Below are 112806 nucleotides of genomic sequence, written 5' to 3'. Positions count from 1 at the left end.
TTCTGGTCCGTCCTGCTGGGGCAAGAGAGAACAACTGTGCTCTATCCTCCATATGGCACCCTTTTAAATACTTGAAAATGGTTATATAAAAAACTAACCCATTAACATATGTTGCAGTTTCGCAAGGCATATACAAAATTCCACTCTGTACGTGCCCGGTGACAATGTCCTGTATTTTTGAAGGATGTGTTTAATGTATTTTAACATTTCCCCTGAGGAAGCTGAATGCAAAATGCATAGGGGTTATTCAATCATCAAAGAACCTTTTCCTTGGGCACCACTGGTCTCTCCTCATTTTCCCGTCAAGTGGCCCGTTTCTTTTCAGAATGCAAATCCCCTCCCCATTTCCCCATGGACTTTAATGCTCATGTTGCCAGGGAAGGGTGATTCTGGTGCTTTGGATTCAAGATGAATCAATTCAGACCGAATCCAAAATGACCATTTTTTTTTGAACTTACCAAGTCTCAAGTGCTGTGCCTCATAAACCAAGGTGATGGGGAGAGTCATGTTTTTTTGCTTGCCTCCCCCAGCAGCCCAAGAAGCTCCCAGAAATGTGCCTCCTGTGGAGTAAATGGGCATTTTTGGCTGCAGTGGGAGAGGGGGATTCAGCCTCTATGGGGCAGGATGGGGGATACCCTTCAATTCACTGAAATGCTCCAGTGGATCCAAATTGAAATCTACCGTTGCTACAGCGATGAACGATTAGGTGGATTACAAGGTCAATCAATCAGTTTATTATGGTCGTTGACCAACAATATACATATAAATACACAGATAAGATATACTTCAGTGTAAATAGGGACTCGAAATGTCTGTGCATCTGGGATTTTTTGTGCCGGGTCACAAAAGGATCACATCTTTGGTCTATCTGATCTTTTGTGTCAGGCCTTCTCAGGGAATGGGGGTCGGGTCTTAGACATCGAGGCTCAACCAAAACTTGGAAAGAGTTAATTTTGCATCTGAAAATAGGATTAGGTTCTTTCCTGGCTAAGAGAGCTCTGAGACCTCCTTGGACAACGTGACGGGTGCCAAAGAAGGCCCTTTTCAGAGAAGATACATGGTAGGACCAGAAACAACAGTTCAAGTGGTTCCCTGGTACAGTCGTGGAATACCTTATGCTAGACCTGTGCCAGGAGCAGGTGCTTTACAAGGGTTTGTGCTGATTATAGGAACCATTCAATAGCCAGTCATAGCTTTAGCAGCAATTACATTAATATATGATTCTGCTATGACAGCCACAAGTCAGATTTGATGGGGACCCGTTTGCTTTGTTTGTAGATAAGCTGGCCTGTAAAGTCAGCATGAGAAATCTGGGAGCAAGCTGTGCCGTAGTAATATCGGCGGCGGTGTAAAGTGCCATCAAGTCATTGCTGACCGATGGCCGCCCCAGAGGGTTTTCAAGGCAAGGGACGTTCAGTGTTGGTTTGCCACTGCCTGCCTCCACATCATGCGCCCAAGATTCCTTGGAGGCCTCCCATCCAAATACAGACCAGGGCTGACCCCGCTTAGCTTCCAAAATCTGTTGAGATCCAACTAACCTGGCTTTTTCCTGTGAGGAGCAAGGTGGAATGCTTAAGTCAGGATGTACGCCACTTCTTACTACCAAGAGCAACACCCAATTTATGCTGTGGGCAAAAGAGCAAGCATCCTGTGCACACCTCAGTGAGTAAATTGCAAGGTATATCTCAGACAGTGTTGGGGCCCTTGTTTACACCCAACTGCAATGAAAGGCAAACAAACACAATCTACAGATGACCTTGACAAGAGTGTATTTCTCTCCCACGTGGTGTGGCTGCAGCTGCTCTGTTCCTTTACCGGCAAAGGCAATTAAAAGCTTTGTTAAACTGCATCCACAGGGGATTTGGGCTGCTGGTTAACCAAGTATCCTGGTTAGGAAAGCAGGAAGCCAGACTGGCAATCACTTGACATGGTGGACATCTGGTTAACAAAGCTTTTACTTGACTTAAAACGATTTCTGGGCAGAGGCACAGCTGGCAAGCCCCATTCATTCCATTACAGGTTGTAAATTATTTACGTCAGGGCAAATAATCGGACTAATAAAGCTCATTAAAGTAGCTAGAAGGATGGGATTGTGCCTTCTTTAGACAGCGTGGCCTAAAATGGGGAGGAATGGCATGTTAAGGAGTTGGGGGGAATTCGATAAAAGGACAGAAAGCACCTTGCTTCGAAGGAAGGATGTCCTTTAAACACCCCCAAAATGATCGAATCTAAACCTGGGAAATCAGCCAGTGAAGAATTCTAATTCCCAGTACTTTCACCGACAGGTTTTGACCTCACGAAGCGAGCAGAAAGGTTTGGAGCAACTGTAGGACACGGAAGCGAGAGAAGGCGAATGTTTTTAGCTGCACTCGTATTTCAGTCACAGCAGAAAGCTTTTCTAATAATAGCGAGAACGTCTTTGGGGGCTTAATTCGAAAACTGAGCGAAACGAGACATGATATGGACACAATTCCTGCTACAGATAATAACAATAACAATAAGGGACCTGGGGGGTTGAAACAATAAAGCCGTTGGGTGAGAACATAGAAGGAACTCCCTTCACAGTCTTTGGGTGGGGGGGGATGGCTTACTTGGGAGAAAAAAGGAAATTGCTCTTTCATCAAGAGATCAAGTGCAATGCAAGCGGCCTACAGGAGCTCGAGGCAGGCCTTAACATCCCTTACAGCGGCATTTCAGCCAAGGTAGTTGGGAGAAGTTGGGCGACAGTAAATGATGCTGAAGCACTGGAACAAGGCCACATGTCTCCCGTGCCTAGATCCTTCCCCCGCCTTTATTGTGAGAAGCAAAGACCCATCTGTCTCCAAATAGTAGTTTTAGATTTTTTTAGGAGGGTTGGGAGCACCTGGTCTGCAGAATGCATTCCTGAGGCTGACTTCTGTGGCCCACTCCCACCCCAGGAGCTGTCCTATGGAGAAGCTTTCCCAGTACAAAGAAAAAATATATCGATTTGCTCTGCATGTCTTGGCAGAGAAGCACGTAAAAGGCTCTAATGTAAACTTCAGATGAGCAGCCATGCTTGTTTGTAGCAGCAAAGTAACAGGGCCGACGGCACCACGAAAACCAACAAAATTTAGCGGCAACTTAAAACTGTCCCGAGTCAGAGTGTGCATCTGGGGACATGAGCTTTGGCTGACAAAAGCTTACGCTGGAATAAATTCTGACAGTCTTTAAGGTAACCCAAGACTGTGGTTTGTTTTTCCAACGTAAACGGGTGCTGACGAATCCAGCGGTGGGCGGAGGCGGAAGGCCAAATGAGGACGATGCCTTGCAGGGCCCTTTGTGGCTGAAGGATCCAAAATCAAGTCCTGCATCCTGGTTGGACTGAGCATCCCTGCTTGCTTGTTCAGTACGCGGGTTCACTTCAAACGGCAGCGCTGTTGTGCTGTAGCTGCTCTTTGTAGGCAGTGAAAGTCAATCCTAGCTCTTCCGCTGTCCTCTGGCCGGCTGTCCCTTGTAAGACCGCTGGAGAGGACCTGCAGACCACCAGGGTCTCTCTTGTCTCCAGACTGTGCTAGAATTTCTGACCTTTGGTGGCAAGGAGGAGATTCTCTCCGTTTAGGAGAGGTTTTTTTTTTTTTTTTTGGCCTCAGAGTGGCTTCTGGGAGTGCTGCTCGGGGAAGGGCAGTTCTCTTCCAGGTAGGTGCTCCATCTGCACTGACAGATCTGCTTTCCACTGGGGCCACAGGCTGGTAGCATTTTGTGTGACTTCTGCCTTCTTCCCCTGATCAGAAGACGGGGATCCTGTCTCTCCGCACTGAGTCCAAATCATCATCAAGGGTCAGCAGGACCTGGAAGGAACAAGGCAGAAATGGAGGTAAATCCCCACAGAAATGGATCCTTTTTTCACCTTGAAAAATTATGGTCTTTTCTGTCTTCTCATTTTCCTGGAATCTAAGTTACTGTTTCTTTGCATGTGTGTGCATGCATGAGAGTCTCATATTTTCCTCCCTCTAGTGGTCAATTCAATGTTATACCAGTTAATGTTTAGCATATTTCTCTGTAGATTTAAACTGTAGGTTTTTATGCCAGACCTAAACAGGTGTTAATATTGAATCGACGGCAAGAGGGCGCAAAACATGCATGGGACAGGGGTGTGCATTTGACTATAATGAACTGAAAAAAATACCCCCAGAATACCTTCCTGGTATTTCCCAGATATTATTAAAGCCAACTACAGATTCTTTGAGCTGATTGGCTACTGATATAGCCGACCCGAATAAAGCATGATTTTTTTCTGGCTACCAGTTGGGTCTACATGGGGCATGGAGACCTCTCACAGCTCCACAGAGTTCCCAGGCAGCTTCTGCTGCTGGGTGGTTTAAACCTTCCCAGTTGGGTCTGCGTGGGGCAGGCAAGACCTCCCCCCTCTGTGCAGATCTTGGTGACAACGGCTATGGTGCAGTTTAAACCTCACTGCAGGAGAAACCAAGCCTGCCCCAAGGTTGGGCTGGATTTGGGTTTTTTAAATCATTCCCCCCCCCATGGGTCTGTTGACCCCCCCCCCAATTTGATGTTTCTGAAAAATACAGTGTCTGAATACTGGAAAAATCCTAGATCCAAATATCAAATTGGCATTCAGACCTGGGATGTTTCAGAAATACCAAATAATTTTCTAGTCCAGAAAGAAAAAAAAATTTTTTTGCATGCCCAGAACATACAGAAACAGGAATTTACAAGCAAGGAGAAGGAGAATGTGTGAAACAATCACGATTTGTTGCCATCTTTGTGGCACCTAAATGACTGCTGTGGCCTTATTCCAGCTTGCGCACTTAGGCAGATTCCAAGAGGACAATGGAGCCACCTGTGTTACCGCAACCAGGGTGCATCTGCTGGAATAAAATCTGGTGCCTCAAGACCCTGGTTTGTTTCCTGTGAATCTCCTTACAAAGCAGGGGAAGCAGGAAGTGCTCCAAACGTTGCACAAAAATCGCATTAAGCTGCTGTGAGGTCCTTCTAGCCGTGGCAGGCCAGCCGTGGCAGGAGAAGGGAGATGTTAGGGAAAGCCTCACCAGGAAGGAGAAGAACAAGGCAGCGGCCGAGAGGAAGTGCCAGACGTCGTGGTCGTCGAAGAATCCCAGGAGGATGCAGGGACGGTTTTTCTCTCGGGATTCGGCTGGGGTTTCCTGGTGTGAAGAAAGAGGACATGGACAATGAATTTCAGCTTTCTGTTAAACAATCCACACCCTATTTTGTCAAAGCGTTGCGCTTGTGCCTTTTAAAAGGCAGAAGGCAGCACAAAAGAGCCCTTTAAAAAATGCATCTTGTGATTTCTGGGAAAGCGAATTGCAACTTTGGTATTCAACTGGTAACCAATGCAGCTGCCTCAGTACCGGCTAGATATGGGCTCCCCATGGTGTTCCAGTGAGAGCCCTAGCAGCTGCATTTTGCATCAGGTGTAGTTTCTGTGTCAAGGACATGCCTTAACACCTGTGGTTAGCATATTTTCGGTCCTGGCCCCAACCCGGTGGAATGAGCTCCCGGAAGAGCTGAGGGCCCTGTTGGAATTGTCAGCTTTCTGCAGGGCCTGCAAGACGGAGCTCTTCCGCCAGGCATTTGGTTGAGGCCAGGATAGACCCCCGCTGTCTCTATCAAGGACCCCTTCCCAAAGTCTATCAAAGTTTATGGATCTACTAGACCTGCACCCACTCACTCCTAGCGGCGGGCCTGCTCCTTTCCCCAGGACGAAGCCGGGGCCTCGGGGGGGGGGAGGGGAGGAGGTGGGGGGAAAGGCTTTGTCCAGGGTTCGGATGTGGGCCCTTCTTCATGAAAAGCTGATATAGACCATTCCCCAACCCTAACCCCATGTTTCCCAGCGACCCCCTCTTGGATCAGCCACATCTTGCAAGCCCAGTGGCCTAAAGCACAAGAGGAAGAAAAAGGTCCTTCTTACTTCCCAGCTGCTGAGGTTCTGGAAGAAGAAATATAGGGCTGCAGCCCAAAGGACGGCGGTGGCCACGATGCAGAAGAGGGGAATGGGCTGCAGCCGCTCGGAGCTCCGCAGCTGGAAAGAGCCAAAGGGACAAGGACTCAGGTGAGCTTCACTCCCCGGCCTACTGATGATCTTTCCATGGGCGTGTCTCAGGAACCCAGCACAGGAGCTACACACCCTTCAAGTAAACTGATCCCCACCCAAATGCAATTTCCTTTCCGGGACAGCCCTGGCATGTCTTTTAACCGACAGCGAGAGAAATCTGACTCGATTTTCTGGAAGCGATTGTGCAACATGCCTGGCGCTGCCAACAGGCAGACCGGGCATCTTAACACCACAACGAGTCTGGGGCCATAAGGAACAGAACTAAAATGCAAGGTGCAGAACTGGTGTGCGGAACAGGCTGTACAAGAAAGTATTCTGCAGAATAATCTCAGAACGGCGAGAGGGACATGTTCAAACAATCTTCTCATTCACTTCTGGTTTTTTAATTGATAATTTGATTTCTCAGTGTATAGTGTTATAGTATGACCTTGGTTCATTCCGCTGCTTCAGATACATACATACATTCGTCTAGGCCAGCCTTTCTCAACTTTGTTATTGTTGAGAACCCCCCGAACCATTCTTCAGGCTTCGAGAAACCCCAGAAGCAGTGCAGTCGTCTAGAATATGGTTGGGAAGCCCACCCGGGGCCCCTCCCCTCCCCACCCCCTTCCAGGCCCGTCATTGGCCATTTTGGGAGGGGAGGGTGGGTTGAGATGACCATATATGGCCATATCACCCCCTATATGTTTATAAAATTTTTAAAATGTATAAAAAATTAACTCCCACGAATTCAGGAAACCCTTCCAGGGCTGTCAAGAAACCCCAGGGTTCCCCAGAACCTTGGTTGACAAAGCCTGCAGTAGGCAGAGGCCTTTTACATCCCCTACTGCCACATCCTTTTAACTGGAGAAGCCGGGGATTGAACCTGAGGCCTTCTGCATGCCAAGCAGATGCTCTACCACTGAGCTGCAGTGCTACTGGACTCCTACTGCCTCTCTTTCTCAATGAGAGCAGGAGTTCTGAGAGGCTGTTTTCTCTGTCTAGCTTTCTCTTGGGCCAAAGCAGAGGTTTGCTTCCTTGAGCTGCTTGTTCAGAGATGGCTCTGGGAACTGGTGAGGCCTTGGCCCAAAAACTACCAGCAGGTCCTCCAAGTGACAGGAAGGGAGGAGGGAAGAGTCTCAACGTTCACGTATAAATATTTTGATCAAATGGGCTTTCATCAGTGCATTCTTCTTACAATCATTTTTCACACTGACACAGGTTACAGATTACCTTCCCAATTCTATGCGACATCCGACTCAGGTTCCCAAAAGGTCCGCCTGTAGTCCTGCTGGGAACCTGAGTTGGATGTTGCACAGTACTGTGAAGGTCCTTTGTAACCTGAAATTTGCATGGCCAGTGTGAGTAGACTGTACTGAAGAAGAAGAGTTGGTTCTTTTATGCTGCTTTTTCTCTACCCGAAGGAATCTCAAAGTGGCTTACAATCACCTTCCCTTTCTTCTCTGCACAACAGACACGCTGTGAGGTAGATGAGGCTGAGAAAGCCCTGATTTTACTGTTGGATCAAAACAGCTTTATCAGTGCTGTGGAGAGCCCAAGGTGACCCAGCTGGCTGCATGTGGGGAAGCAGGGAATCAAACCCGGCTTGCCAGATAAGAAGTCCGCACTCCTAACCACTACACCAAACTGGCTCTCACCAAGCTGACCCAGACGGACCAAGGGTCTGATTTGGTATAAGGCAGCTTCATGAGTTCACATGTTCCTTTACCTTCATGATGACGTAAAAGGCCAGGTACAGCAGGAGGTTACAGATGAAGATGCCCAGCAGGTAGGAGGCAAAGTCCTTAGGCCGATACACCAGTCCAAAAATGGCACTGCCAGAGCAGAAGGATAAAGACTACATAAGCCAGGCTGCTGAAGCAAAGCGGTGACCACATTTCCCAAAGACTTATTCTTCTGGACTAATTCTTCTGCAATGATTACCCTGTGGCTTAAAATCACAACGACTTCTTTGATTTGATACTGTGAATCCTCCAGAAGGGCTAAAAAGGATCATAAGCTAGTGCAGAGATCTGGAGCCGTGTCAACAGAGAGCATTCTAGAGGAGATGGTTGTTAGCACAGGCCCAACCTAGACGTGCTAGAGATGGTGGCTGCATTGTGTGCTGAAAGAAGAAGAGCTGGGTTTTTGAACCCCGCCTTTTACTGCCGGAAGGAGTCCCAAATCAGCTTACAATCGCCTTCCCTTCCTCTCCCTACAACAAATACCCTGTGAGGGAGGTGGGGCTGAGAGAGCTCTGGGAGATCACTGATTGGCTCAAGGTCACCCAGCAAGCTTCACATGTCCCAGAGGGGCAACCTACCCTTCCGTTGTGTCTGTAGACCTGCCAAGGACTGAGCTAGAGGCCGGAGTAGGATCGTAGCTTACAGTGTAATTGACCAATGCGCTGGATCCAGTCAGTTTAAACTGAAACTGACCAATAGCACACATTGGTGGGAAGATCCATTGTTTGCTTATGTACATTAAGGTTTTCTGGGGTGAGGGTTTGGTTTCTTCTTGTACCATGCTAACCCAAGGCAAGTGGGCTTGGCTGAACAGGTAAGTAAATTCTGCTAGCAGATGGTTACTAAAACAAGTCTGTCTAAAATGACAGGAAAACTCCATTAGCAACCAGTTACTAACACGGAATATAAAGTCAGTTTGAAAAACTCCATAATTTATGGCACGCCCCAGTGCTAAAATCACACACAAACACACACACACACTGTACTCACAAAGACCAGTTCACCAAGTTCCCAACTACCAGGAGGACCATTCTGTCCTAGGGAGGGGAAACAAGAACTCTTGTCAGCCAGCTAGAGATACATACAAAGTACCCAACCTTGTGTGGGGTGAGACAGGGGAATTGGGACAGGCAATTACCATTTTGGGCTTATGAAAATTATACCTGCTTATACATGGCTATTGTGGCTTTCGTGAGCTGGATGAATCTGACAAAAGGGATGATCTTCTCTCCTGCATGTGGGCTTTCCTGTATGAGAAAGGCTCCGCCTCCTGGGGCAGCCATTTTTTGCTTGGTTCCGCCTCCTATGGTGGCCATTTTGTGGTTGCCCTCACCACCCCATGTCAGAATGCCAAAAGTGCCCACAGGCTCAAAAAAGGCTGGGGATCCCTGTTTTCCTGACCAGTAAAGGCACAGACACCCCATGAACCCCAGTTTACCCATGCTCAATGGGGAAAAATAACAAGAAGCTCCCGATCCTTGGCAAAGATGGCTTAGAGCAGGGGGAGGCGCAAACTGGCTGTCCAGATGGCTCATGGGAATTATAGTCCATGGACATCTGGGAAGCCACCCTGGCTTAGAGGGTATGGGGAATTGAGGGAAATGCTTACCATGTACATTGGACGGCTGCACTGCTGGATGCAGTCTGTGTACAGCACCATAAATGCACGTCGGAACATCCCCAAATCTACCAAAAACAAAAGCACAGGTGATACACTGAAGGAATCCCAATGTCATGGTCCATTGCCAATCAGGCATCGAGAGATGGCCTAACAAGGCCCAAGCAGAGCCCCATGGTGGCAGGGGAAGCAGAGACACACAAGGTGAAATTGAAGCACGGCACATTCGCACTGGCCCACCCAGACCCCTCCTGAGAAATCTCCATCTGTCAGTCGTGGCATACTGACACAGCTCCATTTAGCATGTTTATTACCCCCCAGCAGCCCTCTTGGCACCTTTCTGATTCTCCCCAAAGCAAATCCCTAGGCTTCACTTTCCTCCACCTCCCTGTGGCAGGAGGTGCTTCAGAAGAACCCAGGAGGCATCGGCCTGTGTCTGCAGGGAGCACCCATCCAGCAACAGCTGCCTCTTTAGTCAAAGGATGCTCGGTTTGCAAAGTGTTGGCATTCCGAAACTGGCCCCAGCATGTCACGGAGGCTGCTGGACAGTGGCAGTGCCCACACCCTGTCCTCAACATTCCAAAAGTGGCCCCAGGTTCAACAAGGTTGGGGACCCCTGCCTATTTGGTGTCCGGGGCAGGTGAGAGGGCGGGGCTTGGTGATGCAGGGGTGCATGCTCAAGGTGGACTCTGCAGCTGGTGGAGGATGCACCCGATTGCCTCATTGCAAGTTCCTGGCAGCTGTCCTCACTGGCATGGAGCAGGGCTGTGTTCAGGAGGGCCCAATCCAGCCCCAGTGCCAAGGACCCTGGCTCTCTCAGGAGACCCAGTTCCTGGCAACTGCATCTAGGAACAACTGGAGACCCATGCATGGCTGGGCGGGAGGCTCAATGCTGTTCTGAAACAGCACAGCTCCCACCATCGATGGCAGCACGGTGGTGGCAGCATCTCCCCGGGGACTGAAGGACCACAAACAGTGGTGCCTTCTCATCGACCATGGCATATGCCATGGCTGTCATACCTTAGATATGCCACTGGATCCCTGTCCTAAGCATGCTTTGCTTTCTGTCTTGAGGGTCCAGGGCTCTCTGTGCAGTTCGAACAACTGACTTTTCCCTTTAATGTTCCAGGTAGGGGAAACCTCCCTGCTAAAGCCCCTTCTTGGTCCAAAGAGGGAGGGGGGGGAAAGTCAATTAGGGATGCTAGTTACCTGGTTCAGAGACATCTGAGGCCAAGCGAAGCAGGAAAGAAAGAATAAAAGAGACTTGTGAGGAGAGCGTAGTAGCATGGCGGTGTAGAACTGGAATGTGCTGGAAGCAAGGGGTGGCAGGATTCCTACAGGATGCAATATCTGCACATGCACACTCCAACCAATCGGCTCCCCTGTAAGACAGCACCACCTGCAGGAAGGTGAATGATGCTGGATACGGGGAGTGTCATGAGGCCAGGAGCGGGATACAGAAAGAGGGTTAGTTGGGAGAGTAAGGCCTGACAGCTCGATGGCATACATGGGGTTGCTTTTGCCAAATGTGCGGAAGGGCTGTGAAATACAGAGGTAACAGCAGGGAAACACAAGCAGATAAATTACATCAACAGATCAGATGATCTATGCTTATAAATACTAACCACAGACAATAACATATACATTTGTAGCATAGAGTGACTTTGTAAGTAGGTCCCTAAAAGCAGAGTAAAGCTCAGACGCGAGTAGCATTTCAAGAAGTCAGAGAGCAGCTTCTGTGGACAGTGGAGGTGCTGTTCCCTGGAGCCAAAGCTTGAGATCAGGCAGAAAACCCACAGGAAATCAACACAAGGACTTCAGATGCATTTTACACAGCAAAATCAACGGTGGGAATGGAACAAATTTTGTTCCCTTTCTAGGGCCTCCTCTTTATTTTAAGTTTCATTGCTTGCTCCCCCTTTTTTTGTTCCCTGTACTAGTTGATTCAATATTATATTGCTGTATGTCCAGCATAAAAACCTCCAAGGGGATAATGCTGGATATACCGCGGTGTAATATCAAATTGACCACTAGAGGGAGCAAACATATTGCTACAAAGCAATAGGGACACACGAGCAACTAAAATGAGAATGTGGAAGAACTCCACTTAAGCATGCAACCCAGTCTTGCAATGTGCGTGAGATCTGCAGTGTCTTACTCAAATGCAAGACTATGTCTTTTTTTACAGGTATGCCACCAAGAAAAGAAAAGGTAGTTTTAGATTCGCGCACAAGTTTTGATTATGTTGAATAGTCATTTCATGTCTGTGAATGTATCACATTTCCAAGGGGATCGCCTACCCTTCAGGGTCTCCTTCCTTTCGAGTAAATACCATACCGTCAACAGGGAGGAGGAGCCAATCACCAATCCCACTTACCGATTTTGAAACGGCCCATGTAGTAAATCTGGGTGCTGAGACCAAGCGAGGCCACAACGTGGATGAAGGAGAAGAGGACCCAAAACCACACTGAGTTTTTGCCGAAAACCTGCAAGTCATTGACAAATTGAAAGGCTATTGTGACCAGCATTAGAATTGTGCCCCCCGCCCCAGGCAAAATGGGCCAACGGCAGCCGTACCACTCCAAGGACGGCAAGGCAAATGACGACCGCGAAGGATGCGTAGGCGGAATAGGCGCTGGCATTAATGTCCGGGTGGCGGGTCTGGTACAGCTTCAGCATGCAGAGGCCCGCAATCATGTACATGAAGGAGGTGTCTGTCGAAGAAGCAGAGAAGGCCGTGGGCGACCTGCCTTCCTAGACCCTGGAAACTTCAGGCGTGTGGAAGGCAGCATTGATAAATGATAACCAAGATAAATACAGCTGGCTGTTGTGGGTTTTTCGGGCTGTATGGCCGTGGTCTAGTAGTTGCAGTCCCTGGTGTTTCCCCAAAGTGTCATAGAATCATAGAGTTGGAAGGGACCTCCTGGGTCATCTAGTCCAACCCCCTGCACTATGCAGGACACTCACATCCCTATCGCTCATCTACTGTAACCTGCCACCCTCTTGAACCTTCACAGAATCAGACTCTCCATCAGATGGCTATCCAGCCTCTGTTTAAGAATTTCCAAAGATGGAGAACCCACCACCTCCCGAGGAAGCCTGTTCCACTGAGAAACCGCTCTGACTGTCAGGAACTTCTTCTGGATGTTTAGACGGAATTTCTTTTGAATTAATTTTATCCTGTTGGTTCTGGTCCGTCCCTCCGGGGCAAGAGAGAACAACTCTGCTCCATTCTCTATCTGGCGGCCTCTTAAACACTTTAAGGTGGTTATCAGATCCCGTCTCAGTCGTTTCCTCTCCAGGATTTTTATCTCAGACTTTGGCACGGAGAGATTCCCCTCTTGCCCTGCCCTACCTCTGAAGATGCCAGTCGCAGTTAATGGTGAAACGTCAGGAACTAAAACTACCAGACCGTACGGCCACACAGCTTGGAATATCCACAACAATCTGTTGACTCCGGCTGTGTAAGCCTTCGCCAATTCATAAATATAGCCATTTTCGGCAACAACTCTCCTGGGAGAGTATTTTTTTCCACCCACAAGATGGCGCTGTTGCTTCTCTTGGGGCTCAGCAGTTGTGTGAAGGTTTTGGAACACATCTAAGCCACTAAAATTGAGATTGAAATTATCTGTAGCTCTAATGGTTTTTAAACAGCTCTCTTCTAGATCTATGAATGAAGCAATAAATCATAGCATAAACCATGGGGATACTGCTGGTCTGTGTGGATGAGGGCGTGTACAGCTGAACAGGGCTGCCAAATCCAGGTTGGTAAAGCCTGGGGAGGACAGAGATAGGAGAGGGACCACAGAATCCGTCCTCTGAAGCTGCCACTTCCTCCAGGGGAACTGGAGATCAGCTGTAACTCCAGGAGACCTCCAGGTCTCAGCTGGAGGTTGGCAACCCTACCTGTCAGGCAGGTGCTGCTGGGAGGAAGGAGCAGGAAGGAAAAGTGGGACAGGAGGCAGAATCAATCCCTGAGATATGGGAGATGGAAGCCCTAAAACTGTATGGGCCAAAGTGGACATTAGTAGGGGATTCCCCAATTGAGGCAATTAAAAACAGCAAAGTAAGTGGGCCTTGCTTTTCCATTTGAAACCATGATGCAGGAACGTGTTATTTAAAAACAAACAAGCAAACCACCATCTATTATGAAGTAACACCAATTCTCAGATCAATATCCAACAAAGCTATGGCCAACAGCAAACTCAATGCAGGCCCGCAATCACAACACAAAGAGTACACATGTGAGTCTATCGGTTTGTGTGCAGCTGTACGACACACACAGAGAACAAGTCTTCAAAGGGACAGGTTCCCCCGATGCACAGCAGCACAAGAACTCCCACATGGGCTGAAGGCAAACTGCCAGTGCTGATGTCATAGAATCATAGAATTGGAAGGGATCTCCTGGGTCATCTAGTCCAACCCCCTGCACTATGCAGGACACTCACAACCCTATTGCTCATCCACTGTCACCTGCCACCCCCTTGAACCTTCACAGAATCAGCCTCTCTGTCAGATGGATATCCAGCCTCTGTTCAAAAATTTCCAAAGATGGAGAACCCACCACCTCCTGAGGAAGCCTGTTCTACTGAGGAAGCGCTCTAACTGTCAGGAACTTCTTCCGGATGTTTAGACGGAATTTCTTTTGGATTAATTTAATCCCATTGGATCTGGTTGGTTCTGTGGTTGTCTTGTGCTCCACAGAGACCAAGCGGGGACCCTGAAAGGAGGTCCCCAGAAGACCCACATCCCTCCCTGCCCCCTTGGGCTGATGCAGCCTTACCAAACTGGAAGTTGGAGTAGTTGGGGCAGACGTGATAGCAAGCGCTGAGGACGCCTTCCATCATCAGCGCGATCCCCATGGCGTAGAAGAGGCCAAAGTGCTTGGGGATGCCGTATTCCTGAAAGGGAGGCGGACAGGAAGGAAGAACAGCCGTTAGCTCATTCATGCGTTCCCTCCATCCATTAGCCCTTACGTAAACTCCTCCGGGGCTCCCCTCAGAGGGGTCCATCCAACCCCTTCAGGTCATTAAAAACCCATCTGCCAAACGGAAACTAGCACAAGGCCAGGCGTGCTTTAAGCTGAAAGGGACAGTTGTTACTGCCTTAATTAGGAAAACAAACAGAGTGCTTTTACAATGGCCAGCGTTCATTTGAAGAAGGCAGGCGTTGTGCCAAATGCCAGCTTGTGCGTATCGCCTGTTAGAAACACTTGGCTGGATTCCGCACTGCCCGCCTGGGCCCAGTGCAGGCGGAAGAGAAGAAGATTCACTGTGCTAGCCAGGAGCAAGTTGATTCGGATCTGAGGAGGCCACGTGATGGGATGAGATGGCCCCTAAGCATCTGACGGCAGGTGAAAAGCTCTCTGTGTGGCCTGGCAAGTCTGAAGCAGAGCTCAACATGGCAAAAGGGATCACACTGTCACTTAGAATCCAGGGAGGCAGGGATGGGAGCGCAAAAGATCTCCCCTCCCTTGGCTCAGGAAAGATCAGATCCCTGTCCCTCCGTGGCATGCGACTGCTTCTGATCAGCCACGTGTAAATATGAACACCAACAATAGTGTTCAAAAAAATCAATGGACATATTAAATATGTACAGACAGAAGGCAATACAAGAACAAAATCCAAATATGCATAAAGCTACATACAATCATGAACAGAAACAGTTTAGAGAGAAAGAGCGGGAAACTACAGCATGTGTCCTGAAATCCCCAGCAAATGGAATACTCTCTCACTAAATGAATACATAAACTTATAACAGAAACAATCATGTGTATTAGGAAGGATAGTAGAGAAAAAGGGTAGAAAGCCAGCTTGTAGTGGTTAGAAGTGTGGACTTCTAATCTGTCGAGCTGAGTTTGATTCCTCGCTCCTCCACATGCAGCCAGCTGGGTGATCTTGGGCTCGCCACAGCCCTGATAAAGCTGATCTGAGCAGTAATCTCAGGACTCTCTCAGCCTCACCTACCTCACAGGGTGTCTGTTGTGGGGAGAGGAAGGGAAGATGATTGGAAACTGCTTTGAGACTCCTTTTGGTAGAGAAAAAGTGGAATATAAAACCCAAATCTTCTTCTTCTTTTTCTTCTTCTAGAATAGCCTGAAGAACATGAGTGTCAGCAAAACATCTCGAGCAAAGCATCTTATGTATTAATTTAATGAGAGAGCACTTTATTTACTAAGGATTTTGGGACACATCCTGTGGTTTCCCATTCCTTCTTTATAAACAGTCATTGTTTATGATTGTACGTTGCTTTATGCATATTTGTACTTTGCTAGTCTATTGCCTTCTGTATGTACGTATTTAATATATTCATTGGTTTTCTGAATACTATTGTTGTTCTGAATACTATTTATACACAGTGGCTCTGCCTCTTTTTCCTGTTCCATATACCGTCTATCCCCTCCTGTTTTCTTCTCTCTGCTTTTGATCAACTGTCAGTTGCTTGTTTAGTGTTTCCCCGAATCTACCTGTGTCCAGAACAGCCTGTCCCTTATAGCTTGAGTAGAGACATCAACTGGGGTTGATCCAGAATTGTTAGTTCCCGGATATTTTCTTGGTACCAGTTCAGAGTCCTAAGCCCTGGAGGTTGAGCCAGTGGAATTCTTTTGAACAAAGCAGGTTTCACAACCATCATCGTTATTTCTTAATTATTTAATCTTAGACTTGGAAGGGATCCCCCAGCGTCACTGAGTCCAGCCCTCTGCCAACCCAAGAACTACATCTATAACATCCCCGACAAGCAGGCATCCAAATGATATTTCAAAACCTCCAATGCCAAAGAATTCACCACCTCACAAAGGAGACTGTTCCGGTATCGGACATTAACAATGGACCTTTGGGATGGACGTACGTGGGAGAACAGTACAGGGTGGGGAGAGGCACAGGCCCCTTCTCATCCCACACTCTACAGCAGGGGTAGTCAAACTGCGGCCCTCCAGATGTCCATGGACTACAATTCCCAGGAGCCCCTGCCAGCGAATGCTGGCAGGGGCTCCTGGGAATTGTAGTCCATGGACATCTGGAGGGCCGCAGTTTGACTACCCCTGCTCTACAGACTTGGTGGGGTGGAGTAGTGTGGAGTCAAAAGGGGCTCCTTCTCTCCCCCTGTGCAGTTCGCCTAAGTTGAAACAGGCCCCTCTGGGGAGGAGGGGAGTTGGAGTGATCTGCTCCATTCTGGAGTGGCAACGTTTTAGAAGGACAAATGTGAAGCAGCCAAGGTGGGCAAGGGGAAGGGGCTATTTAGCCCTCCCCTCTCTCTCAGATAACACACAAGCACAGTTCCTTGTATTTATCTATAAAGGGATGTCACGTCTACCAAGCCAGGTGTGGTCTTCCAGTTTCCAGATGCACCCCCCCCAAACGTCCCTTCAATTCACCTGAACCCGGAAGAACATCGCAGCATGGAAGTGACATCAGCATGTCAAGATCGTCGGGAGGGGGACACTAGGGTTTTGGGGCAGAACCCTATAGATTCGAGTAAAATTTATCACAGAGTTTTGCCCCAAAGCTAGAGCGTCCCCCTCCCCACATCCCCAACATGGTGATTTCACTTCTGGGTGAAGTCACTGCATCAAGGAGCTCCCGGAAAGCTCCCTCCCAACCCCCGATGGCAGCATGGAATGACCTGGCAACCCTATCCTGAAAAAAGCTGATGGTTGTGATGTGCAGGACCGGCCCTCCTGCTTGGTCGGAGCCAGGGCCCATTCCCTACCGTTGTGTAGATGTCTTTGTTTTCCAGGCAGCGTCGATGGAGAATGTCTCGGCGCAGCACGATGAGCAGGAATAAGAAGCCCAGAATCACGTGGCCAACATTGCTGAGGATGTTGTTGAAAGCACTGTGGGGAAGGAAGAAGAAATGTCAAAATGCCCACCCTCCATTGGGGTTTAATACCAAAGTGGCCCCCCTCCAAAGCAGCCATTTCCCCGGGGGAACCGATCTCTGCCATCTGGAGATGTCATTCCGTGAGATCGCTGGGATCTTCTTGGAGGCTGGCAACCCTACGCCCAACTCTCATGTCAGGGTCACAACACCATGGTGGCGATCCTGATGCCTGTGCAGAAAGGACCCCATGGCCTTTACTAGGAAGCCAAAGCAGAACCCCCACTTCCGACTTTGCAGGCTAAATGAGAAAATCCCCTTCTGTGCACCCTCCACCCCATTTCCAAAGGAGGGAGGACAACTGTAAAGCTCACAGGATACTCCAGGAAAAACCCACACATACCTCAGGACCCCCAAGGGATGAGCGCAAAGGAAGTTATAATAGCAGATGTCCTGATTCCCTGTCACATTCACCACCTGGAAAGAGAGGGACGCAGAATGGCTCAAAGGAAAGGAGTGACTCCTAATTGTTTATACGACATTCCATTGGTTAGATCAGGGGCTCATGGGAATTGTAGTCCCTGGACATCTGGAGAGCCACAGTTTGGACATCCCTGAGTTAGAGAAACTCTCTCCTGCTTGTTTCTAATGCAAAGGAGAAAGGAGGAGCTTCCCAGCAGAAAGCCAAAATAGAAGCAGTGGAATCTACCAGTTCACGGACAGGGAAGGAGGCCAATGGAGAGTCAGAGAGAAAAGCGGTAACTCACTGTCTGGTATGTGATCACCAGCTGGACCACAGGCAGAGCATAGAAGACAGCAATGGTGATGATATTCCTGAAAGGCCAGAAGACCATAAGAGCGTTAGTTGTTTGGGAGAAGAACATCACTTGGGCTTTAAAGGGCTTTGGTCTTCTTATTGAAAGACACTTAGGAAAACAGTCCTCTAGCTTGTAGACCTTCCATCTGCCTCTCTGTTACCCAAGAAAGATCATCCCCTGCTTTGAAGCTAAACCAACATTTGGCAAAAAAAAAAGTTCCATAAAGCTATGTATCTGTTCACCAACAGAGGGCAGAGGACACAAAGTAAGCCATGGTACTGGTAAGGAAGTGACCAAAGTGGTACCTCCCATTTTCTTTCTGGAGCCCAACTAGGGTTGGCAGCTCTGGACTGGGAAATGCCTGGAGACTTTGGGGGTGGAACCAGGAGTGGGTGGGATTTGTGGCTGAGAGGGACCTCAGTGGAGTACAATGCAGAGCAGCCATTTTCTCCAGGGGAACTAGGGTTGCCAGCTCTGGGTTGGGGAATACTTGGATACTTTGAGGGGTAGAGGCAGGAGTGGGTGGGATTTGGGAGGGACCTCAGGGGAGTATAATGCTATGGAGTCCACACTTTAAAGCAGCCATTTCCTCCAGGGGAACTGATCTATGTTGCCGGGAGATAAGCTATAATTCCGGTAGACCCTCAGGTCCCACCTGGGACTGGTATCCCTATGCCCACCTTTCCCCTAAGAAAGAAACCACTGATAAGAAATTTAAGTGACTTTTGCTGGGGGGGGGGTGGGAAGGGGAGGAGTCCTGGCCATACGAATCCTTGCTGGTAGTGACTGGAGAGAGGTAAGTACTCTCATTTCAACTTAACTTCAGGAGGATGGGAATGGAGCAGCCTACCCTGGTCCTTTCGATGACCAGGCCCCTTTTGATGAAAAAGAGCAAAATGGTAGCTATCCCAGCGTGTAGGTATGGTTCTGTTCACAGATCATATGACAATTTTTCCGTGTGGTCACTTCCTGTGCTATGGGTGTGACCTGGTGATGTCATGTTCAGTGGGAGTGTTTGGGTGATGTCACTTCTGGTGACATGTGACTTCTGGCGGCGCGGAAGGGAGGTGTGCCCTGTTGACATCATTTTCAGGTTTTCTCAAAGCCTGAGGAATGGTTCAGGGGTTTTCAATGGTTAAAAAGGTTGATTTAGACCTTTATTGATGGCCCTCATATAACTTTCCCCACTTGACAGAATGAGTACCCAAATTCATTCACTCAAGCGCACAAGAACTGCACATTCACAGTGGTCTTCTTGACCATTCTGAGATGATGAAGAAGAAGAGTTGGTTCTTCTGTGCCACTTTCCTCTACCCAAAAGAGGCTCAAAAGCGGCTTACGGTTGCCTTCCCTTTCCTCTCCCCACAACAGACACCCTGTGGGGTGGGTGAGGCTGAGAGAGCCCTGATATCACTGCTCGGTCAGAACAGTTTTATCAGTGCTGTGGCGAGCCCAAGGTCACCCAGCTGGTTGCATGTGGGGGAGCGCAGAATCGAACCCAGCATGCCAGATTAGAAGTCCGCACTCCTAACCACTACACCAAACTGGTCCAAGGAGGAGAAATATGTGAGGAGAAATTAGTTTGACCGTCAATTTGTCAGCACCATGTTCATCCCAAGCCTCCCCTTGGTTACAAAGCCTGAAACAATCCCACCCACTCGGAAACTATTTTGAGGTGTTCAGCAGTTCACAGATGGTGTAAAGGCCTCCACAGTTCTAGTTTCGAGTCATGCCAACTGCATGGTTAGGGATACGTAACTGCTAAAGTGGAGATTTTATGCAACAGTTTATTCTGTGGGGCCAGGTGGATGTGGATCAGAAGAGCCAGTGAGGTATAGGGGTTAAACTAAATTGTCAGAACGGAACGTAGGAAACGCAGGTTCAAATCCCTACTCTGTCATAGGGAGTCACACAGTCTTATCCTGCCTCAAGGGGTTGTTGTGAGGATAAAACAGAGAAGCGGGGAACTAGGTAAGCTGTTCGGGGTCCCCGGTACTTACCAGAAATAGATTTTATACTTTTTGCTGACAATTCGCCGGTCCTTCCTGGATAAATCTGAGAGATAGAGGAATACCTAGAAAGAGGGAAAAGCAGAAAAGAGCTAGATGATAACATGGTAGAGTTTTCAATGGGCTTGGCAAAGGCTTAAGACAAGGAGAGCACCAGGGACTTATTAAAAGGAGAAGGCCTTTTTCTCATCCCCTAAGATAGATGTAAGAAGGAAAATCTCCTTCCAGATCTCAGCTCCAAGGTTCAAGGTAATTCCTGTTTTGAGAGCTGGGTTGGTTGTAGGAGTGGTTCAGAGTGTAGTAGTTCAGAGCGGCCTCTCATATGGAGATCTGGGCTTGATCACCTCCACAGAAAGACAGCTGGGTGACTTTGGGCTAATGACAGTTCTCTTAGTGCTGTTCTCGCAGAATTGTTCTCTCAAAGCTCCCTCAGCCCCAACTACCTCGCAGGGTGTCTGTTGTGGGGAGATCGATTCAGGTGGGTAGCTGTGTTGGTCTGAAGTAGCAGAACAACATTTGAATCCAGTGGTACCTTTAAGAGCAACAAAGATTTATTCAAATTTTGTTCTGTGGGGGGACAGGAAGGGAAAGGCGATCATAAGCCGCGCTGAGACTCTTCAGGGAGTAAAAAATGAGGTACAAAAACCAGCTCTTTGTGCAGATACCCTCTCTGGGGTAAATAAAGACACCACCCTGAAGCATCACAGGGAGGGGCAGTATATAAATTAAATTAATTAATAAATAGATGTTGATGCCACCAAGAAGTGGTCACTCTCTGAATTGTTATGCCGCATTCCAGTCCTTGGTGACTAACATTTTCCAGAGGTGGGGAGTCATTTGGGGAAATCATTGGGGGTTTGAATTCCTTCCCAAGTTGCATCCATCTAAATGATAGCCTTCAGCTTATGGGTTAGCAACCCTCATAGAAGCCCTGTCTACTGGACTGTGACGCTACAGCGATGCTACAACTTGGAGTGAATGCCTTGGGCTCGCGGAGCTGAAAAATTTCGGCATTCCCGAATCTTTACTGAATCCGAATACCATACCGGTACTGGGGTTTGTGAATGGTGGGAAATACTGACTTTTTAGGGTTCAGTATACCCCCCCAAGAGCCTCTTGTGGCGCAGAGTGGTAAGGCAGCAGAAATGCAGTCTGAATCTCTGCCTATGAGGCTGGGAGTTCGATCCCAGCAGCCGGCTCAAGGTTGACTCAGCCTTCCATCCTTCTGAGGTCGGTAAAATGAGTACCCAGCTTGCTGGGGGGTAAACGGTCATGACTGGGGAAGGCACTGGCAAACCACCCCGTATTGAGTCTGCCATGAAAACGCTAGAGGGCGTCACCCCAAGGGTCAGGCATGACCCGGTGCTTGCACAGGGGATACCTTTACCTTTATACCCCCCCCCCCCCAATACCATTGTTGGGTTGTTTGCACATCCCTGTTTGGGATCCCCTCTCTGGTGCCTTGCTCCCTGTGTGTCAATCAGGGAGAGGGAGTAGTGACCCTCCTCCATCTGTGGGCAGGGACAGAATGATGAGCCCTAAATCACCAAATGTAGTCATATGAAACATAACAGGAAGTCATATCTGAAAAGCAAGATATATAAAACAGAAGTAAATAATGAGCATGCAGAACAAAAGATCTGAAGGACTGTCTCCTTCCATAGGTCATCAGGCAGGACCATTGCTTATGGTGTCTTGTCTGATGTTGTTGCTCTGTGAGAACAGCTCTAACAGGACTGTGACTGGCCCAAGGTCACCCAGCTGGCTGCATGTGGAGGGACAGGGACTCAAACCGGGCTCTCCAGATTAGAAGCTGCTGCTCTTAACCTCTACACTAGGCCACGAGGCAGAATGTGATTCTCTGGTCAAGGATCTCCCTGAGGTGCCACCACGAAGATGATTCTGGATGTTGCAGTCCATGAAGGATCATGGGGGCTCCCAAAGTATGGGGGAGTGGACCAGGATGGTACGGGAGAGTAGTTCCTACTCCATGTGACCTGCCAGCGGATTTTACCTTTGTGCGGATAACGTTCTTATCGCTTTCAATTTCGGGCATGGTGTCAAAATCGCTCTCCTCTTCCACTGAGCTGTCCGTGTCAGAGCCATAGGTGGCCTTGCGGCCCAACGGAGATAGCTGCTGGCCCCCGCTGGAGCTTGACTCATCTGGAAAGAAGGCAGGGGGATTTGAAGCATGACCTGATTTGGGGAGAATAAATGACCAACTCCTTGCTCAGAAGCCAAACTGGCCCAATCACATTGGTGGGGGTATTTCTGAGAGGGCTGCATGGAGCCCCTGAGCAGCAGGCTCTCCTCAGAGTAGATGGTCCAAACCAGGCCCGTAGCCACAATGGCACAAAAAGAGGCCGGGACCCATTAATCATTTGCCGTGTCCCTCCAAAAAGTACCCGGGGTTGGTCCGAAATCTGTCACAAGTCTTTCAAGGGGGAATTCTCTGTGTGAATAAAAGCCATTGAGGTAAAAAAAAAAGCTGTCAATTCCTGTCATAAGGTCTGCAAAGGGGTGTGTGCATGTGTGTCAAATCATGTAGGAGCAAAGCAGAGAAAATAAATAATGATAGCTGATGACCCAAGAACTCATTTGCCCACCCCGCACCTAAAAAAAAATTCTGGTTATGGGCATTCTGTTAACACTGTGCAAATAGCTGCTTGATGAAAACCATGCATGTACAGGAAGTGCAGCCTACCATCTAAGCCAGGTTTTCTCAACCAGGTTTTTGTGAAACCTTGGGGATTTTGGTGGCCCTGGAAGGGTTTCTTGAATAGTTGGGAGTTAATTGATTTTTAAATGTATGTTTTAAATGTGTTGAACATTTATTGGGTGATATGACCATATAGGACAGCGGTTTGCAACCTGGGGGTCGTGACCCCTATAGGGTCGATTGACCCTTTCCCCAGGGGTTGCCGAGACCACTTCCGCCACTGCACTGCTCCTGCTGCCCCACCACCGCTGCCGCACCTCCGGCACTGCTGTGCCGCTGGCCTCGGCAACCCAAAGGTTGAGAACCACTGATATAGGACCATATCAACCTGCCCCCCCTCCAAATGGTCAATGATGGGAAGGCCCCGGATGAACATGTAGACAGCTCCGCTTCCCAACCAGAATCATAGAATAATAGAGTTGGATGGGACCTCATGGGTCATCTAGTCCAACCCCCTGCACTATGCAGGACAATCACATCCCTACCGTTCATCATATTCTGCATGACTGTGCCACTTCTGGGGTTTCTCGAAGCCTGAAGAATGTTTCGGGGGCTTCTCAAGGGTAAAAAAGTTGAGAAAAACAAATAGAGTGCCAGGCTTTTACCTGTCTAACATTAGTTCATCGAAACTTAGATGGGCCTTCTCTAGGGTGCAAATTAATGCCCTTCAACATCAACCCAAAGAGTTGTGCTAATGTTTGTGTCTGGCCAATGTGGTAGAAATGTTTTCCAACACTCACAGTGTGAATTTTATGCTGACGATAAGAATCGCATACCTTGTTACATTGCCTTATTTTACACGTCTAAAGAATTCAGTAACCTATGAAAGCCTTCTGATTAAATTTCTGCTAGAAGACAAAAAGCTGACCATCTCCTGAGCTGTAGCAAAATTCTGCTTTATAGTCTGTAAGAAACAAAATGATCTATCTATTGATAAAGGGCTTCAGGCAGGGTTTTGGGGCTCAGCGGTAGATGCCCTGCTTTGCATGTAGAAGGCCCCAGATTCGATCCTTGACATCTCCAGTGTGATAAAGGGGTTGACCACATAGTCATGAACTGGGATATCTATTTCATTGTCTACTTTTTTAAAAAGTACTGCATTTTGACCTGTACGATGTCTGTAAATATTATGTCTACTTGTTTTTATTTCATTTGATTACATTGTCTGTAACAAATTAACTAACTAACAAACACGGATGTACAGGCTAGCATTAGGCCTGGTCCCTGAAATTTGCTCAGCTTGCATGACTGAACTTTGCCCAAAGATTTAACTCTTAATGTCTTCCTCCAGTTTCAAAGCTCTCACCAAAATCCAGAGGGAATGGTTAATTCCACTTCCTCCACACGCTTTTTCATGCCGGCCAGCCCCACAAACTGTCTTGTGGCAGAAAGTTTTCCTGCCCTCATCTTAGCCTCTCCTCACTCCACTTCTGGCTGTCTCCTGAAAGCATCAGCTCCCCAAGATGAAGATGAGGATGTAATAGGTCACAGCCACACAAGCCACACAGCTCTATCTGCCAGGGCAGTGGTTCTCACCCTTCTAATGCCTTGACCTTTTAATACAGTTCCTCATGTTGTGGTGAACCCCAACCATAAAATTATGCAAGTGTCCTTTCACAGAAATTAAACCAAAACTGACCAATGGCGTGAAGGTCCATTGTTCACGATTGTATATAAATTGATTTTTTTCTGGGGTTTCTCAGTTCACTTCTGCCTCTTGTCCCATCATGCCAATCTCGCTCTTTTCCGCTGCTCCAGACAGACGAAAGCTCTGCCTCGATCTACCCCGCAAGGCTGTTGTGTGGATGGTGGCACCCCCTCTGGTCAAGCTGCTTACCCTGCTGTGACCCCTGTGAAAGGGTTGTTTGACCCCCAAAGGGGTCCCGACCCCCAGGTTGAGAACCACTGTGCCAGGGTCTCTTGGGATTTGGTACTGTACCTATAGCTCCATAGCTGCTTCCCTCTGCGGTGCTGACAGTGATCGGCTGAGAAGATGTCACTGCCCCAGATCCTGCCATGGAAAACAGAGTGATACTTGGCTTCCCATTTCCACCTGATTGCTTCAACACCCCCCCCCCCTTGCACAACAGATTATCCAGACTGACCGAAAAGCTTGAAAGGGACCTGGGGAGTGAAAAATCCTGCTATTTCTCAGAAGGATACAACAAAGAAAAACTGGGGTACATAGAAAATAGAAAATACCAGGAAAAAAGGAAACTGTGTGGTCATGACTCTGAAACCACAGTAAATAATGCTTTCCAAAGTGCAAAATTATCATTTACCAAGTATTATAAAGACAGTCAAGAGCCTCTTGTGGCGCACAGTGGTAAGGCAGCAGTCTGAAAGCTCTGCCCATGAGGCTGGGAGTTCAATCCCAGCAGCCGGCTCAAGGTTGACTCAACCTTCCATCCTTCTGAGGTTGGTAAAATGAGTACCTGGCTTGCTGCTGGGGGGTAAATGGTAATGACTGGGGAAGGCACTGGCAAACCACCCCGTATTGAGTCTGCCATGAAAATGCTAGGGGGCGTCACCCCAAGGGTCAGACATGACCCGGTGCTTCCACAGGGGATACCTTTACCTTTATAAAGACAGTCATAATAATCAAATACCGTAAATTCCTGTACAATAATACATTATAGAGCAGGCTATGTGCAGTTTGAAAAAGCACTGTTGATGTAAGAAATGAGTTCACTTTTTGGACCATTCTTCTAAGTTGATTTGTTATTTATTCCCTTGAGGAATTTGATACTATTACTTCTGCTAGGTCCACTGGAGAAGCCACCATGTGGAACGGGGGACTACCGAATCCTCCTTTGGACTTTAGTTGGAACTCACCTGTTGAACTATTGTCTGGATTGTTTTTTGTATCTCACTTGTTGAATTGTTGTATTATTGTACACAAATGTACAGTATTTGGTTATTATGACTGGCTTTATGATACTTGATTATTTTGGGGGAGATAGGTGTATTCAGATGTCCTTCTGAGGAAGGAAAACAGAACACCAAGGAGGCATTGCTTCACAGTTGAGGAAGTCCCCCATGGGTGCAGTCCAAAATGAAGGAAAGAGGTAGTAGGTGCCTGGCACTCCATAGGGAGCTGCAGGGTTCAGAGAACAAGCCCTTGTCTTCAAGCTCCAATGTCAGACCTCTCACAGTACACATTACGAACTGAGCCACAAGGTAGGATGAGTCAGCAGCTAGCCCTCAGACTGCCTGTGTCAGCCATTCTCAGCCAGGGTTCTATGAAACCCTGGGGTTTCTTGATGGTTGGGAGATAATTAATTTTAATATATTTTTAAAATTGGTTAATTGAGGGGGTGGGAAGGGGAGAGGCCCCAGGTAGGCATGTGCACAACTGTGCTTCCCAACCATATTCTGCACCATTGCGCCACTTCTGGGGTCTCTTGAAGCCTGAAGAATGTTTCAGGGGTTTCTCAATGGTAAATTTTTTTAGAAAGGCTGAGTTATGGGATCGTACAGGAGCAGGGGCATGCTTTGAATAGCCGGTGGGAGGCAGAGAAGCAGCCGATGCCTTCTGCAGCCAGATCTCCCAGCTGTCTCAGACCCACTTCCTTGACACCTGGTTAAGGTATGAGTCACTCCTGCCCGGCCAGCAAGCCACGTCGCCATTGTTTGCTTAGCAAGGTGTGATGGAACAGAAATGGTTTCTTCCTCATTGCCAAAAAATGGGAGGGGGGACCAAAGAGGTTGCTCAGCAACCGCTCCTGAGGGAAGGGCCATATGCGCCAGGCCTGATGCGGCCCTGAAGAGACAGAAGCTGCAGTGTTGACAAAACTCTAAAATGGGAGGGGGGGAGAGGAAGGGGAGATGATTAGCCTCTAAGGAAGGAGCAACCATGGACTCTTCCCTGCCCCATTTCCTTGTTCAAGCATAGACTTGAGAAAGGCCAGAATTTTGTCTCTTTCGTCAAAGGTACTGAAAGTATTCCTGCTCTTGGCAGGCGTTTGGACAGATCCAGGAAGTCTCTTCTGCCATTCTATGTTATTAACACCGTGCATTTGAATCATAGTTACCCTCTTCAGGACTGGCACCTCCACTGGAAATCTTCCTCCAAGTCCGACTCCTAGAATCAATCGCCGACAAGAAGGCAAATTACTCCTCAAAACTAATCGGCTCTCACCATCCTCTGAGCGTTGCTAACGTTCAAAGGCAGAATCAGGCTGAGTCACACATTAACAAGTCCACGTGGCACAGATGTGGGCACCGAGAAGATTTGGAGTCAGACGTGAACCTGGAGTTCCGTGCTGGGAATGCAACTCCCAGATTTCATCTGGATCAGGACCAAAGCACACAAGCAGCAGGGGCTTCGGCTCCCCAACTGTGCTCTTTTACCCATCTGAGATGACCTTGGAGAGCCAGTTTGACCCATCAAGGAAACTTACACTGCCTGGGTGGGGGAATAAGAGGTCGCCAGTAGGGATGGTAGTCTCCAGGTGGGCCCTGGAGATCCCCCAGAATTACAGTTCATCTCCTGACTACTGGTAACAGGCAAACTCAATGAACAATATTCTTTCGTACACAATTTACAAACAAAAGTGATTGATTCCTGTGAGTGAAAGCAACTGAGTGACTGGGGAATCCACAGACACTCCCGGGAAATGAAGACTGAGGCAAAGGTCTCTCTTAAGTAACTTGTTATGTCTTTGGGCATCTGGACACAGATGCAAATGAGGGTTTCTGCAAGCCAAGGAACTAACCAATCAAAGGAACCTGATCACTCTGTTAGAGCCAATCCTGCTTAGGGCCAATCAGATTGCTCTGCTTAGGGCGAATCAGATTGCTCCACTTAGGGGCCAATCGGATTGCTCCACTAGAGCCAATTGGATTGTTCTGCTTAAGGGCCAATCGGATTGCTCGGATTGCTCCGCTGGGGCCAATCAGATTGCTCTGCTTAGAGCCAATCAGAGGCAGCAGCTGGCTGCCTGAAAGGTATAAAAGTGCATGAGTTTGAATGTTTTTCTCTGTTCAGTAGTTGTAGTCTGTTGTTGGAGTTGCTTAATAAAAAGAGTTGTTCTGAAGACTTGGAGCCTGCAATCACTGAACCAGCAGACTTAATTTAACTCACTTCAGCAAATGGAAGCACCTCTGAGAAATTGGGACTGAGGCAAAGGCCTGTCATCAGTTAATGGAAGCACTTCAGTAAATGGTAGATTCAAGGCCAAATCAAGGTCTTTTATCACTCTAAGCAAGGTTATCTCATCACCTTCTCAGACCTGCCGCTGACCAGACCCAAGCCAATCCCCTGCAGCAGTGGCACAACCCCAAAATGGGCAAGTCCCATGTTACCAGTGGCTGGGAATTAGCCAAGCCCCTACAGGGAGTCTTCCTCATTGTATCACCCCAAGCACCCTTGTGCGTCTTTGCCAGAGAACAGCTGAGAAAAGCCTTACCCACCTGATGTAGTGCACAAAGGCAACAATCAGTGAGGCCAGGTAGAACGAGAAGAAACTCAGGAAGCTGAAGAGGATGGCATGCACATAAACAGACTCTGGGGGAAGGAGAGGAGACCGTCTGTCAGCACACAGATGGGGAAGCCATCACTGGTCTCTCTGCTGCTCTGCTCCTAAAACCCTCTAAAGCTTTTCTCCTTCTTAAGAACAAGAACAAAGTAATTGGAAAGGTAGTTTTATCACTTGGAGCATTTATGTATGCTCTGCCGTTGAATTAGATCAGCAGGGAGCAGATGCAGTGGATCTGATGCCATGTAGCCCCCAGAGAAACAGTTCCATTCCCAAGGGCCATTTTCCATTCATTTCACAGCCTTCCTATTTATATGGCTGCTAACTCCCAACAGTAGGCCCACTTTTTATGAGGCTAATCCCAAGGAGCTAGGCCAGGAATATTAACCTTTGATGGAAGGCACAATTGTTACTTCAAGGGTCTTCATCCGCTGGAGGTTCCAAGTATGGTTCATCTTATCTGTAACAAAGAGATTGGAGGGGTGAGGAGAAAATAAACACAGAATTTTAGGTGAACCACCCTGAGCCTTCAGGGAGGGTGGTATACAAACACTAACTAACTAACCAACCAACCAACCAACCAACCAACCAACCAACCAACCAACCAACCAACCAACCAACCAACCAACCAAATATATAAATAAATAAATAAAATTACTTCTGGCTTTTGTCTAATAACCATGCCAAGAAGTAGGTTATTCTGTTTGAGGAAGACACAGGTTCAAATCAATTTGAATTCAACAAGATCGACAACGGAAAAAACAAAGTAAGCGCAGAATCAGCCATGGTCAAACCTTACCTTCAATGGAGGTTGGCACAGAACCGCCACAGGCATAATCCTCTGGTTTTATGACAAAGACAACAAAGAACTGGTCTCCCAGAAAGTCTTTTTTCTGCACGAAATAGACACAGGATTACTTTTGAAGGCTGAGTCTTCAGAAATGATTCTGTGCCATGAATGGACTCAGACTGGAGTAGATGACTCTGCAGAGTTACAATTCAAACGCTTGGCTCCAGGTTGCAACGACTGACTGTTCTACGACTGACCTATCTGGGGACATCAGGTCAGTGCAAGGGGCTGAAACCTTTCTCAAGGCTCAAAGGTCTGAAAGAAGAGCCACAGGCCAGAGCACAGGGCCAGGGGACTGGTCCCACAAACAGTTAGGTGGGGAAGGGAGGCTGAAGGAAGCTACATTCTACATTGCAGGCCAAAAAAAGGCCTTGAGCCCAATATGCTGAATGAAGAGTCTTCACTGCAGAAGAAACAGGGTGGGGGGGAGGATGGTGTGTCATGTTCCCCTCCCTCCTGACAACCCCCTAGACAGGTGTGGTACAAATGGTAGAAAACAGGCCTTAGGGCTCTGCTGAGTGAAGATATTCTACTTGACATGCTCAAAGATCCAGTCCTAGCAACCAGCATCAAGGGCTCTGAACTAGGATATGGCCATCCTGGGTCTCAATCCAGGGGCGGATACCCATGTCCCATCTCTCTCCTCCTCCTCCCCACATGGGGCTTGATCCAGATGAGATATTGCCTTGGCTTGCAACTCTTGATGGTCACACTTGGGCCAGATTGTCCTAAGAAGTACAGTGGTCAAAACTGCGTTCAGTTTACTAAATACCAACAAAAAGGAAAGCAGTCCCAGTGGCCTGTTGGACACTCACCTGCACGGTGATGGCTGCCTGTTTTGTCATAGTCTGGTAAACCCCGTTAAATTCCACGTTGTGGTCCAAATCATAAACTGGGCACTGAAAGGGACGGAGAGTTTGGGTTAGATGGTTTTCTTCCCTGAGCTCAGAGACTGCCCATTCTGCATGATGCCAAATAGCTCCAGTCCAAGTTCTTCTGCACATGAGATGGCAACATCAATGGGCCCCAAACATTTCTGTAATGCAGCCATTCTCAGCAGGAACCATAAGGACCTCTAGGGGGCCCTGGCACACTTGAATGGAGCCACAGACTGAAGAGGAGCCCAAAGGGTTTATGGGGGGCTTTGGCAACTGAACCAATGAAATTCCCTTTTGGTAACATATGATGTCATGAATTGTTAGAAAGTTGGACCTTCGTCAAGGGAAAGAAAAAGAAATCATGTAATCCATTCCTTTGTGTGTGCTTGAATTAATGCATTCAAGAAAAAAAATGCACATCTTTCTTCTAGTTGGCTGTTTGAGAAATCTACGTCATCTCATCTCATGTATATATAAGACAAGGTACATTGAGTATAGTTAGTTCATTCTTATTGTAGGCCTTTTTTAGCCTAGCTCATTGCACAAGTGGCCATCCTGCTGTGGGGTAATATAAGGGTAATGCCCCTGAAAAGGTTGATAATCATTGTGATAGAGTAGTCAAGGGAAAGCTCTTTACACTAGAGTTGCTGGAAGTGAAGGACCATGCAATGTCTCTTTGTACCAAACACACAGGAAAATCCAGCTGCAAAAGCACATACACCAAATATAGTTAGTTCACTCTTAGCTTAGGCCTTTTGTAGCCTAGTTCATTTTGTGCAATGGCCCTTGAACTTGAAAAGAGCTCCTAAAAGGGCCATGGCCAAAAAGGGGTTGAGAAAGCCAGAGTTGCTTATGGAAGTTCAGTTTCTGCCTGTGGTTTGGCTAGACTGTGAACTCATATTCTATAATAACTTCCAAAACTGAATCGTTCAGTTCCAGGTGCAATTCATGGCCTAAACAGGGAAAGGCCCCATCAGTGACAGATTTTTGGAAGAAGGTTGGGAGAACGTTGAGTTATTGTCAAAGAAACTTTCAAGCGTGGGAAACATTTTTGCAAATGCCTGGACTCACTTCAAGTCAATGGATGCAAGAAGCTGCACATCTGTGGCAGTTAGAAATGATTCTACCGCAGCGAGAGATCCAGATGTCTCCCCTCCAGTTAGCACTTAAACTGCGGTTTGACATTGTCAGAACAACCACACCAGGTCTGGTCCAACTGGCCTTTCAGGCCCAATTTGAGGGGGCTTTTTGCACGGCTTCAAATCGCACAATGGTTGCCAATTGGTAACGCTATTGATTTGCCATAACGCACGACGTCGTACACAATCTGCAACACTCCTGAAACCAATCCGCAAAAAGCGCTTCGTTGTAGCGCTTTCAGGGAAATCCCAAAAAGTGGATTCACCCTCCGGATAGCGATACACTCCTGCAACCAATCTGCAACACTAGCGCTAAAGACCTGTGCGTTACCATTGTTGCAGGTTCTTCAAAGTCCCTCCTCCTGAGCCTGTCCTCCAAACTTCCGGCGAAGCGATCGCCATTTTTTTTTCTCCGAGCGAGCGGGGATAAACGCACCAGCGAGCCTCTTTCTGTTTAGAGGCTTCCCTGGCTTCAGTCCTTTACCTTTAGTCACTAAGCACAAACCACATAAAAGCCCGTTTGCTGAAATAAAGTCCCTTTATTTTTTACACATTAATTCAGCCAAAAATCGGGCCCGTGAGAGGGGGGGGGATTTTTTTTTTATCACTCGAGGCAGCGTGCCAACGATCATACGATCAAACGACAGCTCACATTAGGCAGCTGGATGGGTCTCTCCGTTGCAACGAATCTACCTAGATTCGTTGCTATGGGTCTGTTTTTTTTAAAAAACCTTTCTTAAAGGGAAAGGGGCTGTTTGGGAGCATGCTAACGGCTGCCCATTGGCTGCTTGACGGCCAGGGGCGGGACGAGCTTGGCAATAGCGCTTCCTTTCTAGCGATTTCTGCCGAGACCGGAAGCCTGTGGGAAACGCTAAAAAACGCAACTGATTCCACTACAAAGGCAGGTATGCATAACGACGAATTCCACTATTTTAAATGGCGATTTTTCATTCCGCAAACAATTTGCAACAAAGATCCCCGTGCGAAAAGGCCCGAGGTGTTGACTTTGTCAAGACCTAGCTAGCTTGCTACTGCATTTATTTTCATCCTGCCCTGCTTCCAAGGAGATCAGAGTAGCTTAAAAAGTGGTTGAATGCTTGTTAAGTTGTTAGAGGAAAGGCTGAAAAACACAATCTTAGCTGGCAAAACAGTGAACAATCGACTTTTGTAAGCGAAGAATAGGACAGGGCAGCTCACGAGGCTTCACCCCCCCCCCCCCCCCGTTCAAGAAACATCCTCCAAAATGGACAGGAAGGAACTGTTCAACCAGTCCAATGGAATAAGTCAGGACTGATTTCCCAGCCTCAAATGATCATGGAAGAAGCATCATGCCAAACCAAAAGACATGTGCAAGTACACGAAATGTAGCTCATCAGTTCCTCTCCCCTCCAAGGCTTACCACAATATCCTGGATGGAGACAACAGAACAAGGGTAGACCGCCATGGAAACCACTTTGACGATGACAGAATCCACATCTGGAGGAAACTTGTACAGGAAATACTACGGAAAGAGAGGAGAGGGTGTTAGGATTCTTCATGGGGCACACCGCAAAGGCATGCTTGTGAAATCCAAATAAGCTTCATGGCTCAGCACGGTCATGTGCAGGAACTGTCTTGGCTGACAGTGGCCCAGAATGTGGGTTCAAGGCACAGGTTGCAGCAGCCTTACAGAAGTGAAGCAAGTCTGAATCCACTCAGTGCCTAGACAATGGGAACCTTCTATGCCCTACCTAGAACTCCTTTGGGAAAAGAGAAACTGGAAACTCAGTGCATAATGCTACATCTCTGATGGCTTCCAAGAGGCAGCAAAAGCACTCTCCAAGAGCTGAGCTTTGTATCATGTTTGGAAAGGTCCACCATTATCAACCATTATCAACCCCCACCTCAATTGTGCTAATGCTTAACAGAAGGGCTGTAGCTCAGTGGTAGAGCATCTGCTTGGCATGCAGAAGGCTGCACGTTCAATCCCTGGCATCTCCAATAAAAAGGACCAGGTAGTAGGTGTTGTGAAAGGCCTTTGCCCAAACCCCTGGAGAGCCGCAATCACTCTGAGGTGACAATTCTGATCTTAATGGACCAATGGCCTGATTCAGTATAAGGCACCTTCATGTATGTTCAACACTTGAACAGTCTTACTTTTATCCCAATCTTCTGCCAAGTTGCTCAGGATGGCTGCGATGTATGTGGACAGCACTAACATGAACACTATACAAATAAGGAATTGAAAAAGCACCTAGTCAAGGTTCGAGTCTCCACTTTGCTTTTTATCCTCTCCCAGCTTGAATAAACCCCTTCCCTCTGCACTGGATTTGATTTCCATTTTGATTTTGGGTGCTTTAAATTTTCCCTCTGCAACATTCATGATTGATCCATGGTGACCCTACCTTCCCCCTTGCGATATCCAGGAGAGGATATAAGTTGCAATATTTGAAGATCCAGCTTTTAATGCCCCCAATATAAGATGTTCTGCGTTGTGTGGATTAACTTTCCTGCCTGTGCCTGCAATGCTGACATAGCAAAGCAGTCTTCCCTGATTGGCCAGGGCGTCAGTTCAAAGAACCTGGTTCATGGTTGCAAGACTTCCCTCCCAAGACTCATTTTTGCCCTCATTTTGGGATTTCCAGAAGCCCGCATTTCTCTCAGCAGAGATTTGCATCTTGGATTTGTTTTCCCCTCCTCGTTCTTTGTGAGGCTGTTGTCGCCAATCCTGCCCCCCCCCCCATTCAGGAAAAGAAAGAATGAGCCTCTTGCTGTGCTTGGCTCCCCTCCCCACTCTGAGCTTCCCCAATCAAGTGCAGAACACTTTCTGTTTCAAATCGGGGAGGGGGGGATAGGAAGGAGTAAGACCTGGTTTCAAATTGATCTGAATTCAGCAGGATCAACAATGGGAAAAACAAAGTAAGTGCAGAATCAGCCAAGGACAGTTATTACTGGGACCTAATGGACCAATCAATCTGCTTTGTTATGGGCCAATCAGGAATCTATGTGGCCAACTGGAAGTGTGTACAGGTTTGTGTGGTTTCCCATTCCCTGTTTGGTATTGTTGGTGTTACATCTAATAAAGAGGAATGTTTTTGAAGAACCACTGTGTCTGTATTCACCAAACCTACAGACATATTAATGGCATATGCAGTTGTGCCTTTTTCTGCAGAAAAGCCCTCAGTCTGAGCTACCTTGCAGAGTTGTTGTTAGGATGGCATGGAGGAGAATGATGTAAGCCACTGTGGACCCCCCCCCCCTTTTAGGAGAAAGGGGGGTAGGAATGACATATATGAATGAATCACAAAATAATTTTTGTTCATGTACCCATTTTCACAGGCTCAGAAAGTCTGCATTCAAAGCAAAAGGAAAACATTCATCAACGGTCTGGCCGGCATCCCAGCAAACATCATTTTGAGAACCAGGTAAACCTGTTCCTTGAAGATTCTCGTTAGCATGACCAAAGAACAGAAGGGGTGCCGACGTTTCACCTGGGTGTAAACTGCACGGAGCTTTTATTCCAACCCCAGATTGATTCAGTCCCTGCCCTCTGCACAGAATGTGATTTCTGTTTGGATTTTGGATTATTTAAATTTTCCTTCGGCAGCAAGAAGGATTGATCCGGAGTGACCCTACCTTTATTGTGCGATATCTCAGACTGCTTTTAATCCTCAATATCCATTTGGGAAAGAACCTCTGATAGGCTACACCTGGTCATGTGACATGCTTGCCTTAAAGGAGAAGCCCCTAATTTCTCTCAACTTCTGTTGGTCTTGGATTTTTTTTTCTGCCTTCTTCGATCCTCTTACCCCCCACTTCAAGAAAAGAAAGGATTTTTTCCTCCCTCCCCTGATTTCTTGGATCCTCTCCCCCCTTAAAGAAAACAGAGAAAGAGTCTCCATTTGCCTCCCCCCCCCTCTTCTGAGCCTCCCTAACCACGTGCAGAAGACTTTCCTGTTTCAATGGGGGGGGGGGAGAAGAAGACCCGAGTTCAAAGCGATCTGAATTCAACAGGATTGACAATGGAATAAAGAAAGTAAGTGCAAACTCTGCCCAGGTGTCCTGTTCTCCCCTCTGGTCAGTTGACAGGGAGAAGAGCGGCAAATGCTTTTCTAGTTCTTTATATCTATGCACTGCTTATCCACCAATAAAGACCAAGCTAATCTTACAGTTCAGTACGGAAAAAGAAAAGTATTAGCCCAAACAAGGGTTCCTTATTACCCCTCGCAGTACAGACAAGTTTACCATGAACGAACCCAGCCGGAACAGACCCTGCTAAAGGAAGGGAGGGAACCGAGCCTATATGAACATAGTTGCAACCCGGAGTATTTGCGGGAAAGCGTGAAGGAAGGGTCACCTATGTAACCAGAAGAAGAGTTGTTATTTATACCCTGCTTTTCACTGTCCAAAGGAGTCTCAAAGTGCCTTACAATCATCGCCTTCCCTTTCTCTCCCCTCAACAGACACCCTGTGAGGTAGATGGCGCTGAGAGAGAGCTCTGAGAGAAACTGTTCAGCACTATCAGAACTGTGACTAGCCCAAGGTTGCCCAGCTGGCTGTATGTGGTGGAGGAGCAGGGAATCAAACCCAGCTCACCAGATTAGAAGCTGCTGCTCTTAACCATGACACCACAAACAAAATGGCTCATGAAATATACGTAGCTGCAAAACTTCTGGCTGGAAGAAAACTCCATGAAAAATCTGTTTTGCTTGCTTGCTTGCTTGCTTGCTTGCTTGCTTGCTTGCTTGCTTGTGGGGTTTCTTGTCTGCACTGTCTTTGGAAACTCAGGGCAGGTCCTCTGCCCAGTCCTTTGCTCCCCACTGGCCCTCTGCTCATACCCTCGTTCCCTTCCACCCACCTACACCCCTCCCTCCTGCTTACGTTGGCAGAAAAATCCCACAACTGTCCATGCCCTCAGGTGCCTCTTGCAGCAGGGAGCATGACTGGTCGAACACTAGCACATGATTATGCAGGGCACGTTCCATGGGGGCCCACAGATTTACATCTCCGGACTCTCTTGAAATTCACTTGCCCCTGGAACTTACTGCAGGCCGGGTGGATGCTTACCTGAGGTTCGGAAGGGCTGGCCTTGAAGCGGAAAGCAGAGTTTGTCCTGAGAGGAGAGGAGACAAAAGAAGGATTGGCATTACCTTGGGCCTAAGCTCTGAAACACACTGAGCAAAGCAGATTTTTGACGGTGCTGTTATGTTTCAGCAGTGACCTTCAGGGGTCCAGGGCTGGCTGAATTCTTTCAAACTTTCTGAGTCCTGTGTGCCAAGTGAACCCGGGATCAGTCGCTACATTTTATGGCATCCATAGCCTGGCCCGATGAAGTGAAATGTCTGTCAGAGCCGGGCCTCGTAACAAATGAGATCGACACCCCTGCTCTACATTATACACCGCTTAAGCCAGCCTTCCCAGGAGGAAGGCTACAATCCCACACTGGACTTGTTTAGTCAGACCACGCAAGAGGGGGATTGTCCATCGGTAACAACGGCTTCTTTAACGGCGGCCGAATCCCAGCTGTTCTGGGAGGAAATCAAAACCCACTCTCTAAATTATGCGATGCCGTCGTAATCCGGGAGGTTTGATTTTCAATGGGGATATTGTACTTCCACTGACAGGGACAATTATCCTGAACTCACCTCCTGCCCAGTGCTGTTTGATTTATGCCCTGCCAAGAGAAACAGATTATCTGTGGTTGGATGGGCAAACCTTCACGCTGGCTACCTGGGAGTTTAAGAATTGGCATGCTCATCCGAATGCAGACGCAATGAAAAGTGCAAGACTGCATCTTCATCTAAGAGAATCTCAGAGTATCTGAGATTGGGCGGGGGAGGGCGGGGGGAGGGTTTAGAGCAGGGGTAGTCAAACTGCGGCCCTCCAGATGTCCATGGACTACAATTCCCAGGAGCCCCTGCCAGCATTCGCTGGCAGGGGCTCCTGGGAATTGTAGTCCATGGACATCTGGAGGGCCGCAGTTTGATTACCCCTGGTTTAGAGAAGCAGAAAATGTTGTGGAACTAAAGGAGCATGTTTTACACATTCCTATTTATAACTTGTGTCACTCAGCACTCCCATTTGTCCCAGTCAGCCTCTTGTGCAGCCAAAACAGACAGGAATCCTGGGTACAGGAATGCCTAGGCCACAAACCCACACACTCTTACCACCGTATGCTGTCAACACCAGAAGATGCTACAAGGACTCAATGACACCTTTTATTTAAGATGTTCTTGCCTCAGTAGTTGCCGTGGAGGGGTGGGGCTGGATGGAGACTGTGGGTGCTTTTTGTGGCTGTCAGGCATTCAGTCTGGTCCAACTCTGATTTTGCAATGCACTTTTCTGGTGGGTTTGACCGTGTGAAATGCAAACAGCAAACAGTTGCTGGAGTGGAATGAAGCTCCATTATTTCAGCTGTGTGAAAGAGCCCTATAACCTTTCTCCCAGCTTCCTTTTTTTCTCTCTAGGGGCTCATGGGAATTCTCTAGGGGCTGATGTGAACATCTGGAGAGCCACAGTTTGGCCACCCCTGACATAGCACCTTCTGTGGCAATGGTGGACAGCATGTCAAGCTGTAGCTGACTTATGGCAACCCTGTAGGGCAGTGGTCCCCAACCACCGGGCAGTGGCCTGGTGCTGGTCCACAAAGGCCTCGGCACCGGGCCGCAGCTCCCTCTCCCCAGCCCCCAGTGAGAAACTTGCCAGGCCGCGAGCCAAAGTGGCCGATTAGCTTGCAGCCCGGCAAGCTTCTTTCTGCGGGAGGGGGAGGGAAGTGCGGCCGCCGGAGTGCCGGCTGTCCAAACGCGCATGCACGGCAGCCCCTGCACAAATGCGCACGCGCAGCAGGTCCGTGCATGTGCGTTTGTGCCCGGTGGGGCCGCAAACGCACGTGTGCGGACCTGCTGCGCATGCACGTTTGTGCAGGGGCTGCCGCGCATGCGTGGCACCCGGATTGCCCTCCCCCCCACCGATCCGCAACCCCGAAAAGGTTGCAGACCACTGCTGTAGGGATTACAAGGCAAGAGACACAGGGAGGTGACTTGCCATTGTCTGGCTTCTGCATTAGAGAGCCTGGGTTTCCTTGGAAGTCTCCCACCAAAATACCAACCAGGGCCAAGATCTGCCAAGATCAGACTAGCCTGGGCTATTTCAAAGTTCTCTTCAGCCACAGTACTTATTGGTGAAGGAGCACCAAAAAACAATGGGTTCCAGGTGAAATCAAGCCCGGACTTTCCCTTTCAGCTAAAATGACTGAACGGAGGCTATCATACATTGGTCACCTTATGAGAAGACAAGAGTCCCTGGGAAATGACACTAGGAAGAAGCTGAAGTGAGCAGGAAAAGAGGGAGACCTGATATAAGATGGATTGACTCATTAAGATGAAGCCATAATTCTCAGCGTGCAAGACCAGAGCAAGGCTGTGAAGGAAAGGACATTTTGGAGGTCATTAATACACAGGGTCACCATAAGCTGAAAGCGACTAGGCGGCTCTTGACACACGAACAATGGCCGTGTTGACCAACATAAAAATAATCACCACCCCTGATGCTCGCAGATGCAAAATGTTGACTACTCACCCCAGCTCAAAGCTCTTGAGCCTCGTGACTTGGAGGGTATAGTGGGCATCGTAAGGGGCCATGGATGCCACGTCGACATATATGATCTGTTCCGAAGGTCCGCTCTCGGGGGTGGGCTCAGATGGGCAGAGGGTACGGCTCACTTCCTGGTAGTTGTAACTTTTTTGGTAACTGCGGACACAAAATCAGAACCACACCCATTGATTTTATCACATCCAAGACACATGGCCATGTGAGTAAGTCCATTGGGACAGGAGATCTGATCCAGATCGGAATCCCACAGGTTTTTCATCCCCTAAAGGGGTGAAAAACAGCATCATCCAGCCAAGCCTTGTGACAAATGTCTGTCGTCGTAAAAGGATACTGTTCTTATCGTGAATATTTGAGTTTGGCACTTTCCTTTTTGAGCCTGTGCGTGTTATGTTTGTATTAGACTGTGTGCATGCATTTCTGCCAGGTGACGATAACATTTAATGCATTGTCCACAGAACCCAGGGAGAAACAATAAGCCTGTTCATTGTTTCAGGTGTCACAAGCATTTGTTATTCAAACTTCCAGATATTGGTTCTGTATTTGTTCTGTTCCTACTGCAGCTGCTAATAAAATGGGTTTTCCCCACTAGTCAAACGAACAGTGAGAACAAAGAGGAAGGGGGTTACTGGCACAGGTCAATGCAGCACTGCGCTACTCTTCCATTCTATCAACCTATCTAACAGTCAGCACAGATTGCGGATACTTAAAACTGCAGACTGTGGACATGTAAAGATATGGGGCATATTTCTGTAAACTTGGTAGCGCCACCCTCTTGAATTTGCAGGAAATCTGAAAACTGAGAAAGAATGGGGGGGGGGATTTAAGTCCACAAAAACCAAGGAGTGTTGTCTGCACATGCACAAAAAAACACACCTTTGTTGGAGCTGCTGCCTGATAGTGGAGGTGGTGAAGTCTCAAAGCAATTTTTCTTCGACTACCCACAACACTCTTTGAGGCAAGCGAGGTTGAGAGAGAACTGAGAGAACTATGACTGGGACTCTCAACTGCTATGCCAGGAAGACCGGACGGGGATCAAGGGATGTAGCGCAGCAGAGAGAGGAAGGAGGACAGGCTGCTGGCTGGAGTAGTAAGGTGAGAAGGAGCCATGCCGCACCCTCCCGCTGCTTGAACTGGGGGGGGGGGTGTCTGCTGCAACCAGTAGGCATTAGTGGTGCTGCAGCTGGGCAGGCTGGCGAAAGGCTGGCATCATGACTGAGGGGGGAACGGGCAGGCAGAGTAGTGGGAAGGGGACAGGAGAAAGAGTCAGCAGGGGGAAGAAGGGTAAGGCTCAGGGCAGCTTACAGGGTAAAAATGCATAAGATCCATCATTCGATATTATTCATATACAGTTAACACCTACATTAAAATCATTTAAAATACATAACATTCGCGGTGTAATTCATCCCTATTTCAGGGATGGGAGAGGCTTGGATAGATTACTTCAGTGATGCTCCAGTCGGGTGGGTTTTTAAATTAGGGAGGACAGCTCTTCCGATGGACCCTGCCTGCCTCAACCATTTATTTATTTATTTTGAGTCTTTTAGGCCGCCCCTCTCCTGAAGGTCTCGGGGACGGCTTACAACAAAGCATAAAAATAAACAGGTTATATATATATCTGAAACATAAAAATGTCCTGCTAAAATTAATTTACTTACAACGGGCCTGGTGGAAAAACTGTCTTGCAAGCCCAGCGGAACAATTTAAAGTCCCACAGGGGTCTGATCTCATTTGGCAGAGCGTTCCACCAGGCCAGGATCAGAGCTGAAAAGGCCCTGGCCCAGGGTGATGCCAGTTTTATTTCTTGAGGGCTGGGGACCCTGAGCAGGGCAGACAGATATAGTCCTTCCCTGTGAGTTTCCATTCCAATAATGGAATGTCTTCTTTAAATGCATTCTGTCCTTTGGGTTTGCAAATGACAATCTGCTGACACAACACAAAATACACAAATAAAAAAAAAACTGTCAGTGCTTTCTCTCCCACCCCCCCATGTCCTTCAACTAACTCCTCAAGGCTGCCTTTTCCTCACTCACACACACACACACACACACACACACACACAGAAAGAGAGAGAGAGAAAATGGTTTGAAACGATGGTAACTCAGAACTCTTGGCTACTGCGATAAGTTGTTGATAGATTTGGTATGGCTAAGAATTTGTTCAAGAGACTTAAAAAAAATAAACAATGTCATCTGAGAACAGGCCACTGAGAATGACACTGGCCGGAGGACGCAGGGTAGCCGCAAGGACAAGAGTCTAAAGCTGAAGCCTCAGGTTCGAATCTCCTCTCCGCCATGAACTTGCTGATTGGCCCTTGGCCACCCACTTCCTCCTCCCCTCCCAACTGCGAAGCTGGCCTGCCTTCCAGAGTTGCTGTAGGGTTATATCAATGCTACATATATGATGTGGTTTGAGCACTTTAGCGAACAATCCATTAGAGTCTGTCGGCAAGCACTGGGTTTTCTGATTATTTTGTCATGTTATTGTGATCGGTGCAGACGTATAGCCTACTTTTCCAGATGCAGTTTGCAGACCTGAAGGCCAATGCTGGCCAGGTTCAGTTCTCTGCAGAGCAGCAGATTCTAGCCAGGAGAGCCAGGACCTATTCTGCACACCACAGTTAATGCACATTCAATGCACTTTAGAAGTAGATTTTCCTGATCCGCACAGGAAAATGCAGCTGCCAAAGCACATTGAAAGTGCATTATCCTATGTGTGCGGAATGGGCCCAGGTTTGATTCTCCACTCTTTCTCCCCAAGAAGCTGGGGAGCCACAGTTCTCTCAGAACTCTCCCAGCCCCAACTACCTCACAGGGTGTCTGTTGTGGGGAGAGGAAGGGAAGGCGATTATCAGTCACGTTGAGACACATGAGGCCTTCTGGGTGACCTTGGGCCAGTCACAGTTCTCTCAGAATTCTCTCTGCCCCACCTGCCTCACAAGAGTCCCGTTGTGCAGAAGAGAAGGGAATGCAATTGTACGCTACCTTGAGGCTCCTTATGGGTATAAAAAGCTGGGTATAAATAACTACGTTTCTTCTCCTCTTCTTCAAAAGGAACCTCCCTGGGGGATAAAAATTACCCTTTAGGGACCATAGCTATGGATCCCTGACCCCCTTCCCCACAACTCTGAGTTGTATTTGCCTTCCCTTGTGGGAGAGTGAAGGAGATGAAGTGACCATCAGCAAAGACATACCCTGGTCTCACAAACTAGCTTCTGTTGAAATAGACCTTAACAGCATGCTAACCTGGGCCTGAGCCTCCAGCTTCTATATCTTCAGAGTTATGAGCACGTTATCAGAATAGTCACTGTCTCGTAAAGCCTTCTCCTGGATTACTACGCCTGGCATGCAATCAGAGGACAGTGCAAAAAAAAATGGAGGAAAATCAAAATGAAACACAGACCTCGAAGGAAGACGGATTGTAAGAGTCTCTCATACTAAGGTGATCTGAAGAGGAACTATGATGTAATTTGTGCCAATTGGAGATACCAAGTCTGGGAGAGTTTAAGTACCACAGTGCCAGATCTTGCAAGGTGGGCTGGGGTAACGCTGTGACAGACGGCAAATGGAAACGATGCTACTTACAGGCCTCGGAAAATAAGAGGGACCTGCCAGGACAGCACCCCCTTCTGCTGCCGAACCACAAATAAGACGGGATACTTAAGATCCTCTGAGTCACTCTGGACTTTCACCCGGACTGCATCCACCTGTGGAGACAGAGACCATTTCTGCATTAGGAGACATACCTTGGTTTAGCCTCGCTTTGGATTTCCTTTGGATGCTTCAATTCAACTCTAGTGTTTCCACTGTCCTCCCCTTAGGCTGTCCTCCCCTTATTTCCCTGGCTGAAATTCACAACATATTTTCCGCACTGATTCGGATGGAGGTAGCCTCCCATCATTCATTGTTCCCTTCCCCTTTTCAAAAATGTGTTTCTTGCAAAATGCCTGCTTGCACCTTTATTTCGTTGCACCCCTTAATCCCACTATTCTGCATTATAGCATTATAACGTTATAGCATCCTAACACTACTGCGTAAGACTGCTTTTTTAAAACTTAGAAACAGCGTTGTAGCACAATCACCCCCTTAAAAAAATTAAGGCACTTTTTTCAGAACTGGGAGAGGAAGGGAGGGCAGAGGGAGGACGGCGATGTGGAAAGGGGCAATCCCAAACAACTCAAAATGGCAGGCAAGGAGAAAAACCCGATTACATGTACTTCTGCATTGGGCAGCCTCAAATTAGACTCCCTTAGACCCCGCTTGAAAAGATGAAGTCTGGTTTTCCGGGAATTCCCTTGCTGCAGGGCAAGTGAGCGGGGCCATTTGATACTGAGCTTGAAGAAGTAAATTCTAGTGTAGAAACAGAAGAAAAAGTTGACCCTTTAAAAATACAAATCTGAATGATATGGCTAGTGCGGAAACAGCCAGAAAGAGTCCTATCCAGGCCCTCGCTAACAGAAAATCTGCATCATCATCTCCCATTCCAAACACAGTAATATGTCATGGTTATTTCTCCTGTTTAGTTGCTGCTGTACTTCCCAGTGCAATATACAACGAATGATGACGTGACCCCCAGCCTTTTCCAGGATAGGGGCTGGATCAGATGCACCTGTTCCACTGGAGCAGTCATTTTCGACTGGGGAGGGGGTTAGCACATTTTAAGGGGGCCACAGACTGGAAGATGTTTTTTGGGGGGGGCTGATAACTGAACAGATGAAATAACCTTTTCGCTACGTATGACATCATTAATTGCTAGAAATTTGGGCCTTCATCAAGGGAAAGAAAACAAAATTATATCATCCATTCCTTTGTGTGTGCTTGAATTAATGCATTGGAATGCAAATGCTTCTCTTGGTCGACTGTTCTAGAAATCCATCTCACATTTAGACCGTTTATGCACTGGGAACTTCACTGCCCCGGCACAAATTGGGGGCGGATGAGGTACACCAGGCCAAATGTTCCCCCACGTGGGTGCAGGAAGAGGTGGGGCTACCTGCCACGACTAAAACTCCAGCCTGCAGCCTGGCATGAAACCTCCAGTGCATAAACGGTCATATATAAGACTAGGTACGTTGAGTACCTTCATTCTTAGCTTAGGCCTTTTCCAGCCTAACTCATTGTGCAAGTGATCATCCTACCACAGAACCCAAGAAGAGCTCCTGTAAGGGTGATACCCCCACCAAAAAAAGGTTGAGAATCGCTGCTCTAGTCTGGAGTAGCTGGGGGAAAGCTCTTTATATCAGAGGTCCTGGAAGGGAAGGACCATACAACGTCTCTCTGTACCCCCCACCCAGGAAACACCCAGTCAGAAGCAAAGACAGATGCTACGGCGAGCTGTGTAGGTGGACCAAGGCTGGGATCCTTTGCCAGAGCCCAGTCTCTGCTGCTATTCTGAGATCCCAGTGACACTCTTCTAAGGGTCAGGCAAACTACTTCCATCTGGGTTCTGCTGGCTGTTGCCGTTGCCTAGGAACGTCACACAGCGAGGGTGTAGAAGCCTGGAACGCTCTCCCTTGATAGATCGGCCTCATAAACCTCACTGCTTACAACAGAGCGCTGGATCGATTTACGAGGGCCATTCTGTGGGTTTTGTTGAAGTGCCCCCTCGAGCTTCCACAGATCAAGGGTTTATTCCTTCAGTTCATCAGAAATATAGATAGTCAAGGATGATGAGTGGAGTGGACACATGTCCCAAGAGAAAAATCTGCCCAGTTCCCACACTAACCCCATGGCAACGCCTTATAAGTTGTGGAATTCAGGCTTCCTGTGTGTTTGTTGCTGCACTCCCATACAGGCTTCACCTGTATATAGGGCTGCCAGTTCTGGGTTGTAAAATACCTGGAGCCTTTGGGGGTGGAGCTGGGAATGAACAGGATTTGGGGCGGGGAAGGACTTCTGTGGAATATTATGCTGTGGCGTTCCCCCTCCAAAGCAGCCATTTTCTCCAGGGTAACTGATCTATGTAGCTGTGAGACGAGCTATAATTCCAGGAGATCTCCAGGACCCACCTGGAGACTGGCATCCTTATCTAGGCCCAACAAATTACTCCAAATAAATCCAAATTCTCCAGTGGTCTTTTTTTCTGATAGAAAGTCACTTTCTAAAGATCATCCTTGACTTGCCACCCTATGAAGAAGTCTGAACTCAGCTTGTCTTATTTCCCCTGAAGCCCCCTTTTTGACTAGCTTTTTGCTGGTTCTCTTGTGGCCCAAGTGACTCAGCTTTCAGGTTGCTGGATAAATGCTTCCGATTGACAGTTCAGTTATCAAAGGATTTGTTTTCTTCCCACCCACGGAAAAAGACCCCACAACAAATCCTTATCTGACATCTAGGGAAATGAACACGTAAGCCCTTGGTACATCTTGAACATCCCGTGCTTGAATACAGCCCTTAACGTAGGTGATTCATACAGCAAACTCAGTTCACCAATGACGCCAAACAACGGTTGGAATCGCTATAATTTAGAGCCCCAGTTTAAAATGCAGATATACAGGACAGGGGGTCAGCAACCATGACCCAAAATCAAGGCAGCTTTAAAATGTTCTTAATAAATGAACTGCGCAAATGTTTGAATAACCGACAGATGGTCATACCTACGGCGTGTTGGAGGAGGGCTGCAGCTCCTTGGCATGCGCGCACGCATTTTAAGACTGTGCGCCTAGCAGCTACCTTTTCCATGTTTAATGCAAGGAACTCTGACGTGATAGCTGCGTAGCCAAGGCGACCACAGTTCTACGTGCTTGGGGCAGAGAGGCTCTTTCAGGACAAAGAGAATGCCATTCTGCAGATCTCCTCACCACAGTTACAGGAAGGCATCTGCTTCCAAAGACTCCTTGACTGCCTTTAGGAATGCAGGATGCATCTGACGTTCTCCTTAACAAAGCAGTTTCTGCTACAAAATACTTCAAGGGCCCACACATGCGTGGCACCTTCATTCGGTCTGCCTGATCCAGAGTGATTTTGTTAATGTAATTTCCAAAGGTACCAGTCAAAACAGCCAGTTTGGTGCCGTGGTTAAGAGTGGTGGCCTGTAATCTAGAGAACTGGGTTGGATTCCCCACTCCTCCTCCACATGTAGCCCGCTGGGGGATCTTGGGCCACTCCCAGGCCTGTCCGAAGCTCTCTCAGCCTCACCTATGGGTGTCTGTTGTGTGGAGAGTGTCAACTGCTTTGAGAGACATGAGGCCAGTCATGGCTCTTAGAGCTCTTTCAGGCTCTCCTCCCTCACAGGGTGTCTGTTGTGGGGAAAGGAAATGAAGGAGATGGTAAGATGCTTGGAGACCCATGAGGCCTGCTGGGTGACACTGGGTCAGTCTCAGTTCTCAGAGTTCTCCTCAACCCTACCTACCTCACAGGATGTCTGTTGAGAGGAGAGGAAGGGAAGACGATTGTAAGCCGCTTTGAGACTTCTTTGGATAGTAAAAAGCAGAGTACAAAAAATCCAGCCAGCTCTTCTCTTTAGCTCCTAAGAATCAAGGCAGGTCCCCCTGCTATGATCAGGCGGGTAATATGCAGCAACCGTAAAAGGGCAAAGGAGATTTGGTGCTGGGTGATCCATGGCTGATCTCTCTCTCTCTTTAAAAAAAAAAGCAAAATTGACCACTGAGGATCCTAGAACAAGGGTGTCACTGCCAGCGATTTTTTCAACCAACCCTGATCGCTTTCCCACCCACGGGTCAAGGGGACATGGGAAAGGAGTTTGGGCATCCTGATTACAACAATGGACAGCGGGACAAGGGTGAGACCCCTACCCAGCTTCCATGGCAATTAAACCTGCCTCCTGCTGATAGCCAAGGGTCACAACTATCCTGCGTAATTGTATGCTGTTGCAGGCAAGGTCTTTGGATGCACAGACTGTATTTCCACGCTTGTGGTTGTGACAGTGGCAAAGGTGGCGTGGGCAGTGTCCCAATTAAAAACCCTTAATAGCTCCCAGTCATCCCATCCCACTGCGATTCAGGTCACATCTCACTTCCTGAAACAGTTCTGGAGTTTGACTCTGAGTAGAAAAAGGAAGACAGACTGTTTGGAGGAAATAGACAAGAACAAGCCCTGGGATGTGCTGTTACTTTTCGGGTACACTTTCACGGCCTGTCTTTATATAAATCTCCCCTCCTGTATTTACAAATGAACAGGCCACCCAATGCCTAAGATCAAGGGTAGTCAAACTGCAGCCCTCCAGATGTCCATGGGCTACAATTCCCAGGAGCCCCTGCCAGCGAATGCTGGCAGGGGCTCCTGGGAATTGTAGTCCATGGACATCTGGAGGGCTGCAGTTTGACTACCCCTGCCTAACATGATCACTCAAGACTCCCAGCTGGCCCTGAGACTACATCACATCCATTGCACAACAAGAACCAGCTTGGCTTCTTTGCAAAACGTCATCTTCCCCACCAGAAACACAATCAAAGTGGTCGGTTATGGAGGCGGCACATTCCTTGAGACATTTGGAAAAACTAGACAAATGCACCACTTGCACACACACACACAACCCTCTCTGGACTGGACCAGGCACAGCAGCCTCAAATCTACCACTCCAGGGGCCAGCTCATGGCCTAACCAGATGTGGTGTTTTCTTCATGCACGCTCCCAGGCACACACTGTCCTGTGAGATAAGATGTGTTTATACCATCAACAAGCGGTAGAGATAATGAAGTTCTGCTGCTGCCATGTAGGAATGGCTTACATGTAAAACAAACAGTAAAAAATATATTAAGATATGCTAACCTCCAGGGTGGGAGATGGGTTTCACCAGACCTGAAGGGAAGGTTATAGCTTCTTTATTAAATACTAGGAGGAAAGTTGGTTTTCAAAATGGGCTGTACTAAGCTGGAGAGAGGGAGATCAGAGAAAGGCTCCCGCAGAGCAGGGTGGGCCAGCCAGCGAGATGGGCCACTTGGGCTGGTACAGTGGAGCAGGCCTGGATGGCCTCCCCTGCTCTCCTGGCTTACCTCCAGCTGGTTCTTCCTCCTCATGCCAAATGCTGAGAAGCAGCATGAAGGAGGAAGAGGATGGGGTGGGGTAGAGCTTCTGGTTGGCCCTCAGTGGTGTAGTGCCCTCTCCCTAGTGGGGGCATGTGCCCCAGTGAGAGCCAATCAGAGGCTTGACACCTTGTCGGGTAGAACATGCACATACATTTATTTTATTTTATTTATTTTAGATTTGTATACCGCCCTCCCTGAGCCTCTTGTGGTGCAGAGTGGTAAGGCAGCAGAAATGCTGTCTGAAGCTGTTTGCCCATGAGGTTGGGAGTTCGATCCCAGCAGCCAGCTCAAGGTTGACTCAGCCTTCCATCCTTCCGAGGTCGGTAAAATGAGTACCCAGCTTGCTTGCTGGGGGGTAAACGGTAATGACTGGGGAAGGTACTGGCAAACCACCCCGTATTGAGTCTGCCTTGAAAACGCTAGAGGGCATCACCCCAAGGGTCAGACATGACTCGGTGCTTGCATAGGGGATACCTTTACCTTTACCTTTACTTACCGCCCTCCCATATGGCTCTGGACGGTTTACATATAACACCATGGGGTAAAGACATAGAACATTGCAACAAATATAACAATCATAACATAATTGTATGTAATTGTATATATAGATTGCTGGCAGGGGCTCATGGGAATTGTAGTCCATGAACATCTGGAGGACCACAGGTTGACTACCCCTGAACTAGAGAACACAGGAATCCCAAAGAGGTTAGAGAATCATCATTGAAGGGGGCCTTGAAATAGTTTCACCTGCTGGTCCCTAGGCACTAGTGTCCCTGGGAAAGAATATAAGTTCTCACTTCATTGACAGACAAGAGGTCATAAATAGAGGGATTTTAATTGGTTTGTCAGGACAAAGAGAAATAGGAGTGCATGGGTAACAGGCTGATATTGGGGAGGGGGGTGTTCAGAAGAAAGTTGGGAAGGTTTAGGAAAATAACACTATGAATATGCATATGTATGAATACTGGTTGCATTTTGGATTTCAGGGGCTTCTGTCTGGTCATTCTGGCAGATGCCTCTCTTAATCCACAGCTGTTGAATAAAGATCTTTTCAACAACCGGTATAGAAGCCAAGGTCTTCTCTATATGTCACCTCCTGGCCAGGGCCATCATAACAGCATTATAGGCCCCCAGGCATAGAAGTATATTGGGGCTGTGCCCACATAACCACTCACTGGAAGAAAAATGTAAATTATCAATAACATCTTTGGGCTGATCCTGCGTTGAGCAGGGGATTGGACTAGATGGCCTGTATGGCCCCTTCCAGCTCTATGATTCTGTGATTCTATGATCTATTTATTGGTGTCCCCAACATTAAACAAGACAGAATGTAGGATGTACATTTTCTTATGTGATGCTTCAATATTTATTCTTAATCCAAACTCTCTACTGTGTGCAGATTGTTAGGTCAGGCTTTCTCCACCAGGGTTTCCTGATGGCCCCAGAAAGGTTTCTTCAATTGGGGAGGAGTTAATTAATTTTAAATATATATTTTTAATTTCTTCAAAAAATTATTGGGTGATATGACCATATGATCATGTTGACCTGGCCCCAGTGGTCATTGATGGGCCTGGAGGGGTGGGAAGGGAAGGGCTCCCAAGCAAACAAATCCTGGTGATGTCACATCCAGCCTTAAAGTCTAGGTGATGTCACTTTCAGTGACATGTGACTTCTGGGGGCTTGGCAGGAAGGTGTGGCCTGCTGACGTCACTTCCTGGTTTCTCAAGGGTACTCAGGGATTTCTCAATGGTGAAATGGTTAAGAAAGGCTGGTCTGGGACTAGATTCTACAATTTCCACATCTCATACAAACAGCTTGTCCATTCACATATCACAAACTATCAGTGCACACACAGATTAGCTTGGGGACCTGATGCTCCTGTGCAACTGCCCAGTGTGACCCTGTGTTAAGACAGTTCTGCTCCTGGCTCTGATATCCAGAGTCTGACTGCCTCTGAACCTCAAGGTTTCCTCTTGTTACCATAGTGAGTAGCTGCTGATAGGCCTGCCCTCCGTGATCCTGTCTAATTCCCTTTTAAAGCCATCTGTGCCTGTGGCCATCGCTGCAACCACAGGCAGTGAATTCCACATTTTAACCCCTCCTTGAAGTATAAAGGATAAATTCAGAAATGTTTTCTTTGATCAGTCCTGTGTCCGCTGTCCATTGGCTTCATCAGATGCCCTAGAGCAGGGCTAGTCAACCTGTGGTCCTCCAGATGTTCACGGACTACAATCCCCATGAGCCCCTGCCAGCAAATGCTGGCAGGGGCTCATGGGAATTGTAGTCCATGAACATCTGGAGGACCACAGGTTGACTACCCCTGCCCTAGAGTTCTAACTTTTTGGAAGAGGTTGAAAAAGTTCTCCTGTTCCAATCTCCCCCTACCCCACCCCTAGCATAATTTTGTAAACCTCTGTTGGCAGAGTAAATAATGCAGGGAGGTGCACAACTTGGATTAAAGAGTAGATAAATGTTTATTCAGGGATTACCATGCTTGATTGTGCAGAATAGAGACAGAGATAGGTTCCTAACTACATCTCTAGGTAAGACAGAGAAACTGAATTGTAGCTTCTGAGAAGAAGAAGAAGAGTTGGTTTTTATACCCCACTTTTCACTGCCCGAAGGAGTCTCAAGGGCTGAATCTGCACAAGTGTAAAGGCAGGGAGGGGGCCCATATGAACGTGGGGCTAATCCCTGTGTAGACTGGACCCTCAGTAGCCCCACGCTAAGGGAATGCAGATTCTTTTGCATTCCCTTTTCACACTGCAGGGGTCAATGGGGCCTGTCCCATGAGGACAGGAAGAGCCAAGCCTTCCAGGAGGCTGGGGGGGGGGGGGCAAAAAATATGCCCTGGTCAGCTTCTCGGTGCTTCCCAGCACTGTAGGATAGACTGGGGCTTTTAAAAAGTTTTTTTTTTCAGGAAGGTGGGATCACTTTCCCATGCAATTCAACTTCCTTGCAAAATAACAGACTCCTGCATTACCTGTGTCGCAGAACCTGTCCACCGCGGCTGCATCCCCTGGGGGGACACATTTCAGTGTCGGACCGGGTACCCTGCTGAAATGTGTCCTGCATGGGGACACATTTCATCACCAAAGCTGATCTGGCACTGAAATGTGTCTCCTGTGGGGACACAGAAAGCTATGGAGCATGCTGCTCTGCAGCTACGCACTGCCAGTGCTGGCGTAGCTACCTGATAGGGAAGCAGGAAGCTTGAGGTCCAGGGCTAGCTACATTCACATCTTCTCTAGTCAATAACAACAGATGAAAAAATGACATGTTGAGGCTGAAGATCATATGTATGCAATGGAATGTAAGCAAAGGTGTAGCCATAGCATGGCTATTCTTGACCCTTAAAAAGAATCAAATCACAGAGCAGAAATACACAAGTCAAATCACAGACCAGGAATACACAGTGTAAAATGTCATGGCATGTGGTATGGCAAAAGCATCTCACAAGTTTAGCATGAAGAAAGCACAGCATGATGCAGTGTGACACAAACCTAGTATCAGTATTACATGGCAAAAGCACTACATGAATTTAATTTATTAAAAGAAAGCTCTTTATTGAAAGAATAACGAGCCTGACATCATGGAAACTTTGCTAAGACTAAAATCCTAATCAAACTACTATTATGCAGAGGTCACTTCAAAGAACCATTTCTGATTCTAGTTTTCTTGCCAGAGGTGAACCATTGTTTGTTCATTCACATTCATGCAAACCAGAAACAAGCTTCCAGGCATTCAAAAACAATGGCTTGTGTGTCAACAAGCATTTCTCCTCACGAGAAAGCATTTCTGATCACATTCCTTTAACCTGATTTTTGCTGTGTTTGCATCCAAATATGAATGGTATCTCCCCTCCCCCCCACACACATACACTTTTTAAGATTTAAATTTTAACGTCTTTATTGAGGAATAAAATGCTTTAAAAAAACACTTTAAAAGTCATTTGGCTTTTAAAAGAAAATATTTGAGAGAACACCTCAAGAAGCCATGATGTGAGAGGCATGACATTGAGTAGTGGGTCCAGTAAGGTGCAGACATGGAGTGAAACATCAGCTCTTTATTAAGATTGCATCACAGAACTGAACAGCCCACCACCAAAACTTATATACAGTCGCAGGGGTAGTCAAACTGCGGCCCTCCAGATGTCCGTGGACTACAATTCCCAGAAGCCCCTGCCAGCAAATGCTGGCAGGGGCTCCTGGGAATTGTAGTCCACGGACATCTGGAAGGCCGCAGTTTGACTACCCCTGCTCTAGAGTTCCCGCCAAAGCCTGTGATTGGCCCTATGCAAGTTCCCCAGGTTTACTCTGATTGGACCATTTAAACAGTCCCGTAGCAGAATAACCAATACAATTACAAGTCCCCGATGTTTGAATTGCAGTTCCTGCTCTGTGGTTCTGGTAAGCCACATAGGAACACTCAGAATCAGGATAATTCCAGTGGGGCAGCTGTGTTCACTCTACAGTAGTGAAACAAAACAGATGTTCCACCTTAAAAACTGTCAACAGCTACTGCAGTATGAGCTTTTGACAGTCACAGCTCTCTTCGTCAGAGACAGAGGCAATAAAGAGGCAAAGGTAGACAAATGCCACCTTTCTTGAAGGAGCTGGACACCACTAGGCTCCACACGTCACCAAAATATGTTTGCACTATTACAAAAAACAAACAGAGGCCTGGCAAGCCAAAGGTAAGTACAGGAGGCTACAGTTTCCTGGAGCCGGGCCTGAACAGTTGTCGACGTAAATGACTGCAACAATAGCATAGAAAGAAGCATTTTTCCACCTTCCGCACTATTTGCCCATTCAGAGAAGCAGCATTTGTGATGTGATCAATGAGGCATGAATGAGGAGGAGAAGATACAAATGGGGGAAAGAGGCAAAGGGGAAGTAGGAGCTGGAGGAGCCTTGGGGCCTCCCTCTTATTTCTTACTGACCAGGAAGAAGAGCCGGAGAAGCAGCATTTGTATTGCAGATGAACATTCTGGTTTGAGTAGGGACCACGCTCCCAGTGCAGGCTTATTGAAGAAGCATACACTTGCGTGTGAAAACACTGCAAGGACACGTCTGGACAACCAGTTTGCATCCCCCCAAAAGGTCTGCCACAGTTTCCATTTCCATTTCCTTGCACACACTTTTCTCTAGTGGGCTAGTGACCTGCCCTGCTTCCATCTGCATTTATGAATTAGCACTCTGGCACAGAGTTTTTCAACCAGGGTTTTGTGAAGCCCTGGGGTTACTTGACAGCCCTGAAAGGGTTTCCTGAGTGGGTGGGAGATAATTTTTAATATTAAAAATATTCTGCGTAGAGGCGGAATGAGTGGCATGGAGGTGGCATGGGTGGTGTGGAGGCCGAACGGGCAATGTGAAGACAGCATGGTGGCATGGAGGCAGCGCCCTGCTTAAGAAGTGCTCGGGGAGGGAGAGGGAGGGCAGGAGTCACAGGCGATTGTGGAAGGAAACAGCTGAGCAGCAGCCACATGGATCAGCGGGGCGGGGGGAGAGAGGAGAAGAAGGGACAGGGTATAACAATCAAGAGGAGGAAGGGAAGGAGGCACTTAGGGAAAAAACACTACAGAGAGACTTACTTGAGGTTGAATTGAAGGGGGGGGGACTGCTTCCCTTGCTGTGTCCTTTGCTGGCTGGCCATGTTTGTTTGTTTTTTGTGGTGGCTTTACCTTGTGGCAATGCGTATGCATAATAACGAATACACATTGCCACGTGTAACTTTCAATTAAAAAAAAAGCTAGATCAACAAACTTTCTATTGGTTGCCTCCATTGATTGACAGGCTGAGGAGCAGTGAGTGAAAGAACACATTGCTCTCTCTTTTGTTTTTTGAGCAGCATGTGAGGAAGGGAAAAGGCGAGATTCCCTGGCAGGAAGGCTTAAAGTGTGTGTGTGTGTGGGGGGGGAGAAATAGCGTGACTTAATATCCCACTATTGCCGGTAGGAGGCATTGTGCTATTTGACCCTCTGTGCGGAAATCCCCCTAATTACTGAATACCTTTCCCAAGGACATGTGCAAGCCCCTTTGCTGTCCACTTCCAATAAGAAAGAGCAAAATTTTCTTGTTAATCTTATGGAGTCAATCCCATAAGAAAGGTATTGTTTTGGGACAAAGCTGTATAGCTGTATTTTTCTTGTCTTTTTAAAAAAATAGCTATTTCTGCATGTGTTAATATGGACATCTACTTCCTGGAGGGACCTGGGGATTCCCCAGAATTATAGCTATTGTATTTTGGAGAGACTGTCTTGAGGACTGTAATGAAGGAGATGTTGGAGAGAAATATTTACTGTTCTATACCTGGTACTTTATAACGGGAAAGGTTCCCCTAAACCAGCCTTTCCCAACTTTTTGACCATTGAGAAACCCCTGAAGCATTGTTTATAGTTCGAGAAACCCTAGCCGTGGTACAATTGTGTAGAATATAGTTGGGAAGCATAGTTGTGCACATGCCCACCTGAAGCCCCCACACTTCCCACCAGACAACACCACTTACCATTTTGGGAGGGATGGGTGGAGCAACACGGCCATCTATGGTCATACCACCCAATAAACGGTTAACAAATTTTACAAAATATATTAAACATTAATTCACTCCCACCCATTCAGGAAACCCTTCCAGGGCCGTCAAGAAAACCCAGGGTTTCACAAAAGCTTGGTTGAGGAAGCCTGCCCTAAACTCTGAATTAGGGGAGGAAAAAAAAGAGAAGGGGGTGCTGTTTCCAGGATCCTAAAGGTAAAGGTAAAGGTATCCCCTGTGCAAGCACCGAGTCATGTCTGACCCTTGGGGTGACGCCCTCTAGCGTTTTCATGGCAGACTCAATACGGGGTGGTTTGCCAGTGCCTTCCCCAGTCATGACCGTTTACCCCCCAGCAAGCTGGGTACTCATTTTACCGACCTCGGAAGGATGGAAGGCTGAGTCAACCTTGAGCCGGCTGCTGGGATTGAACTCCCAGCCTTATGGGCAAAGCTTTCAGACGGCTGCCTTACCACTCTGCGCCACAAGAGGCTCTTCCAGGATCCTAGTAAAGCCCTAACAGAACATTTGTAACCATCTTCCAGTGGAGTCCTGGGGGTGATGCATGCAGATTCCTCACTGGGTTTGGAGAGAAGGTGTCGTTAGATTAAATGGTGTCAGGAATAGCCACTTGAGTCTTCCTTGCCAATGGTCTCTCACCATGAGTCTTGGTTTAGGTACATAGAATGTTTTTTTCCTGAAGCACAAGAACAGAAATTACTTTGGGGCCAAAATCCCGATGGGCGCAATCCACTGGAAAGTTTCCTAGCATTAATTCGATGGAAACAAATGGGACATGCACCAATGCTTGGAAGAAACCCAGATCCCCCTTGAGCCTCAGCAGAAAATGTGGCCAATACAGGAAGGAAGTAAATAAATAAAATGCATTTCTGAATCTCATTCTGTCAGCGATGGCGACCATGCCGGCAACTCAGATCAACAAGAATGTAGCAAAACACCCCTCCCCAAGGCTCTCTGCAGTAACATTTTATTTGCCAAGATCCCAACGGTGATCAGAACACGGTTTTGCCTGGTTTACAGCTTCAAATTAGTGGCAAAGACACCACTGCAGAATGAACAGCACTGTAGAGCAGGGGTAGTCAAACTGTGGCCCTCCAGATGTCCATGGACTACAATTCCCAGGAGCCCCCTGCCAGCGAATGCTGGCAGGGGGCTCCTGGGAATTGTAGTCCATGGACATCTGGAGGGCCACAGTTTGACTATCCCTGCTGTAGAGCATAAGACCTCCCGTCAGCCGTGGCCATCTGCAGCATGCAAATCCAATTCTGAACTGCTTATGAAGCCCTAAACTGATGAGGAAACTGTTAACTGCCTGTTAGCGGGAGGCCTTGGACATCTGCAGAGCAACCGTGTCTCCAGGGTCCAGATGTCCTTACGGCAGATGTCCTTACGGCATTGCCACGGCAACCGCAACTGTGCACTAGCCAGGTATAATCCCTGCTAAAGTTTTGTACGAGTTGGAGAGTGGCCCAAGAAGACCATGTTCCCTTGAGGTGGGTGGGCGACATTTGCAAGCCTTTACAGATCTTTCTCTTTCTCTCTCTTGGAGAGCCAGCTTGGTGTAGTGGTTAGGAGTGCCAACTTCTAATCTGGGGGGCCAAGTTTGATTCCCCGCTCCTCCTCCACATGCAGCCAGCTGGGTGACCTTGGGCTTGCCACAGCACTGAAAAAGCTGTTCTGACTGAGCAGTGATATCAGGGCTATCACAGCCTCACCCATCTCACAGGGGAAAGGAAAGGGAAGGCAATTGTAAGCCGCTTTGAGATTCCTTCGGGTAGGGAAAAGCAGCATATAAGAACCAACTTCTTCTTCAGTAATATCAGGGCTCTCTCGGCCTCACCTCCCTCACAGGGTGTTTGTTGTGGGGAGAGGAACGGGAAGGTGATTGGAAGATGCTTTGAGACTCCTTTAGGTAGAGAATAGCAGCATGTAAGAACTAACTCTTCTCTCTCTCTCTCTCTCTCTCTCTCTTCTTTCTTTCTTTCTTGGTTGAACGATACACATGCAAGAACACCACTTCAGACCACTCTAGGTGTCCCCCCTACTTAAAAACCATGCCCCTTCTTTGTCTTCTTTGTTCTCTCTTGGCAATAGGAATGCCAGTCCCCATTTGGGACCTGGGAATCCCCTGGTTTTACAGCTCATCTCTAGGTAACAGAGATAATTTCCCCCAAAGAAAATGGCTGCTTCGGAGGGTGGACTCCACAGCATTAGACTCCCCTGAGGTCCCTCCCTGTCCCAAATCGCACCCACTCCTGCCTCTATCCCCCAAAGTCTTCAGGTATTTCCCAATCCAGAGCTGGCAGCCCTAGTTTCCCTGCAGAGGTGGACTCCATATTATAGCCTACTGAGGTCCCACAATGCCCCAAATCCTGCCCACTCCTGCTTCTACCCTCAAGCTTGGAGGAATTCCCAAACTCAGAGCTGGCAGCCCTGAATGGCAACGATTGTGACTTTCAGATTTCTTAGCAAATCTACTGTTGATGGATGGCAGCAACGACTTGCGAATTTTCTCAGAAAACTGCCGGAAATATGTATCCCTTCAGATGAACCAATGAAAAGAATTTGGGGGGGGGGAGGCAACCTGCTCAACTGGGTGACCAAAACGTAGCTCAAGAAAGGAGGAAAATTCAAAGTTGTCTTTATTCGCTTTGAGAAGTACAGGCGTCCTGACTGAAATGAAGTAAAGAATCCCAGAATTCGGCAACCTCGGTGTTGGTGTCCCCGGACCCCATGAGTGGCTGTTTGTGGGGCCGTACCCCACCGACAGCTGCAGGTAAGCAGTGCTCATACGCACACACTCTAGTTATCCGTCTCCCTTGCTAGGCAAAGCAGCAGCTGGGAACCCAGAATTTCGCAGTGCTTCGGCTATGCAGTTCGGTAAATTATTAATCAGAGCATTACCCAGAGTCAGCCATTTAAACGCTCTGTACCTCTCACCCATAAGCACAGAGGTATCTGAAGCTTCAGGCTTGCCCAATCCCTGCAGCCCATTCAAACTAGTGAAAGATTTTCTCCCTCCAGAGTGAGAAAGACACACATTTCTTCACCGCCCCTGCTTTGTAACACAGAAAAATGGGAAAGGGCAAGGTCAAACCTCAGCCGTTCTCATGACCTTCCTCCACTTTTATCTAAAAATTGGAATGAAACAGAAACCCCACACCCCAAGCAGCACCTGGCTTAGCTGGACAATATCTTCTCTCTAGTCATAGGTAGGTTTGCTGTAGAAAGGCCCATTCAAGAATCAAGTGCCAGGGAGTGGTCCTAAGTGCACTGGAAAGGAGTGGTCAAACTGTGGCTCTCCAAATGTCCATGGACTACAATTACCACAAGCCACAGTTTGACCACCCCTGTCCTGGACATAGTCACAGTTGGGTCACGAGAACAAAGTTTGAGTCTAGTAGAAATTTTAAGACCAACCAAGTTTGAGTCAAGGTATAACTTTGATTTATTTTATTTATAATTTGATTTATATACCGCCATCCTCAGAAATTCTGGCTCATGGCGATTTACAATATCCTTATCCATGGTTCCTCTATATATTTGTGAAACAGCCTGGGGGGGGGGCGGAATGTATCTGGCTGCCCAAGTTGGGATAGGGCCAATCAGATTGCTGATTAGCCCTGCCCCTGCAGCTCCTGCCCTCCATCCCTGGACTCTAGCCTCTTTGCTCTCAGATGCACCTCAATGCCTGGAGCCAGCAGCCGGTAAGGGGAGAGGGCCCTGGGTGGTGGTGGAGGACCTGCTAACACTGAGGGCCTCCCGGCCTGCTAAGCAGAGCCTGCTAACAAGGACCTCTTGACCTGCTAGGCTGGCCCTGCTAATGAGGGCCTCCCGGCCTGCTGACTGCCTGCTAAGGAGCTCTGTCCCAGGCCTGCTAATGAGCTGGCCAGCCCTTGCCCACCCCACTTGATCCGGCTGCGAGCTGCGGCCCAAAGCCACTTTAAGCTGCCTGGCTGGGGGCCAGGGGAGGGGACCCTTTTGAGGCCCGTTTGTAGGAACGGGTTTTGAAGCTAGTATATGATAAAACAGTAAAAACACACTTCATTAAAAACAACAACCCAATAAAATATCCTAATATCGCACAAATCCCAAGATGGCGGTAACAAATTAATTCACCCAGACCTCTAATACTGTTGAATACTGCTGAGGGGAAGCACTTTGGGGTAGTTCTTGCCGGTCTAACACCAAGCATGGCAACTGGGGGGAGGTCCAATTTCCCGCTACTTATCAGGAAATACCTTGAATAAATCTTAGTTGAAGGTGCCCCTGGACTCAATCTTTGTTCTGCTCCCCACCTAAATCTATCGTCATGGAAGGTACCATGAACTTGGGCTGATGATAAGGAGGGACCAAAGGACAACTGGTGGAGCTAATCCAATGACTGGAAGAGCAACCTTGTCCCTTTCTAGGTCTCTTTGGCAGTCTTCAGTGGCTCAGCACCACCACCACAAAGAACGAAGGCCCCATGGGATTCTGACATCAGCGTCAAATCAGAACTGACTTATAGCAGCCACTCATGAGGATTTCGAGGCACGAGACAAACAGAGATGGTTCACCTCTGCCTGCCTTTATGAAGCAACTCTAACAGTCTTGGTGGTCTCCCATCCATGGACTAATAAGGGCTAACCCTGCTTAAGTTCTGAGATCTGACATCAGGCCAGCCTGGACTATCCAGGGGTGGTTATGCATTCACAGTTTTGTAATCAGTCAGATCACTGTTGATGCTAAATTGCCCCTTATTCAAATGCCCCTTTTTTAGAATCATAGAATAATAGCGTTGGAAGGGACCTCCTGGGTCATCTAGTCCAACCCCATGCACTATGCAGGACACTCACAACCCTATCGCTCATCCACTGTAACCTGCCACCCCCCTTGAACCTTCACAGAATGAGCCTCTCTGTCAGATGGCTATCCAGCCTCTGCTTAAAACTTTCTGAAGATGGAGAACCCACCACCTCCCAAGGAAGCCTGTTCCACTGAGAAACCGCCCTAATTGTCAGAAACTTTTTCTGGATGTTTAGGCGGAATTTCTTTTGCATTAATTTCATCCCATTGGTTCTGGTCTGTTCCTCTGGGGCAAGAGAGAACAACTCTGCTCCATCCTCTATATGGCAGCCTTTTAAATACTTGAAGAAGGTTATCAGATCCCCTCTCAGTCGTCTCCTCTCCAGGCTAAACAGACCAAGCTCCCCCAACTTTTCTTCATATGTCTTGGTCTCCAAACCTCTCACCATCTTTGTTGCCCTCCTCTGGACACGCTCCAGTTTGTCTACATCCCTCTTCAACTGGGATGCCCAAAACTGAACACAGTACTCCAAGTGAGGCCAAACCAGAGAGAGTAAAGCGGTATCATCACCTCCCATGCTCTGGACACGATTGTCCGTTTGATACAGCCCAAAATCCCATTTACATTTTTAGCCACCGAGTCACACTGCTAACTCATGTTTGATGCGTGGTATACAGACACTTAGATCCTTTTTGCACATGCTACTGCCAAGACAAGAGCCTCTTGTGGCGCAGAGTGGTAAGGCAGCCGTCTGAAAGCTTTGCCCATGAGGCTGGGAGTTCGAACCCAGCAGCCGGCTCAAGGTTGACTCAGCCTTCCATCCTTCCGAGGTCGGTAAAATGAGTACCCAGCTTGCTGGGGGGTAAATGGTAATGACTGGGGAAGGCACTGGCAAACCACCCCGTATTGAGTCTGCCATGAAAACGCTGGAGGGCGTCACCCCAAGGGTCAGACATGACTCGGTGCTTGCACAGGGGATACCTTTACCTTTACCTTTACTGCCAAGACAAGCCTCCCCCATCCTATATTGGTGAATTTGGGTTTTTTTAAGGACATGCAGGGATTTTTTGGCATACTATAGTAGATCAGAGTAAAGGTCTTCCTCATGTGGGAGAGTACTTTAGCCATTGTACTTGGAGCTCATTGGTAGGCTGTGGTCAGCAGTAATGTCACCTGACCAACATATGTTGCTGGCAGAGCCTCATGGGAATTGTAGTTCATGAGCTTTCTGTTCAGCCATTGGTTTAAGACACCTCAGGGGAGGAGGCATAAATGCAATGTTGATACATGCCAGAAAAAGTGTCCCTGGAACTGGCTTACAGGAAAGAATTGTAGGAAAGCAAGTTTACAATACTGTGAGAAAATGACACAGAAAATGCCACGAAGAGTGACATGCATAATTAAATATACTCCAATGGGTTTTCCATGGCAAAACCACATGCAGATTCAAAAAAGCGAACATCTTTTTTTGCAGACTTTGTGAGTTTTCTTGTTGTGCATAATTGACCCGGGTCAGGGCAACCTGCACAGCATGAAACGATCATCTGCAAAGGATACAACATCAGCATCTGACCGGCCACCGTTAGAAACTGGCTGCTAGACCAGATGGCCCCTCATTGGAGCCAGCAGGGTTCTTCCTGGGCTTCTGGAACGTAGAATTAGAGGGAGGAGGTCAGCAATGCAACTCCTGTGGTCTTAGGAGTTTAAAAAAAGATGTGGAGGACTTTTTCCCTCCTCCACAAGCTCAAGTCAGGCACAAGAAGAAATTGTGATTTAGTTTAGCTGTGGTTAGTTTATGATTCAGCCTGCAGATGGTCACATAAACCCTGGATTCCTTGCCTTTGCTCCAGCCAAGGAGCTCTGTAGCCAGTGTGTGTACAAGGTCTGCACTAGTGAGCTAAGATTAAGCTGGGGTGTCACTGAGAATGCTGTGAGACACAGAAAGTTTATTTCTAACAATAAGAGCAACAAAAGCTGTGCATGACAAATACCGCAACTCTCATGTAGAAAGCTGGCAATACGGCATCGTATACCGAGATTAGAGCCTCTTGTGGCACAGAGTGGTAAGGCAGCCATCTGAAAGCTTTGCCCATGAGGCTGGGAGTTCAATCCCAGCAGCCGGCTCAAGGTTGACTCAGCCTTCCATCCTTCCAAGGTTGGTAAAATGAGTACCCAGCTTGCTGGGGGGTAAAACGGTAATGACTGGGGAAGGCACTGGCAAACCACCCCGTATTGAGTCTGCCATGAAAACGCTAGAGGGCGTCACCGCAAGGGTCAGACATGACTCGGTGCTTGCACAGGGGATACCTTTACCTTTACCTTTATACTGAGATTGGCCAAACCGTGGCTCTCCAGATGTCCATGGACTACAATTCCCATGAGCCCCTGTCAGCACATGCTAAAGAAGAAGAATAGCCACCATTCTTGTCTTAACTTTTGTAATTATTGTATTATGTTTTATTGTGCTTGTATTGTTTTAGGGGATTGGTTTTATGTGACCCACCTCGAGCCTCCGGGGGGGGAGGCGGGATATAAATTAACGAAGAATTAAAGAAGAATAGATATCTGGAGAGCCAAAATTTGGCCACCCCTGAGCTATAACAAAATTCACAACTAATGGTTTCTTCTCACCTATGCCTCATTCTCAGTTTTGCTGATGACATTTTTGGGTTGCTATGGCAACCAATCTGCAAAACTTTTTTTTTTTACATGTTACCATTACCGTTTGGAATTTTTTAAACCACTCAATACTTTTTTTTTTTTTTGCTTAATCAGATTTGGGTTTTGTGCAAACACTGGGATTTGCAAAAGTACAAATGTTGACCAGGCCCTGAACCTGTTCTGCGGATTCTTTGATCTGCATGGGGGCCATCTTACGGCTCATTGGCATAAAGGACCTGCAAAAAGTACTGTAGTAAATAACCTGTGAATGAACTCACATTCAGCCATCTCTCGTTCATCTACAAATTCAGGACAATGGAACCCACAGTGCTGAATGGGGACATGTGACTCAGGAGCCTCAGTCTGGGGAGACAAACGTGGCTTGAGGACTCCAGAAGATCCCTGCATGGTTGATGACTCTATGACGTCTCTTCCAGAGGGTTCCTGCAGTTGATGCTTCTCCACCAGAACATCCCCAGATCCAGGGATAATTATGTGCCAGCTTAGGACCAGGTCTACAAACCCACCAAGATCCACCTCCAACCAGCCCCCTCTTCTGGTCACCAGCAGGGGATGAGGGATAATGGTTGCCAGATCCAGGTTGGGATATTGGGAAGTTCCTGGAGATTTCGGAGTGGAGCCTGGAGAGGTCAGGGACCTCAGTCCACGCTCCAAAACATCCATTACTTTATGGGGAAGTAATCTCTTCAATCTGGAGGTCATCTGTAATTCCAGAGGAACACCAGATCTCATGTGGAGGCTGGTATCTCAATTAGCTGACAGGCACAGCAGAGGCAGTGTGTCCGTGCTAGGGTAGCCAAGAAAAAAATGTGGTACCAGTTAATAGCCCATGTGCCAGCTGCAGAACCACAATAGATCTCTGCAGAACTCTGGCCCTCTTAACCACTCACCCATTCCAGAAACTGCTTCCAGAAAATCTGGACCTGCTTTCCCTGCTGCCTATTTGAGGGCAAGGAAGGGCATGCTGCTGGATCAACCAGTTCACAAGGCCACAATCCTTGGGTGCTAGAACCAGCCCCGACTCAGTGGTAATGGGCAGGGGAAGTTCTGGTTTTCAAGGAGACCAACAGACCTGGAAGCTACAAAACAGAATAGTTGCAATGTGCAGAAACTGCCAGTAGTGGTAGCTATGCTCAGTAGATCACAGTTCAGTTGGCTGCCACCTAGTGTCGGTTTCTATGAATTACAACTGTGCAAACTTGTTAAAAACAGATTTATGGATCTCAGCTCCAAAGATGAGAAAGTCTGCCTTCTGTTGTGAGTCTCACAAGTGTCTGGTATCCTACAGGGGAAAGAGTTTACAAAGATTTCTCAAAGAGCATAGCTTGAGTTCAGTGGCGCCTTTAAGACCCACACAGTTTTATTCAAGAAACAAGGTTTTGTGTGCAGGCCCACTTCCTCAGAGAGATTGCTCAAGCTACAGAAGCCTTGGAATTCGGTCAAGAACTTCTCATCAGTCAACGACCATGTTGGACATGCTGCTTCTATGCCAACATCTGAAGAGCTGGCTGAGGAAATGTCCCCCATTTCACTCACTTAATTAACTTCACCAGTGCAATAAATGTGTACGCCAGTGACAAGGATCTTGTAATGGACGGGATTACAGCTTAAAAGGGCACTTAACCGCACATCTGCTGGCAGGAGTGTAAGCATAAATCAAAAGGAGGGGGGAAATGAATAAATGCACCGAATAATTGAATTAAACTCTGTAGCATCTGGCTTTTAAACGGATTATGGACGGGGGGTTACAGAATAGAGATTATTTGTATTATTTCAGTCCCAAAGGAGCAAAATAAACGGTGTTTGTTTTCCTGTGCGGTTGGACAAGCAATGCTGGAATTGGGAAGAAAACTTCTGACTTTACTTGGACTGGATGGCTACAGTCCACCCAATGCCTAGCCCACCGTAAAAGCCTCATGGTGGTCTTTGAACTGACATGTTTCCTGCTTCTTTGGCTGACCGGTGGTTCTAGTCAGTGGGTCAGTATATGTTAGAGCAGGGGTCTCTGGCCTCTTAGCACCTTCAGGGACCTTCTGGGATTCTAACACAGGGTGGTGGAGCAAGCATGAAATGGCCGCCAGAGGAGGCGGAGCCAGCATCTAAATGTCCAGGAGTAAGGTTCTGCAGAACTCTCAGAGTAACCCTGCAACACTTATTTGTATTTATTTATTTTATTCTATTGATATGCTGTCCTTCCTTGCGGCTCACGGTGGTTTACATGGAAACATTACAATATAATAGCAACCTGATTTTAAATGTAACATTTCTTAACTATAGGAAACTTGTATCAAAATAGAATTTAACCTTCAACAGTGGAAGGATTGCACCTTCAACAATGAAATATTTTACTGCACTGTAGTCCTTCTTCTGTGGAGCAGTTGATGGTGGCTGGTTGGTGGCTGGCACTCTGGCTGGTGGCTGGTTCACTTGTCTAGGCCGAAAGCCTGGCGGAAGAGCTCCATTTTCCAGGCAGGAGCTCTCAGCAGCTTAGCCAATCGGAAGGATTTAGGATGCTTAGGGCTAATCCTGCGTTGAGCAGGGGGTTGGACTAGATGGCCTGTATGGCCCCTTCCAACTCTATGATTCTATGATTCTATGATTCTATGATTCTATGATTCTATGATTCTATGATTCTATGATTCTAAGCCCTGATGGGCAAGAGCTCTACCTGACTCTGCTTACTTCCTAAAAACACTTGGTAGGCACCGAGAAAGATCCTGGGTACCACAATGGGGACTCCAGTGCTAGAGCAAAAACCTCCTGGAATTTAAGACGCCATAAAATCCAGAAATGAAGGAAGGAAGGAAGGAACAAAGGAACGGAGGAAAGGAGAGGAAAGAAGAAGAAAGAAGGGGAGAAAGAAAGGGATGGAAGGAAGGGATGTATGGATGGAAGGAAGGATGGATGGAAAGAAGGAAGGAAAGAGGAGGAAGGGATAGATGGAAGGAAGAAGGGGAGAAAGGGATGGGAGGGAGGAAGCAAGCAAGCAAGCAAGCAAGCAAGCAAACATGCAAGGAAGGAAGGAAGGAAGGAAGGAAGGAAGGAAGGAAGGAAGGAAGGAAGGAAGGAAGGAAGGAAGGAAGGAAGGAAGGAAGGAAGGAAGGAAGGAAGGAGAAAGATGTTGTCTCCAGAATAGTGGACGGAAGGGATGCAGGGAGAATGAAAGTTGCCACAACTGTGGGATGCAACTTCCCTCCTGGAACGATTTCCAGGGATTGTGCTAACAGTTCAAACGGTTGGCAGAAACAGACGTGGCCAAAACAAAGCAAGAACATCAGGTACGGATTACAGGCACTTTCCCGCATGAGCGAAAAATGGGGCCATCTTTCAGAGATCTAGTGCCAGGTCCATAAAGCAATTAAGACAGGGCGGGTGCCAGTCCCATGAAGCTCTCACATCTGCTCTGTCAAGCCAGGGAGAGTTAAGCAGGCAAGCAGCTGGAATAACCAGGAAGTCCCAGCCATTAATGCCTATCTCCCCTGCACACACAACTGGACCTTCTTTGAGGCTACTATTCTCACCCCCACCCCCCTTCTGCAGTTGCATCTGTTGTGGGCTCCACGATGGGGATGCCTGACTTAGATGTTGGATTCAACCGCCATAGAATAAGGACTCAGAGACAAAGAGGGCAGGGAATTGCATGCCTTTCTCAGGTGGATGGAGAAACCCCCTGAGGGGGGCACACCAGGTAAGATGAGGGGCTGGTCAACCGTAGAATCATAGACTTGGAAGGGGCCACACAGGCCATCTAGTCCAACCCCCTGCTCAGTGCAGGATCAGCCTCAAGCTAAAATTCTGAGCTGCTTGAACAAATGAATTAAAGTTACGGGGAGCAGTCTGTCTGCTGTCCCCAAGCACAAACCAATAGAAATTCACGCAGAGAAGAGTAAGAATACCAGACGCCCACTGAAACAGGATCAGAATCACAGAGCGCTGGAAGAGACTCCAAAGGGCCATGCAGTCCAGCCCCCCCCCTTCTCGGGGACTTAAAAATCACACCCTCCTGACAGGGCTCATCTGATCTCCTAAAAACTTCCAGCGAAGGAGACTCCACCACCCTCTAAGCCAGCAAATTCCATCAAGGTCAGAAAATGCTTTCTGATATTTAAGTAGCCTCTTGTGGTGCAGAGTGGTAAGGCAGCAGATATGCTGTCTGAAGCTCTGCCCATGAGGCCGGAAGTTCAATCCCAGCAGCCGGCTCAAGGTTGACTCAGCCTTCCATCATTCCGAGGTCGGTAAAACGAGTACCTTTGCATGACAAAAACTTTGCATGACAAATACTGCAACTCTGGCAATACGGCATCGTATACCGAGATTAGAGCCTCTTGTGGCGCAGAGTGGTAAGGCAGCAGTCTGAAAGCTTTGCCCATGAGGCTGGGAGTTCAATCCCCGCAGCCGGCTCAAGGTTGACTCAGCCTTCCATCCTTCCGAGGTCGGTAAAATGAGTACCCAGCTTGCTGGGGGGTAAACGGTAATGACTGGGGAAGGCACTGGCAAACCACCCTGTATTGAGTCTGCCATGAGAACGCTGGAGGGCGTCACCCCAAGGGTCAGACATGACTCGGTGCTTGCACAGGGGATACTTTTACCTTTAATATTTAAGTGGGACCTCCTTTTCCATAGTTTGAACCCCCTGCTTCTAGTCTTTGCCTCTGAAGCTGCAGTCAACAAGTTGGCTCTGTCTCCGACATGTCTCCCTTTGAGGTAGTTAAGCACAGCTGCCCTCTTCTCCAAGCTACACCGACCCAACTCCCTCAGCCTCCCCTCGCCAGGCCTGGAGTCCAGCCCCTCCACCATCCTAGCTGCCCTTCTCTAAACACATCCCAACTTGTCAGTATCCTTCGCAGCGGCCAGAACCAGACACGATATTCCAAATGCCAAGTCAGCCTGGGCCAGGGATACCCCAAGTCAGCCTAAACAAGCAAGAGGGTCCATCTGCATCTCTTTTGAGTCTTGGAATCCCACTTTTAAATTCCTGGCATTTCCCGGGTGGCTTAACACAAAAAGGCCTCAAGAAAGCTTGGGATAGTCAAACTGCGGCCCTCCAGATGTCCATGGACTACAATTCCCAGGAGCCCCTGCCAGCGGATGCTGGCAGGGGCTCCTGGGAATTGTAGTCCATGGACATCTGGAGAGCCGCAGTTTGACTACCCCTGGCTTAGAGGCACGGCATGGCTGCGAACGCTTGCCCTCATGGTATCTTCCCAGAAGAGGTACACTGCTTTTGAAGATGGAGGTTCCATTCTGCTAGGGTGCCTAACTGTACTCAGGCTAATCAATGTTTAGGCTACTTTCTCACTGTAGCAGCTGGTTGATTGTCTGTTGTGACGATTCTATTAATGACTCTTAATAGGCTCAACAGTCAGTCATCCCAATTTCTCACCTGTCTCCTTCTATCTGATAACCGATCTTATTGCTATAATATTTCTGTTGCCACCCATTCTATTTTTTATGAGCGACGCCCAGGCAGAGACGTCTCCGATCAACCCAAAGCCCACCTCATCCACAATCCTGTCTTCAACAGCAGCCCGATCCGGCCTTTACGGCTGGCGTCGATGGCTTCAGAACCTGAGGGTACACTGCCCCTGCACAAGGCGGTTCTACTAATCCAGGCTGGCTGGCTAGCACCAATCAGACTAAGCAACCCCCCCCCCCCTCGCCCAAGTACCCTGCGGCCCCAACAGCTCTCGCTCTCGGTCGGTCCTCCCGAGCTGTTACTCCAGAGTAGACCCACGGCATCCCCACGCGGAGACGCGATTCCCACCGCGCCCGCCCCGTCGGGGACATCCGGAGCCTCCGCGCGGCACCGCAGCTCACCTGGCCCGGCTTGCTGGTGTAGTTGAAGGCGTAGAGGCGCTCGGCGTCGCGGCTGACGCTGCCCTGGTAGACGGGGCCGAAGTCGGCCGCCTGCGCGGCGCTGGCGCTGCTCGGGCGCTCCCGCGGGGGCTGCTGCAGCAGCGGCAGCGTCGCCTCCTGAGCCCCGGCCGCGGCCACCAGCGGCAGCAGCAGCAGCGGCAGCCACGCCAGGCCGGCCCAGCCGCTCATGGTCCCCCGGCCGGCCGGGCGAGGGGAAAGGAAGGGAAGGGAAGCGGCGCCGCGCTCGGCCCTCGGAGGGAGCCGCCTCTAAGGCGCGGCCGGCGGACGCCCGCAGCTACGCGCCCCCTCGCCAGCCGGCCGGGCCATGTCGCGGGGACGACGAGGCGGCGAGGGCTGCCGGAGGAGAGGAGGTGCGCCCAGAGGCCGGCCCGATCCCCGGCGGAGCCTGCGGGGCGGCCCCTCGGGCGCAGTCGGAGGGGCTGCGGCGCCCTGGATGGGACGCAGCCCCTGGCGGCCGTCTGGATTCGTGTCTGTTTGGGGCTGCAAGCGTCACTCGCCGGCCAGCGCTCTTGCGGAACGAATAAATAAACGGGAGAGATTAAAATAATAAATAAATCCCGCTGATCGCCTTTGCCTTGCTCGGAAGGGAAAGCGCCTCCGGGAAGAGAAGAAACGCCCGGGACGGTCCGCGCGGGCTGAAATGGCCCCGGCCCTTTGCCACGTCGCCTCCGTTTGCACGGGAGAGGGCGCGATCCGTTTCCCCAAAGCGGGTCTTCCAGCCGCTTGCCTTCTCCCTCCAGCCCCCGATCAATGAATACAGATTCCCTGCGGGCCGCCTGTTTCAGCAGCCGGAGACCGTCAGTGGCCGAAGCGTGGGAGGGGGGCTGCGCTCCATCCTGAAGCCGCCCCTGCGCCTGCTGCGACTCTCCCTACGGCAAATCACCCGCCCTCAAGTCTTTGCCTCTTGCGGGCTCGCGTGGCGGGCGGACGCCGTTTCCTTCTTTGACAGCTGGCAGCACCCTTTCTTCAGGCACGTTTACTCGGCGGGAAGGCCCCTCTGTGCTCCATCAAGCTTACTCGCGTGTAAACGTTCGTCGGCTTTTGGGAAGGGAGGAAAAGGTGGTGTCTGGCCAGAGACTCAGATCCGAGAGGCACCAGCGCCCCCTAGTGTCGTTTCAGGTCAGGTTCTCTAAAGGCACTTAATTTTGTTATTTTTCTGTTTCGAGGGAGAGGCCTGGGCTTCCAAGCTGCTTCTAAACATATACAGGGCTGCAGTGAGAAAGAGCACTTTCCTGGGAGTCAAGCTGGGTTTCAGGATTCGCGGGGACTGTAGCACCAGAGCCAGTTTAAGGATCCTGGAAGCCCTAGCAGAGCAAGACTGAGACTTCTTCTAAATGAGACTTCTTCCTAGTCAGATAGGCTGCTAAGAATACCTCTCTCCTCCCTTCCTTTAAGCAGTTGGTGCTCAGCTCTTTTGAAGATTTAATCTCTGCCAGTAATTACTCTCTCATGGTTCCATGGTCCTGCATCTGCTTGGCATGCAGAAGGTCCCCGGTTCAATCCCCAGCATCGTACACTTTCGTTTGTGGGGTATAATAATAAACGCTGAGGGCACTATTTGAACCAGTCCTTTTGAATATTGGAAATAGGTCTGCAGATCCCTCCCTCCCCCTCCTTTGCAAGATACAGATGAGATTAGATTAGACCAGCCTTTCTCAACTTTTTTTTTTTTTTTACTGTTGAGAAACCTCTGAAACATTCTTTAGGCTTCAAGAACCCCCAGAAGTGGAGCAATCATGTAGAACAGGGTTAGGAAGCAGAGCTGTGTACATGCCCACCTGGGGCCCTGCCCTTCCCACCCCCTCCAAGTCTATCATTGGCAATTTTTTGGATGGGGGAAGGTGGGTTGATGTGAGAATATATGCTCATATCACCTGATAAATGTTTAATTTTTTAAAAAATATATATAAATCCCATCCATTCAGAAAACCCTTCCAGGGCGCTACTAAAAGGAGACTCAAAGTGGCTGACTATCGCCTACCTTTCCTCCCCCCACAACAGACACCCTGTGAAATAGGTGGGGCTGAGAGAGCTCTGAGAGAACTGTGACTGGCCCAGTGTCACCCAGCTGGCTGCCTGTGGAGGAGCGGGGAATCAAACCTGGTTCTTCAGCTTAGAGCCCACTGCCCTTAACCTCTACATCAAGCTATGGGAGGACCTGCTGGGGGCCGTGGAAGGAGCAAGTCTACAAAGAGATGCAAAGAGATATCATGGGAAGGTGGGTGATGGAGGAAAGGTGAGCACGTTTCCAATCAAAGGCATCTCTTAAGTATGGCAAGAACCGACCCCTCTAGCTGGCGTGTCCAAAACTACAACACTGCAGTACCCAAGGGTATGTTTTGCCCTTGTTCCTACTGACTGCTCCCTGCACCTTGGGCCTGTTTGCTCCGGAATCCACCTGGAGTCTCCCCAGGTTTTTTAAAAAAATGCACAAATGGCCAATCGGGATAGTTCACAGATGACTGTGGCCAGATATCTGACCTTCAATTCATCCTCCAGTCCTGACATAGGAGTGTGAAAGTCCATAATACTTTCCGATTTCCAAGATGCCTTTGCCAACGTAGACTGCAGGCTCCAAGACTAGCAGTAAAGGAAGAAGGTAGACAAATGTAACCCTACAGCGGAATCTACCCAGTGTAGGAGTATGAATGCAGACATCCACAAGACAGCAAATGCAATTAGCGGCCTCAGGCAAAGGTGTGGCGTGATCAGAATGGGAGAATCTCTGGCAATGATTCAGAATGGGAGAATCTCTGTTGTGCTTGCCCCATTGGCCACCCAGGTAGCCACCCTGCTGCAAGGAGTGAGAAAACCTCTTGACCTCCAATGTGGACCCGAAGCAGCTTATGATGGGTTGGAAATTTCCTGGCACAGATCTGCCAGGTTGTTTGTGGGTGGGCTGGTTTGGCTAGTTGGCAGGGGGAGGGGGGCTTCTTCTAGAGAGATAGATCATAATAATGCCCTGATGTGTCAGGTCAGGGTAATACCAACCCAACTGCTAGTGGTACCCTGATAGTATCTGCTGGTAACATTTTCAGGGAAAAATAAATGACCAGGGAATCAAGGTAGATTCAAGTGGGTAGCCGTGTTGGTCTGAAGCAGCAGCACCAGAATAAATTTAGACTCCAGTAGGACCTTTAAGATCACCACATTTTTATTCAAGGCATGAGCTTTCATGTACAATATCATGTATTGATGACACTGTATCTGAGGAAGTGTGGGAGCACACAAAAGCTTACACCTTGAATTAAAATGTGTTGGTCTTAAAGGTGCCCCTGGACTCAAGGAATCAAAGAAAGACTTGGCGCATGCATGCCATCTGTTGTCCATTGGTGGTAGCAGCTCTGTACAGTGACTGCTCCCCCCCAAAAAAAGAAAAAAAGTAAATTGGGAACATGCCTGAAACTGTGATCAGTGCAAATCTGTGGCTCGTTGGTGCACAGGTATGGTAGCTTGTGTGAATGTAAGCATGAGTGTGCAGAAGATGGGTAAAAAGAACATGGATGGAATTCTATGTGCTCGACCACCCTTGTGTTGAGCATCACGTGTAGCTGGGCTCTGAGAGCACTGGCATTATGGCCCTTGATGCTGTGACACATCCACCACAAGGGGGCATGATCAGCCACAAGTATGAATAGCAGAGGGCCCCAACAGCTCATGTTCTATGGTGGAAGAAGACTGGGAATTCTTGCCCTTCCCATTTCTGCAAGAGGACCGCTTTGAAGCTTGAGTTTGAGGCATCCATGCAGAAGGTATCTAGAATGGGACAGAGACAACCATAAGTTTTGTGAAGCCTTTTTGCAAGCAACCAGAGACAGAAAGAACCTGGGAGGCAAAGTGAGGGATAAACCCACTGTAGTTGTCCAAGAAGGAATGGTGGCATTTGGCATTTACTAGCCAGAAGCAGACAGTCTTCCAAGGAAGTAACCTTCTCAGGCCGAGGACACAGCTGTCCATCTTTCACAGGAACTCCCCAATACTGTAGCTCATGAAATCCTCATAGCTTTTGGTTGGGAGGGACTTAAATCTCACCTGATATAGAATCCAGAGGCACATCTCTCGATACTACAAACACAACTCAATCAGGGCCAGACATGCTTATTTCATTGATAGCAGACAGCACAAAGGCATGGCTCCCTGCTAGGATCCTGGCAGTCTTCAAGCAAAGGTTGGATGCACACTTTTCTTGGATGCTTTAGGATGCTTAGGGCTGATCCTGCGTAGAGCAGGGGGTTGGACTAGATGGCCTGTATGGCCCCTTCCAACTCTATGATTCTATGATTCTGTGATCCAGTCTACTAGCCTTTGGAAGGCAGCTGCTACCCTGTGGTTGCCAAAAGGCATTGGGTGGAACTCGAAGAGCTCTTCAAGCATCACAAAGCCCATTTTCTAATGATCTCGGAATTATGGCTAGTATTCCTTGAGGAGGTTGATATATTTTGGCTGCTACCCATTGCTTGGTTCAGTTCATGGCCTGGTGCATACATAGGGTAGACAATAGGACCACCTTTTTCATTTCTCTGTAGCTGACACAGAACCTCTTCCAGATGTCAAACTAGGACTATCAAATTGCACCAGGCACCCTTGGAAGGTTTGATCCTGTTGAGAGGCCAAATCCCTTCAGTTTCCCAGGCCGTACCTTCAGGCAGTTGGTTGCCAGGTGACCCAGGAATGTTGTGTTGGAATCTCGTGTTGATTGACGGAGGTTTTCTCCATGCTGAAGGAGAATAGCCTTGGGACCATGGTGAGGTCTGAGTCTATGGAGTGCACCAAGAGCCAGCTTGGTGTAGTGGTTAGGAGTGTGGACTTCTAATCTGGCGAGCCAGGTTTGAATCTGCACTCCCCTACATGCAGCCAGCTGGGTGACCTTGGGCTCACTACGGCACTGATAAAGCTGTTCTGACTGAGCAGGAATATCAGGGCTCTCTCAGCCTCACCTACTTCGAAAGGGGAGAGGAAAAGGAAGGCAAATGTAAGCCACCATGAGACTCTTAGGAGTATAGAAAAGCAGCATATAAGAACCAACTCTTTTTCTTCAGGATTATCAGGGCTCTCCCAGTCTCACCCCCCTCCCAGGAGGTCTGTTGTGGGGAGAGGAAAGGGAAGGCGACTGTAAGCCACTTTGAGACTGTAAGCCACTTTGAGACTCCTTCAGGTAGAGAAAAGTGGGATATAAGAACCAATCTTCTTCTTCTTCTTCTTCTTCTTCTTCTTCTTCTTCTTCTTCTTCTTCTTCTTCTTCTTCTTCTTCTTCTTCTTCTTCTTCTTCTTCTTCTTCTTCTCTGACCCAGGATAGATGACTTCCTTCCAGGACCAAGGGGCCATCAGCCAAGGGGAGGCCTATCAAACTGCAGCCATGCCACCGCTTCAAAGGTTAACATACAAACTGTACCAATCCTAGGCCCAGATACTACATCGGATGTAAGGGGATGGATAAGCCTAGAAACTGCACTGGATGTCACAGGTAAGCAGATCCTACTTTCTTGCAAGTAGAATGGGTAGGAACAGGTAGGTATGCTTCCCTGAGGCTGATTGAGGTTAAAAAAGAAAGTTGCCTCTAGAATTCACATGAGAGATTCCATTTGATATTTGTGTTTGATTACCATCTTGTTGAGAGATTTCTAATCCAGCTTGGCTTTCCATTAGCCTGATTTCTTTGGCTCCAGGAAAAGGGTATAAGACACGACTTTGAAAAACAGATCCTCAGCACTTGTTCTTGCTCCAGTTTTATGGCGTGTGCTGTGGTCTGGGACATCAGGGAATGTTGCAGAGGGTTCCTGGATCTCAGAGAAGGAATATATCTGAAGGGCTGATGATTTACAAACTCTTGTCTTGTGATTGCTAAAAAAAATGTGCCTGACCCATCTGCATGGGTTGATTTCAAACATTGCTACATTGCTAAACAATTGAAGCCAACCCCATTATCATATAATCAGGGGGACCTGGATTTTTTTGTTGAACTGGTGGTTGTCTGCTCTGGGGTGATGGGAAGTCCCTGTTTGAGGTTTTATTGGTTCTATTCCAGTATGTTGTTTCTGTTGTCTGTATTGCCCCTTCTGCTGAACAAGGGTCAATGGGGGGAAAGGAAACTCGTAACCTGCTCTGTGAGTCCTTGTCTCAGTCAGAAGAGGAGGAGCTGGATGGTGTAGCCTTCTTTTCAATATTGGTTTTGACCAAAACCTTGTCCAGAGCCAGATCCCCAGAGTTCTGGCCAAACAGTTCTTCAGGCAAGAAATTAGACTTTGAAAGGACGTACACTTGACAGTGCTTCAGCCACAAATCACAACTAATAACAATGTTGGCTGCTTGAGCTTGGGCTTGGAGCTGGAGGACGTCCTGAGAGGCATCCAACACAAATTCCGCTGCCATTTGTATCTTCAGCAACATCTTTGTGCAGGTGTGCAGGTGGTAATCCGGATTCAGATTCTGCAAAAGGTCACCCAACCATGATGGTTCTGCAGAAGTTGAACTTCAGAAGTCCAACAGCTAGAGAGAAGGCCTCATCTTGAGTACCAGTTTGCGTCTCCCCTCCCTCCAGTCTTTGGGGTATTTTAAAGCATCATTTCCATGCCTTACAAGAATGCAGAATGCCGAGCAGCCATCAGAGCAAGGTGACCTTTAAGTCTTCCACAACTGAGTCTGGAAGAAAGGGAGAATTTTTTAACTATAGTAAGCCAGCTGTTGCCCATTCTGCTCTCACAGACTCCTTGAAATGTTTAGGGAAGGGGGGGCAAACAGATAAAACCATCTTCAGTTTCTTAAAAGACACACTTGTCAGGATTGGAAAAAGCCAGGGGTTTAACCTGATCCACCAAATCCTGTTTGTAACTGAGTGCCTAAATGAATTTGGTAAAAGTCTGGTCAGATGCTCTCCCTGGAATAATTTAATGAAAGTTTCCGAAGCAGTTCCCAAGACTGTGTGACATTCCTCATAATAACCACTAGATGGCGGTGGCGCCTCATGCTTGTGGGACTCAGAGATGGTGAGTGATTCAAAAGACCTATGAGCCCAGGTTCCTTGCCTCCAGACAAGAATTCGAAGATTCACCAGAGCAGCCTATTTCAACCTTTTGACTATGGAGGTACCACTGACATTTTTTCAGGCTTCAAGGTACCAGGAAGTGATGCCAACTGACCATGCCAATCTGCCACACCTCCCAGAAGTAAGAGAAGCCTCAGGAAGCAAAGGTCAAATAGCTGGGGCTTCCAGGGAGACTTTGTGTCTCTTTCACATCATCCCTTTTCTTTCTCCCTGGAAGACACTCCATCTTATTATCTCACCCTTCCTTCTCTGACCCCTGCATCTTCAGTTATCCTTCCTCTTGGCAACTCCTTCACGTGAATTCCCTTCTCCACCCCCACCCCCCACTTTCTTACCTCTTTCAGTCTCCCCTGTTATCAATTTCGTGTTACAATCTACCCTTCCCTACCCTCCCACCATTGGTCTACCTCTTTCTTACTTCTTCCACTTTCAAAATGTTCTGTCTCTAACAGTCTCCCCTTCCACTGAGGCTGCTAGGAAGACGGCATGTCTTTTCTGCACTGTCATCTCTCTTTCCCGCGGTAGCCTCTCCCTTTTCCTTCTCTGCCACAAACCGATGTATTTCTTCTTGTTCCCCCACCACTTCACTTATCCTTCCCCTTTGGCAGCTTCTCCCCTTTATCACCCTTCTACCCCAAGTCTAACTTTGTCTCCCCCAGTATCACTTATACTTTCCCATCTACCTACCCGCTCCTTTCCTCCTTTCCCACCCAATGTGAGAACCGGCATGGTGTAATGCCATCTTTCTAAACCCTTTTTAACATTGAGAAGAACCCCTTGAAACATTCTTCAGGCTTCAAGAAACCCCAGCAGTGGCAAAACCATGCAGAATATGGTTGGGAGGCAGAGCTGTGGACATGGTCCCGCCCCCCCTTCTCACCCCCTCAAGGCCTGTCATTGGACAGTTTGGGAGGGGTGGGTCAACAGGACCATATATTTAAAAATATGTAAAATTAATTATGGGCCCAAAAAGGGGCAGGTGGAGGCCCTGGGGCCAGACCTTGATCCACAAGATGGAGGTTTTCTCCCCTGAGGAGAGAAACTGGGGCCCCGAAGGCAGAGGAATGGCACCCAGGCCTGTCCCTGACCTCCAAGAAGTGGGTGGCAGGCAGCAAATCCCTGTGGGCAGGTGAGAAGCAGGCGGCATCAAGCAGGGTCTGCCTCCCTTGTGCCCCTGATGCCCTCTGGGGGTCTCAGAGCCCAGGGCAGGGAGCCATGGCAACCGGATCAACCCCTTGGGAGCTGGAATCCCCCCACCAACTGCCAATTCCAACTGCCACCTCCAGCTGGTTCTCTGGGGAGGCCCAATGGACAGTTCCTACATAAGCACGTTGATAGGATTTGGAGGACCTTGGGCTGCCAAAACAAAGTTTGAGCCCAGAGGCGCCATTAATGCCAAAAAAGTTTCCTTTAAAGTGTGAGCATTCATGTGCATACCAAGTTTAAGATGTGTCCCTCTGACTATCCCCTTAATATGCACCTGAGCTGCACCTTTTATTGAGGGATTTAGATTTTTTTAAATGTATTCTGCATTCCGGGTGAAGAAATGCCTCTTCCTTTGCCACAAATCCCTGTTACAGGGACAGGACACTGTTTTCATGGCCACAGTGATGAGGAGGCGAAAGCTACTGGAAGAATGATGGTAGCTCAAAGGCATGAATTATTGGCCCTTCTGGCTGAAATGCTTTGCTAAGCCTGACTGTCCAGATCCAGGTTCACTTCTACCTGCTGTGTCTTTTGCTGAGGCCTATGGTTGCCAGCCTCCAGGTGGGGCCTGGCCATCGTCTAAAACTATTGCTCATCTCTCGATGACAGAGATCAGTTCCCCTGGTGACCATGGCTGCTTTGGGGGATGGACTTTATGCCATTTCACCTCATTGAGGTCTTTCTTCCCACACCCCACTCCCAGAATGCACCCACAAAATGTCCATGCATTTCCCAAAGTTTGCTAAGGATCTGGAAGGGGGGGGGGGAGAGGCGGACTCACCTGAGTGGCCCATCTGGGGCACGGACACAGGGGTGACAAAAACCTTTAAGCAACCTTTCAGATATCCTGTGATATCCTATGATATCACCCCCCCCCCTTGTTAACTTTAAGGCAAGCAGGGGTGCCAGATTCCTTCCTGATCCTTGGCAAAGGATGGGGTCTGGGATTGGGTTGCCAGTTCCAGGCGGGGAGAACTACTGGAGATGTGGCGGTGGAAATCCTGGAGTCACAGAGCCAAACAGTCTACATTTCAAGACATCCATTCCTCCCCGCCTAACCGCACACTGATCACCTTGGCTGGGAGATGAGCTGTAAGTTTAGGGGATTTCCAGGTCCTACCCAGAGGCTTTCACCCCAAAGGAGACCTATATCTAAATTGCTTATGTTTAAGAAAACTCAAGCATTTCCCAATCCAACTAAATATACACTCTTAAAGCTTAGGCTAAGACAATTCATCCTGCTTCTGAGCAGATGCATTTGGACAAGAGTTTTCTCTTCCATAGAATCATGTGGACATATATGGTTGTGCTGATCCTTGTTAGGCCAGTCAACGACTCTCCTTGGGTTGAAACCTGCCTAAACCAACAATACGCAAGCACCCTGGGTATTAAAACACACACAAAACATCACAAACATCAGGATCCCTTAATATTGGGGCTAGCCTTAAATGATAAAATATTCTTAAAATATTCTCTTAACATAAAGACCATGTACACACAATTCCATATGTCTTCTCCAACAAATCTCAAATATTTGCTTAATCCCCCCAAACCACAAATCTTTTTCACTTGGCTATTACTTTATATTTCATAAATGCTTATTTTCCCTGTATGTAAAACCTTTCTTCATATCCCTCCTCAAACCATTTCTTGCTGCCTATAATCTTTAGCTCCCATTTTCCTCTTTCCTCCAGAAAAAGAAAGAAAAATGCCCAGTCTCTCATATGCTCTGCTGCAGCTCAGGATGACTTTATAACGTTCATTACAAACTGTTCATTTGGTGTTATACGATCTGTAAATCCACCAACTGGACTAACTGGTGTCTTATAGTCTAAGGGCAAAGGATGAAATAACACATTGAAGGAAGGGGAGGGCAGTACCAGAAGGGAGAGGGAGCGTGCTCCAGATTTCTACCCTTTCTTTCTTCTGTTAATCTTGCAAAGGGAGAGAGGTGGCAGTAGTGAATTTTTAAGCATATTGAAATCCTTCTTTAAAACCTCAAACAATTTTTTAAACATCCTTAATGAGACTATACATTGAAAATAAATCACAGTGCCTCGTCGCACTTACATTCACGCCAGATTCTTTTATCCCTTAAAACAATAAACCCTTAAAAAAAATTCTACTGAATTCTGTGTAAAATCATTCCTCTTAAAAACTTAGCATGCTTATTTCCGTTTCATATTTCTTCTTATAATGTAGCAGCATTTATAACAAAGCTCTCAAATGACGCCCCCCCCCCCATTCTCGAGAAGATATTGAGGCTAAATATTGAGGATCCCTGGTCAAAACCCAAAAACTTCCAATTATGGAAGACACCTTTGCACGTTCTTTCATACCCACGGCGTCAATCTGTCTCTCACTGAGATGGTTTTTCAACCACGGACTGTTTGTAGAGGCGCCACCTAGGGACTTGTTGGTCACTGTCTCCTACTTAAACTCTCCCACTGAGAAATACTGCTATCTCCCTGCCCCCCCGGAGTTCCCAGGTCAAAAACAATGGCAAAGTCTGAAGCCTGGATGCTCATGCCAGCCAAAAATCCTTACAACTCCCTTTCGCTGTGGTTTCACAAAAATAAATTCCATGTATTTCACCAAGGATCCTTTGACCATTAATGAGGCTTCACACACGACAAGCATAGTGACCACTGAAGGCATTTCTGCACATCAGAAGAAATAGCGTTACGCTAGCTGAATGGCATAACGCTAAACAATATCTCGCCTCCAAGCCCCTCCTCACCTTTTTGCTGTCTTGATTCTGTCTGCCACCTTTTCACACTTCTCACCCTCCACAAGTGCTGCTGGGAATGGCGACGAGAGCAACACACTTGACATGTGACTCTTTATTCTCCCCGCCACACGCAGGGCTCCCTGGGAACTTTCAGCCCCGCCACCCTCCCCAAGATGGGGATTTGTTCCTTATTCGTCATTCCTCCTCTGCACTGCCCGACTGTTTAAAATGGCCATTCTCTTTACCAAAGGTATGAGAAGAAGAAATTGGCAATTGGAGCTTTAGACCGTTCTTCCAGCCCAACTAATACATGGGACCACATGAGACGGTCTGGGCACTGGGGACCTGAAACCACCCCCACCCACCAGGAGCCACAAAAGGGTCTCAGAAGGGCCCAAAGGAGGGACAGGTGGAGACTTTGGGGCCAGACCTTGGCCCACAAGATGGAGGTTTGGGGCCCCAAAGGCTGAGGAATGGCATCCAGGCCTGTCCCTGACCTCCAAGAAGTGGGTGGCAGGCGGCAAATCCCTGTGGGCAGGTGTGAAGCAAGCGGGATCGAACAGGGCCTGCCTCCCTTGAGCCCCTGATGCCCTCTGGGGGTCTCAGAGCCCAGGGCAGGGAGCCATGGCAACCGGATCAACCCCTTGGAAGCTGGAATCCTCCCTCCAACTGCCAATTCCAACTGCCATCTCCAGCTGGTTCTCTGGGGAGGCCCAATGGACAGTTCCTACATAAGCACATTGATAGGATTTGGAGGACCTTGGGCTGCCAAAACAAAGTTTGAGCCCAGAGGCACCATTAATGACAAAAAAGTTTCCTTTAAAGTGTGAGCATTCATGTGCATACCAAGTTTTAGATGTGTCCCTCTGACTATCCCCTTAATATGCATCTGAGCTGCACCTTTTATTGAGGATTTTAGATTTTTTAAAATGTATTTTGCGTTCTGGGCGAAGAAATGCCTCTTCCTTTGCCACAAATCCCTGTTAAAGGGACAGGACACTGTTTTCATGGCCACAGTGATGAGGAGGTGAAAGCTACTGGAAGAATGGTGGTAGCTTAAAGGCATGAATTATTGGCCCTTCTGGCTGAAATGCTTTGGCAAGCCCGACTGTCCAGATCCAGGTTCACTCCTATCTGCTGTGTCTTTTGCTGAGGCCTCTGGTTGCCAGCCTCCAGGTGGGGCCTGGCCATCGTCGAAAACTATTGCTCATCTCTCAATGACAGAGATCAATTCCCCTGGTGACAACGGGAAGGTGACTGTAAGCCGCTTTGAGCCTCCTTCGGGTAGGGAAAAATGGCATATAAGAACCAACTTTTCTTCTTCTTCTTCTTGAGCCCCTGATGCCCTCGGAGGGTCTCAGAGCCCAGGGCAGGGAGCCATGACAACCGGATCAACACATGTGAAGTTGGAATCCCCCCTCCAACTGCCCCCTCCAGCTGGTTCTCTGGGGAGGCCAACCAAGCAGTTCCTGCAGGGACACCCTGTGGGGGTTTGGAGGACTCTGGGCTGCTAAAACAAAGTTTGAGTCCAAAATGGTTTTATCTAAGGTGTGAGCTTTTGTGTGCAAGTTTTAGATGTGTCCCCCTTAATAATAATCTGAGATACACCTTTTATTGGGGGATTTAGATTTTTAAAAATGTATTTTGTATTCTGGGTCAAGAAACTCCTCTTCCTTTGCTAGAAGTCCCTGTTAAAGGGACAGGGCACTGTTTTCATGGCCAGTGTGATAAGGAGGGAAAAACTATTGGAAGAATGGTGGTAGCTTAAAGGCATGAATTATTGACTCTTCTAGGTGAAATGCTTTGGAGAGCCCAAGTGTCTAGACCCAGGTTTATTCCAATCTGCTGTGTCTTTTGCTGAGGCTGGAAATGGGTCTGATTGCCTATGGTTGCCAAACTCCAGGTGGGGCCTGGAGATCACCGAGAACTATGAATCCTCTGCAGGAGACAGAGATCAGTTACCCAGGAGAAAATGGCTGCTTTGGCAGGTAAACATCAAGCCATTTCAGCTCATTGAGATCTCTCTTCCCATACTCCACTCCCAGACTGCATCCATAAACTCTCCAGGGATTTCTCCAGGATTGCCAAGGATTGAGAGGCGGAGAGGGGGACCCGGAGGGGGCTCCTGTCCCAACTGGAACAAATCTAACAGCTGTAAATTCCCTACTGGAAATGTTGATGTAAGCTTTTCTGCATGACACCGTGAAATTGCAAAGAAGATCCAGGAGGTATTTTTATGTGGATTGTGCAGGATGAGATTTTGCAAAAGCATTATAGAACAAGTCAAATTCTGCAAAAGGAGGATGGAAACTTTGACAGATAACTTTGAAAGATTTGATGTCATCACTAGGGAAATACTACCAGATGTTGATTACAATGCAGCTCATATTTGCAAACTTATCAGAAGCTTCCCACTGATGCAGATCCACCAGAAGTAGATTTGAATGCTAGAGATAAATGTTGTACCACTACCTGTTATGCAACCACTGACAATGTAGAGATTAGAGCAGTTTGCGTCTATTGGTCTTGAAAAAGATCTCAATATTTCCAAAAAATCTTAGATCTTGGTACCAGTATATTATTGGACCCAGAGTTATTCAGGAATCTTGATTTGTCTATGCCTGAGATGAAAAATGCTGATTATTCTTTTTAAAGCAGGGAGGTTTTCCCAGCCACATGCAGGTGTGCCTCAGAACTCTCAGACCATTTCCGCATGAGGAATCTGCCCCTGGACAGCCTTCGAATGTTGGCAGCTTTTAGAACACCCTCCACATGATGTCATCTGCATCCTGAGGCTGTCCAGTAGCTGTCCAATCACAATTAGGGGAATCACAGTAATTGGATTTCCAACCCTAAATCTTGCGTACTATCAGTGAGCAATCAGCGAGCAACCAAGAGCAGGCCTGTATGGTGGGGGAAAGGCGCAGTAATCTCTGCAGCATTGTCCGACCTTTGCACCCACTCTTCCCTCTCCATTTCCTGCTCTGAATAATTTTTTTTTTAAATGGCATGGTCCATGTTGCATTGCTCTCACAAATCTACATTGTCAAAGGTAAAACAAAATCTTTAAAGTGTCACAGTCAATTTGTGATCAGGAAGATAAAACACAGCCCCGTTTCTGTCTTCTGGAGGTGGGAAATGATCTGGGAATGGAGGGGCGGGGCAGGAGATCGGGCAGCCTTCTTCGAATCATACAGGGGTCTGAGAACCTTGTTTTTAAGGCAACCATTTACACAAAATGTCTTTTGGGGCTCCAGGAATCATGTCCAGTCTTCTCACAACATTTTTTGGTGGTGGGAAATGAGCTGGGAAAGCGGGAGGGGGGGGTCAGAGTGGCATCCAGACCTGTCCCTGACCTGTGAGAAGTGGGTGGCAGGCAGCAAATCCCTGTGGGCAGGCGAGAAGCAAGTGGCATCGAGCAGGGTCTGCCTCCCTTGAGCCCCTGATGCCCTCTGGGGGTCTCAGAGCCCAGGGCAGGGAGCCATGGCAACCGGATCAACCCCTTGGAAGCTGGAATCCCCCCTCCAACTGCCAATTCCAACTGCCACCTCCAGCTGGTTCTCTGGGGAGGCCAACCAAGCAGTTCCTGCAGGGACAGCCTGTGGGGGTTTGGAGGACAGTTTGACTCCAATGGTATATTTAAGATGAACATAGTTTTATTCATAGTTTATTCATGCGAACCTTGTTCAACTCGTGTATCCATATTCCTCACAATTTATTTTATTTGTGATAATGTGACTGAAGGTAATGGTAATAGAATGGAATTTTGAGTTTAGCTCTTTGGTTTCAGGATGAGCTAATTGCCAGCAATTCCCTAACAGGAATGTTTCACACTTGTATGCTGACAGATGGGGCCAGCAGCAAATGCAGTTAAGGCCTGTCAAGCCAGGCCAGCCTTTGATCACTGACAGTTTTGTTTCTCCCATGTTTTTGTGAACTACAACTGAATTGAGGGGACTGATTGGCTGTTTTGGCAAAGAATTATCATATGGCTGTATTTGGACGTGTGACACAGTTTACTAATGTAACAGAATTAATTTTTGCTATATATTCCCACTGTCACGTAGGGAGTTAGTCTGACGAAGAGAGCTTACACTCGAAAGCTCATGCCTTGAATAAATCAATCAGTGACACCCCTCAATAGTCTAGCCCAGTGCTCCCCAACCCCCGGGCCGGCGACTGGGACCGGTTCGTGGATCAGTCAGTACTGGGTCATGGCTCCTCCTCGTCCTCCTCCCTAGCTGCTGTCTTGGGGGCTGCCCTGCCACTCTGCTGCCGGCTCACCTTTGGTGCTCTTCAGCGGCTGCCATGGCTGGGGCTCCCTCCCTGCATGGCACTGCGCAGTTGCTGCTGGCAATGCCCCCCAGCGGGCAGCAGGAAGTCAGGGGGCCGGAAAGCAAGTGGAGCAGGGGCTCAGGCAGTGGCGACGTCCCTCAGCAAAATACTACCCCCCCTGGGCCTCTGTAAAATTGTCAAGCGTTGACCGGTCTCTGGTGATAAAAAGGTTGGGGACCACTGGTCTAGCCTTAAGCCAAAGCTAAGACACAGTTAAGGCCTGTCAAGCCAGGCCAGACTCCATTTTAAAGAGATTGCTCTCAGCCACATGTTCAGAACGGCAGCCTCTGCCTGACACAGGTCCCTTCAGACTCGGATATTGCTCTCTTCCTAACCCCCACCCCATTGTATTGCTGATCCAGTGGCTTGACTAAAACCTGTTTGCCCAGGGGATACTAGGCAAAACTCTTTCTCTTGCACATCACTCATGCTTGGCCCCTCTGCAAGGGGAAATCTCTTTCCCAAACTCAGCAGCTAGACCTACTGAGACATGATGGCTCCCTTTTCTTAGACTCATTAATGCCTTTGCCTAAGCCCGTCAATGGCCATCTGCAGACCTGGCCAGGGCATTGCCCAACATCCTGCTTCATGGGAAATTCCATCATGTGTTCACCTGGGCCACATCACATCCCCCTCTCCTCAAAACATACATAAAACAGGGCTGTAAACTGCCAACCTGAGTGCCTTTCAACTTGGGACCCATTGGGACCTCCCTTCATGCTGGCTCATGTCAATGATCTCTGACTCTACTCAACAGGAATGGTAAGTATACTGAACCATCCTTTCCCACTCTGATTCTTTTCTATATGACTGGCCCTTTCAAGGTTACTGTGAATATGGTCCAAACCACACTAAACAGAATATTATTTCATGAGTTTTATTAGGCTGCAGCAAAAAACAAAACAAAACAGATGCAGGGGGAACAAATCCAAAACCCCTGCGCAAAGAACAACAGAATTACATAGTGTTGAATATCTTCTCTTTAGAGGCCGGGAGAGTGACCTGTGCCAATGACCCGGGTTCTCCACCCCTCATTCCATTTCCCAGGACCTCCCTACAGCCATCAAGCCAGGCCTCAGGGGCTGCTGACAGGGCCCTGGACCTTCTGCCTGCAGGGAAACCTTCCAGCCTCCAAAACCAAAGAAAGAAGAGAAGGAACCATTCAAAATCATGTCATACACGGAAAAACATAAGATATAAATCAGTATAGAAAAATCATACCGAGAGGATGTAGAAATAGAAGAATGGAAAAAACTGAGCCTTTATAATTAAGCGACTAACAACAAGGGATTTCCTGGCAAAGTGAAGGCAGGGCAACCCAAAAGACATACAAGAAGAACAAGAATAATAAACAGAAAAACTCGATCTTAACAATTAAACAGCTGACAGGAGGGAATTTGTGTTGTAGGCAGACGGTGTAGTGATCAAGGCCAGCGACTGGCAGCTGCTCATCCTTCTCCAATTCTGCTGAGTGCTTCTCAGGCTGCCTGAATTCTCAGACTGCGGAAGAGAGCCATACAACAGCAAAATGCAGTAAGCAGACATGGAACCCCAAAGCCACATGCCTTGCTCAACTCCAATTCCCCTCTAAAGAACCAAGAAATGGAAGACCCCCCAGTTCTGTTGGACTCAGCAATGCCGCCCTCCCTGCAGAGGAGTCTCAACGTCCATGCCAGTGGGTGGCCTGCCTGGGCAAGTGAGCTCTGAGGGAGCTGCAGAAGGGGATTCCAGACTGGCACTTCTATTATCCACCATGGAGGGCAGAGGAGCCCATGCAGGGAGTGGGCAAGATGGTGGCCTATAAGTAGATCGTGAGGGAAGAGAGCCACACAACAGCAATATGCAGTAAGCAGACACTGGTAGGGAGGGAAAGGAGCCAAGGATCCCTCTGGGGCCCCAGAAACAAGGCTGAGGCCAGGAGGCAGAGAGAGTCTTGGGCTGCTTTTGACTTCCCCCCTCTCACCTCTGGTGTTGAAGTCCATGTCCTCAGCATGCAAGACTCCACAGCACAATCCCCGAAAGAGAGATGCCCCAAACAGTAGATGCCTCTTCATGCGGTCCCTGGTCCCGGTGGGTTAGCATGTCAGGGAAAAGAGGAAGAGAACAAAGAGTGAGGAGATCCTGAGGGGGGGGGAGTCTCCACATTGCATCATGCAGCACACCAAAGGGAGTGGTTAATTCAGATAGGCAGGGCTCAGGGTGGCCATAGTGACCCTCCCTGCCCAGGGAGAGATGGAGGAAGGCCAATGAGAAAATGGGTAAAAGGCGATCCCAGAGGGGGGTGTCATTAGGGCAGGAGACTCAGTGGAGTAAAGAGCAGGACTTCCCTTGCTTTCCTTTCTCGTCCACAAGCTGGCCAGTCCACAGTCCTTGGTTTTCCACACAGAGTGGCTGTGCTGTCCTCCAGGCAGTTGGATGACCTCGTCTTTTCGCTGCAATGGAGGTGCTGAGTCAGGTGACTGGAGAGAGGGGAAAACAGAACAACAATTAGACCTTGACTACTGATCTTCTCCACCCACCCCATGGAAATACCTCCACTCCATCTATGGGGCTTGCTTTCCCTCACTTGGATTGCCCATGGGATGCAACAGCAAAACCGTATGTGAGACGGTTCTGAGTCCCACCCCTGATGGGAAACATCTCCACTGCACCCCAGAGGTGTGATTTCAGCCCCCTGGGATGTCACAGTCACATTCCCACTGGAGGGGGTCATCTGTCCTCCTCTTCTGGGACACAAAATTCCTCCGCTCAAATACTCACCAGAGTCACAACGAAGTCAGGAAACACCAGAGAGTGACCCATTTCAGCCCAGTCAAAGTCCAGAATGGCTCACCAAAGTTCTGGAGTTCTAGGAACTGGTTCCCTGGATGCAGCCAGGTGAAATTCTCCCTCCTTGGGGTCAGGTAAAAAGAGATTAAGCAGGGGAATAGGCCATATTCTGCATCTGCCAATCCTGCCCATCATGGGGAGTCGCTGAAGAGCTTTGCAGCCACACACTTACCTGTGTTGGTTCAGCTGCATCTTCTTCTGCCTGCCAAGCTGCCTTTGCTTTTGCACAGAGGGTGAAATGGATGCATCTCCAGACAAATATTATGCAGACGGGTCTACGGCTCCCATTATTATAGGTGAAATAGTACATGCACAAGAATCCCCGTGATAACATAAACTTAAATAAATGAAAACAGTAAGCCTTTTTTTAAAAAGTGTTTATTCATAATCCCATTCTCTATTTCCTCTCTTTTCATTTTTATGGCTGACTGCTGAGCAGTGAGCAGAGAGGACAGCTCTTCCTGGAGGAGGCAGGACTCCCATCCGGATGTGTGAAACGCTGCCAAGTGCACGGTGCTGTCGGAAGGTGTGAAAACTCACCTGGCAGGTAGTCTTGAGAGGCTCATTGACACCTGAACTACCTGGCAAGAAACAGACCACTCCTGCTCCAACCAGCAAGCGGATGGGAAGGTGAACCGGAGAGCCTTTGAGCATCCCTCCTTAGGGCCGACCAGCCTGGCACTCCAGTCAGAAGACTGCATTGGGGAGGGCAAGCAGAATGCCTCTCCTCAAGCAGAGAGAACCAGCCGGGCTCCACTCACAGGTCTGGATCTGCTCATTGCCTTGTTCTGAAGATGAATGCATCAGCCCAGCCAAGTCTACAGAATCCCTCCCTCAGAAACCCCAACACCCAGCTCAGGTGTCTGCTGGAAGAAAGAGGCACTAGTTGAGGTGTTCCAGTTTCATTTCCTTCTCCTTTTCAAGGCACTTTGGCATCTGTGCAGAAGGGGAAACTGAGGCTCCCCAGGACGATTGCAATGGAGGGAGGCTGAAATCTCCCGTGAGGCTGAGCCAACAGGTGCATGCATGATAATCCCCTGATGGCAACATGGAATGAAATGAACACCTAACAATAAAGACATTTTTAAAAACACCATAAGGACAATACTTTTATTTCTTTTGTACTTGGATTTGTTGTCTGCCCTCTCTCTGTTGTATGAAGAAAATACATCAAGATGAAGTTAAATACAATTAAATTCAACAGTATTGGAGTGATGGCAACTGCTCAGCTCCCTTCTCCCATCTGCAGATGGACCGTGACCCTTCCAAGGTCCTTCTGTGTCTGAGCAGAAGGTGAAATGGAGGCTCCTCATGGTGACTGACATTGTTGTTGTTGTTGTTAGTACAAAGTCGTGTCCGACCCATTGCGAGCCCATGGACAATGATCCTCCAGGCCTTCCTGTCCTCTACCATTCCTCGGAGTAAATTTTAGGTTGCACCAACTGCTTCAATGACTCCATCCAGCCACCTCATTCTCTGTCGTCCCCTTCTTCTTTTGCCCTCAATCGCTCCCAGCATTAGGCTCTTCCCCAGGGAGTCCTTCCTTCTCATGAGGAGGCCTAAAGTATTTGAGTTTCATCTTCAGGATCGGGCCTTCTAAGGAGCAGTCAGGGCTGATCTCCTCTAGGACTGACCGGTTTGTTCGCTTTGCAGTCCAAGGGACTCGCAAGAGTCTTCTCCAGCACCAGAGTTCAAAAGCCTAAATTCTTTGATGCTCGGCCTTCCTTATGGTCCAAATTTCACAGCCATATATTGCAGCTGGGAAGACCATAGCCTTGACTAGATGCACTTTTGTTGGCAGAGTGATGTCTCTGCTTTTTAGGATGCTGTCTAGATTTGCCATAGCTTTCCTCCCCAGGAGCAAGCATCTTTTAATTTCTTTGCTGCAGTCCCCATCTGCAGTGATCTTGGAGCCCAGGAAAATAAAATCTTTTACTGCCTCCATTTCTTCCCCATCTATTTTCCAGGAATTGAGAGGGCCGGATGCCATGATGTTCGTTTTCTTGATGTTGAGTTTCAAGCCAACTTTTGCACTCTCCTCCTTCAACCGCATCAAGAGGCTCTTTAGTTCCTCTTCACTTTCTGCCATTAGAGTGGTATCATCTGCATATCTGAGGTTGTTGATATTTCTCCCTGCAGTCTTAATCCCAATTTGTGACTCATCTAACCCCTATTTTCTCATGATATGCTCTGCATACAAGTTAAATAGGCAAGGCGACAGTATACAGCCTTGCCGAACTCCTTTCTCAATTTTGAACCATTCAGTGATTCCATGCCCGGTTTTCACTGTTGCTTCTTGACCTGCATATAGGTTTCTCAAGATACAAATAAGATTCTCTGGTATTCCCATCTCCTCAAGAACTTGCCACAATTTGTTGTGCTCCACACAATCAAAGGCTTTAGCATAGTCAATGACGCAGAAGTAGATGTTGTTCTGGAACTCCCTAGCTTTCTCCATGATCCAGCGTATGTTGGCAATTTGATCTCTAGTTCTCTGCGGTAGTTTGATCTCTGCGGTAGTTTGAACATTCTTTGGCATTTCCCTTCTTTGGGATTGGAATGTAAACTGACCTTTTCCAATCCTGTAGGCATTGTTGAGTTTTCCAAATTTGCTGGCATATTGAGTGTAGCACTTTTACTGCATCATCTTTTAAGATTTTGAATAGTTCTACTGGAATGCTGTCACCACCACTAGCTTTATTGTTGCTCAGACTTCCTAAGGCCCATTTGACTTCACATTCCAGGATGTCTGGCTCCATGTCAGTAACTACCCCATTGTGGTTATCGGGGATATTAAGCTGGTTCTTGTATAGTTCTGTATAATTTTGCCACCTTCTGCTTCTGTGAGGTCCCTACCATTTTGGTCCTTTATCAAACCCATCTTTGCATGAAATGTTCTCTTCATATCTCCAATTTTCTTGAAAAGATCTCCCCATTCTATTGTTTTCTTCTATTTGTTTGCACTGTTCATTCAAAAAGGCATTCTTATCCCTTCTAGCTAGTCTCTGGAATTCAGTGTTCAGTTGGGTGTATCTTTCTCTTTCTCCCTTGCCTTTCACTTCCTGCTGCTTGAAAAAGCAAGCACTTATGTGGCCATCAGGCTTGAGGTGCTCAGCGGATTAAATGTAAGCTGAGCCAGTGAAGCTTCCAGCATCTCTAAGCAGGGCTGCTCAGCAGATCAGACGTACCCCCGCCCAGCTGGGGAGGGGGAGGGTCCAGTGGGCATGGCCTGCAGGATGCCTGTCCTGGCACAGGAGGAACTAGGCTTCTCTTGCAGTTTTGGATTTGCCTTCTTCGCATGGCTTTTTGATAAGCAGGTTCTGGCCGGATCCTGCTTCAGTTCATTCTCTGATCACCGCATGTATTTTGGGGAGTGCTATATTTTCCCAGATTTCTTTCTTTCCTGGTCCCCATCCCCTCTGCAGTTCTTCTGAGACCACCTTTGTCTTTTTCTGCAAGCCAATTTGGAACCCCATTCTTCCTGGGGTGCATTGTTTCCGCTACTTTTGCTTGTCCTGTCATTCCCACCCCCCTCCTGAGGTTTGGGCTGCTGTCACCGTCACTCCACTCCTGCAACTCCCCCCACACTGAACAAGATGGCCAGTTTCACTTTTCAGGTTTTTTAGAGGCACTAAAATGTCCAAACCTGAAATGGTCAATCAGTCATGTTCTCTGATTTCTCAGTGCTCGTTTTTTTAAAAGACTCTAGCCCTTTCCCTTGTGGACGTATTTTTAGGAGGGAATGAAGGAACTGGAGGCTTACTTTAAAAACAGAAGAAAGCAAGGGAATTCAGAAAACCTGGCTGACAGGTGTCATTACATGATATTGATACTTTAGGGCCTTTAAAAAAAATGCCACCACCAGCGACAATAGCATGAAAGGTATGTGGGAAAGAAAATGAACTGGTTCCACTGCTGTGAAAAAACAGGAGGACAAGAGACATGCAGAAGAACTAGGCCCAAACCAATTTCAGGGCCTCTGAATTGGCTGCCATGACAAGCAGGGGTGAGTTGAGTGGGCAGAAATGCCCCATCTTGCTCTGCAGACAAACGTGTCAGACTGGCACAAAGTTGACCTAAGGGTTGATTCAGAAAGCCCCAGAAAGCAGCTCAGGGGTGGGAGTGAGAGACTGGCAGGCAAGCTCAGAGAGTTCCAGGCTCACTTCCTTCCCCTCTCAAGGCACTTTTGCACCTGAGCAGAAGGGGAAACTGATGTTCCTCCAGATGACTAAATGACAAGGAGGGAATACTACAATTCCCATGAGGCTGAGTGAAATGTGTACACATGAAAAAACTCAATGATACCACAAAAGAAACTGAACAACAAACAGCAGGACTTTTAAACTAGTACAGTATTTATCAGCTTGTTCTTTGCATATTTTAGGATCGATTGTTTCTTGGTGAGCAGAGATGGCAGGACTGTGTGGGAGGGGGAAACCCAGACTCCTCACTGCGTGTGTGAGAAGAAGACACATGTGTGCAGTATTGACCCCACTGTCTGAATGTGCAATGACTTACCTTAAGTGAAAGCTCAGTGGCTCATGAACAGGCCCTATGAAAGCTCAGCTGTGGCCACAACCAGGGAGCAGAACAGGAGGCCACCTGGGAGGTGTCAGAGCATCCCAACGTGGGGCTGCCCCACCTGGCAGACAGGAGCCACCAACAGAGGCCGCAGAATGGAGCGGAAAGGGCTGAGGAAAGGCCAGCATGGCTCAGCAGGTGAGAGCAGGTCCCTCAATCCCTCAACACACTCACCTTTGTCACAGGAGGGGTCATCCATGCTGAAGACACAGGGGGGGTTGGAAAGAGGGGGTCCCCCCTGCTTCCAATGGATGGGCCCACGCCAATCTATTTGCCTCACCGATCCTATGTAATGAGCCACCACCTGAGGGAAGGAGAGGCCAGATTCTGATCACAAATCCAGGCTGCACCTTCCTCCACATCTGTTGCCACCTTCTCAGAATCCCAGCCAGATGTTTCACCTCCCACCCTCCCACCTCCCCCGAGACCCCCAATCCCACTCAGGGTTTTTGAGAACATGCAAACCAATGCTGAGACCCAGTGAGGCTGTGTGGGGCTCTCCCTTGCCTGCCATGAACAGCACTCCCCACCCCACAGACACACACCTGGTACTGTCCACTCTGCAAGTCTGCCATGCTCCACAGGTAGAAATCTGCTTCTCTCTTATTGTGCTCATCGATGCTCACCATCCCAGTGACACCTGGATGGGAGAGGGCAGGAAAGGCGACTCACATAATTTCCACTTGACCTCTGGCACCAATTGCCCTTCATGAATCATGGATGAGATTCCCTGCTAGGAAGGTTCTACGGGTGGGGGGGGGCTCCTCTCTACAGCCAGACCCCCCTTTCCCTCTTCTACCACCATCTCATACCTGGGACTTTAATGCTCCTCATCTTCTCCAGGATGAGGCTGGTATTCCGCTTGGATCCACCTTCATGCTGCGTCTCCATCAGTGCCCTGAAGTATAACAGCAGCCCATCATGGAAGTAGCCGGCCATGAGGTTCTTGTGCTAGGATGAACCAGAGAGAGAGACAGATTGAGAAGATTCCCCATCCCCCTCACCCAACTCCCCTGTCTTGCAGGCAGCCATTAGCTTGGTCTTGGAGATCACCATCAGAGGACCTTCTGGAAACAGCTCTGGAGGTGGATCCATAAGAAGAGCCAGGTGGCAACGAATGGAGGTGTGTCTCCACCACCTGGCAGTCTGGATCCTGAATTGGTCCAAACCAGCAGCTTCTCTCTCAGGGGCAGAGAATCCAGGTGCCCACCTTGGCCCCACCCTGCCTCAGGCAAGCTCAGGCTTTGAGAAACTCCAGAAGTGGCGTGATTCTGCACTTGGCTCCCCCCCTTCTGAGCTTCCCTAATCATGTGCAGAACACTTTTCTGCTTCATTGGGGAGGGGGTAAGATAGGGGAAGACCCAAGTTCAAATCGATCTGGATTCAGCCGGATCTAAAATTGAATAAACAGCAGCCCACCTAAGACATGGGGCTTGCGACTTATTGAGGGATGCATCCCTAGAGGCAATCTGCCCCTCTTCCACCTGTGTGCTGGAGAACACAAAAGTTACTTTGCTGCAAATCCCTCTCTTCCAGGCTGTATTGTAGCCTTTCTCAACTGTTTTACTCTTGAGAAACCCCTGAACCATTCCTGAGGCTTTGACAGATCTTGGACATTGTATGATTGTGCAGAATATGGTTGGGGAGCTTAGCTGTGTACACCTGGGGCCTCTCCCCTTCCCACCCCCTCGAGGCCCATCACTGGCTGTTTTGGGAGGGGGAGGAGAGTCACCATGATCATCTGGTCATATCACCCAATAAAAGTTTAACAAATTTAAATGAAATATATTAAAAATTAATTATCACCCATTCAGATTGAGAAAGTCCACTCTATTATATGGGAAGGCAATTGTAAGCCTCTTGGAGAGAAAAGCGGCATATAAGAACCAACTACTACTACTACTACTACTACTTCTTCTTCTTCTTCTTCTTCCTCTTGTTCTTCTTCTTCCTCCTGTGACAAGGAGCTGAGGACGTCCATAGAATCATAGAGCTGTAAGGGGTCATTCAGGACATCTAGTCCAATGACCTCGTCAATGGAGGATCAGCCTCAAGCATCCAGAATAAGTATCTGTCCAGCCCCTGCTTGAAGACTGTCAGTGAGGGGGAGCTCACCAACTCCTGAGGCAGCCAGTTCCACTGCTGAAGTATTCTGTGAATATATATTTTCCTGATAACTAGATAATATGGTTCTCCTGGCAGTTTAAACTCATTACTGGGGATCCCATTCACTGCCTTCCAGAAGAGAGAACCACCAAGAAGGTTATTTCAACAACCTGCCTGGAGTGAATAAAGGCTAAGGGAGCCTCTTGACCTGGCCCCAGCAAGCCCACCCAGGTGACTGGCCTGCAGAGGGAAGCCACAGCTGCCCCCTCCCACCCCCCTACCTGGGGAATCTCCTGTGGTTGTTTTGGCTTCATGGAAGGAGATTCCCCAGGCCGAGGTGAGAAGGGAGTTTTGCCCCAGAATGCTGGCTGATCTCTCTTCTCCCAAAGGCCCATGTGCTCCCTCCCATAACAACAAAGCAGAGAGGAAGAAGGGAGGCAGGGAGGTGTGGATTTACCCGGGAGTCATTGAGTGACACTCCAAAGTCCTTCTGGGCACGCAGGATCAGCTCGCTTTGGAAGCGCTGGTATTCGGGGGTTTGGGGCTGATGGAAAGTGATGATCAGCACGGTCTGCAAGTGGAGAAAAAGGAAAGGGGAGAATTAGGAGCTAAGAACCAGGCAGGAGACAAAGACCACCTGGGCTGGGTGTTTCAGAGAGGACACAAGGATTAGGCAGCTGCTTGATCTAGTCCAGCATCCCATCTCACGCAGCCCCCAACTGGTTCCCCTGGACACAGAGACGAAAGAGGGCCCAGAGACCTTCCCAGGTGTTGCCTCCTGCTTAAAGGTATGGTGCCTCTAGATGGAGGGGGGTCTGCTTCTCCTGGCTAATACCTATTCTCATCCTCTCATGGATGAATCTGTCTAGCTCCTGCTCCATCCACTGGCAGTGAATGCAACCATTTATTTGCTTTTGAAGTATTTCCTATGTGGCCCCAAGTTCTAGAGTTATGGAAGAGGTGAGTAAAGACCTCTCCCTCCAAGTCTATCAGCCCCTGAACTACCCATCCTCCCTGCTTTCTCCTTGGCCCCTGCCTCCTCTGGCCAGCTCTGGAGGTCTCAGAGGATCAAAGAGGCCAAAAGGCTGGCCTGATGAGGAGCAGAAGCTGAGGCTGCTTGAATACATTTTCTGTGTGCCTCCCTCTGTCTCCCCTCATGGCTCCCTTCTATCCTTTTGCTAGGCCCAGGCCCCTCCTGAGCTCTGCCCTTGACCACTTGCATGACTTTGCTTCTGTCTCCCCACTGCTGAGTTCCTGATTCCCCCGGCTCCTCCACAACACCAGCTATGCTGCTTGCTTTCTGCCCTCTGAATGACCTTCAGCTCTTTGACTTGGAACCTCTTCTCACAACCCATTAATGCTAATTCCTTCCTGGATCTCCAGGAAATCTCTGCCTCACACAAACACCCACACACAGCCTCCCTCCTCAGCCCTGCTCCATGGCCCAGTGGAGGTGTGGGGCTAAACAGGGCTGTGCCTGGCCAAGATCTCCATTTACTGGATCTCAAGCCCAGAAGGTTTTGATCCCAATTATATCAGCAGCTGGATTGATGTGAGTTCTGCTCACAAGATGGTGGAAGATGCATTGCAAACCTTACGTTTGAATCATGCAGATTGTCTCAATGGTCTCAGATGGCTGGTGCTGTCACCCCAAACAGGGCCAATATAATGTGGGGAGGGTCACAGCAGTATTCTCAACCCAGCCCCCTCCCATGATTGCCTTTCTTTCATTGATCAAAAGTGAAGTCACAAGTGCAAATGAGGTTTGAGCTCTTGTTTCACGTAGAAATTGAGGGTTTTTGACATTCCTCCTGTACAGGACATGAAGCAGAACAGAGAAAGAATGGCAACCTGTGAAGGCCAGTCCCGCACATTCCCCACCCCCACCCTTGCCAAGCACCCAGCCAAGGAAAATTCCAGAGAGGTCAGGTCTGCAGGTCCTCCTCCTTTGGAAGGTTCAGCCTAGAAGAGCCCAAAGGCAAACTTGGCCATGAGTAGAGGCCAAAAGGCTGGCTGTGATGATTCATTCATAAGGGGAAAGATCTCTGCCCATGCACAGAAGCACTGCTGGCCTCATTCTGGCTTCATATATGAAAACATGAGCCTCCCCAGATCCAACAACAGAATACATGAGAACACATCCAAGGGATTAGGGGCAGCACATCTTGCTGGGATTGCCACCCCTCCCCCCCCCCGAGACTTACCTGTAAGGCCTCTTGGAGGCCTCCCGAATCCCGGCCCTCCTTGCTTTGCCAGGGCTTCACTGTCTCGCAGTGCCCCGGAGCATCCAGGCTTCCACCAAAAAAGTCCAGGTAGAGGAAGACGTAATCACCATTGGTCATATTCTGAGCGTGTGCCAGGCGCATCATCTGCTGGAACAACTCAAAGGGCGCATTGATGTAGACCACTGAGGAGAAATCACACCGGCCAGAGAAGCATGTGTCAGACGCAAGCAAGGAACTTGCAAGGCTGGACTCGAGAGGCTGTCCAAGGCGCTCTGCAAGGTCAAAGTAGGGAGGTCCTTCCTTGGGCTCCTGGTTCCCTCAAAGGGACGTTAATTGGAAATTGTTTTTATTGTTAGGTGTGAAGTCGTGCGAAAGGGGTCCAATCCTAGGGGCTTCCAAAGAGGGTGCCCCCATCCGGCCCATTATATCTTAGGATGGGAACATGTTGTTTGTTGTGAAGTCGTGTCCGACCCATCGCGACCCCATGGACAATGATCCTCCAGGCCTTCCTGTCCTCTACCTTTCCCCAGAGTCCATTTAAGTTTGCACTGACTGCTTCAGTGACTCCATCCAGCCACTTTATTCTCTGTCGTCCCCTTCTTCTTTCGCCCTCAATCGCTCCCAGCATTAGGCTCTTCTCCAGGGAGTCCTTCCTTTTCATGAGGTGGCCAAAATATTTGAGTTTCATCTTCAGGATCTGGCCTTCTAAAGAGCAGTCAGGGCTGATCTCCTCTAGGACTGATCGGTTTGTTCGCCTTCCAGTCCAAGGGACTCACAAGAGTCTTCTCCAGCACCAGAGTTCAAAAGCCTCAATTCTTTGACGCTTGGCCTTCCTTATGTAAATACCAATCACTAATTGCACTAGCAGAGAGGCCTTTGGCCACTAGCACTATGGAAATACCAATCACTAATTGCACTAGCAGAGAAGCCTGGCCTGGGTAATTAAGGGCCACATCTGTGACTTCACCACGAGCAAGAAAAAACACTCAAGAAGGCAAGAAGCAGCAGGAGACAAGCAGAACAATCGGAAGGGAATATCGCTCTGGAAAGCCTCCAGGGCACTGTGTACGACCAGGGAATTAAACACTGTGCACTTTAAGCCCCAGAATGTGCCCAGGGCAGGTCTGGAAGTAGAAGGGGGTTCAGCACAGACAACACTGGGATGTGATGGGCTGGCAGTGAACTCGAGACCAGGGATGGACACTCAGCCCTGGGATTGGCAGATCTTCTTCTGGCCTGGCCTGAATGTATGGCTCACCACTGTCACGTGGAGATCCAGATTCAGGCACTAAAAAAAGAGGAAACCCTTCCTGTGTTCTGACTTTCTCTGCAGCAAGGCAGAGGGGGAGAAGCCGGATCATTCACCCGGATCCATTTCTGGTCTTCTGGATTCGACTGTGCCTTAGACCCTTGGGAAGAGCCTCGGTCAGGATGAGGAGACCCTCCCCTCGGTTCGGAGGGCGAGAGACCTCCCCCCCCCCCAGCCTCGCTTCTTCTGCCAACCCCCCCGCCGCTGCCGCCGCCCCGGACTCCCAGCCGACCTCCACGGTGGCTCCTGCCGGGCGGGCAGCGGCGAGAGGCTCCGTCTGGCGGACTCACCCCGTCCCTTGGCTCGGATGGAGCGGAGAGCCTCGTCCAGCCCAGCGTCGAGCTCGATTAAGTGGTCGCTGCTCCGTGACCAACCAAAAGGGGCGCGCAACCCTCGGAGATAGTGCGGGAAGTCCGGGGCCTGGCGACTGAAGGCCAAAACGAAGGGGGAGGTCCAGTTGAAGCGCCCGTTCAGCTGCTCCACAAAGGCCGCGAGTTCTTCTCCCCCGCCCGGGCCGGCGTACACGGTGGTCGAGAACTCCAAAGGCCGGTAGTTCTCGCCGGCCGAGAGGAGGGGCAGCCTCCAGCGCCGGGACAAGAACCACATTACGTCTCCAGAGTTGTCGCAGCCGAGGCCGAGCAGCACGTCGGGGTTCCGGGAGAGCTTCAGCTTCACACTGTTCTCCAGCGCCGAAACCCACGAGCACTCGCCGTCCTCGTCCGCCGGGGCGAAGGCGATGGTGACGTTGAGGCCGGCGCGGCTCAGCTGGGGCTGCAGCGCCTCCAGGGCCAGCTCCAGGGCGGGCGCCACCCGCGGCCAGGCCCACAAGTAGCTCACGTTGCGCCCGGGCACGACCACCGCCACGGTCACCTCCGACGGGGCGGACGGGACGGCGGAGGGCAGCAGGGCGAGCGCCTGCAGGACGAGCAGCAGCAGCGGCGTCAGGGAGGCCATGGGGGCTCTGGGCGTCAACCTCCTTCACCCGCCTGAGCCTCTCTGGGCGGCCCCCGCACCCCCTCGGAGGAGAAAAAGGCCCTCCGCCCCCGCCCTCCAGACGCCGGGCCGGGCGGGGGTGGGGTAGAGGGGAGTAGAAGGCAGAAGGATTGGCGAGGAGCCGCCAGTTCCCAGGAGTGTCAGACAGGAACAACCTAAAACGACAGTCATTGGATGCAGCGCTTCCTACTGCCCCTTTAAGGCATCCCCCCATCCCCAGTTCATCCTCAGATCTCCCTCATCTCCCTCTTGCAGCTGCAGTTGCAGAGCGGATCACAAAGATACAGGAGCTTCTGGGGGAGTCCAGGGCCCAAGATGGTTCCCTGCCACCCCTCCCACCCTACACTGGGCTTCTCTCTCTCTCCCATTTTATGCAGCATTTTGATGCCCCCTCTTACTCAGCTGGTGCAGATTTTTGGGCTGGGTTTCCCCCCAATATGCAGATGACTCCCAGCTCTTCCTCCTGGTGGATGGCCGCCTGACTCTCCGCCAGAAGCATTAGCTGGCTGCCTGGAAGAGTGAGGAGATGGCTCAAGCAGAGTCCTCTGAAGCTCAGCCCTTCAAAGATGGAGGTCCTGTGGCTGGGCAGGAAAGGCCCAAGCGAGGAAGCCGCCTGCCCACCCTGGATGGAGTACGGCTATCAGTGGCCCACTCTGCCAGGAGCCTGGGCGTGATTCTCCCTCTCAGTGGAGGCTTCGACCACGATGGTAGCTGGCATTCTGCCACCTTCACCAAGCCCACCTGCCAGCACCCTACTGGGCCCTGGAACACCCAGCCACAGTGATCCCTGCGACTGTGACCTCTAGACTGGACTTCTGCAACTTGCTGTATGCTGACCTGCCCTTATCCTTGATCCGGAAACAACAACTGGTCTAGAATGCAGCTGCCAGAGCCCTCACAGCAACACCTTGGAGGTCCCACATCCAGCCCATCCCCCAGCAGCTGTGCTGGCTTCCGGTTAAATTCCGGATCAGGCTTTAAGGCCACAAGCGGTCTAGTCCCAGTGTACCTGAGGGATCACCTCTCTGCCTACACCCCCCAAAGAGCCTTACAGTCCACCACCTTCAACCCCCGGGTGATCCTTGGCCCCAAGGAAACCCGAATGACCTCAACAAGGGCCAGAGCCTTCTCTGGCCCAGGCCCCCACATTCTGGAATAAGCTTCTAGAGGAGATCAGGGCCCTGATGGAACTTAAAAACTTCCACAGGGCCTGCAAAAGGGAGCTCCTCCACCAGGCATTTGGTTGAGGTTAACCTGAACACCGGTTCCCATTGCCCCCCCCCCCAGCCTCCCTCCTTCAACCACCACAACAGACTCGTCCACCCACTGGGCCATCAGTATGCGTTGACTTATTGTTATTATTGTACTATTATAAACTGAGTTGTTTGTATTGTTCCTGTTTGATGCAAACCACCCTGAACCTTTGGGGAGGGTGGTGAATGAATGAATGAATGAATGAATGAATGAATGAATGAATGAATGAATAGGTTTCAAGAGACAGACGCCCAGACTAGGATTGTGCAAGGCAGGCCCGATTTGGACCGTTTCGGGTTCTAATGAACCCTAATCAGACCATTTGGGTATTGAAATAGATCAATTTGGGTCAATTTGGGTAGCTTCACTGAGCTACGCAAGCCCCCTTGCCATGGCACGGCAGCGATCCTTGAAGGGGGATATATGGTCATATCACCCAATAAATATTTAATATACTTTAAAAATATATTAAAATTAATTAGCTACTACCCATTCAGAAAATTCTTCTGGAGCTGTCAGGAAACCCCCTGGTTTCATACATCCCAGGTTGAGAAATCCTGCTCTATTATATGGGGTAGGACTGGTGACACCAATGTAGAAAGGAAAGAAAGGTCCATCCAGGCCCCGATGACACATCTGACCCTGCAGCTGACCATGAAGGAGGGGCCATGTACAGTGGTTACCTACAGCCCCAGGGTGCTGCCTCTGGCAGTGGCTCTTGCCAGCCAGGTGGGTCAGGCGTAAGTCAGGATGCTCAGATACCTGCCAGGTGGCCTCCTGTTCTGCTCCCTGGTGGTGGCCACAGAGCCTTCAGTTGGGTGGTTCATGAGCCACTGACCCCTTTCCTTTGGGTAAGTCTTTGCATATCCAGACAGTGTGGTCAGTACTGCACACCTGCATCTTCTTCTCACACACCCAGTGGGGAGTCTGGGTTTCCCCTCCCACACAGTCCTGTCATCTCTGCTCATCAAAAAACAGCTGATCCTAAAATATGCAAAGAAAAAGCTGATGGGAATGACAGTGGTTATATTGTATTTTTTTTAAAAATCTTACTTCTTGTTATTTAATTTCCTTTCTCATGGGGAGAGATAGTCAGTAGGTGGAAAAGGAGTTTTTCATTGAGGAGTGTCCCTCCCTGGGGCGGGGGGGGGGGAGATCCTTTCCTGCTTTCCCCTCTCTCCAGTCTCCTGACTCAGGGTCTCCAGTGCAGCTAGAGGGGAAGTTGTCCATCTGCATGGTGGGCAGGACAACCACTCTGTGCGGAAGACTGAGAACTATGGCCTGGCCAGCTTCTGCAACAGAAAGGAAAGTAAGGGAAACCCTGCTCTTTACCCCTGTGGGATCTCCATTTATCCCGTTTCTCATGGGCCTTCTTCCTCCTCCTTTTCTCCCAGGACAGGGAGGGCTACCTGGGCTGCCCTGAGCCCTGCTGTTCCCATTTAGAGACTCCCATTTGTTGCCCTGGATGCTGTGGAGCAAAGACTCTACCTTCCATCCCTCCTCACCCTTTTCCTCTTCCTCTGTTCCCTGACACAATCCCTCACCAGGACCATGGACAGCAGTTGACAGGCAACAAAAGGGTCTCCCGAACCGTAATCAGAAGAGGTGCTTGCTGTTTGGGAAATCTCTCTACAGGGAATTGTGCCGTGGGGTCTTCTACACTGAGGGCATGAGCTTCAGACCCAGAGGTGAGAAGGGGAGAAGCAGCCCAAGATTCTATTTCCTCATCTCGGTCTTATTACTGGGGCCCCAGGGGGATCTCCCCCCTCCAGGCCTTTCAAGGACAGCCGTGATGGACATTGACCTCGATTATCAGGGGATGCAGTCTCAAGCGTTGCCCTTGTAGAGCCCCCCCATACACAAGGGACACCCTCCCCCCTCACATGGGCTGTGGGCTGCTTTGTGAAGGACCCTGCTCTGACATGGCAGGTCAAAAGGATCCCGCTCAATGAGCACATCAGACCTGAAAAGTGGAACTGCTCTTGTGAAGTGCAGCTTTGCTGTCCAGCCTGGGAGCTGCGGAGACTAAGAGGCAAGAGAGGGGAGGTGGGCCTGTTGGGGTGGCTGTCTCCAACCCCCCCCAGTTCTCCTGAGAAGAGAGCTGAGTCCTCCTGAGCCAAATGGGCATCTCCTCTGAGACTGCATCAGGACCATGGATGGTCCTAGTCTCCCCCCACACAGATTCCTCTAACTCATCAGAATTGTGAAAGGGCAGAGAACAGGTAGGTTAAACAGTTTGTAGACTAGGAATAAAACGCCACAGAAGCTGGATACAACTTAATGCACGATTTTTATCACAGATTTGGTTTGATCATGCTTTTCTGGACTGTGGTTCAGAGAGACTCAGTTAACCATTTTTCCAGTCATGCTCTTCACTTGTGCCTTCCTGACCACTATTCTGATCTCCCAGGGAGATCCTGAACCCAGATCAACATGGACATCTTAACTGGCCTTCTGAGAACCATGTTGCTGCCCAATGGCAGGAGACCCTCCCTCCCACCACCCATTGTCCATCTTGTTGCCCCTCTGAGTGTGGCAGGCCAAGCACCCAGTAAGGGGGCGAGAAAGGGTGGTTGCCACCCCCTGGCTCTGGGTCTTTGGCCCTTGATGTGGCAGAAGAATTTCCCTGATGCTCACCTGATGGCCAGCATGGTCAGGCCCACCAGCAGAGGATCAGTGGCCCAGGCATGCTCCCCCCATTCCCCTCCCTGTCTCCTTACAGGCAGGGTCCTCACCCACTCCCTGCAGGAACTCCTCTGCCCCTCCCTGGCCTCCTGCCCCCAGAGAGATCTGAGGCCCCTTCCCCATTCACCATCCCACCCTGAAGAAGGGTCTCACAAGCTTGCACAGAGAAGCTTGTACCTCAAATGAAACTTTGGTGGTCTGAGAGGTGCCCCTGGAATCAGACTCTGCCCTCCCGCTGCCACATTCCAACCTCCTGTTTGCGGACATTGCCGGGGGTATGCAGCTCTGTGGCTTGTGAAGAACCACGTTTGTAGCTGCCATCCACAAGGACAGTCATCTTTCTATCCAAGCCCAGGCAGCCCTTCACGAGGAGAAAGTGTGGCTCTACACCTCCAGCTTATTTCTCCTGCACTATAAGCCAAGCATGGTCAAGGCAAGATTGCCCACCCAGAATGCTCTGTGCATCAGGTAGAAGCAAAGCAGATTTTCCGTGTCAAGTCAACATGTCAAGGAAAGAGATTTCCTGTCTGTCACAAGTAGGCCCCAATAATCTGCACAAAGGGAGGGTCCCTCTCCCCACCCAAACCGAGAAGGGCCAAAGGACTGCAGTGACCCTTGGCTCAGTTATCAGTCCCCTGAAAAGCCCTGCATTGTTTTACCATCTTGTCCTTTCCTGGTGTCATAATACTTCTGGAAGCCTTTCTTGTCTCCCACCATTTGGGACATCAAGATTCTGCTGGCCACACTTCCAGCAGTTCTTCCTGGCCGGCCTGGGAACCTGACTGATGCTCCAAGACCACCTGAACCATTCCAGCTTCCCTATTATAAGCCCACCATAATATAGTGATCAGAGCCTGGTCTGCTCATTAACGCCCCAGAGGCACTTCTGACAGTTCTCCTCTGAATCCTGTCCGGGCTTCCCGCCCTGTCCCCTGCCCTCCAGATATACACGGGCTATAAAAAGGGAACAGAAACCTCTTCATCCCCCTGCCCCATGAAACCCGGCCTGCAATGCAAGCTGCCTCTCTGGACCACCCCCTCCCCTCCTGAATCAACATTAAGATCACCCAACATTCCTCCATCTTCCCCCTTGTTTTCTTAGGAACCTGTAAGTTTTTGCAGTTGTGTGGGTTTTGAATGGACCCCAATATTTTCTCCATATAAATCTCCTTGAGTGTAACCAAATGGCCACCATTATTTTAAAGGGTTTCTCTTGGAGAAAGTATCCTGTAAAACATAAGTAGAAACGATCTCTAGATGACAGAGATCAATTCCCCTGGTGAAAATGGCTGCTTTCGCGGGTGACCTGCATGCCATTGCCCCTCACGGAGATCTCTCTTCCCATACTCCACTCCCAGACGGCATCCATAAAATCTCCAGAAATTCCCCAGCCTTTGCCAAGGATTGAGAAGCGGAGGGGGGAGGGGGGAGGTGGGCTCACCTGAGTGGCCCAACTGGAACAAGTCTCACAACTGTAAATTCCCTTCTTCAAATGTCGATGCAAGTTGTTCTGCATGACAGTGTGAGGTTGCAAGGAAGATGCAGGAGGTGGTTTTAGGTGGACCGTGCAGGATGAGATTTTGTAGAAGTATCATAGAGCAAGTCAGATTGTGCAAAAGGAGGAAGGAATCTTTGAAAGAGAACTTTGAGAGAACTGAAAGATTTGGTGTCCTCAGAAAGGAAATGCTACCAGATTTGATTCCAACGCAGCTCATATTCACAAACCTATCAGAAGATTTCCAGAGATGCAGATGCACCAGATGTAGATTTGAATGCTAGAGACAAGTGTTGTACCACTACCTGTTATGCAACCACTGACAATGTAGAGATTAGAGTTGTGCAAAAAGCAAAATCAAAAACACATTTCAGTTTATGTCTATTGAAAAACATCTCAAACAAAACCCAGATCCTGGCACCCGTGTACTATTGGATCCAGTGTTATTTAGAAATCCTGGTTTTTTAGGCCTGAGATGAAAAAAAGTGCTAACAATAAGGTATTTTCCAGGCATTTTTTCACCTTGGTTTAGACTGAATGCACATCCCTCATTTAAAGAGAAGGAGAAATGTACAAATGAATAGCAGACAGATTTTCTTTTCCAAGTGATGTGTTAAATGATGTCAGTGTATTGAATCTGAAAGATACTTTTGGGAGTTTGGCCAATTCCGCATGGGTGGAAAAGGATTCCCAGGTAATTGGGAAGCAGGGATCATCTTCGCTTCCACGTTCCGTCACTGCCAGGCCAGCCCCCTCCTGGTACTGATGTGCATTAGGTCACCTTTGCCCTGCTTTAAGTACTTGAAGTGATCAGGGGGCCAATGGGGCCAAGCCCAGTGAAGGCCGCTGTGGATGGGAAGAGCTTCCAGGCTCCCCATTCAGCAGAGGCCCAGAGTAGAAACAAATGCCCCAATTTGCTCTGCAGTGCTTCGCTGAATGGGGCATTTTTTGTGGGCAGGAAGGTGAGATTGTGTTCTCATGCAGTCCCACCTTCCTGCACCTCCCCCTGCCACCCCCCCATGTGGCGGAAACATTCTGCCATGGCTACGTCCCCCCAACAGGGTCATATTTCAGTAGCACACCAAGTCTGCCACCAAAATGTGACCCCCGTGGGGACACAAGACGTAACAGACAATACTGCTCACCCGCAATGATCACCCGTATGCAATTAAGTGGGCACTTTTCTGTCTCTCCCAAGCTGTCAAACACTCTTGACATCTCCTTCCCTCAGCTGGTTCCGGAAACACCAGTGGACAGTCTGATCTCTGTTCAAACTCATTCATCTCCTTCTTTTAAGCATCTCAGTTTTGCAGGGAGGCATTCCACTGGGACAGGACTTCATTCTTCCCGTTCCTCATCCTCCAAAGAGGAGGCAGCTGGTTAACTCACGACTCTAGCACACTTTCATCCCACCCATCCTCCAAGGGGAACAGAGTGGCAGACATCAGGCTCCCTTCCTGGCTAGGATAATGCAGACTGCCTCAAAGACACTCAACAAATGCCATGGCAGAGTGAGGATTTGAACCAATATCCCCACAGAACATTACCTGATCTTAACACAGAACCACTAAAAGGAGAGGGACCTGCGGGGGGGGGGGGGGGAGGGCAAAATGTGGAGGGTTTAAATCAGCTGGTGGGCCTTTTTTGCACCCAGCTGAATGTCTTTCTATTTATTTTAAATGTAGTCCTGGTTGAAACCACTAGGGGTGCAGGGAAGCCTGAGCACACTGAAAGGCAGTCGACTATCTTTTCTCCAAGACTGAACCAAATTTGCCTAACAGATTAGGTTAAGCCCAGCAACCAAAACCAGCACTGATATAAGACAATGAAGTTCACTGTTGGCTGCTGCAATAATTACCAGCCTGCAACCTACTAAATAGCCTTTCTCTCTTCCTTTCCTTACATCCAAAACTTTTATGATGAATATCTGTCCAGCCACTGCTTGAAGACTGCCAGTGAGGGGGAGCTCACCACCTCCTTAGGCAGCCCATTCCACTGCTGAACTACTCTGACTGTGAAAATGTTTTCCTGATATGTAGCCGATACATGTAGTTTTAACCTATTTCTGTGGGTCCTATCCTCTGCTGCCAACAGGAACTTTTCCCTGCCCTCCTCTAAGTGACTACCATTCACATACTCACAGACAGCAATATTGTCCCAAATCTTGCAAAGTAATGAAACAAGCTTTCCCTTTCTTTCCCTCGATTTATCTCCCTCTTTTACATGCCCCCCCCCCCCATTTTCAGTTATTGGTCTCAGGTATTTCTCATCCCCATCCAACTTGGAGTGAGGCAGTAGTAAAGCAGTAGTAAAGCTTTATTACCCAGGTCACCCAGCTGGCTGCATGTGGAGGAGTGGGAATCGAACCCGGTTCTCCAGATTAGAAGCTACCGTTCTTAACTAGGACACCAAACAGGATGGGAGGCTCTTCATTCCTTATTCTTCATTCCTCTCCCACCCTGCCCACTTTTTAAAATGCCCATTCTCTTTAGCAAAGGTTTGGCAAGAAGAAACTGGCAATTGGAGCTTTGAGTCTGTTCTCCCAGCACAACTAGTAAGCGGGACCACATGAGACAGTCTGGGCACTGGGGACAAGAACCACCCCCACCCACCAGGAGCCACAAAAGGGTGTCATAAGGGCCCAAAAGTGGAGGCCCTGGGGCCAGATCCCGACCTCTTAGGAGAGAAACTGGGGCCCCAAAGCATGCGGAATGGTATCTAGGCCTGTCCCTGAGTTTATTCATGCTAACCTTGTTCAACTCGTATTCCTCACCATTTATTTTATTTGTGATAATGTGAATGCAGGTAATGGTAGTGGAATGGAATTTTGAGCTTAGCTCTTTGGTCTCGGGATGAGATCTATGGGATGAGATCTATGGCAGGGAGCCATGGCAACCGGATCAACACCTGTGAAGTTGGAATCCTCCCTCCAACTGCCCCCTCCAGCTGGTTCTCTGGGGTGGCCAACCAAGCAGCTCCTGCAGGGACACCAGTGGAGGACACTGGGCTGCCCAAACAGAGTTTGACTCGATTGGCACATCTAAGATGAACATAGTTTTATTCATAGTTTATTCATAGTTTTATACAGGGGTAGTCAAACTGCAGCCCTCCAGATGTCCATGGACTACAACTGCTGGCAGGGGCTCATGGGAATTGTAGTCCATGGACATCTGGAGGGCCGCAGTTTGACTACCCCTGGTTTTATTCATGCTAACCTTGTTCAACTTCCTCACAATTTATTTTATTTGTGATAATGTGAATGCAGGTAATGGTAATGGAATGGAATTTTGAGTTTAGCTCCTTGGTCTCGGGATGAGCTAATGGCCAGCAATTCCCTTAAAGGAATGTTTCACACTTGTATGCTGACAGGTGGGGCCAGCAGCAAATGGTGAGCCTTTGATCACTGACAGTTTTATTTCTCCCAAGTTTTTGAGAACTACAACTGAATTCCAGGGGACTGATTGGCTGTTTTGGTAAGGAATTATCATATGGCTGTATTTGGACGTGTGACACAGTTTACTAATGTAACAGAATTAATTTTTGCTATATATTCCCACTGTCATGTATGGAGTTAGCCTAAGGAAGAGTGTTTGCACTCGAAAGCTCATGCCTTGAATAAATCTTTGTTGGTCTTAAAGGTGCTCCTGGACTCTGATTTTATAGTTTTATTCAAGGTATGAGGTTTTGCATGCAAGTTTTAGATGGGTTCCTCTGACTATTCCCTTAATACTCATCTGAGCTGCACCTTATATGTAGGGATTTAATTTTTTTTTAAATTTATTTTCCATTCTGTGCCAAGAAACTCCTCTTCCTTTTCAATAAGGACAGGTGCATTCCGATCTGTTGTGTCTTTTGCTGAGGACTGGAAATGGTTCTGAGTCCTATGGTTGCCAGCCTCCAGGTGGGGCCTGGAGATCATCCAGGACTATGAATCCTCTCCAGGTGTCAGAGATCAGTTACCCAGGAGAAAATGATTGCTTTGGCGGGTGAACTGCAAGAGACCTCATTGAGATCTCTGTTCCCATACTCCAGTCTCAGACGGCATCCATAAACTCTCCAGGGATTTCCCAGCCTTTGCTAAGGATTGAGAGGTGGAGAGAGGGAGAGGCGGACAGGGGTGGGGCTCACCTGACAGGCCTTACTGGAACAAATCTAACATCTGTAAATTCCCTACTGCAAATGTTGGCGCAAATTTTTCTGCATGACAGGGTGAAGTTGCAAAGAAGATGCAAGAGGTGTTTTTATGTGGATTGTGCGGGATGAGATTTTGCAAAAGCATCATAGAGCGTGTCAGGTTCTGCAAAAGTAGGGTGGAAACTTTTACTCGATAACTTTGAAAGATTTGATGTCCTCACAAAGGAAATGCTACCAAATATATCAGAACTTTCCAGGTGATACAGATACACCAGAAATAGATTTGAATGCTAGAGATTAATGTTGTACCACTACCTGTTATGCAACCACTGACAATGTAGAGATTAGATTTGTGCCAAAGAAGAAGAAGCATTTTCCTGTTGGTCTTGAGGGAAAAAAACATCCTGGTACCCTTATACTTTTGGATCCAGTGTTATTCAGAAATCCTATTTTTTTAGGCCTGAGATGAAAAATGCTGATATTTTTTTAAGCAGAAAGGTTTCTCCCAGCCGCATGCAGGCATGCCTTGGAACTCTCAGACGATTTCCGCATGATTAATCTGCCCCTGGACAACTTGATGTCTCCACATGATGTCGTCTGCATTCCGAGGCTGTCCAGTAGCTGGGTCAAGTGTTGGGCATTTCTACATTGCAATTAAGGGAATCGCCAAAACTGGATTTCCAACCCTAAATTGTGTGCACCATCAGTGAGCAACCCGCGAGCAACCATGGGCAGGCTGATATAGAGGCGAAATGCCACCGTAGTCTCTGCAGCACTGTCCCGCCCTCACTCCCACCCTCCCCTCTCTATTTCCTGCTCTAAGTGTTTTTTTTAAATGGCACGGTTCATGTTGCATTGCGACCACCAACCTACGTTGTCAAAGGTAAAACAAAATCGTCTTTAAAGTGTCCATGGTCTTTTTGGGATCAGGCAGGCAAAACACAGCCCCGTTTCTTCTTTTCTGGAGGTGGGAAATGAGCTGAGAACTGGCGGGGGGGGGGGCAGGTGGGTGATTAGGCAGCTTTCTCCCAATCATACAGAGGTCTGAGGACTTTGTTTTTAAGCCAACCATTTTAACAAAATGTGTTTTAGGGCTCCAGGGACCATGTCCAACCTTCTCACAACTTGGGCAAGCAAAAACAGCCCATTTTCTGTTTTCTGGAGGTGGGAAATGAGCTGGGAAAGATGGGGGGGCAGGTGATGGGCAGCCTTCTCCAGATCATACAGGGATCAGAGTGACTATTAACAGAAAATGTCTTTTTGGGCTCCAGGGACCATGTTCAGAGTCTCAGATATCGTTCCAGATAGAAATAAAGTGCAAAAGAACACAGATCCCAAAAAGAGGGTAGGGGAATGCTATATCTTTTGCTATATCTGGCGTTTCTTCGTAGCAATGCAGCAGTGTTGATTTTTATCAAAAATGCATCTGTGTTGTCACATTACCGCATAGAAACACAGATGTGCTATCTAAAATAAAAGAATTTCAGGTCTCAGGGTGGAGGTGGGGAAGGAAGTTTCAGTCCATGAGAGAACTGCTGTGCAGCCTGCCCACCCCAATTCTTACTTTCTTTTTGCTCATCTTTGATACGAGAGCCAGGTTAGAGGAGTGCTTTGGGGGACGGACACTATGCCATTGCACCTCATTGAGGTCTCTCTCACCATAACCCACTCTCAGACTGCAGCCACCACATCTCCCGGGAATTTCCCAAACTTTCCTGAGGATTAGGAAGCTCACCTGACAGGCCCAGCTGGCACACATCTTAAGACTGTAAATTTCCTACTGCGGATGTTGATGAAAGTCGCTCTGCAAGACAGTCTTAAACTGCAAAGGAGATGCGGAAGCTATAATTTTGTTTTCATTTTTAAAATTTATCTGTCATTTACTTACTTATTGGTTTCTAGGTTGCCCCTTTGTAATGATAGTCCAAGGGTGGCTTCCAACAGTTAAAAAATCTCAAATACAAATAATGATAAAACCATATATCCTTTAAAACAATCAATTTAAAACCAGATAGCCTACTCCATCCCTAGGCCTGGAGATGGATTGCTGGCAGGGCGAATATGGATGTGCACATGCTGTGTTTTAGGTTAAAGGAGACAAAAGGCTTATTTATGGAAGACAACTGTGATAGTGCAGAGAGAGATAGGGTAGTGTCTGAGGGAGAGACTGAGAGCTTCCGAGAAGAAGGAGGAAATTGCCCGAAGAGTAGCAATCTAGGGACAGACAAAATGCACACTTAAAAGATAGAAAGGTCCTAAACTCTCTGACCTATCTGACAGTCTTCTTGCTGCCCCCTTCAGAGTCCTCTTCTCTTCTTAACTGTGTGTGCCAGACATTGCCTATTCCAACAGTAATAAATTTCACCCAGGCTTAGGTGGCAAGGATGGGGGGGGGGGGGTGACAGGGGCACCCATACAGATGACAGTAAGTGCTTAGCTCTGGCCTCAGCCTGAAGCCTGGTGGAAGAGGGCTGTTCTACAGGCCCTTCAGAACTCTGGCCCTTTCAAAAGGGCTGGGATCTGCACTGGCAATTCACTCCACCTGGCTCTGGTCAAGACCAGGCACACTTCTCTGGGGCCAGGGATTGCTAGCAGGTTGGTGGTAGAAGAGCAAAGGGCTCTTCAGGGGGTCTGCATGGAGAGACAGTCCCTGAGACATGCAGGACCCAGATGGCACGAGGCCTTAAAGGTGAAAAACAACACCTTGGACTACCAGAAATCAACTGGTAACCAGTGTAGCTGCTGGAGAACAGGCTGAACGTGGGCTCTCCACGACCGTTTATGCACTGGGAACTTCACTGTCCCGGCTCCCGTGCAGGAGCACCAATCAGGGGTGGATGAGGTGCACCAGGGCAAATGTTCCCCTGTGTGGGTGCAGGAAGAGGTGGGGTAATCTGCCACAACTAAAACTCCAGCCTGCAGCCTGGCATGAAACCTCCAGTGCGTAAACGGTCCATGAAATCCTTGTGAGGACCTGAGCTACTGCATTCTGGACCACCTGTTATTTCTGGGTCAGGCCCACACAGAGTGAGTTACAGTAATCTAGTCTGGAGGTGAATTTTTTGAGGACACAGAGAGTATCTTTTGGATTCAGTACCTGAAGTGACATCATTTAGCACAGAAACTTAGGCCTGTCATTCTTCTCCCTCATACATGCATGTTGCCAGAGAGATCGCATTAACAGGTCAATGGAACTCAGATATTTCCTTCATCCTGTCAGGATTCTTGGAGGTCGAGGCTTTCACCTGAAGCTGGACTTAATCTTCCACAGCTCTAACAGGACTGTGAATGGCCCAAGGTCACCCAGCTGGCTGCCTGTGGAGGAGTGGGGAATCAAACCTGGCCCTTCTGATTAGAGACTGCTGCTCTTAATCATTACAGGAGGCAAGATGGGAAGCTCTTTGTTCCTTATCCTTCATTCCTCCCCAGCCCTGCCAACTTTAAAAAATGCCCATTCTCTTTACCAAACACACAACAAGAAGAAATTGGCAATTCGGGCTTTGTTCTCCCAGCCCAACCAGTTAATGAAATCATATAAGATGTGTTGGGCACCCCCACCCCCCAGGAGCCACAGAAGTGCCAAAAGGAGGGGCAGGTGGAGGCCCTGGGGCCAAACCATGACCCACAAGATGGAGGTTTTCTCCCCTGAGGAGAGAAACTGGGGCCCCCAAAGGCTGAGGAATGGCATCCAGGTCTGCCCCTGACCTACAGGAAGTGGGTGGCAGGCAGCAAATCCCTGTGGGCAGGTGAGAAGCAAGTGGGATCGAGCAGGGCCTGCCTCCCTTGAGCCCCTGATGCCCTCTGGGGGTCTCAGAGCCCAGGGCAGGGAGCCATGGCAACCGGATCAACCCCTTGGAAGCTGGAATCTTCCAACTGCCAATTCCAACTGCCACCTCCAGCTGGTTCTCTGGGGAGGCCAACCAAGCAGTTCCTGCAGGGACATCCTGTGGGGGTTTGGAGACTCTGGGCTCCCAAAAGAAAGTTTGAGTCCAGTGGCACATTTAAGACCAACATAGTTTTATTCAAAGTGTGATGTTTTGCGTGCAAGTTTTAGAGGTGTCCCCTTTAATAATAATCTCAGCTGAATCTTTTATTGGGGGATTTAGAGTTTATAAAATTTATTTTGCATTCTAGACTAATTAACTCCTCTTCCTATACAACAAGTCCCTATTAAAGAGACAGGACACTGTTTTCATGGACACAGTGATAAGGGGGTAAAAGCCAGTGGAAGAATGGTGGTAGCTCAAAGGCATGAATTCTTGGACCTTCTGGCTGAAATGCTTTGGCAAGCCCGACTGTCCAGACCCAGGTTCATTCCTATTGGCTGTGTCTTTTGCTGAGGACTGGGAATGGGTCTGAATGCCCACCGTTGTCAGGCTACAGGTAGGACCAGGAGAACTTTGAGAAGTACCACTATGTCCAGATGAGAGAGATCAGTTCCCCTGGTGAAAATGGCTGCTTTGGATGGTGGACGGTATGATGTTGCCCCTCATGGAGGTTTTACTTTCCATGCCCCACTTCCAGACTGCACCCACACAATATCCAGGAATTTACCAACCTCTGCCAAAGATTGGGAAGTGGAGGGGGGGCTCACCTGACTGGCCCAACCGCAACAAGTCTCACAACTGTACATTCCCTACTGCATATGTTGACGCAAGTTGTTCTGCATGACAGTCTGAAGTTGCAAAGAAGATGCAGGAGGTGTTTTTAGGTGGATTGTGCAGGATGAGATTTTGCAAAAATACCGTAGAGGAAGTGAGATTCTGCAAGAGGAGGATGGAAACTTTGACAGATAACTTTGAGAGATTTGGTGTCCTCACAAAGGAAATGCTAGCAGATTTGATTATAATGCTGCTCATACTCACAAACTTATCAGCAGCTTCCCAGTGATGCAGATGCCACAGAAGTAGATTTGATTGCTGGAGATGAATGCTGTACCACTACCTGTTTTACAACTATTAACAATATAGAGAGTAGAGTGGGAGGGGGGGGGAGAAAGAAGAAGTATTTTACAGTTTGCCTTTATTGGTCTTGAAAAAAATCTCAGTATTTCAAAAAAAAAATCCCAGATCCTGGTTTATTTAGACCTGAGTTGAAAAATTCTGATTTTTTTTTTAAGTAGAGAGGTTTCTCCCAGCTACATGCAGGGAACTCTCAGACCATATCTGCATGACGAATCTGCCCCTGGACAGCCTTCAGATGTTGGCGGCTTTTAGAGCCCCCTTCACATGATGTTGCCTGCATCCCGAGGCTGTCCAGTAGCTGGGTTGTGTTTTGGCCATTTTAAAATTGCGATTAGGGGAATCGACAAAACTGGATTTACAACCTAAATCGTGTGTACCATCAGTGAGCAACAACTGAGCAACCAGGAGCAGGCCCGTATGGCATGGGGAAAGCTGTGATATTCTCTGCAGCCTTGTCCTGCCTTCACACATGGCCTCCCCACTCCATTTCCTGCTCTGAGTAAAGAAAAATTAAAGAAATGGCACAGTCCGTATTGCAGAACAACCACAAACCTACATTTGCAAAGGTTATATACAATCTTCTTTAAAGTGTCTTCTTGGGATCAGGCAGGCATAACACAGCCCTGTTTTTGTTTTCTGGAGGTGGGAAATGAGCACAGAACCGGGGTGGTGGTGGTGGTGATGGTTGGGCAGACCTCCCAATCGTACAGGAGTCTGACCACTATGTTTTAAAGCCAACCATTAACACAAAATGTGTTTTTAGGATCTAGGGACCATGTCCAGCCTTCTCACAACTCAGGCAGGCAAAAACAGCCCCTTTCCTGTTTTCTGGAGGTGGGAAACAAGCTGGGAAAGGGGGTGGGTGGGTGATTGGGCAGCCTTTTCCTGATCATACAGGGGTCTGAGCACCTTGTTTATAAGCCAACCATTAACACAAAATGTCTTTTTGGACTTCAGGAACCATGAGCAGCCTCTCAGAAATTGACCTAGATAGAAATAAAGTGTAAAGGGGGGCGGGGGGCGGGGATGCTGTATTGTTCTGGTGTTTCTCCATAGCTATGCAGCTGTGTTTTGTTTTTGTTTTAAATTAAAAATGCATCTGTGTTGTGGCATTATCACATAGCAAAGCAGAAGTGCCTTAAAAATAATTTCAGGGTTTGGGGAGGGGGAGGGGAGAAAGTTTCAATCCACAAGATAAATGCTGTGCTGCGATTGGTGGCTTGCTGTGATTGACAAGCCAATGACTGCAGTGAAGTTCGTTTTGCTTTCTCTTGCAGTCTCCTCAAGAGGCAAAAAGCCATGACCGGGCAGAGGGAAAACTGGGAGGCGTCTCCCCATGAG

General features: G+C 48.6%; 2 protein-coding genes and 1 long non-coding RNA gene across 7 annotated transcripts; 1 reads left to right on the top strand and 2 right to left on the bottom strand.

The window, feature by feature from the left end:
* Positions 1-711: 711 nt before the first annotated feature.
* SIDT1 (SID1 transmembrane family member 1) lies at positions 712-68674 on the bottom strand. 4 transcript variants are annotated; one of them, XM_077345874.1, is made up of 27 exons: positions 67517-68674; positions 42280-42401; positions 38666-38836; positions 36155-36200; positions 32508-32609; positions 29907-29990; positions 29041-29134; positions 28630-28701; positions 28177-28270; positions 26796-26845; positions 24701-24772; positions 22057-22205; positions 20034-20107; positions 17983-18049; positions 17619-17692; positions 17108-17231; positions 15364-15492; positions 14181-14298; positions 11975-12111; positions 11775-11883; positions 10607-10621; positions 9389-9465; positions 8770-8816; positions 7764-7869; positions 5912-6022; positions 5031-5144; positions 712-3809 (listed from the first exon to the last, which is right to left on the bottom strand). In XM_077345874.1, the coding sequence occupies exons 1-27, from the start codon at positions 67742-67744 to the stop codon at positions 3747-3749; spliced, it is 2649 nt and encodes an 882-aa protein (XP_077201989.1). In that variant the 5' UTR covers positions 67745-68674; the 3' UTR covers positions 712-3746. The 4 variants fall into 4 exon arrangements, with proteins under 4 accessions (XP_077201989.1, XP_077201990.1, XP_077201991.1 ...); XM_077345875.1 differs by lacking the exon at positions 10607-10621; XM_077345876.1 differs by lacking the exon at positions 15364-15492 and having other exon boundaries at positions 67517-68672.
* Positions 68675-71811: 3137 nt separating this feature from the next.
* LOC143841507 (uncharacterized) lies at positions 71812-86812 on the top strand. The gene is made up of 4 exons (XR_013232706.1): positions 71812-72320; positions 72868-73040; positions 80349-82188; positions 86159-86812. It is a non-coding gene; the product is annotated as an uncharacterized LOC143841507 (long non-coding RNA).
* Positions 83752-97077, bottom strand: LOC143841505 (atrial natriuretic peptide receptor 2-like). Of its 2 annotated transcripts, XM_077345883.1 has the most exons (8): positions 96231-97077; positions 94611-94813; positions 92864-92977; positions 91113-91251; positions 90846-90940; positions 85651-90604; positions 84854-85349; positions 83752-84390 (listed from the first exon to the last, which is right to left on the bottom strand). In XM_077345883.1, the coding sequence occupies exons 1-6, from the start codon at positions 96892-96894 to the stop codon at positions 90332-90334; spliced, it is 1488 nt and encodes a 495-aa protein (XP_077201998.1). In that variant the 5' UTR covers positions 96895-97077; the 3' UTR covers positions 83752-84390; positions 84854-85349; positions 85651-90331. The 2 variants fall into 2 exon arrangements, with proteins under 2 accessions (XP_077201998.1, XP_077201997.1); XM_077345882.1 differs by having other exon boundaries at positions 84854-90604.
* Between the last annotated feature and the right edge of the window lie 15729 nt (positions 97078-112806).

This window comes from Paroedura picta, chromosome 7, assembly GCF_049243985.1.
Source record: "Paroedura picta isolate Pp20150507F chromosome 7, Ppicta_v3.0, whole genome shotgun sequence".
Lineage (NCBI taxonomy): Eukaryota > Metazoa > Chordata > Lepidosauria > Squamata > Gekkonidae > Paroedura > Paroedura picta.
This window is presented reverse-complemented; position numbering and strand designations above follow the sequence as displayed.

Coding starts and splice junctions, on each gene's coding strand:
- SIDT1 (XM_077345874.1), bottom strand. CDS start 67,744: ATGAGCGGCTGGGCCGGCCTGGCGTGGCTGCCGCTGCTGCTGCTGCCG. Junction 36,201..38,665: donor CTCAAGAGCTTTGAGCTGGG/GTGAGTAGTCAA, acceptor CTCTCCTCTCAG/GACAAACTCTGCTTTCCGCT. Junction 7,870..8,769: donor AACTTGGTGAACTGGTCTTT/GTGAGTACAGTG, acceptor CTGCTCTGGCAG/TGCCATTTTTGGACTGGTGT.
- LOC143841505 (XM_077345882.1), bottom strand. CDS start 96,894: ATGGCCTCCCTGACGCCGCTGCTGCTGCTCGTCCTGCAGGCGCTCGCC. Junction 90,941..91,112: donor GAGGAGCATTAAAGTCCCAG/GTATGAGATGGT, acceptor TCTCCCATCCAG/GTGTCACTGGGATGGTGAGC. Junction 90,605..90,845: donor TGCAGAGTGGACAGTACCAG/GTGTGTGTCTGT, acceptor TCCTTCCCTCAG/GTGGTGGCTCATTACATAGG.